Genomic DNA, 144,179 nt, shown 5'->3' with positions numbered 1-144,179 from the left:
ACACGAGCAGCGCCGAGGCCACGAACACCAGCGCCAGCAGAATGGTGAAGGTGCGCCGCTGACCGTAGCGTAGCACGCCTGCTCGTTCGCCGTAACAGTCGCGAGTGCGCGCGTTGAGTGAAAGAGGCAAACGTGACGGCTTAGCGAATCACGAAAAGCTGTACAAAAACGCACGAAAACCAAGAAACCATGGACACATTGTTTTCATGGGCGATGACAAGCACGTCTGCAATCTAGATAATCGTGAAGCGCTGCACTGAGACAAACCGAAAAAGAAAGGAGTCTCTATGTCTATCGTCCTAAACTGTTTCCAAGACACCGGCCAACACACTCCGTAACCGTCCACCAATGCGTTCGTCAACATCTGTTATGTCAAACAAGCTTTTACAGGGTAAAACAGCGCTGACGTCACCACCGAATAAGTTACGTAGTTTGGCAGCTTCGGCTGTGAAAACGAGTTAAAGAGTGGGCGAGCACACGCGCCCGTGTTGTAGAGCGCAACTCTTAGGCTGCGGCGAGCGCCGGCGTCGGCGTTGTCCCTCGTATAACCGAACGAACGAGCACAGCGAAGGATAAAAGCGAACGCGGAGCGCAGCGGGAGATGAAAGACGGCGATGCAGAAGAGAGCACCAGGAGAAAAGCGGAGGAGGAGGGTACGGCGAAAGGCGCGAGAACAAAAGCGTAGTGCCGCGCAAGGCAGGCTTTGCGGCGACGGTGACTACGACATGCCTCCAGAGTAGCGCGCGCCGTCTGTATGGAAACAAAGCGCTGTATAAGCGGAGGTCTCACTGCGGCGGTCGCTGTGTATCGCGCCCACGGGTCACCCAGGCGCTGCCTCTCGTCACCTTCCGATTAGAGAGGCAGTCGCACCACACTTCACTCCGTTTCAACGTACCGCACGAAGGCGATTGTCTGCGCCAGCGAATATATCGCGAACACACGTACAGAGCTGTGCTCAAATTTCGCATTAGGAATATGGCAATCGTAGGCGATTTGTTTTTACGAGCGAAGCTTTTCTTTGCGAACATCGCCGGGTTTCGTGACCGTGGGAGCTGCGGCCTGGTTGTTCCCTTGAGGAATAGGCCAACCAATCACAGCGGAGCACGCACGCCGGGCTCGCCGCTGGGTTCCTTGCAGCACCACCAGGTGGCGCTCGCCTCCACGCATTTCGGTAGGAAAGTGAGAGCGTGGGCGCGTGGTTGAGCGCGTGCGAGAGCGTGTCATACCTCGGGTCTCTGCAGCATTGATTGCTTTGGAAACAGTAGTGAGAGTTGCTTTGCGACATTCTGAGGATTTGGATGCTGTGCGTATCGGTTTTTGCTAAAAGACACGTGCTCTGAATTTTTATATTATTATAGTATTTGCATCAGAAAAATCCGTGCAATACATGGCAAGAAAGCCGGGAAAGCAGGCAGTGCGCGGGTGGTCTCTCAAAGCAAATGAGGGCAGGGATGAGAATGGAGGGAATCGAGGCAACCGGCGCACACTGCGATGTCGATACTAGACTGCAGAAAATGGAGGCCTTCCAGGAAGAGCTTGTCAAACAGGTGGAACAGCTCAAAAATGAGCTACACAGGGAGCGTGATGCACGGAAAGTAGCTGAAAAAGACTTGAAGCAGCCGAGGAAAAGCTGAACAGGGCCGCCATTGTGAACGAGAATGTGCGTGACAATGGAACGCTGTCCCCCGACGTGACAGGAGAGGGAGTGCTAGCAAAGTACGTGGAATGCGTGCAACGTGGTGAAGGGTTAGATAGAAAGAGCGGCACCTACCTTGAGGCTGCCACGCGAGAAAAGCAGGGACACAGGGGACAATGTCCCTTGTCGAGTCCGAATCACGCGGAAAAGGACAAAGGGAAGCATGGAGAGGTACGAGAGAGTGAAAGGGTGATTATCGCCGGCGGCTGAAACCTGGCTTCGTGCTCAAAAATTGTGGAGAGGGTGAAAGGCGATAAAAGAGTGGCGGTAGGGAGATTTCCAGGGCGGACACTGGGTTCTATCATGGAGCGAGCAAAAGAAAAGCTCGCGGAAAATGCCCACGTGCGCAACCTTGTCATAGTAGCAGGTAGGCTTAATGACGTTCTAAACAGGAAAGGGACAGGACTAGCCCAGCGCTTGGCGAAGGGGGCGGACGACTTACGCGAGCTATCCCCTCAGGTCCAGGTCGTGGTGTGCACGGTGCCGGAGGTGCCTGTACGTGACAGTCACGTACAAAGAGCCGTAGTGGCTGCTAATGAGGCGATATGGAAAATCAGCCGAGAGAAAGGCTTCGAGGTTGTCGAAGTAAACAGGGAAGTGAGAACGTGAGGAGGTTTTAAACGAGACGGGATCCACTTCAATTACAGGTTGGCACGAGAAGTGGGCTGGCGACTTGGTGGTCGCGCTGTTGCTTCTTTAGGGGGCCCATGGGCGCTCAAGAGGCCAGGGTAGGTAGTAATGAAGAAGGTCCTCTAGGGGAACCTCAGAAGAGCGTCGCGGTCGACAAATGAAAAAGGAGGAAAGCAAAAAAAGAGAGCTCGCCATGCAATAGGCTACATAAACATGCAGGGCGGCAGAAGAAAGGAAACGTGGGCAGAGATTGAGGAGCAGATAATAGAAAACAAATAGGGGTGTATGCGGTGACAGAAATGCACCTTAGAGACTCAGAAGAGCCGCCAGTGATTGAGAATTATGTTCGGGAAGGTCGCAACAGACCTAAGTCGGAAAGAAAGGGAGGGGAAGTCGGAATGCTCGTCCATCAGGGAGCCAAATGGAAAAGAGCAAATTCAAAATGTCAAGAGCATCTTTGGTTATCAGGTACAATGAGTGGGAAAAAAAACTTGGGGGGCGTTACGTATTTGTGGACCGGAAATAATTACACAGAGGAGAATAAAGATTTAGCGGAATGCATAAGCGCTGACATTAAGGGTTTCGGGAATGGTGCTGAAATTATCCTATTAAGTCATATGAACGCCCACATACAGGATTGAGATGACTATACTGACAACAACGGGAAGTCAATGCTGGACATTTGTGAGCAACATAACCTTGTTATCGTGAATACAGGGCCTAAGTGTGACGGCCAGATCGCGTGGGAAGTGGGAAACCGGCAATCGACCATTGGTTATACTCTCTGATGACAGAAGGAATTGATGATAAGTTGAGAGAAATGGTCATTGATGCGGAAGGACATAGCAGCATAGGGAGTGACCATAAACGCATAATTTTGAAAATGGGATATGTAGTTGGGAAGGAGAGCAAAATGGCCAGTCCAAATTTGAACGCTGAACAAATAGCAAATATAGTCACGAGAGTCGAGGAAGAACTTGGCAAGTGGCCAAGTAAAGAGTGGAAATATGGTGAGCTTCTAAGTGTAATAACGGCAGAAATACGGAAAGAGAAACAACATGTTCGTTGGAAAGGAAGAAAGAAACCGAAAAGCTGGAGGAACAGGGAGATACGAGAAGCGATCGCCAAACGACAGAAAGCATCCCGAGAGCACAGGCAGGCAAAGAAGGCGCAGTTGCCGCTGGATGAAGTAACTAGTATATGGGAAATATACCTGGAAAAAAAGTCTATGGTTCAAATACTGGTGCAAGCAAAATTAAAAGGTGAAAGTGAACGTTGGTTGTCAGAAATACGTGAGAAAAAGAAGGTCGCACCTAGAATAGTTTGGAACCCCATAAGATCATTGGCCAGGAAGTCAACAACAATACAACAACATATCGTAGACGAAGATGAAAACAGTCTGGAAGGAGAAGCGGCAACAAATTACACCCGAAAAATAACAACGGAATCTTTCCAAGGGAATGCCGCCGTTGTAATTGAAGAAAAAAAGAGCATGAAAGAGACCCAAGTGGAAAAGGAGCTGGTGCTGACAAATTTCAACTGGAAGAAAGCCGAAGAGAAAATTCCTAAGCGCGCAGCCACAGGGCTAGACGAGGTTCCCGTTAGGCTGATTAATGAACTACGTCGGAAAAGCAAAGAAGCTCCGGTGAAATCAGTGGAAAAAACTTTAAAAGATAGAAGAATACCAGACAGTTGGCGAAAATGTAGAATGAATTTAATTTATAAAGGTAAGTGGGAGAAAGATAGAATTCACTCGTATAGACCTTTGACCATAACATCGGTAATATACAGGCTAGCAATGCAGGCAATCAAATTAAAGCTTCAAGCATGGGCAGAGAATAGTGGCATTTTGGGAGAACTTCAAAATGGCTTAAGAATAGGTAGGCGTTTAGATGATAACTTATTTGTTCTTACTCAGTGTATCGAAATATAAAAATATAGAAAGCAGACCATTATATGTCGCCTTTTTAGACATTAGAGGCGCCAACGACAACGTAGACCGCAACATCTTGTGGGATATTCTGGAGGGGGAAGACTTAGGTGACGATTGTCTACAGATTTTGAGAGAGATCTACCAAGAAAATACCGTTTGCGTTGAATGGGAAGGGATGAGGAGCGAGGAGAAAGTTCATATCAGCAAGGTACAGAGGCAGGGGTGCCCTTTATCCCCGCTGCTGTTTATGACGTACAAGGTAAGAATGGAGAGGGCGCTAGAAGGAAGTAATATCAGATTTAATCTCTCATACAAACAGGCATGCACAGCAGCAGAGCACCAGCTTCCAGGTTTTTTTTTACGCGGACGATATTGTGTTGCTAGCTAGCAAGCAAAGTGATTTGCAACGTCTGGCTTATATCTGTGGACAGGAAGGCAACAATTTAGGTTCGAAATTTAGTGTTAGAAAATCAGGTGTTATGGTATTCAATGGAAACAGTGAACAGACAGTGGCGATACAAGGCCAGGAAATATCTCGCGTGGTAGAATATAAATACCTTGGTATATGGATAAACGAAGGCAATTATGGAAACACAGGAAAAAGCAATAACAGTGAAGGGGAAGAGAAATGCAGCCACAATGAAGCACAAAGTGGGGATCCAATATGTACGAGGTGCTCCGAGGTATGTGGAAAGTTGTAATGGTTCGAGGACTTACTTTTGGAAATGCGCTTGTTTGGTTTAAATAAGGCGTACAATCAGGACTCGATGCCAACCAAAGGTCTGTGGGTCGTCTCGCATTGGGCGCTCACGGGAAGACTACAAATGAAGCTGTGAACGGTGATATGGGCTGGACCAGTTTTGGAGTGAGGGAAGCTCACAGTAAAACTGAGCATGAAGAACGACTGAGGAATATGGAAGAAAGTAAATGGGCTGGGAGAGTGTTGAGGTATCTGTACAGGAAAAGCATTGATTTACAGTGGACGAAAAGGACTAAAAAGCTTACCAGCATGTACGCAGCTTGTAGGGCGGGCAACACAGCAACAAAGAACGTCAAGCGGAAAGTCAGAGAGCCCGAAATAATTTAATGGTGGCGGCAATGGAAAAGAAATCTGTCATGAGTAACTACTTAAGAGGAAAAAACGAAATCAGGGAAGAAACAATTTATGATAACACAAAGGGAAGCTCACTACTTTTCGAAGCAACATCAGGATGCCTTAACGAGCACCTATAAAGCCAGATATAAGCAGAAAAGATAAGCGTGTGCTTGCTGCGGTAATGCTGGGTTAGCGATGGAGCATGTTTTATTAGAATGTGAAGATGTCTGTCCAGCGGTCGATTCAGGCACCACTGGCTTCCTTGAAGCCCTTGGGATCAGCGAGAGCAGGGCTAAAGTAAACATTCCCGCACTAGAGATTAATAAGAGGCGATAGGAAGATTGGTGGAAGAAAAGTAGGGGAACGACAAAAAACGGACACTTACAAAAACAAAGTTTTTCGTGAGTGTTTTTTTTTCTTCTTTAACCTTGGGAGGAGATTAGGGAGTATAATAGCAACAGCTCGGTGGCGCAACCAACCGCCCCGTTCCAAAGCGGACGCTCATAACATCCATCCATCCATCCATCCGCGGCAGCGGCGGCGCCCGCCGCGAGGAAGCTCGGGCGGCGCCAGGAACCTCGCCTTCGCGCATCCTCGGCTGCACAGTGATGAGGAAGTAAACGCTTCTTGCGGATGGAATGCATTCGAACTGCGCTACTTACGCATGCGCATGCTGCCTCTGAAATCACGATGCGCTCAAGGCGTCCGTCATACTCGCTAGTGCTGTCTGCTATTCCGCTTAACAATAGGATCAGGTATAATTTGTGTCCGCCCGTGCTTGCGTGTGTGTGCGCGCGCTCGTTCGGACTCGTTATGCACCGACACAAAGCTTCGCTGTATATAATATATAGATTCCAACTCGTTCGATCTTCTGCAATTTTTCTTGTCATTCTATGTACAGGATTGGGATCATCTTTCAAGTTTCCTGGAAAATGTTAAAGATCGTCTGTGGCAGACCGCATAATTCTTGTCCTTGAATTGAATTATTCGAAGAGGCGGCCATTACTATCATGAGAGATCGAAACTCATATTCAAATAATTAACGAAATTTCACTAATTAACTTCATAATTAATTACTTTATGGCCCTTATCGCCTTTTAGCAACTGTAGCCGTTGAACTTGCAGGATGTATCCACTTGAAATGAATTTCCAGGATAACAGCAGGTTCGAGATGTTATTTCCCAACGTTTGGGACGAAATACAATGGAGTTTCAATTGCTTTTCTGCTTCAATGCACAAAAGAGCGTTTTGTTAAAGAAATAAGTGTTACAACAGTGAATTTTTACGGCGAGGTTAAGAGCGCATATATCCAAACTGCTGTCATGCTTGAAATTGATTGTAAGTGAATTCGCCTTCCAAACTCACCGGATACAATTAGTTAATTGCGATATGTGCCGTAAATAATTATGTCTCACAAAATTAGTTAATTTTCGTTAATTATGTGAATGGGTGTTTCGAGTTCTCGAGCAGGTAATGGCCGCCTCCTTGAATAATCCAGCTCAAGGATTAGAATTATGTTATCTGCAACAGGCTATTTTAAAAAAATTGCGTAAATCTTAAAAATGATCACCCTGTGTGTGTAGTGCCATGTGCATCATTTTCATTACACACACTGCAGCACGACCCATCAGCCCTCGGACAGTTTCTTGTTCTTTGTTCCGGCACCTCTCCTTGTGACGCGTGCCATAACGGAGTTCCTTCGTTTTTCAGTGCTTCTTCTGTGCTGGCACTTGTGATGTTCGTCACTTCTGAGGCACTGACAGACAGTCGTGTGCCGAGTACGGTTGCGATTGACGCCAGTACATATGGAACCGCGGCAATCTGTGCGAACGCTGCACTCGCGATTGTGTTTATGTTTACATTACACAAGATCGGGGTGTGAACCGTGTTCGAGCTCCCGTACGTGCTGCCCTACTATTGGTCGACCAGTAGCTAGCGCTAGCCGAAAGCGCATTTCCCAACATTTGCCGGTCGACAGTTGTGACAAGGCCGCCTACACTGTGGCTTTGGTGTGGCTGCAAACGATCTCGGTCAATTTCTTCCCACGGCGAATGGGCCCTCTAATTGTCTGAAAAAGAAAACGAGTAACAGGGAGAATAACGGCACGTGCAGACTGAGACAGACGAAGCGCTGAACTTTAATGTTACTCTTACTCGTTTTTTTTTCATACGTGTACCAAACGGACCAAGTTAGCAGTTTATTGCTCTTGTTTTGAATTTGTTATCAGATGCGATGGCACTATTGCAGGTGACAAACGGGAGCATTGGCACTACTGGACGACATGTAGGCGCCTCCCAGTCAGAGTTCCTTGAAAAGGCACCAAACCAGCCTGAGCTCTAAGGTGAGCAATCACTTTCTCTCTCACCTTCGCTACCCTCCCTACTGGCGCTCTGTCCTCGTCGCCGTGTATTTCCCTAGAGGGCACCTGACACTACCCAAGTGCCGAAAATAACCCTAGCCCTCTTCTCTTCTTTGTAAACACCATCAACTTTTGGTTAGCAGGGCCCTGCCCTCCTCGGCTACACGCTGTTGCTGCCGTGCGCGCAGAATCAGTTGACTGCACATATGACAGGAAGGCGGGACAACGAGCAAGAGTGGGCATGCGAGTGGCGAGGCAAAAGTATGCTAAACCGGATGAGAATCGATGTCCCTTGCATATGAGCCGGTCGACGGCATTTATCCCGAGAACCGCACGTGGGCGACCTTCCTGGCGTTACGCGACATGTGAAGCAGGAAGTGGAGAAGCAAGAAAAGCAGGACGCGATCGCTTCCCGAGTTATCAAATGTGGCTCAGAAGAGGGACACTAAATCACAAGCATTGTGCAGGAATGGTAATCTCAGAATAGCCAATAATTCTACATGTGCGGGCAGTGGTGTGTCGGTAAAAGGCGTGAAATTCAAATATGGGTCGCGCCGCATTTTTTGCGCTTCCCATATTGTTCTTTCGAACGTTTCGTAGGTACGGCCAACATCGGAACGACGCTAGGTTATTTCGACAAGTGAGCAAAAGAACACGGCACACGGTCAGATAGTGTGGAAATGGAAATCCTCTTTTGAAAAAAAAATAACCGAGCAAAAAACAAAAAAGAACAAGAAAGAAGGGAAATAAAAGGAAGAGAAAGAAAAAATAAACGCACTTACCCCAAAATCTTCCTAGAGAGAAATTCTCGCAAGCCTCAGTGCGCCATAAATAACTCAATATAATAGGTTTTCTGGCAGCCAGTTGGCGGGTTTGTTTTGACTGTTTCGTGACGCCATCGCTGACCAGTTTGCCACGTGGGGAGCGGTACAATGCAACTTGCGCCGTTTTGACCGTTCGGACACTCACTCCGACTCGCTGGGTCGTCTGCTGTGCAGCTGTACCTGCTCTCACAATGAGTGGCTGTATCGTGTTTGATGAAAAGGGGCTGCCCGTGTACACGCACAGCGCGGTGTCATCACCGGGCACATTCAGTGACCCTTGCTTGCCTTGCCCTTCTCCTGTTTCCCGTTCTCTGAGTTTGTATAAAAAGGCAGCACTGAATAAACTGCGGCGTTCTTTGTTGGACTGTTGGCGGCTGGTCTGCGTCGATAACTGGCCCAAGTACGAAACAGCGGCGGTATAGAGGCAACCGAGTGATCCATAGCGAATGTCAAAACATCGCAATGTCCTGTTCCCCCGCGAGCCTCTTCTGCGTCGTGACGTCAGGACGCAGTAAACTCCTGGGAAACGAAACTGAAAGTGGCAGTAGATAAGCTAATACATTTAATTATTTAGGGCTCCCTGATGCTTACCTGTATTTCTTTCTGGAGTTTAGCAATCCAGGGCCTTCATATAAAGTAAAACGAAAAAAATTAAACGCGGAAAAGATTTCCAGGAGTCTTGCAAGAAAATTAGCATGCTTTCAAAAGAAATACTACCCGAAGTCACATGATTTCTATCATTAAACGGCACCGAAATATCGACTGCAATATTATTGTCTCCGTGTATTCTATCTTCGAAACTTATTCATGATCTTGCAATTACGAGGCCGGAGAAGTGGTAGCATGTGCTCTGGTTGTATGCATAAGAAAGCCGGGAAGGGGTCAGGGGGCTCGGATCGACGCCATCATTGGGGGAGTCAGAGTGCTCACCGTTGAGGTTACAGGAGATACCACCGTATATTGAAAAAGCACCGCTCATGGATCATTTGTAAATCTCATTGCTAACCAATTTTACGGAACTACAAATACAAGCTACGGTTTTAAATCTTACGAAATGCCAACAATGCCCTTTCGGTCACTGTCCCCGCGTCGCTCATTCTGTCGCGCCTCAACAGTGCGCTTCTTAAAAATCTATTTTCTCTGTTACATGCGAGGGAAAACATAAAGCCAGCGATAATAATAATAATAATAATAATAATAATAATAATAATAATAATAATAATAATAATAATAATAATAATAATAATAATAATAATAATAATAATAATGATGATGATAATAATAATAATAATATGGAAGAACCAAGGCTTGCCCAGGAGTCCTAAGTATAAGGTCGCGAGGTACATATGCATCGGTATACGACAACATTTTATTCCAAATTAACGTTCAACACGTCTTTACTCGCGTATCGTAGCACTTCTGCGGTGTGAAAAACAAGTACCCTCGATGGCGAGGCCTTCGAGAATACTTAAAAAAAATGAACTTCTGGAGTGCAAAGGATGTCCCGAAACTAAAGCTGGACCGCCGCTATATGAAGTTTAACAAGAAAAAGAAATAGCCTAGAGTGGAGCACAGGAAGGGCTTTTTTTCGAACTTCCTATACGAATTTAAGATGGCGAATATTGCCGTACATATATTGCTGGACATGCATTTGAGTACTCAGCCAAAGGCAATACTTTAAGCAGAAATGACGAGCTTTTGTCTTTTCAATTAGCCTTTCATTTACGTTAACAGACCAATAGCAATTTAGCTGTGAGGGGTCTCCCCCTTATAAAGATGACTATTGAAATGTAGTTGACAGATTGTTGAGGCATTCTTGACTCAATATCATTTCAATATTGGCTCAGCAGTTATTGAACGTGCACAAGAATAACTCAATAATAAAGTTGTTCATATTTTACAATAGTAAAACCATTGACGAAATGTTGTGGACTTGTTGAGTAATATTGAGTATATAGAGCAATACTCGCATATAATATATATTCGCAAGACGCTCACATATATATGTGCGGGTTTTGCATATATATATCAACGAGAAGAAAGGGGCTTCTTACGATATATATATATATATATATATATATATATATATATATATATATATATATATATATATATATATGACTTCTCAAGGTAGGTGCATCTGGTAAAATCATTGACTAAATGCTGTTGACCTGTTGAATAATATTGAGTGTAATGAGCAATAGTCACATACAATATATATGTGCAAAACACACACACACACGCACACGCACACACACACACACACAAACACACACACATTGACAGATGAACTCGTGTATCTTGTACGGGTGAGCGCTTTTAACGTCTAGGAAACGTTCTCTCAGTGCAGGACGCGTCTACATGTGTTGGAAGTTTCTAGAATGTTATCGATGCTGTTATCCGCTGTCTGTTGTCGCCGAAACTTGTGCAATCTGATTGCATGTATGCGCGACGCGAATGGCGTAGAACTTTGTGGAAGGCACGCGGGTCCCAGCGGTTACTCTGGAACATTCGACGACTGATCTATAAAAGCGGACGCCCTTGACCCGCCGATCAGATTTTGACGATCGCCGACTGTGTTCGCCGTTGTCGCCGTTCCTTAAGTGTAGCCGGTTATTGTGGGTACAGGTTCACCCAATAAAAGTTAGTTTTGTCTTACACAGTATTGCTACTGTGTACTTCATACGTCACTCCACGTGACATTTAGTGGAGGTGCTTTTCGTTCATGTACCGGACGCTCCCGACAAGCCGTGATCCGTGGGCGGACCGCAAAGAGAGCACTAACGTAGTCCCGGACCATCGAGTAAGCCGCTGTCTTCAACAGCTGCCCCCGGAGCACGGACTTCTACCTGAGAAGACCAAGAAGATTGTGGCCAACGCAACCACAATGGCAGCCCCAGTGTCACCCATCGTATTTCGACAGCCCAGAGAGCCCCCTTCCTTCCGTGGAGCTACGTCGGAGGATCCGGAAACCTGGCTCAATGTCTTCGGAAGGATCTCGACCTTCAACAACTGAACCTCTGAGGATAAGCTACGACACGTGTACTTCTCCTTGGAAGATGCCGCGGGGACTTGGTTCGAGAACCGGGAGGCCACCCTTACATGGAACCTGTTCCGCGGTGACTTCCTGAGGACGTTCACGAGCGTTGTCCATAAAGAAAGGCCGAAGTTCTGCTGGAAACCCGAGGCCAACTACCCAATGAGACCATCGCCATCTTCACGGAAGAGAAGACCCGTCTTTTCCGGCACACTGACCCGGAAATATCCGAAGAGAAAAAAGTGCGTTTCTTGATGCGAGGCGTAAAGCAAGAACTTTTCGTCGGACTGATCCGAAACACACCGAATACCGTAGCCGAGTTCTTGACAGAGGCAACGACGAATGTGAAAACTCTAGAAATGCGCACTAGGCAATATAACCGCCAAGTGCTCACACCTCAATGCGCCGTCCAAGCACTGGGTTCCGGTGATCTCCAAGTGACCATCAGTGCCATTGTGCGCGAAGAATTGCGCAAGGTCTTGCCTTAGTCACAGCCTCAAGTGGCCTCGATCGCTGACACCTTGAAAGATGAGGTTCAGCGATCGCTTGGAGTTCCTGCGGTGCGACCTCAGTTACCGCAGCTCCAGCCAGAAGCGATGACCTACGCCGTCAGCGCACGTCGTCAAGGTCCCCCTCCGCAACCGCGCCAGGGCCATGTAACGCCACAATCCGGTCATCCACCGCCACCGCCGCCAGCACGCCCACCCGTCGCCCAGCGCACCTACGCGAAGAAGACGGGCATTAGCCGCACCCCCGACCACCGCCCGCTCTGCTACCACTGCGGCGAAGCCGGCCATGTGTACCGCCGATGCCCATACCGTGACCTGGGATTGTGAGGCTTCGCCGTCAACGCAGTGCGCCCGAGGGAAGGTGAAAACCCTCGTGATATCACCGACTATCTCGCCGCAACTCAGTGGAGCCCTCGACGACCGTCCCGTTCGCCGTCACCAGGCCGCTGTCGCCGCAGCGCCGTCCATACAGTGGCCCAGCCCGGGGCCGTTCCCTCTCCCCAAATCCGGAAAACTAAAAGCAGCAACCGACGAAAGTGTGGTTGCTGTTCGTTGAACTGACGAAGATCCTCCGCCGCCTACGAAGAGACTACCTCAACGACATAAGGACACGACGCCCTCCCTACGAAGTCTGGAAGCAAAGAATATGCAGACGAAAGACCACCTGACGATGCCACGTACCAGCCACAGGTCAACGTGACGCAGCCGTGATCCGACGCCAAGGCCTAACTGCAACACCAGACAAAGAACCACCAATCTCGACGTGCTTCTCGATGGCCACGCAGTTACGGCCTTAGTGGACACAGGGGCTGATTACTCCGTCATGAGTGGGCACATCGCCGTCCAGTTGAAGAAAGTTAAGACTACATGGGAAGGCCCTCAAATTCGGACCGCTGGAGGACACCTCATAACGCCGGCTGGAATCTGCACGGTATGAATTACCATTCATGACCGGACTTACCCTGCCACTTTTGTTATCCTCCAACACTGTTCTCGAGACTTTATTCTCGGCATGGACTTCCTGAACCAACACGGCGCAATCATCGACCTGAAGTCGAAGTCAATAACGCTGTCGGAAGATCATTATATCCTGCCGGAGAGCCCTAGTAGTCACCACGCTTTAAGTGTACTCGAAGATCAAGTGAACATCACGCCTCGATCCAGCATTGTTATTTCGGTCGGCACCGAAACACCCGCTGACGTAGAAGGCGTCATCGAAGGCGACCAACGTCTACTGCTCGACCGTGAAATTTGCGTCCCAAGAGGGATCGCTCGACTGCGCGGAGGAAACACGAAAGTGTTGACAAACATCAGCCAGGAGTTCAAGCACATCAACAAGGGCACGGCAATCACATACATCGAGGAAATTCTGGAGACATGCGATGCGTTTGTCCTCTCGGATTCTGCCGCATCTACGCCGACGACCATAGTTCGCGAGCCAGACTTCGACATAAATCCAAGTCTCCCCGTGATTAAGCAGCAATACCTCAGAAATCTGCTTCGACGGTACAAAAACTGCTTTTCAACGTCATCAAGAATTCGACAAACACCAGTCACAAAGCATTACATAATAACCGAAGAGTGCGCTCGAGCACTCCGCCAAAGCCCTTACCGAGTTTCGACGCGAAAACGCGAAGCTATAAGACAATAAGTCGACGAAATGCTGCGCGACATCATCCAGCCGTCGAAAAGCCCGTGGGCGTCTCCTGTTGTCTTAGTGAAGAAAAATGACGGAACCCTACGTTTCTGAGCCGATTATCGTCGACTGAAGAAGATCACGAAGAAGGACCAGCTCCCAGGAATAGACGACACATTGGATCGTGTCTGCAACGCTAAATACTTCTCGTCGATGGACCTCAAGTCTTGCTACTGGCAAATAGAAGCCGATGACAGGGATCGCGAAAAGAGCGCCTTCATCACTCCAGACGGCCTCTATGAGTTGAAGGTTATGCGATTTGGACTGTGCTCGGCGCCTTCAACCTTCCAGCATGTAATTGACACGGTTTTGGCTGGATTGGAGTGGCAGACCTGTCTTGTTTACTTGGATGACGTCGTCGTCTTCGCCGGAAATTTCTACGATCACCTTAGGCGGCTTGCGACAGTAGTAGAGGCCATCAAGTCATCAGGGCTTACTCTGAAGCCGGAAAAGTGCCACTTTTATTACGATGAGCTTCTGTTTCTAGGCCACGTCATCAGCAAATCTGGAGTCCGCCTCGACCCGAAGAAGACAGCTGCCATCGCAAAGTTCCCGCAGCCCACCGACAAGAAGGCAGTGCGTAGATTCCTTGTCATGTGTGCCTACTATAGGCGCTTTGTCAAGGACTTTTCACGCATCGCGGAGCCGCTAACGCATCTAACGAAATGTCACGTGGTGTGACGTATGAAGAACACAGTAGCAATACGGTGTAAGACGAAACTACCTTTTATTGGGCGAGCCTGTGCCCACAAAAACAGGCTACACTTCGGCGAACACAGTCAGCGATCGTCAAAACCTGATCAGCGGGTCAAGTGCGTCGGCTTTTATAGATCAGTCGTCGAATGTTCTCGACTAACCACTGGGACCCACGTGCCTTCCACAAAGTTCTACACCAGTCGCGTAGCGCATACATCCAATCAGGTTACACGAAGTTCGGCGACAACAGACAGCGGATAGAAGCGTCGATAACATTCTAGAAACTTCTGATACATGTTGGCGCGTCCAGCGCTGAGATAATTCTTCGATGGTAAAAGCGCTCACCCATAAACGATAAACGAGGTCACGTGTCTATAGATATATATATATATATATATATATATATATATCTGACTTATTCTTAAGGTAGATGCATCTATGGTTGCCGCAAGGTTATAATTGAAAGGATGACGCAGTTCAGAAACAACTATTTCTCTCTCTGCATCTGTCACACACTTTTCTTCGGACATTTTTTTCTTACTTTTTTCTATTTTGCTTCTTGAGCTGTGGAGATCAGCAGCTGCAGCTGTGACAGCTATCTTTCGGAGGTGGAGTATGGCAGGTGCTGGTTTCACCTTTGCTCGTAAGATGCTACGGGTACTGCCACTCCTATTTGCATCTCCCTCCTAGGCACCACTATAAATACTCTTCTCACACGGGCCGCTTTGGATTGCGACAGAGCCAGATCGAGATCCAGTTTCTCGATAGCAACTTACTCACTTCCTTAACTTGCTCAAAGGAGCCAATCGTGATCGATAAATTCATTTCATTTATTCATTTTCTGAAAGTGCCCCAAAACAGGTTTACACCTCGACATTGGTGCGCTTGTGCTGCACAACGATAAAACCGAAAAGGATAAAACCGAAAAGGAATACAGAACATCGCAAGCAACAGTGGTACAAATTTCAAGAATAATTCAAGTAATGAAAGGCAGGAGTCAGATAACGGGCAAGCAGTAGATCTGAATATATCGAGATCATGAAGCCAGGTATTTTATTGCGTTAAAAGACGCGTTATAGTGTTAGAGGTGCAAGAGGAATTCGCGTAGAAAATGCTAGGACTGCGCCAGTTAGGGCGAGGCACGCAGAACGTCACAGCGATTCGATCTCGATCCGGCTCATTGACAGCCTAAAGTGGGCTTTACAATCGGGGTTTACGAACTGCACGTTTAAGTCGTGGATTGAAAAAGTTTTCAGCGTGCAAGAGCATGCGTTACGTGCTCGGAGGCCATGTTAAATAGAATACCTGCATAGGTGCCTGCGATGAGAAGAGCGAGCGTCACCACGTAGGCCACGTCGTCCCAGCGTAGCCGGACGTCGACGCCGCCATTGAGGTCCTGGTCCGCCAACTCTATGCCGTAGTAACAGAACATGACGGTGAACCACGCCAGGAATACGGACGCGGCCCACCGGCCGGACAGGAACTCAGCCATCATGCTGTCGCTGCCGACCGTCTTGTTGGCATCAGTTCGGATCGCTGCGGCTGCCATCGCGGCCAGGTGGGCGTGCGCGTGGCGCCTCATCTCGGCCTTGAGCTTCCTGAAGAAGCGTGCCGCCTTTTCGACCACCAGGCCGTTCCGCCGTGCTGCCACGTGCAGCGCCTCCTCGGCCCGCTTGAGTCGCCACGTGGCCAGGAGCCACGATGGGGACTCCTGCGGAAACGTGTTATTAAGGGAGTTTTAGTGGACGCCACTAAATAGGCATACATTGCACCGGGTCTACGTATACATTGCATACGTATACATTGCATGCGTATAAATACGTATACATTGCATACATTGCAGCGGGTCATAAATGCATATACGCTATTCCAGATTTAGAGCTGCGGGCTCTTCGTAGTTAGCGTGGTCACCGTAATCAAACGGCAGCGCCGAGGCGATTCGAACTCGGGGCACTGTTGTACATTGCTCTTCGTCGGGGCAGGACAACGTAAATTGTGAAATGATCTTTCAGTCTTATCTCTCTTCGACAGCCCGAGAAAAGACGTTATGGAGACAGCAGTGCTTACAGGGACCTATGCAGAGAATCTGTGCGTACGACAACGACATTAAGTAAACCTATAAGCAAGCCCAAATAATGCTCGCACCTTATCCGAAAACACAATTTACGGTTTCATGGTAAAGAAAATCTGGGTTTATGTACTCAAACAAGGCAAACAGGTTGCAAGGAGAAAAATACTTCATTTGAGTAACACAGATGAACAAGGGCAGCCGCAGCCCGGAGCCAATGTTTCAAAATGCCAATATATTTCTGAGGGCCTTGACAAAGACAAGCGTTCAGGCTGGAGCTTCCCTTGCTCGTCCCCTGTTGATTTGGTGAATGTTAGGCCAAATTTACTATTCTCCGAGTACATTTCAAAAACTATTTTGGGGAACGCACTGTGGTAAGGTTTATTCTCTTGCTTTTGAGAAAAAAGCACAATTGTTTTTAGTGATTTGTCCTGTTTTCAAAATGTGGAGTAGGCCAGTCGTCTGTGCTAGACTTTTCTAGCATCTATCTTACTGTGCAGGGCTAGCATAGTCGTTGTATTCATGCCAAGTATTCATGAATTATTTAGGGGAACTACCAGAAATTCACTCACCATGAGGTGTCATTTCCTCAGAGTGGCATTGAGCAGTTTTTATCGTTTTAAAATTAATTGCATTTTCAGTTAACAAATTATCGTTGCAAGAAAGAATGCGATTTTTGGTGGCATCGCCCGCCAAGCTGGCGTGCAAGGAGCAGGGACAGAGTGTGCATTAGCAAGTAGGGGCTTGCTTCGTTATTTCTGTTCTGGGCGTCGCAGTTGTAATGAATAGAAAATAGATCCGGACTCAACATGTTGCTTCTCTGGTTGTCATTCAATGCTCATAAAAACAAGCAAGCCTGAATGTCGAATTTTAGTGCTCCTGCTGAATAAAATACAATCCTGTAGACTGCTGCTTTCCTGTATAGGGCTCGCACCCCTCCATCTGGTAAACTTGCAAACAATTCATGGTTGGTAGACGCGCCCAGAACAGTTGGCATTAGCGCTAATCCTCGCTCGTCCGTGTCTGCCGTGTGTATGTGCACTTTTTTGCGCTATATCAGGAAGTAACAATTCATGGTGAGGTATGGAGTTCAACAGGAGCTTTTTGAGAATATTCAACAGAATTTTGAGAACCCGAAGTGGAGTATGACGTGCATTTGTTGCCGCCATAATTGGTGTTCAGGTCCGCTTGCTTGCAAGATGCAATATCCAGCACTATCTGTCTCCGAGCTATCCTGGTGCAGATGCAAGACGGGACTGACAGGCATTTGGGCTACTACAAAGTTTAGGCAGGATCTCTATGGGCGGCCATTTAAAATTGTGATCGACAATCACGCTTTGTGCTGCTTAGCCAACATCCGACACCCTTCGGGACGATGGGCACATTGGAGTGTGCGACTCCTGGGATTTAACTTCACTATCGTATACAAGTCAGGGAGAAACGTGAAGCTGCTGACACGCTATCACGAGCACCTGTAGGACCTAAAAATCCAAACGAGGAAGACGACAGTGCCTTCCTCGGAGCTCTCAGCTGGCCAGACCTACTCGCTAAACAGAGATCGGACGCTGAGTTAAGGCCCATCATCGATTACTCAGAAGGCGGCACGGCGTCCATGCCTCGCCCTGTTTCGCGAAGGTTGTCGTCATTTTGCCTACGAGAGGGCATTTTCTGCAAAAAAGAAACACAGGTGCCGGCAAGAAGTCCATCTTCTAGTAGTGCCTCAAGCCCTTCGCGACGACATATTATTAGCCTGCCACGACGAGCCATTACCTGGACACCTGGGCTGCTCAAGGACTCCGGAAAGGTTGTGACAACTGTACTACTGGCCTAGATTGGCTGCTTGCGTCAAACGCTGAGTGAAAGGATGCCGTGAATGCCAGTCCTGCAAATTACCATCCTTCAAGCTTCTACAAGCTGTGGCCCACCACGTACGCCGTTCGATCAAATTAGAATATACCTTCTTAGACCATTTCCCTTGTGTTCCTCTCGAAACAAGTGGATCATTGTCGCTGCTGATCACTTAACGCGTTACGCTCAGACGAAGGAACTACCACGTGGGAAAGCATCTGAGGTTGCCCAGTTTTTTATGCATCAAATTGTGCTTCGGCATAGCGCACCGTCATTCATCATTACTGACCGAGGCACGGCATTTACACCGAAACTTGTGGACGACATCTTCAAGCTGAGCTGCACGAGTCATTGGAAGACCATCGCATACCACAGTTCGATTAAAGGCTGGACAGAAATAATAAACAAAATGATGGCAGACATGATCTCTATGTACGTAGATGGGCAACACAAGAACTGGGACGAAATCCTGCCGTACGTAACGTTTAAGTACAACACTGCCACGCAGGAAACTACACAATTCACACCATTTCACCTCGTTTATTGTCGAGATGTGCAAACTACGCTAGACGCCATGATTCCATATGAAGACATCCATCAGCTCGACCTGTCAGCTCCTGACGTCGACGAGTACATTCAGCGCGCCGTGGAAGCACGTGATCTGGCCTGCGTGCACATAAGACAACAGCAGTGTGCAGATGCGATAAGGTACAATCTCCTCCATCGAAAAATACTTATGAAGCTGTTGACCAAATTTGGGTTATCGAGTCGATGCTTGATTGGGAGGGGGAATAATGCCATCTGGTGTTCGGAGCCAGCAAACAGTCAGCATAGCGTGCCCAGCAAAAATGGCAAAGAAGATGACGAGGAAGACCAATATCCCGCGCCAGCTGGAGAACTGTTCCTTAGTATTTGGCATTTCGTGTCTGGCTACTGTTCTGTTGCTTGCTCTTGGCTTGGCGCGTGACAATATGTTGCAATAGTTGCAGTTTACAGAATATTTATACATAGTTGCACAGTTGTAAATGTGATGCATAACATATTTAATTTTGTATTTTCTATCTGTATCGGATCCCGGCGACGGCGGCCACATTTCGATGGGGGCGAAATGGGAAAATACCCGTGTATTTAGATTTAGGTGCACGTTAAGGAACCCCAGGTGTTCAAAATTTCCGGAGTCCTCCACTACGGCGAGCCTCATAATCAGAAAGTGGTTTTGGCACGTAATAGCCCATAATTTAATTTAATTTAATTTCTGTCTATCTTGTAAAAAACGTCATAGCCTCAATAACTGGCAGTTGTGATCTCCCAAAGGGCGAAGCATTCACAGGGATTGCATTGTCTAGCGTTATACTTGTACTCCTTGGATGTTGTTCAAAGTATACGTTGGTGCGACATCTTGGCGCGACGCTACTCGCAAGAAATTCCTGCTCTTTAGAAGGAACATTGCCCCGGCAGCTAGCAGGCGTCTCCGAACGCCAGCGTGTTGAACATCAGCGCCAGTGGTTCTGCCAGCTACGATCCTCAACGGTGCACGAGATGAGAACCAACGGAAAACTGTCGGCGTTTGAAAAATGTTGCAGGCATCTCAAGGAGGTCGCGTGCATGCGGGAAATTCTAACGGGTGTTCTATTTTGTCGCTTGATGCATGCGCAGCTGTGGCCTAAAGATGCTGGAGCGCCGCGCTTCTGCGTTGGAGATATCATGATGGAATCTGCTCGGAAGACATTGTCCTGTATATATATATATATATATATATATATATATATATATATATATATATATAGTCATATCATAAGAAGCCAACAAACACTGACACCAAGGACAACATAGGGGAAATTACTTGTGCTTAATTAATGAAATAAAGAAACGATATGTTAATGGCAATTAAAGTGGATAAATAAACGACTTGCTGCGGGTGGGAACAGAACCCACAACCTTCTTATGCGATGCTCTACAAATTGAGCTACCGCGGCGCCATTCTCCCATCCACTTTCTTGGGTATTTATGTGTCCTAGTAGAACCCTGGGAGTGTTAGACAGCGCCACCACTCACAGACCTTGGAGGCGGACGTGGAACGTCCTTTATGCCGCAGGCGTCATGCGAGCGTGATCTTTTTGGGTGAAGGCAATATATATATATATATATATATATATATATATATATATATATATATATATATATATATATATATATATATATATATAACGACAAGCAATTTCCCCTGTGTTGTCCTTGGTGTCAGTGTTTGTTGGCTTCTGATGATATGACTATATATATATATTGCGAGACAGCTGTTAAGCCTCAACGGTTTATTTCGCAGCTCGCGCGACGATGACGCTGGCCATGATGATGAATATATACAGATGAAGAAGATGAAGGGGTAAAATAATGCTCACACAATTTTCCCCGCGCGTGGAAGCGGCCAACCTGGCCGCTGGTTACGCTGGTTATGGCGGGAAATTTAACGCCCTATGAAAGGCTTTCAACGCGAAACATGCACAGTCTCTGTGGCACGGCAGCGGCCGTCCAAAGACGGAACAACTGGAGTGACATGATAATCAACTGGCGAGGTCTGTTCCCGAACAATGTAGGGCCCGATAAAACGGGACTGAAATTTCTCGCACAATCCAGGAGCGCGAACTGGGGTCCACAGTAAGACTTCGTCTCCTGGGTGGAAGGAAACGACACGGTGAGATGCATCATAGCGAATTTTGCGGTCTTGTTGACTGGCGTCGGTGTTGAGGCGGGCACGTTCGTGACACCGGGCAATGCGCGAAACGAACTGCTCACACACTGACGTGGATGAAGGCACGGGTACACCGAAGAAAGAAACGTTGAGGCTAGTGAGCGGTTGTCGACCATACACGAGGAAAAAGGGCGAGTACCCCGTAGTGCGTTGGACGGCCGCGTTGTATGCGAAAGTGACGAATGGTAGAATGGGATCCCAATTGGTGCGGTCAGGGTTGATGTACATAGTTATCATGTCGGACAGCGTGCGATGAAAGCGCTCTGTGAGACCATCAGTTTGAGAGTGGTAACTGGAAGTCGTTTTGTGGACAGTATTGGACGCACGGAGAACGTCGTCGAGTAGTTTAGAGAGAAAGGTCCTGCCGCGGTCACTCAAAAGGACACGTGGGGCTCCGTGCCGTAAAAAGATGGCTTCCAAGAAAAAGACTGCAACCTCCTCTGCGGATCCCGAAGATGGTGCGGCTGTTTCAGCGTACCGTGTCAAGTGGTCTACAGCTGTGACAATTCGTCGTTTACCGCCTGTGGTTAGGGGTAGCGGTCCATAGAGATTGATACCAACGACTTCGAAAAGAGCTTCAGGACACGGGACAGGTTGGAGCAGTCTAGCCGGAGGTGATGCCACTGTTTGCGGTGTTGGCAGAGCGAACAGGAAGCCACGTATTTCGCTACGCTGTTTGGAAGTCCAGGCCAAGAGAAGCGGCTGCGAATTCGCTTATAGGTTTTATGGTAACCAAAGTGACCGGCAGTGGGATCGTCGCGAAAGGTCTCCAATATCTGGGCCCGAAGTGATCGGGGAACGACAGGAACCCAACGGTGTCCGGGATGAAACACGTCCGGGTATAATATCGAATTTTCAATCTTGAAGTTCTTCAACTGCAGACGGAGCCGAGCGTAAGGTCTGCGAGATCCGCGAATACGTTCCATAACGGAGTGGCAGTAGGAGTCATTACGTTGGCTAGAGGCAAACGTATGAGACTGGCTGGAGAGGAGCCGGTCGAGAGCAGCGAGCGAAGGGAATGCAGGCGACGCGCCCTGCGGTTTGCTCACTAAAGGTGGTAAGCAAGCAGCCTTTGAAGACGGTGGTAGGGGACAGCGAGAGAGAGCATCGGCATCCTGGGGTTTCTTTCCTGACTTGTAGGTGACGTCGAAGTCGTATTCTTGTAAACGAAGTATCCAATGGCCGAGACGTCCCGTTAAATTCTTTAGTGTCGCCAACCAGCACAAGGCGTGGTGGTCAGTAACGACGGTAAAGTGGCGGCCGTGCAGATAAGGCCGAAATTTTTGGACGGACCAAACAACGGCGAGAGACTCTTGCTCGCTAATCGTATAACTTTTCTCTTCAGCAGTTAGCGTGCGACTTGCGTATGCACCCACACGTTCTTCAGAATTTTGCTGACGTTGCAGAACAACAGCGCCGATACCGTGTCCGCTGGCGTCAGTATGTAGAAGAGTGGGTGCGATGTTGTCGAAATGACAAAGCACTGGTTCGGACATGAGGGCACGCTTGAGGGCGTCAAAAGCAGTTTGGCATTCGCGCGACCATACGTAGTGTTACGTTTCGCCTACGACGCGCGGTATAGCCGGCGCGGATGCAACGGACGCCGGGGCTTCGTTCAAAGCGGCGGACATTTTGGCCCGTTCGGCGCCGCCGCTACGCCTCCCCGCCAAGCGCGTCCAGGCATGTTTCAATGCCACGTGTCTTCAAGTGCGTGTGTGTGTGTGTGTGCATGTTGGTGCCCACGCTTGTCAAAGCGCGGCAGCCGGGGAGAGGAGCTCCCCCAACTGTGAAGCGAGGAGGTCTGACCGGCGCCGGCCCGGCGGATGCGTCACCTACTCGTCTCAACGTGCCCGAGCGGCGCCGTCACGTGCGCGTCTATAGAGGCGTTCCTTCTTGCCCTCAACTGCGAGAGTATAAAAGCAGCTGCCCCCGGACGCCGAGGGAGGCTCCGATTTCTTCTGTTGAGTAACGTGCTCTCCCGTCTCTGCACTTCGGTCGACCTGACCGGCCGCTTTTTTGCGATGCTAGAATAAACAAGTTGTTCTGTTACCAGTCGACTCATGCTTTGCCGGGACCTTCGGATGCTTCCAGTTGTGCCCCAGGCCGCCAGGCCAACGCTACCCTTGGGGCTTACGACCCATATGCAACAACGGGCGTCAGCACTGAGATTCCAACAGTAGGGAGCTCCAGAAGGAAGGAGTTGATGGAGTGGCGCCGCAATGGTGGCAAAGTTACGTATGAAGCGCCGGAAATACGAAGCTAGGCCAAGGAAGCTACGCAAGTCTTTGGCACGTTGAGGCCTGGGGAAGTGGAGGACAGCGGTAATCTTGTCGGGGTCGGGTCGAAGGCCCTCCTTGCTGACAAGGTGTCCGAGCGTTCTAATGGTTTTGCTGGCGAAGTGGCACTTTTTTGTATTCAGCTGAATGCCAGCAGCTGAGAGGCATGTCAGGACTTCGTCGAGGCGCTGCAAGTGCTGATGGAAAGTCGAGGAAAATATGATGATGTCGTCAAGATAGCATAAGCAAGTCTTCCACTTTAGGCCCCGTAGTACGGTGTCAATCATCCGCTCAAATGTGGCGGGAGCATTACACAGGCCCGAACGGCATCACATTAAATTCATAAAGTCCATCGGGCGTGGCAAAGGCGGTTTTCTCCTTGTCTGCTTAATGCATGGCTATCTGCCAGTATCCGGAGCGTAGATCAAGGCTGGAGAAATACTCCACGCCTTGTAATGAATCTAACGCATCATCGATTGGCGGCAGTGGATATACATCTTTGCGGGTTATATTGTTGAAGGCGCGGTAGTCTACGCAAAATCACACTGAGCCGTCTTTCTTACGCACCAAAACGACAGGTGATGACCAAGGGCTTGAGGATGGGCGGATTATGCTACGTTTCAGCATGTCGGCACCTTGGGTATCGATGATCTGGCGTTCAGCGGAAGAAACGCGATATAGCCACCGGCGCACGATGGAAGTTAAATCTGTGTGTAGGCGGTGAACCGTCGCAGAAGTCGGTCCCAGAAGAGGAGAGCGTACGTCGAAGGAGTCTTTATGCTTGGATAACAGCGCCAGTAATTCGCCCGTCTGCTGTGGCGTTAAATCGGAGCTGATGGTACGTGCGAGAACAGCAGCAGGAACCGGATTCATAGCTATGGGTGGTTGTGAAACAGCAGTAGTCGAGGTAAGCACAGAGACAGGCTGTGTGTCCAAGACGCACATGAGAGCGGCGCCTTTAGAAAGCGGAACTGGCTGAATGGTTGTGTTGAGTACAGCCAAAGTGGCCGTGCCGTTGGTAAGGAGAACAAGGCAGAGCAGCCCCTTTGGATAAGCAACGGGCTGTCGGTACAACTAAAACGTTACCATCGGCGATGTCAGAGTTAACTGCAAGGAGTTGTTCGCGATCAGGGGCACCGTACAATTGTCAGCAGTTCGTAAGCGAAGGCGTGGTTCGTGCACGTCTTCGGAATTGTCGGTCGCTGTCAAGTTAACGAGGCGTTCACGGCACGAGATGAAAGCCGACGCCGAAGAGAGAAAGTCCCACCCTAGTATAAGCATGTGAGCACTGGAAGCCAACACTGCGAACTGGACATGGTGGCGTATCCCGTCGATCGAAACTCTAACGGTGCATTGCGTCGGTGGCCGAATCACAATATGATTTGCAGCACGAAGAAGAGCTCCACTGTAAGGTGTAGTAACTTTGCGTAGACGAGCGCACAAGCTAGCGTGAATAATGGAAATAGCTGCTCCCGTATCAAGCAATGCTAGGACTGGTACACCTTCTACACACACGAATAAAGTATTGGCCGAGCACGCGGGAGGAATTGTAGTCTGTGCGAGCCATGCAGCTTTCCCTCCAAAAACTGCACCATCTAGTTTTCCGAAGGGTAGTCAGGAGTGCTGGTGGCCGGTTGCAGGGGTGATGTCGAGCGTCGGAGAGGGGAGGGCGAGCGGCGGCGACCTGGACAGTAGTTGCGAGGCGCCTCGGGAGGTGGAGAATGTGAGCGTGGGGAGAGTCGGCGCTGGTAAGGACTCGGACGAAGCAACGGGTTTCTCTCATAAATATCGTAGCCACGGCGTTCGTCCTGTTGTCGTCTTCGGCAAAAACGCATATGTGACCGCGAATACTACAATAATAACAAACGGGGCGGGGCGTAGGCCGAGTAGTGTAAAATCCTGTGGTAGGCGGACGGGGTGGTAGCGTCGCCAGATGGTTGGGGCTAGTAGGAGGAGCAGCAGGCGCTGTCCGAATGAACGCTGGTTGCATAGCCGCGACCTGAGCATACGTTGTGGATGGCGAAGGAGGGTCACAGCTCGCAGCGCAGGTCATGGAGCACAGCTCCTCTTTGATGATGTCGCGCAGGCCAGGAACTGAAGGCTGAGGCTGGAGAACGGGAGGACTGAGCAGGCCACACGCTTGGAGCTTTTCGCGTATGAGAGTCCGATTCAGGAGACGCAGGTCGGTATCCGACGAAGGAAGCGCGTCACCGGCGACAGGTTATAAACTGATGGCCTGCAGTGCGTCCAGGTGTTGGCAAGTCGCGATCACATCGTTTACGGTATTTGGATTCTTGATCGCCGTTGCGTTGAACGCGACGTGGGCAATGCCCTTTAGGATATGACAAACACGATCAGATTCCGTGACGGTGGCGTCAACACGGCGACAAAGCGCGAGGACCTCCTCGATATAAGAGCTGTATGTTTCCCCGTGAAGTTGCGCGCGTCTATCAAGCTTTTTCTTGGCGACCTCAGAGCGAACGTTGGGAGCGCCAAAAATCTGCCGAAGCTAGTGTTTGAATGCCGCCCAGTCAGGCAAGGTGCTCTCGTGGTTGAGAAACCAAGTCCTGGCAACGTCAGTGAGGTAGAATGCGACGTTGCGAAGCTTGTGCATGTGATCCCACCGGTTCGACTCACTCACGCGGTCATAATTGTCCAGCCAGTCATCAACGTCGTCACTACGAAGGCCAGCAAATATGGTCGGATCGCGCTGCCTCGTGCTGACGGTCCATGAGGGAACGGCTGGTTGGGCAGAGGCGGTGACGCCGGAGGCTCCTGGGGGATCTTCTTGGGGCATCCTGGCGGAAAGGCGGAGAAAGCGGTGGCGTGAACGAAGCTCCAGGGAAACTCGAAGGCGTAGAGGACCAAGGGATCGAAAGCAGCCTCCACCACTTGCGAGACAGCTGTTAAGCCTCAACGGTTTATTTCCCAGCTCGCGCACTGAAGACGATGACGCCGTCCATGATGATGAATATATACAGAAGAAGAAGATAAAGAAGATAAAAAAATAATGCTCACAATATATATATATATATATATATATATATATATATATATATATATATATATATATATTAGAACGACAGAAAGCTGAGCTAGTTGGTAAGGATTCATTATGCAAAAAAAGAGGTGAGGCGTGCAGACAGGACACAAGAGTAGAGAAGTGGACAACACGCACGCCGACTATCAACTGAAGGGAGCACTGATGCGCAAAAAGAAAGCAGACACAAAACTCATCTGCGCAAGCTCAGGCATGGTATCACCACGTGTCAGTCTGTGTTGGCTTAAAGGTTGCCCATATATTCTTAGCAAATATTTACCTGATTAAGGTTGACAGCTGCTTAGAGAAATCCTTAGGTGATAGCGTTATCAAAATATATTGTTACGTTGATGATTACCTGATTTTCTGCAATTGGTAAGAATTCGATTCCGCTGCTGCCTCAGTAAGTGGGCAATTTAAACTTTATGGAGGAGGATTCCAGTTTACCGAGGGATTTCCTCAGCGACGCTTAATTCAGTTTGACACTTCCTTGGTCTTCGAACAAAATCACGTTTGTTGGCAGCACTCCCCAAGATCTTCGAAGCCGTTGCTAAACTTTCAATCCAAGCATTCAAAAGTAGTAAAAAACGGAATTGCCATGTCCTGCCTTAAGTCTGCTCTCACCAGATCCTGCATGCACAAAATGAACGCCAGTTTTTATGCGCAGGTCCGGCGCCTATTAAAAGCAGGTTATCCTAGTGTAGCAGTGGCCACTGTGGCTGAGCACCTGAAGAAGTTGGTTTCGAGGGGGACGGACATGATTAAGGAAAGCAGTAATAGCAAAAAAAGAGTAGTGGCTATTCCGTACATTCATTCAGTGTCGCACAGGTTTAAAAAGTTGTAAGTAGATATGATTTTAATGTTGCTTTCACTGCTCCCAATAAGCTAGGCAAGATATGCGCTGCCGTACAGAGGAAAAAGTAGCAGGTAAAAGGCAAAGAAAGAACAGATATTTGTCCAGTGAAGCACAATATGAACAACAGTTTTACTGACTGTCGTATGGGTGTAGTTTATAATATTCCCCTTAGCTGTGGCCAGTTCTACGTAGGGCAAAAGGGACGGTGTATCAATCAGAGGCTAATATGGAACATAAAAGGTCGTTAACCGGTGGATCACCTTCTAATCTTTCACTACATTGCCAAGATTGTAACTGCACGGCAGAGTTAGATGAATGCACGATATTGTACAGGCATAAGAATGAAGATACGCGTCTTAGGGTAGAGGCATGGCGTATCTATAATGGTGCAAGTGCGTGCGTTAGTCAGCCTTGGATTACTTAACATAAGGAAGAGATTAAGTTCCTTAAGAGTTATCTCTCACGCAGACCGGCACATGTACCCGACTGACACGTGGTGGTATCATTCCTGAGCATGCGTAGATGCGTTTGGTATCGTCTTTCTTTTTCCGCCGCAGTGCTCCCTTCAGTTGATAGTCGGCGTTCGTGTTGTCCGCTTCTCTACTCTTGTGTCCTGTCTGTACGCCTCACCTCTTTTATGCACAAGATACATATATATATATATATATATATATATATATATATATATATATATATATATATATATATATATATCGCCAACATCGCACCGACGGCGAAATTTGCCGGTAGTGTCCGTACGCAATTGCGATTGCAATAAAAAAAATATTTCCTGTAGTCAATAAATTGCTGAATTTTCTATTAAGTGCAACAAGCTTCAACACATTTCTTGCAGTGAATGATGAGCAGAATGAGTTTTCCGTTAACATATATTTTGATAGAAGCTCTTCAGGTAAAGCCTTCTCCTAAGCTGGCAACCAAATTGGATTGCATGGCCTCTAAGTTCGCTAACAGCTAGTTTGTGAGTGAGTAGCTCTCTACTTTCAGAGAGGGTTGCTGTCATCTGGACAATATTTTATGACGTCCATGTAAAGATCAGAACGAAGCTGTACATTGTGAATCATAATGCCCAGTTGTTGCTTAGCCCGAAGAAAATTGAATAGTAGTACAAACGGGGCTTTCTTATTTTCGCCAGCGCCAAGAAGGCTAGCGTCAGCCTCATCATTATGGACAAACATCGAAGAGGTAAATACATATTATTGTAATAGAACTGTACAGAAATATGTTCACTTTCGTCCAATCTGTCCTATACAATTATCGCACGTTTTACGATCAGGCTAAAATAATCCTCGGTAGCGTAATCAATGTGTAATGTCGTCCATATAATAGCTATCGCTGTGACAAGTAATGGACTACGCCCATAGCAACAATAGCCGGTAACCGTGGCGTTTGTGCTGTGGGGCCAAACGTTGGACGCGTGCGTACCTCGAGCAGGTAGTGGGAGTAGACGAGCGAGACGGTGGGCATCAGGAGTAGCAGTTGAGTGGCCGGCCAGCTGAACTGGGCAGCGGCGAGCAGCTCGAGCACCACCGGCATCAGCATGATCCCTGTCCCGGTGGCCAGTAGCGCGTACGCGGCTCGCCTGTCTGGTCCCGTCACTTCGTACAGGAGGATGAAGCTCAGAACCTAGCGATGAGTAAAAGCTTATGACTCGAAAACAGCGCCAGGGAATAGCTTTGTACTAATGCAATTAGCATTCGTTGCATACTTCAAGAATCTGTCTGTCTGTCTGTCTGTCTGTCTGTCTGTCTGTCTGTCTGTCTGTCTGTCTGTCTGTCTGTCTGTCTGTCTGTCTGTCTGTCTGTCTGTCTGTCTGTCTGTCTGTCTGTCTGTCTGTCTGTCTGTCTGTCTGTCTGTCTGTCTGTCTGTCTGTCTGTCTGTCTGTCTGTCTGTCTGTCTGTCTGTCTGTCTGTCTGTCTGTCTGTCTGTCTGTCTGTCTGTCTGTCTGTCTGTCTGTCTGTCTGTCTGTCTGTCTGTCTGTCTGTCTGTCTGTCTGTCTGTCTGTCTGTCTGTCTGTCTGTCTGTCTGTCTGTCTGTCTGTCTGTCTGTCTGTCTGTCTGTCTGTCTGTCTGTCTGTCTGTCTGTCTGTCTGTCTGTCTGTCTGTCTGTCTGTCTGTCTGTCTGTCTGTCTGTCTGTCTGTCTGTCTGTCTGTCTGTCTGTCTGTCTGTCTGTCTGTCTGTCTGTCTGTCTGTCTGTCTGTCTGTCTGTCTGTCTGTCTGTCTGTCTGTCTGTCTGTCTGTCTGTCTGTCTGTCTGTCTGTCTGTCTGTCTGTCTGTCTGTCTGTCTGTCTGTCTGTCTGTCTGTCTGTCTGTCTGTCTGTCTGTCTGTCTGTCTGTCTGTCTGTCTGTCTGTCTGTCTGTCTGTCTGTCTGTCTGTCTGTCTGTCTGTCTGTCTGTCTGTCTGTCTGTCTGTCTGTCTGTCTGTCTGTCTGTCTGTCTGTCTGTCTGTCTGTCTGTCTGTCTGTCTGTCTGTCTGTCTGTCTGTCTGTCTGTCTGTCTGTCTGTCTGTCTGTCTGTCTGTCTGTCTGTCTGTCTGTCTGTCTGTCTGTCTGTCTGTCTGTCTGTCTGTCTGTCTGTCTGTCTGTCTGTCTGTCTGTCTGTCTGTCTGTCTGTCTGTCTGTCTGTCTGTCTGTCTGTCTGTCTGTCTGTCTGTCTGTCTGTCTGTCTGTCTGTCTGTCTGTCTGTCTGTCTGTCTGTCTGTCTGTCTGTCTGTCTGTCTGTCTGTCTGTCTGTCTGTCTGTCTGTCTGTCTGTCTGTCTGTCCCTGTCATTAGATCGACGCAGCGGTCCGAGTTATCTACCAGCTTAGACAACGAGGCATGTTTTCGTGGTCGTGAAGTAGTCGGAATTGTTCCATGTCGTCATGCAGGCATCGTGATTTGACTTTCGTCATGTTATCGTCGTCACGCCTTCTACGCTGACCCAATGGCTCAAGTTGTCTAATGGCTCGAGCCACTATAGGGTATTGTTGCGTCCCAACACCACAAAGACATTAATCGGAAGTTTGCCCCAAGGCAAACGCCCAGCCATCCATCAGCACCTATCCAGAAGACAACGCAGCTTGGATACCGACTCTTGACGGGTCCCAAAAAAGGCAAGCAACCCACCATTACCTGGCAGCCTGAGCTACGGATGAGATGAAAAGGGAGAAGCAACGACGGCGACCTGGCAGTCACAGTTGGTTAGACGTTTGCCACGAGGTAAACCACCCCCAATCCATCAGCGTATATCCAGAGCTAAATGCAGCGTGGGCACCGACTCCTGACGGGTCCCAAAAAAGGCCATCATCCCACCATTACCTCGCAGACTGAGCTAAGGATGAAAAGAGGAGCCCCATCCAAGGCTACCAAACAACAACAATGACGTTGCATTCGCAGGTTGATTTCTCGCCACATATTCAAAGGGATATGCGATATCTGCAGAGTCCGCGTAGTGTTGGCTAGCTTCGTATGCGCTGTACTTTTGGCGTTTAGTACGAGTTGAAGCGACAGATGCACGGAGGTCAATTGGCTCGCGGCTGCTGCCGCGATTCCTAATTCCGGCGTTTTCAAAGACAGTTTCCGCGGTCATCCAGCGATGTGTATTCATCTTTATCGCTGCGCGCGTGACTCCGTGCTGGTTAATTTAGTTAAAACGCGTTGACGGGCTAGTTGGTTTGAATACATGACAGAATGTGTAGGCACGACTGAACAAGAACTTAGAAAGATGCAGACACATATAGACTGCACTTTCTCCGTCTGTATTTTCAGTCCCGCTTACGTATTTTTTTATTGGTAATTTAGTTAGTTAGCGAATGTTTACAAGTTTATACAGCCGCTAAAACTACTATCCTAACTTTGTACAGCTATCTGCTAATTTGCTATTGCAATCGGTGCTTTGCCTTTCCGGTGAAACTGCGAACCTTTTCCACTCATTTTCTACAATCTGACGTAGCAGTCGGTAGGCTCGGGGATTGTTTGCTCTAACGCCACCCAAAGCCGCAACAGTATGGCCTCGTGGTCGTAGCACCGTCGTCATTCCAGCTTTGTCATCGGACTGTCGTCGTGCCGTCGTTTTCACGCCATCATCGTCACACAGTCTTCATGCAATCACTGTCACGCTGCCATTATGATGCCGTCGTGGGCGTTCAATCGCCGTAGCTCAGCTTTATTTTGACTCTCGTCGTGTCATGCTCTTTATGCCGTCGTCGTCAGACAGGCTTCATTGTACAATCTTCCCCACGACATTGCCGTCATACACTCGTCGTCATCTCATTGTCTTCATACCGTTGTCGTGCCATCGTCGTCATTGTGTCGTCGTCCTACAATCTATTCGTTATGATACCGTTGTTATCACCACGGTCGTTCTATCATTGTACTTCTAATTACTTCTTCATCCTGCTCTCATCATGCAGTCGTCGTCATGCCATCGTCGTCATACCGCCTTCTTCACTTCATCGACCTCAATCTTTGCTGGCCATTCTATTTAATGAAGCTGTCGTCATTCAATCGTGATTATGCCGCGGTTGTCATGTCATCGTCGTAACTGCGTTATCTTAAGACCATCGCAAACATAGACATATTGTGATACCGTCGCCGTAATGCCTTTGTGATTATGCCATCGTCGTCATTCCACCTTCGTCATTGAAGTCTCGTCATGCCGTAGTAGTTACGCAATCGTCGTCCTACAGGCTTCATGGCATAGTAATCGTCACGTCAGTGTCGTCAGACGCTCATTATCCCATTCAATCGTCCTCATGCCGTCGTCATGCTACCGTCTTCATATAGTGATCGTCATGCATTCTTTGTCAAACCGTTGGCGTGATGCCGCTGCGGTCGTTCTATCGTGGTCATTCTAACTTCGACATCCGACTGCCATCACGCCGTCGTAGTCCGGCCATCGTCGTCCCAAAGTCATCATCATATCATCGTTGTAATTTCATCGCCATCACGCTGTCGTTTTGCATTCGTGTTCACTCTAGCAACAACATCTCATTTTCGTCATCCCCTCGTCGTCATACTCCATCGACGTCAATCCTTCTTTCTCGTTCTATTGTAATCATGTTGTCGTCATTCAATCGGGATTCTGTTTCTGCTCTCATCCCGTCGTCATCAATGCATCGTCGTCAGGCAGTCGCTATTATGCGGTGTTATACCGTCGTCGTTATGTTATCGTGGTTCGGCCATCGTCGTTATTAGAGCTTTATCATCCGTTTTCGAGAGCGATAGCTCTGCTACTGCAGCTACAATTATAGAAAACGCCTGGTTCCGTAAATCTGGGGCGACTTGCACGAACGTTAAATAACGAAAATAATAACGAATTTAAGAACGCGTTCTTAAATGATCCATAAACAACGCCTAGTCCGCATAAGAAGCGTTCTTAAATTTGTTATAATTTTCGTTATTACATGTTCGTGCAAGCAGTGGCGTAGCTAGGTCGTCTGGCAGCCGGGCCTCATAGGTCTTGTCACCCCCCCTCCAGGTGTAGCCGGCGGAAAGAGGGGTGTCTTCAGACGTATATGACACCCCCCCCCCCTCCACAGGCCCCTTGCACCCGGGGTCCACGGCCCCCCCCCCCTATGGCTACGCCACTGCGTGCAAGCCGCCTCTGACCTTCAAGCTCAAACAAATCCAAACTGGGGCACCGAGTCGCGTCTCTGTCTTTTCCGTTAATCCCATCTCGTGCGCTATCGAGGAGCGACATCTGCAAGGCTAGTGCCACGCTCATCACCCCATCCTACTGAGACGTCTTAAGTGCAACGCTAAACCATGCTATCGCTTTCAGTGCTTCGTCTTCGGGTTCGGGTAAAACTGGTAATTTTTCTCATGCAGTGGTCGTCACGTCATCGTTGTCATCCCGTTGTCATCATGTCATCGTCATAACGTTATGCCATCATTTAAGAATCATCATCTAATTGTGACGATTCCGCTGTCGTCATAAAGTCTTTGCCACTCCATCGACATTACTGTGTCGGCGTCATACAGTCATCATCTCGCATGCTCTTGGGCGACCTTAGCAAGTAAAAGCAATAGCGAAGTGGGGCGATACCGTAATATCTCGCATTGAGCCGAAGCAACAGTAGTGTCAGTATGAACCGCAGAGATGTTAAATAAACGTGACTTCAGAAACACGACGCGCCGCTACACAGCTCGAATGCTAATGGCGTTGTCATTGACAGCCATCGTGAGACGAGTTCGGCCCTAATTTTCATCGGACCGCGATTGGTTTCGAGAATATGTTTAAATGAGTACCAACGCCAGCTCTTACAGTTGTAGAAGCTCTGCCACATTGCGTACCGCCGTTTTTCGAGTGCGTACCTGGGCAGCGCTGCTCATGGCAGACACGACCATCCTGGAGAGCACAAAGACGACGAAGCTGTGCGTCGTGCTGCATACGATGGCGGCGAGAATGAGCGCGCTCACGGAGCCGGTGATCACGGGCTTGCGGCCCGTGCGGTCCGAGAGCAGGCCCACGATGGGCACGCACAGCATGGCGCCGGCCATGTACGCGGCCGACGAGAGCTGCACCAGGCGGCGCCGCTCGCACACCAGGTCCCACTCGCTCACGATGCTGCGGTTGCGGAACGCCGTCGCGTACTCCCAGCTCTCGCAGGGCACGGCGTGCCGCGTGTGGTCGAGTGCATCGTCCTGCCGCCATGCGTCGCAGATGATGGGGTCGATCAAACTTGCCGCCATTTCTATGTGCGCCATGAAAACGACGGCGGATACTCTAAGGCAATGTGGTTTAATACCGGCCGCGGTGGCTACATTGCGACAGCGGCGCAATGCCAGAACGATCGCGTATCGTGCCTCGGGTGCGCGTTAAGCAAACTCAGATGTTCCAAATTAATCCGGAGTCCCCCCCCCCCCTCCGCTATACGGTGTGCCTCCGAGCGATATTAGTGTTCCGGCGCAAAGCAACGCATAATTTAATTTTAATGCATTTCTAATAAGGTGCATTCTCTTCAGCTGGAAATACAGCAGGCTAGCACCGGGATCCAAGAAGAATTTGAATTTAAAATCTCTAAAGCAGCGAATACACGGAAGAGGAAGATGAATTAAGGCTGGATAAGCTAAGACATAAGATTAGGGGAGTTCCCATGACTGGTAAAGAAGCGCAGCACAATACAGCTGTGAAGGCGTGAATGAATTCCCATATACTCGTAAATAACTGGTCTACTATGACAAAACGACACCTGTCGGCCCGCTCACTACAGTACAATATATATATATATATATATATATATATATATATATATATATATATATATATATATATATATATATATTGTGTGTGTCTATGTGTGTACACACGATGTTTGTATGTATGTATGTATGTATGTATACATGACTCTTAGAAAGCGGCGCTCACCGCGGGCACGGGCGGGTCGTAGACGGTGCACTGGCTGAAGCTTCCATCCGACTCGACCGGAATGGCGACGTTCCTCCAGAGCGGCGCGGGCATGGCGCCGAAGACGGCGGGCCGCGCGCACCAGTGGTCGACGGGGCTGGCGATGGCGCGGTAGGCGAGCGAGTGGCACAGGAGCACCACCATGGAGAGCAGGCTGCACGCCATGATGCGTCGCTGAAAGGCGCCGTGGCCCAGAATGGCGTACAGGGCCCTCTCGACGGCCTCCTTGGTGTCCTCGGGACGGTGGAAGTTGGTCAGCACGGGGCTGGACTCGGTCAGTGCCTCCGATATCACCACTTTCGAGGCGGTCTCCCAGGCCATCGCTCGCGCGTTTGCTGTGGCCTCAAAACATGGCTCATGCCCACAAGAGGTATGGGTCGCACAGAAGGCGATGAAGACAACCGCAACGAGGACAAGTAAAAGGAACGAACGCGCGAAAACGGAAATACAGGGACACAGAATGGCAGTCAAATTGGGCTAGGTATACTTCACAAAGAAAAAAAAATTAAACCACAGTTGCTACTCCTAGCTTTCGTAACCTTCCGTATCCTTCAATAACCCTAAGAAAAACTGCTTTAATAGATCGTAGATGTCATAGACCTGGCAGACACCAAGTGGCAGTATATTTGATGATAACGGGAAAGCTACATTACTAGTTGGAAATACCAGGAACATTCTGCAGAGCGAAGAGAAGCGGTGGCAAGGAAGAAAAAGAAAAGCAAAAGAAAACGATCAATCGTAGAAGGTTCATTACAAGAAGAACAGGGCTAAACAACTGAACAGCTCAATGAAAGCAAAAATTTAGAGGAGCTTGTCTCTAATGGATGTCTGTATGTATACAAACAACCCTGCTTGCTTACATCTGCCTCCTATCTCGTGCAAATAGTGGGCACGTTGGGGATGATGAATAAATAAAGTTGAACGCGTGTGGGTTGACCATGGCTCCCCAACACTGTCGTTCAGGGATGAGGTTCGGCAAACAGCTATTTTTCAGTGGAACGCCCGCTGACTCAGAGAGCGCATCGTGGATTTCCGTCGCTTCGTGTATGCCGATATGTTTCACATTATCATTATCTGCGAGCCGAACTTATCGAACGCGATGCTTTCTGGATATGAATCGTTTATGCTGTCAACTTTTGGTGAAAACAGCAAGGTTTCGGCGTCTATTCACCGTGACCTCACGTACATTCATCAGCCTTTGCAACCTAATGACGATTGTCAATATATATGTCTCACAGTAAAGAAAAATAATTTTACCTTTACTGTTTTGGGTGCATACCTATCTGCGTCTAGTTGATTTGGTCACAAAAGACTACGAGACGTCCTTTCCTCAACACCCGATCCATGGGTCATTACTGGAGACTTCAACGTTTGTCGTACACTCTGGGGAAGTTCGAAGGTCAACGCGAGAGGTAGAGCTCTGGTATCTTTCGCTTCCAGTAATGACCTTTGGCTGTTGAATGATGGAAGTCCTACGTTTCTACATGGCTCCACATACAGCAGCTGTCTTGATTTTGCTTTTACCTGATGAAGCCTCCTCAGACGTGCTGAGTGGTTTGCGGACATAGAGACGCATGGAAGCGACCATATCCCCACATACGTTAATATCAGAGGATTGTCTCCCTCCAAAATACGAGATACGATCCAGAGTCGACTGGAATAAATTTCAGTCTGTCATGGAAGAACACTGCGAAGCCATTCCATCTTTTGGCTTGGAAGAGGCAATCAAGAGCGTGGTGCAATACGATGTGCGTACTCTCACGTGCTCTTCGAAACGGACGGAATTTGATGTGAAACTAGAACGATTTCGCGCAATCCGACGATGTGCTGAACGATGGTACCGACGCACGAAGGCAGCGGACGATTTACGGACTGCCAGACGCACGCAAAAGAATATTGAGCGCCGGTAAGACAAGCTCGAACGGCAACGTTGTACTGCCTTATGTAAGTCTCTAGATCCACGCAAGCATTTATCGAAACTATGGAGAACGGTGCGAGGTCTCCGTACACCGCCTGTACAGCGGTTCGCATCCAAGGCTCTAGCCCTCTCTCAAAGGAGACTGGAAGTTGAGATGGCAGGGGAGTTCTGAGTCCCGCCAACTCACAGCTCCCAGTATTCCACCACCTTCGAGTAGTTGTCCGCCAGCACGTGGTCACCGCATGGATCTACCATTCTCAATCCATGAACTTAAGGCAGCATTAGCTTTGTGTGGCCGTACATCAGCGCCAGAACCTGATGGAATTTCCTACGGAGCTCTGTCTCACCCGGGTGAGCGAGCGAGCGAGACTTCTTCTCCTAGAACTGTACAATGAATCTTGGAGAGATGACAGCCTACCAATAAGCTAGAAGAGAAGTCGCCTTGTTCCACTGAAGAAGCCTGGCAAGTCGCTGTTGGAACTATCATCATATCGCTCGATCGCTTTGGCAAGCTGTGGAGAGGATGGACCTAGGACGCCTGGAGTGGTACTTGGAGTGCCACAGCACCTATTTGTATTCCATGGCGGGCTTTCGACGTGGTTGATCGTCGATCGATAACGTCATTGACCTGGTCACCTACGTTCAGCATGAGAAATGCTGTAAACGTCTCTACGCTTATTTTTTCGTAGACGTTACAGGGGCGTATGACAACGTTACGCATGAAGCCATTCTCTCTACTCTCGAAGAGGTAGTAGAGGGTGGTTGGATGTTTCAATGGATACGCAGCTATCTCTGTATACGATCCTGTTTTGTAAGCATCGAGGAAGGCCATACTTCTCTACATTGTAGCTTCCGCGGTGTCCCATAGGGCGGTGTACTTAGCCCTGTATTATTTAATCTCACCCTAATTGCTCCCCTTGACCGCGTGCCAAGCGTAGTCAGGCTATCAATGTACGCGGATGACATCTGTATATGAACTTCTGCAGTAACACGCCTACAGTTGCGAGCGAGAATTCAGAGAGCTGCCCCCTAAACTGCTATCTACCTCCTTAATTGAGGGCTGGAAATTTCCTCCGCGCTATGCGCACTAGTGCCATTTACGCGCAAACCCATGACAAACACAGCGTAATGATAAATGGTCAAAGAGTACCATATGCTCGACCTTACAAGTTTCTAGGCGTCATAATCGACAGGAACTTGTCGTCTAGCCCTCCCGTATCATGCGTGAAAAAACGGTTGAGCATCTGCCACCTGTTCAAGTTTTTCGTTTGCAAGACCTGGGAAATGTTGGCAAGTGCTACGTTACAATTATACAGGGCACTTTTCCTCGGCTTTCTGCGTTGCAGCTCGCCAGCAATAACCAACACAGGCCAAACGGATTTACGCACTATGCAAGGTGTTCAGGCTCAAGCGCTCCCGATCTGTCTAGACCTGCTTCAGAGTGCATCAACAGTGTCTACTATAGCAATTGCTAGAGAACCGCCTTGTCAAGACCCACGTTAAAATTGAAGCGCTGAGGACCCATATAAGGCATCTTGCCAGAACTCTTCGCCACCACCTAGCCTCTCTACCAGCGGACAGACCCCGCACATCTTTCAGCCAAACAATAACCGCACATATAACCGCAACTTGTTTCACTCTGGCTGCGAGACCTTCGATTTCTCCATGGTGCCTCACTCAGCCAAAAATCAACCTCGAAATACCTGGAATCATGAAAAAAGCTGATCTACCATGACCAGCCCTTCAACAGCTCACATTACTGCTTTTGTGCGAGAACTACCGTGACTCTACGCATATCTACACTGATGGATCTGTCCTGCCGAACAGCTCCGCTGCGGCAACCGTGATACCAGCGAAAGTTACAACCATCAAATGTAAGACGACTCACGCGACATCATCGATGGCAGTAGAGCTCACAGAGCTCTTTACCATCCTTATCACATCGGTGATGAACCGCCACACAAGTGGGCGATCTTCTATGATTCAAAGGCAGCACTGCAGTCTCTACTGTCACCTTTACGACGCGGACCGCAGGAACAGGTAGTATTTCAGATTACAGAGACGATGCACGATGTAAGTGATGCCGGCCATGAAATAAATTTCCAATGGCTTCCAAGTCACTGCGGTGTTATCGGCAATGAACGTGACGATCAAGCTGTCCGTTCAGTCCACACTGAGACCCACGACTTACCAATACCACTATCTAGAACTGACGCTGCACGGAGGCTCCGCCTGCTTGCTCAGCAGTGCACCACGTCGCAATGAAAGGAGCCACATTTCAGGAATTCCCGTCTGTACTCCCTTGATCACACATTAGGCCTTCGAGTGCCATCAAAGCTTCGCCGTGCAGACGCCGTGCTTTTGTGTCGACTGTGGCTGGGTGTTGCTTTTACCAAAGCCTATGCGTCTCGTATAGGGATGGCCGACACCACAACCTGTGACCACTGTGGCCATGAAGAATCGGTTGGCCGTATTTTGTTTGACTGCCCGCAGTACAGTCAACAGAGGGAATCCCTTCGCCATGAACTCGACCAGCCGGACGACCGACCACTATCGGAAGAAGGAATTCGACATCATCGACAGGACCTAACATCACAGAAGAAGGCCGTGCAAGCACTACTGGGCTTTTTGCGATCTCCCGGCCTTTGTGAACGTCTCTAACTGGAACGCTCTTTGTGTGTGTGTCTCTCTGTGTTAATTTATTTTTGTTTTTTTTAACTCTTACCTATCTGTCGTCTTTCTAACCCCTATTTCCCTACCCTAGTGTAGGATAGCAAACCAGAGACTAAAATCCCTGCCTTTCGTCTTCATCTCTCTATCTCTCTTTACAGAGTCAGAAATGCGAAAAGTCGCTGTTTCGAAATGATTGCCTACTAAAGAACTAAGAGCAAAACACACTAATCGTGATTTGATTCATGAGGCGAAAGTTTGGATAACGTAGAGTACACATTTAGTCCAGCCTTTAGAACGAACCATATGCGCTGTTCGTGTCGTTTGGACATAGCCTAATTAGTTCCGCGCCACCCGTCCCAAAGCGCTTTTGTATAATCTCTGAAGCTGTGGCCAAAGCTCCGTGTCGTCCACCCAGTCACCGTCTACGATATCTGCCGAAACAGAGGTTAGCCAAGAGCCGCACCGGGATCATACGCACTCATTGTAAACACAGAGGCAACGGAGGCAGTTGATGCAAGCGATGCACGCGTCACCATGTGATCAAACATTGCAGCACCCACGGCATTGGCGCGAAAAAGGTCAATAGAGCAAAGGAGAGCCCTTGGAGGGCTATTCGCTTCAGGGCGTTGGCGATGATTCGGCGTTGGTCTGTAGCAGCGGAGATGGTCAGGACAGTCTCCCAGTATGACTCCGCCGTGGTTGGGGATGGAGGGTACGGGAAGGTAGGGCACGTCAAGAGGACGTGAAGAAATTCTGCTGGGTTTTCGCAGAGGTTACAGGAGGACAAGAATTCATCGGAGTATCGGGCATGAAGGAGAATAGCGTAGGAAACAGTACGGGTCTAGAGTCGGCGCCACTGGGAGGCTCGGGTTAAGGCTAGCGAGGGAGCCGCTGGTGCGTAAACACGCCGGCTATCTCGGTAGTGAGTAAGGATGTCTTTGAAGCTAAGCAGACGCGCCTGGGCTGCTGGAGGGGTTCCTACTCCGGCCCGGAAGGTAAGATCTCGGGCGAGGGAGTGGACTTCCTTGTTACCCGGGAGGCCTGCGTGTCCGGAGGTGCAGATATGGGTTACGGCCCTGTGGGGTGCCAGAAGCGTAGAACCCGGGCCGTGTTGCGAGATACCAAGCCTTTCACAAAATTGGACAGCGAGGATTTTGCGATTTTGGGCTCGTGATTTAGAAATGGCTAAGCATTTAGCCCACTGTTATGGGCGAATAATAATTGTCACTGATCAAATTGAATTGAAATTGACGCATGAATATGGTGCTGAAAATCGGGCTCACAATTACGAATAGAGGTTAAATCTTCCTCTTCCACGCTGTGGATACCGCTTCCTTCTGAAATAGTTATCCGGTCGACTCAGCAAATACACCTCGTTTGATCGACAGTTTAGGTATTCCGAGTAATTGTTTATAGACCCATGTATAACACTCGCAATTTCGCCAAAACTGAGAGACAAAAAAAGAACATTTATACATTCCTGCACCGCCTGCGGCTTGGTACGGCTGGTACACGACGCTTTTATGTGCAGGATTAAACGTGCCCCTAACCCCCGGGGCTCTTGTGGCCACCTAAACGCAGATCTGCACCACCTCCATATCGAGTGACTATGGTACGAAACTGCCAGACAAAAGTTTAAAGCTGGTTTAATTCTATTAGGTTGACCTACAATTTAGACTAAAAAAGAAAAAGAAAACAACTTGGCTCACGGCCATGACCGAGACTTCAGAGAAAAGCGTTCGTCTAGTTAAAAGCTTTCACAGGAAGTTCGAGTATCATAGGTCTATATTAAATTTTAATGTCTGCTGAAAGATACATGTATGGTGTAAGTGTAGGTTGGTTAGTTTGTCAAATGTTTATTTAGTATACGAATGGGTATACTTACGGTTTGTGTACTCGCCTGTGAAACTGAAGTCTTTATGTCTTCTCGGGCAATACGAAGCACATGTGTTTACATAAGCACCTGTTTACATGTTCACCTTCGTGTTTCTGGACTCGGGTAGATAACTTTGTGATATTGATGACTGACATGTTTTTAAATACTTTTGGGTAACATTTTGTTACAAATTTTCTGATATCTTCCTTTGCTAAGCGGCGATGAGTAGGCGATGCCACATAAATATGCCAATCTCTCCTATTACTCCGTGTGAAAAAGAAAACTGCCGACGTGGCTGCGAAGTTTAATGCGTACGGACAAACCACAACCTTTGGAGGAACGCCCGTGTACCAAACGATCGAAACGTTACTCGGGCGTTATCATCAATGTTGTTCAGTGTTCTAAGATCACCGACAAGTGATGATTGGAGTAATATAAAGAGTAATTAGTGGGAAAAGTTTAACGTTTCTAGCTTATGTATGATTGTTGCAAGGAATTACTAAACTCTAAATTTTTCACTATATTTATTGATTGAATGTGAGCACAGCGTTGCCATCGGTGAATTAAATGAGCCACCTTGTTCACTGATTTTTTATGTGTGACGTGCTGACAAAACGGAAGCACGTGATCAATTATAGAGCAAAAAATTACCGACATCAAGTTTGACTAAAACGAGGAGAATATAAAATTATGCAGCTCCCATGCACTGTGGGAGTCGATATAAGCGATGCTTTCTGTGCTACTTGCTTTGATTGAGGATAATTAACGGTGATGGCGACGGCGTATGTTTAATTTCGTCAACGTTTAGTACAACGCGAGAGTGGTGATCTGACGTTAAATATTGACTTGCGTATACCACTGTGGTTTGTCTATGTAGTACACAGAACACACTGGAAGAGCTGTTTTATTGAGGCGTTGTTGTGCGTCATACTTCCTGAACTTTAACAAGGTTGAACATTGTCATTGCCTCACATTCACATTGGATCGTATCAGAAGTATTAAAAGTTAATTGAATTATCAGGCTATACGTGCCAAAGCCACAATAGGATTATGAGGCACACCGCAATGGCGGAATCTAGATTAATTTTGACACTGTGGTGTTAGTTAGCATGTCCCTAAATCGTGCGAGCGTTTTATATTTCGTTCCCGTTGAAATGCGGCTCCAGCGATCGGGATCCAACCCACTATCTCGAGCAGTGACACAGCCGCAAAGCCACTACGGCGGGCACAGAAGTGTTGGTTTGACGTGCTACCGCTTCCGTAGTGGCGCTTAGACCCTGAGGTGGGCTTTAGTTAATGCGGCTCTGCTTCTGCATGCCATGCGTAAGTTGTTCGCTTGACATATTTACATGGTGTTTAATTTGCAGAAATAGCAGAAACGTACCGCACCATACCTTGAACCTAAATTTATCGAGTTTGCCCGAAGCCGCTGTCGTGTGTATAGTAGCAGCGTTTCCTTGCCTTCTCACGTCACCTGTTCCGTTCTCCCTCGCTCCCCTTGTATGGGAACTGTGAGCGAAGAGCAGCAGCAGTAGCAGGAGAACGAGGAGAAGAAGAAGAAGCAGAAGAAGAAGAAGGAAAGTAGGAAATTTCCGTGGAAAATCCAGTGGTGTCCATCAAGACAATCAGAAGTAGCAATCACGAGATTACGCTGCCGTGTCCCTCCATTAAACCTATATTTACACAGGACTGGTCTGACGCTGTCACCTGTGTGTCCATACTGCCAAGAAACAGAATCACTAGATCATTATTTTTTGGTATGTCGACGATACAAATTGTTAAGAAAAAGACATCTAGAACTTCCGTTCGCAAAATTAGGGTTAATGTTATCACCAGAAATTATACTATCTTTCGGTGCGTCAGTTATAGGGGGCAGCCACAGGGACGTTTTTGATGCCGTTTGCAGTTACATCCAGTCAACAAAACGAATAACTTTTTAACTTTCTCTTGCATTTTGTTTGTTTTTGTATGTTTTCTTATCTCTCTTTCGTAAAATTTTTTTTTCTCATCGAATAAGTGGCACTTCAAAAAAATAGGTGAACGTTTCAGCACCCAATTCTTGGCCAATCCCCCAGTGTGGGTATGAGCCATAACATGAGGCCATCATCATCATCATCATCATCATCATCATCATCATCATCGAATCAGAAGTAGCGGTCACGAGATTACGCTGCCGTGTCCCTCCATTAAACCTATATTTACACAGGACTGGTCTGACGCTATCACCTCTGTGTCCATACTGCCAAGAAACAGAATCACTAGATCATTATTTTTTGGTATGTCGACGATACAAATTGTTAAGAAAAAGACGTCTAGAACTTCCGTCCGCAAAATTAGGGTTAATGTTATGATCAGAAATCATACTATCTTTCGGTGCGTCAGTTACAGGGGTCAGCCACAGGGACGTATTTGATGCCGTTTGCAGTTACATACAGTCAACAAAACGAATAACTTTTTAACTTTTGTCTTGTATTTTGTTTGTTTTTGTATGTTTCCTTATCTTTCTTTCGTTATATTTTTTTTCTCATCGAATAAGTGGCACTTCAAAAAGAATAGGTGAACGTTTCAGCACGCAATTCTTGGCCAATCCCCTAGTGTGGGTATGAGCCATAACATGAGGCCATCATCATCATCATCGTCGAAGGAAGATGCAAAGGAAGCTTCGCTTAAAAGCTTCGCTTCAAATTTAAATAGCTGATGCGCGTGAGAAGATGCGCGTGAGAATGGATGGTGGGGAAGTGTGGCTATGGTCAAAAGTTCTTTCAAAAGGTGCTCAAAAACTTTATTAGCACGCAACGTTGCAAACGAGTGAGTCACGTTTATTCACTGTATTTTAAATGCGAAGCTTTTCTTGGCGAACATTTGGCATTTTGACAGTATCTATCTAGTTGCCTACGTCTTGGTGCTCTCATGGTCGTTTCGTTAACTTGGTATGTAACAAAATTAGCATGGTATGACAAGAGTGTATGACGAACATCAATGATCGGTCATGACATGAATATTGTGTTATGTGTGTCATGTAGGTCATGAAACAGCCGCTTATGTCTGGGTGCTCTCATAGTCGTTTCGTTAACTTGGTGTGTATCAAAATTGGCCTGGTATGACAAGAGTGTATGACAAACATAAATGATCGGTAATGACATGAATATCGTGACATGTGTGTCATGTGGCTGATTAAACATCCGCCTACGTCTTGGTGCTCTCATGGTCGTTTCGTTAACTTGGTAGGTACCAAAATTGGCATAGTATGACAATTGTGTATGACGAAAATAAATGAAGGTCATGACATGAATATCATGACATGTGTCATGTAGGTCATGAAATAGCCACATACGTCTTGATGATGTCATGGCCCTTTCGTTAAGCTGGTATATACCACAATTGGCCTGGTATCACAATAATGTATGAGGAACATAAATGATACGTCATGACATGAATGCCATGACTTGCGTGTCATGTAGACCATGAAACAGCCGCTTACGTATCGGTATGTGCCAAAATTAGCATAATATGACAAGAGTGTATGGCGGACATAAATGGTGGTCATGACATGCGTGTCATGTAGGTCATGAAGCAGCCGTCTACGTCGTGGTGCTTTCATGGTCGTTTCGTTAACTTGGTATGTACCGAAATTCGCATTTGTACCTTGAATGAAGGAAGCCCCGCCGCCTCGACTTGGCTGAGTCAAGGAGAAGCGTTGAGTGAAGGCGTGTTTAAGAATACGGGGGTTATTGAGACAAGTTTGGGACGTTTTCTGTGGCCGCGCAACATATACTTCTTTACCCTACTCGAAAATTCTGCCTCCTGAACGAATGAAAACAAGCTTTGCACCCATGAAACTCTCTTGAGTGGGAGTACAAAGCATTCTTTGAGTGTCTAGCATGGTCTGGCTGAGAGCCTGTGTTGTGGCCACTTCTGTGTATGTAGCGTGCTATATAGCGTCGGCTGAAGCCAAGTTGTTGTCGAAACGCGCAGTCACCCGCGCATTTGTGCTTTTTAAGTGGAGAAAATAATGTCCGGGAATGGGGGAAGGCTTGGAAATTAGGGCCCGCATTTAAAAAACGTTCTTACGCTAAAAGCGTTCGTGCCAGCCGATAGTGATGTCAGACATATTATTAGCGAAGGCGCTCAGCCAATGAAAAACTGCACTTACGAACGAAACGCTTTGTGAATTCGGCCCCTGATGCTTTTCTTCATAGTTTGTAGTACGGCTTGGAATGAGTCGGGTATTTTCGACACCATGTATGTAAAAGCGAATTGCTTTTGTTTGTAATATCGTACGTTCACCCCTCTACACGCTGTATTCTTAAAGGGCTAAATACCAAAATGACACATGCTTCTAATTTATTTTTTTCAGCTGATGCCGTCCGATGGAGCTTCGCACGTGAACTGCTGCTGCTTACCTGGTCCTAGAACGTTGTATGAACTCACAAATGCCCAGAACGAGCATTTATTTAGAGCAAAATAAAAATTTCCTCATATACAAGACATTCTGCGTCTACTTTATCAAATTGCACGTGGCACAGATTCGATGAAGGCTTGAATAGATCGTTCGCAATCATTTTAATTAAATAAATGGTTCCGCACTAACATCGCGCGTGTACTGAGAAGCATAACAATAAAAAGAAAAGGCGCCAAGCAGCGCAGCTGGCGTAGTGCGTGCCACTTAAGGTTCAAACCGAAGCGCTCCCAAAACCGAAACCGCATGAAGTTAATCCCATCCGCTTGGTGCACTTCAGTCTGTTCGGCTGCTGGGCCCTACGGGAGTGTCCACTCTTACTGAATGTCGTTCTCTATGGCACGCCAGGCGTAACATATTGCATGCGTTATGCGCCAGACAGGCCACCGAAGCCAGTGAGGCCGGTTGCGCCTGTGAAGTTCGCCTGTTCGGCGACCCGTCTCTTTTGGATGTAGCGTGTTTGTTGGGCTCCCGGCGTATTCTTACGTTCCTTGTGTATTTAGACACATCACTACGGCCCTAGTGGACTACGGCCAGGTGAGAAATTTTGTTTGATAGTCTGAGACGCATTTCAAGAAATTTTTCTTTTACGGCACGGAACCGAGACTCGTGACGCAGTTAGCGAAAAGCAGCTCGGACGTGTGATCCAGTTTTGCGCGTACTGAATCTTACTGGAACAAGTCTTCGCGATTTCTCTGACCCGCGAAATTACTCTAACTAATTTCGTTACTTTTTGGGGTACTTTTCAAGAAGAGTGGCCGCGCCCGGCATTGTGACGCAGGTAGCAAAAAGCAGCTCGGGCGTGTGACGCAGTTACTTTCGCGTGTACTGAATCTTACTGGGACAAGCTGTGTCGCTTTTTCTGACCCACAAAATTACTGTAATTAAGTTCGTAAATTTTTGGGATACCTTGAGGCACGCTCGGCGCACCTGGGATTGTGATGCAGTTAGCAAAAAAGCAAGCCGGCTGTGGTGACAAATTGGCGTGAATCGTACCCCCGTATTCACAAACGCGTCTCGACTCAACCCTCCACTCGAAATGCTCCTCGAGTGCGGCTTTTCGTTTCAGAAATCACCCTCCACTCGAAACGCGCCTTGAGTTACGGAAGGCTGGAGCGTTTTACTCGAGAATGTCAAGGTAGCCTCGCAGCTACCTTGAATCGCTTCTTGAGTGAAGTTAGTGCGTAAACATGGCCGCCTTCTTATCTGTCGCTCGCCTCGTCAGCTTTTCCGGATGGACGCCAGTTGTCTTCGTAGCTTTTCTTTAGTTAACGATGCTCCGCATTTTCAAAGGCTTCGTTTTTGGGACCGGTGCAGGCCCCTGGAGCGCTTTGGCAACAGAATTATTCCACTGCGGCGCCGAGACAGATCGGTCGTCCTGTCAAAAAGACTGCGAGCTAGCGCGGTGACTATCGTCTTACTCCGTGCACGAGCCGGTTGTTGACCTGCATCCGGGTATTCTTCGTGCGAGTGCTCCAAAACATGCTATTGGCGTCAGAGCATTTACGTGTTTCTCGTGCCTGACCGCACAAGGCCGCATCAATTCAAGCACCGCACGCTACATAACTGCCGCGGACTTCAAACCTACGGAAAGAAAACAACACAGAAGATTCCTGCGATTAGTGCGTGTATTGCCTGTGTGCGCGTAATGCTTGTGCAAGGGCCGGCAGTCCCACGTGTTCGCGCGGTTTGCACTAGGGTAGATCGTCTCTGACTACTCTAATCCAAGGACGGTGAAGCACACCGCAGCAAGGCGATCATCTCTGTAAACGAGCAGGTGCGTTCACTTCAATTTTTTTTCAATTTACTTTAATGCCGTGCAGCTAGTTGCGTTAGGCAAAACAAAACGATGTGCTGTAATTTTGTGTGCACCGTGTGTAGTTGGTGGAATTTAAAGTCGCAACCAATAATTACGTGAGCCTTGTTTCAAAATATTCAGTTTTAATAGCTTATCATGCCTATGAACATCCGAGCGCACCAAGGAAGGGGCCAATTATAAAATGGCATTAAGAATTCTACCTGCATGTATACTCAGGTAAATCGAATGTTTTATTTGAGTAACAAACACAATAACAATACAACAGAGTACATTTTTTGCACATCACATTATTTTTATTGTGATGAAGAAAAGCTGTAGCAGTGCAGTGACAACTCCTAGTACAGACATTGCTAGCAAGTAGTAGCAGATATATCTCGCGTATCTTTGTTGCGTACATTCCAGCTGTCTAGAGGGTTCGTTATGTAAGGGTTAGATCGCTATATGTCGGTCTGGCTGCGCAAGCGCGAAACCACCCGAAAAATTTTCTTTGCAGACTTAATTAAAAATTATGAGCTTATTACAGTAAAAAAACCGCGCTCTAGAACATAAAGGTCTTAAAGGAATTTATTTAGTAGGAAAATTAAACTAAACAAAACGAATACAGTACCGAAGCTTCTTTCCCTGAGCCTTAACATCATTGTATAATTATCGCCAACCCCTTGTCTTATGCAGGAACCAGGCTGCCAACACAATCAGGCAGAGCTGCCTTTCCAACTGTGCTGTGTGTGATGCGCTTGCATTGGTGTGCAAGTGAAGAGCTCCTGTTAATGTGTCCTGCTGCACTACAATAGTTGTCGCAATATTCTGGCTAAGACGTCTATCCTACCGCATCTGACATCCTATCAGCTCAAAAATCACCACTAAAAGCAGTTTGACTGCATGCATTTGCCTTCAGAGACACGTTGTAGCTGAAGTGATTGCATTTTGTATCCAGGTCTTTTTTCTTCAGCCATATTTATTAAAATAGTATGTACCCCTTAATAATTTCTGGTCACTCAAACTGTCATTATTTTTTCTAAAAGAACTTAACATTGTGCTCGTCTTTTTCTACTTTGATAGTATGCAAATACAGCATGAATTCTGATCTTGCAAACAGAAGCAGTAATATCGCCTACAAATATATTGTAGAATAAAACTCCACCTGTATTCTAGACAGGGCCTGTCGAGTGTAGGCACCCGATGGCGTGTAATGTTAAACCTTTGCAGAATATATTCTGTTTCTGCTCTGGTTCTAGCTTCAGCTTAAGATGAGTTATGAGGGTCGCAACAATTAATTTCTTCTATTGGATAGGGATGACAGCTGGCTTCCACGGGCCTTGCAGAACTTCCCCAATTGACCAAGGAACAAAACGCAGGACAGCAGCGTGTCATGAAGGATCCCAAATTAGGCCAAATGATGATGCAGACTGTCACAATGACGATCCTGAAGAATACAGTATAGAGTGCATCACTACCGTTACTTCAGGGAAGCTGCGATTAACCATAACATTATAGAACATTTCTTAATGTACACTAGCTTATGCTCAAGTAGCTTCAGCATACGAAAGTGCTGGCTACAAATGCTACGAAACTGCTGCATCACAAATTGTGGGCAGTAAAAAGCTCACATCGCAAATCGCAACGCATCATGGGCAACTCATAACTTCATAATCATGAATATATGGTCTCCAAAATGAGTATATATGACAGTTGAACAGGAAGAAAATATGCATTTCATTTCATTATCGAATAGCTGTTTCATGTGTGTGGTTCGAAATAACACAATGTCTATTTCGTCATTTTGTCAATGTAAGGAGGCGTAATACCAATATTACTACAAAGTTGACGAAAATAAGCACAGGCTAATTACCGGGTAGGTTAGTCAAGTACTTCTTGAGCACCTAGGTTCGTTCAGGGAAGCGGGCTGGTGCCATTCCAGAAGGGCAGGCAAGGTATCTGTCGATGCTTTCAGGTCTCCCAAAGCCTTGCTGTGTAGCACAGACATTCATTTTTTCATCAACTGGTCATTCCAAAGCCCAGATTTGCACCAGAGCGCCAAAAATTTTATGTACGCTGGGCTTTCGCACGCTAAGTAAAATCAGTTTACCTAAGCAACGGAAATGAAAAGACATACCACAACTAAAGAAAACGTGGCGACAGCGTGAACTGAAAGCACAATTGATGGAACATGCATTCGGTGCTACAACATAGCACATTGAAAAAGGTAAGGAGAAAGAACCCTAATGCTGGTGATGAACTACTGTCAACTTAATTTTCAAAAGATTTAAACATTGCGTAGCGTTTATGTGAAGTGAGGAATCACTAGAAATGCAGGCACCAGTGCTGGTTCATTGACTATGTGTGCTACAATTTAAACAAACCGACTAACCACCACGGTTTCTAAAACTAAGTGCAAGACTCAAAAACGCTTTTCTTAAACCTGCCGGTGCTACGCACACAACCATGTGCATTCTGCCACATGTATACTATAACGGCTGCTCCTCAATACTGAAAGATTTCATACGCGATACTGGAATGATCGTTGGACATAGGCGCCGATCGGTACATTCTGCATTTTTGTTAAAGAAACCGGAATCAATAACAAGCTGCCATGCTGAATCTCCCACAATCTAAGATTAGAAAAAAAAAAGAAGATGTATGTGCAAGCTTATGCTGCCTCAAATGTGCTTCAGGTACGAATGCCTGCAACATGAACAACAGCCAAGTTTGAGCACATTGGAAACGTGTTACCGACAGCGCCGCAGTAACCTCGCGAAATCCGCATCAAGATAATGTGCTTCTATGCAAAAATGGTTCACTCACCCGTATTTTCTATCCTTTTGTTGCTTTCAGTAAACTTGCAGCACCAATCGGTCTTAAATCTTGAAGGTAAATGAAGCTGGACATCGGCCGTTCCATCTGTGGCCGCCTTCGAAGTCAATCCGGCACGGTCACCATACACACACGGACAAAATCACCTTTAATAACCGCGATTAACAACCGCAACGTGAACCACCAATGATGCACTAGGGAAACAAAGAGCGGCGGACAAATGCCGGCGCAAATTTTCTTGGTTTTCAGCCATGCGCCATGCTCTCAGCTGTTGGCGTGCGATTGTTGCCAGACCTCAAGCACAGCTCCCGCTTGATTTATTAGTCGAATGCTCACAGTGGCAGCTTTGCCGAGATAAAGTTGTGCATTAGGCCATGCTGCGGTTTGATTAGGAATACGAATTAACGGAAACACATACCTGTCCTTAATAATTGTTACGCGCCGTGGTTGTTCAATGGCTATGGTGTTGAGCTGCTGAGCCCAAGGTCGCGGGATTTGAATACCGGCCACGGCGGCCGCATTTCGATGGGGGCGAAATGCGAAAACACCCGTGTACTTCGATTTAGGCGAACGGTAAAGAACCCCAGGTGGTCAAAATTTCCGGAGTCCCCCACTACTGCGTGCCTCATAATCAGAAAGTGGTTTTGGCACGTAAAACCCCATAATTTAATTTTTAAATAATTGTAGTTTTGATAAGCACATTTAGGAATAGCCTCGATATCAGACGCTTTCCTCGGTCCGTGCACTTCACTCGAGTCGAGGGCTCAATTTCAAGGCGTTCCTCGGCGCAGGAAAGGTGGAGTAATGTTCATGAAACGCAACGGCGCCTTGAGTGAAGGAAGCCCCGTCGCCTCGACTTGGTTGAGTCGAGAAGGAGCGTTGAGTGAAGGCGTGTTTAAGAATACGGGGGTTAGTGAGACAAGTTTGGGACGTTTTCTGTGGCCCCACAACATGTACTTCTTTCAGTACTCCCGCTTGTCGAAGACGCGACGAGCGATTGCCAAGCGTGAAAACAGTGGATTGTGTTGCTTGCACCGGCAGAACGCGCAAAAGATAACGCAGAGGAGCTCAAAAACCAGGAACTCGGAAATTGTGTTTTCTGAACGAATGAAAACAGGCTTTGCCCCCACGTATTTCATTTGAGTGCGAGTAGAAGGCATTTTTCGAGCGTGTAGCATGGTCTGGCTGAGAGCCTGTGTTGTGGCCACCCCTGTGTATCTAGCGTACTTCCGCGTCGGCTGAAGCCCAGTTGTTTTGGAAACGCGCAGTCGCCTGCGCTTTGTGCTTTTAAAGTGCAGGAAACAATGCCCGGGTATAGGGGAATGCTTGGAAATCAGATGTTTATTTTGTAAGGGGGTTATAAACAGTTCAGATGGTAGCGCCTGTTCGTAATCGAGAAGGCAGGTGACGCAGAGCAGGAACAGCTGGTTGGCCGAACGGCTCACGCTAGTGCTAAACACTGGCGATGCGGCTGGCCCCAGTTGCACTGCAGGCATGGAACAGCCGATCTCGCTGGCCTTGTCCTTGTGCTCTTCTTCTTCATTACAATTTCATAATTTAGTACGGCTTGGAATGAGTCGAGTATTATCGAGATCATGCATGTATGGTCAAACTGTATGTAAAAGCGAATTGATTTTGTTTGTAATGTCGCCCATTCACCACTTTCGCAGATTTCCCCTCTACACTCAATATTCCTAAAAGACCTAAATACCAAAATGACACATGCTTGGTGCCACGTACAACGCTGGATAAACGCAAAAAAATAAAGCTGGGAACGATCGCTTAAACAGAGCGAAAGAAACAGTTCCGCATTGCGTCTACGTTATGAAATTGCACGTGACACAGATTCGATGAAGGCTTGCAAAGATCATTCGCAATCATTTTATTAAAATAAGCAATTCCGCACTAAGGCTGCGTTCACACTTAGTCTCGGAGCATGCGGAAGCGGAAAAAACTTGACAAAATCCGCCCGCCTAGGCGGAGAAACGGGAGGAAAACCAGGCGGCGAAAAAATCGGTCTCGGACCGATTAAGTAATAGGAAAAGCAACTAGCTAAAGCTATCGAAACTATGTCTTTTTTATCTTCCATGGTAGACGAAAGTTAAAAGACGACACGCGCAGTTGTGCGAAATTATAGCTTTTATTAACTGAACAGCTGAACAGCGCCACCAGGAGGACAAACGTACGCAAACTAGATGGATGTGGGCGAAAGCGGCAGTGGAGAAACAAATGTGAACATCTTGTACCTGCGCGGAGAAGATTTTCCGGCCGCTTTGGTTTATCCGCTCGCTTGCCGGTTCCCAAATGTGAACAAACAGAAGCAAGAAAGGAACGCGCGCGCCCAAAACCGAATGGTGTTAATCACATCCGCTTTGTACCCTACTGTCAATTCGGCCGCTGTGGTTCGTATTCGCTCTACTTGAATATCTTTCTAATAAGCGGCAACGCCGTTGCATTGTTAGTGCTTCCACAACGTTAACAAATGCAACTTATAGACGTTAGTCTTCATAACCACCATAGAAGCTCTGGGCTTTTTTGCTGATTTCTAAATTATTAACTAAACTTTTAGAAGATGCTTCGGTAAATACCAAATAAATTTCAAGTTTTCGTGCGTAGCACAGGTCTTTTAATTCAGTATGGCTAACAAATATCACAAAATAATGCAACGCTAGATTTAAACTTTCATTCAGCAGCCGCAGACATTGTGAGGATGAGTCCGTAAAAGAGGCGGCCCACCACACACAGCCGTGTCTTTCTGAGACTAATGAAATAACTCTAGCTCAACGTACACCCGAAATATCCCTTCAGCTTGCGATGTGTGTGTTGCAGTAGGTCGAGCCCGAGTGAGAAGTCAGCCGCAGACCGATGCGCTTATTACTGAGGAAACAACCGCCGCGTGAGCGTCCATAGCGTAGACGCGCAATTCTCCGGAAAGAAAAATTCAGTGGCAAGTTAGCGGTAAATGCTAGAGAAATTCATTAGCATTGCGTCCCACGTATTTGAGGTCCCTGATGCATGATTTAAACCGTGTTCAACTTATTGCTAAGTGTGAGCTATCTCCACACACATCCTGCATCTTCGAGGAGCGAAATGCAACTGATGGTGGCGGTGGACGCTATACTACGCAAACGGCGTCCAATACCTTACACACGTACTTTTTTCACTTTCACGATCCTAATGCTAACTCATTACAAACACATTCGATTTGGTGCCACTCGGCGCGATACTACGTCAACGCGGAGTTCTCGCAAAGGGAGCAGTGAGGCGCCACCGATCCCATTGAGTGATCGGTGGAAATGCGTCCGTGTTGCAGCTGTTCTTCGTACATTTCTCAATTACGAACGCTAAGTCAAAACTGTGATCCACAGAAATAGTAACGAAGCCGAAGCAGCGAAGTGCAGCTTTTCACCGGACAGTTAGCTCCGCTGTAGGCTCTTCAAGTCGCCTTCAGTTTTCTTTCGCAAACAGGTGCGAGTGACCCTTGTCGTACCGTCTGCTTCGTCGTTCAGAAGCAGTTCAGATACTAGGTCACAGCAATTACTTGCATTTTTTGTTTCCATTGCAGTTTGCCAGCCTTGGCAAAAAACGGTTTTCGCTCGTTCACACCAGCCAAGTTCATTGCGTTGTTTTACAGGCGTTCGAGAGCACGTTTACAAACAACTAAATACGCGTAGTGTAAAAAAGGTGCGATGAACATACTCATGTCTATGAACCGGTGGTCTAATGGTTGTGGCTGTCGAATGGTAGCAAGGATACACAACGCGCTGTCAATTTGCACTGGTCACATGTAAGTTTATTTTTCGCCACGTGCCGCAAACTGCGGCAGAAAGAGAATGGGACTGGGGTTCAACGTGGCTTGAACATAGCTATACGAGCGAAAGCTCTGTTAAGCAAAGTAAGACACAGTTTTTCTTCCTCGAACATTTTATTGCACATCAAAGGCTCAATTGTCTCGGTCACATCTGCGTTTCTTCTCCAGTCGAGCCTCTCGCTCTTCATTGGCCTCTTTCGCTAGTTTAGCACGCTTCTGCTTCAGTGCTTCTTCCAGGCGAGCTATATCGGCGGGGCGCTGGAACTCATCCTGGTGCCGGCGGCGAAGAGTTGTGGCTCTCGCACTGGCGCGTGCTTCATCCGTAGCGAGATTGAGCGACCAAGCGCCGGCGGAGCAGCTGTTGAAGCCTCGCCTAGTCACGTGGTACACAGCGGCGAGGCTCCAGCGAGCGCAGCTGCGACGCCTTTCTACAACGGATCGCGTGACGCGACATCACATGCGAAGGTTGTGGGTTCGGTTCCCACCTGCGGCAAGTTGTTTTTTCATCCACTTTTATTTCCATTAATTTATCGTTTCTTTATTTGATTTATTAGGAACAAGTAATTTCCCCTATGTTGTCCTTGGTGCAGTGTTTGTTGGCTTCTCATGATATGACTTCACACCTTGACATTTGGGTGCCGACGGCTGAAGGTCAAACGCGCGCCGAGATTGACTTTGGGAGTTGAAGCTTGTCGAGCAGATGTTTCGCTCTAAAAAACAGGTGCGATGCCGTATCGAACATGGGTAGGAATTAGAGATTCTACGGTACCATTGGTACTCCCCGCAATAAATGCTATGAACGGAGTAAGAAATGGTACCAACTGGCAACGTGCAGCTGCTTCTGTACTTGTAATAGTAACCACGAACTGCGAACGGTTTTTGCCACATGAAGTTTGTCCGAAGCACAGTTCTCGTGCCCGTTACCTACACTATACTCTAACTTTTCATGTATAATGTATTTTACGCCAAGAGCTCCTTCTAAACGCTTCATTCCTTAGAAAAGCGATCACTCAGCCGCGCTGAAACTGAATTCCATCGCGTCCCCTATTTTGCACGTAGACTTTTTGTCTCCGCAGAATAACACCAAGCGCATGGGATGACAGCTAGATATGCGTGTATGATGGGCAGGTCTGTACGCATTCTAACCACCTTACAGTGAAAGTAGCGTGAAGCTTCGCGGGATGCGGCTTTGCGAAAGAGCTGTTCCCTCATAGGTCGGGCGCATCTTTAAGAAGATCAAATCGGTACGTCGGATTTACTTGGAAAGCAACGTTAATAGATCAGCTGAACGTATCGTTTAAAAAAATATGTTCAAGAGTACGTCCGACATATCGTTACGCTCTTTTTTTTCTTTAACACCATTACTGTTTTGATAACAAAAGTTTGACGGAACGCCTGCACGTTTTCAATACTGCGAGCACTGACTATGAATATTCCGCGGAGGGCTGTGGCTGAGTTCAGTGATGCTTTAACCTCGACTATATTAAAGAAAATACTTCTTTGTAAACCACTCCACGATTGGGCGTGTCGTCTTCGTCTTTGGATGTCTCGTCGACTAGAAGCTTTTGCTACCGTATAGCCACGCTCGCGAACCGATGCTTTATGCGCTTCCACCATGGAGACTTCAGAGTTCAGTCACGTCACATCAAGCGAACTCCGGTTCCCTGAAACACCACCACATGGTGTTGCTCTCCGCGCATCACGGATGGCTGAACCTACAAATAGCGTCCGCATAGTATGGCCGCGAAAAAAGCGTGCCGCAGGTCTCTCTATTCCTTTTAGAACTGTTGGGTCTTCTGCGGGGGAGCCGGGCAGGGACATGGGGTGCCCGAGACGTGGAAACACGAAGACGAGCGGCGAGGGTGACTGGAGCCTTTGCGCGGGTATGAGGCATGTGCTCTTGCCCGGCCAACGCAGTCGTACCTGAGAGTGAATTTGTGTGCACACCGGCGTCCAAGGATTGTTGTGCACGCGGCCGACCTTGAGAAATCTCGACACGGGTACGAACGAGTGTGTGTACGCGCCGCACGGTAAGTTCAGGCTCGGCTCTTCCCATCAGTCGTCATTAGTTTTGTTTCCGGCGTGTATCAAGACCATGGTCGCTTCAACTACTGCGCCTAGTGAATCACTTCGGCTTGGCTGATTTGTCTTTGTAGGTGATAATTGAAAAAGCCTGTGTCTCCCAACGGTCCACGTGTCCCTTGATTGCTGAAAAAAAAAACAATTTAAGGAGGAGGTCTGAGTCTTGTTCGTAGTTAGGAGACCGCAGCCTACGGCTCCACTTCGGCATGAGAGAACACAGGGACGTAGTCAGGAGGCGGCTAATTATGGGGCTTCAGATCCCCCCCCCCCTTCCGGCACACGCCCCTGTGGTCTCCCGTGGTGGTGGGACTTCAGCCACCCCTCTCTCTCCGACATTTTTTCGTGCTGCTACGCACCGCCTACCAAAACAATCTCCAGCACCGGAAATCATTCTGGGTTTTGCCTAGAACGTCTTTTTCATGCTCGAAAAGACATTTTGGCGCGAAAGTGTGAATTGAAATTCGATTTCCTGGCAACCCCATGCACATCTGGAGTCACATAGCGCAAGGAGCTCCATCCGAGCTCAAGGTTTCAAGGGTGTTTTGATGGCGAGCAGGCTCATCGCGGCATCTCGCGGAGGCCGCGGAATCTACGGAGCGCATTGATTTCAATTCCGCAACTTTATGGGTATAATGTTGTTATAAACTTTTGATGCAAACGGTGCACTGACATTTCCAAAGTCGTGCTACAGATGTTGAATTTCTGGGTTTAATGTTCTTATAAACATTTGACGTCAAAAGTGCATGGACATTTCATAAGTCGTACATCGGACCATACAATGAGACAAGCCAAATCAGAACTTTCAGACAAGTTGACAAAGCACAGAGTCAGGTCCGATGTGTGGAAGAGTTGTGGTGGTTCATTTATGCCGTCCATGTCATAGAAAAGAATATACATTTTTTTTTTACCTGCACCATAGCGTCCATGTCAAGACGCTAAAGCCAGCAAAGGTAACTACGTTCTTATTCATTTAACTTCTATTCGCGAGGACACATTAAGCCTCTTCAATTTTCCTGTTCTCTCTACCCGCAGCCTCCAGAGCCAGCAAGAGCGCAAGCTTTTTTCTGGTGTTGCCCCGACCAACACGCACTTTGGTGCACGTTCGTTTTTCTCCGGCCGAGTGGATTTTAGCCAGACAATGTTTTCGATGCCTTCTGGATAATATACGAAAAAAAAGAAAATGGTCACTCGCCAGCGTCAATGTGAGGACTCGACGGATTGCAATGCGTTCGCTTCAAGGCATCACCTTCACATCCATGTTATCGCAACCTCTCCGGAGAGTTTTTGTCTCTCCGCTGTAGGAATCCAGAGCAGTATGCGTATGTTTCTCTAGGGACCAAGCGTCTCACGTTTTGGATATTCCTGCGGTAGCCACATTGGGACTGTGGCCAACATGCTTACATTTGCGTTTTATCATTTCGGTGCCCCGCCCCACATAAAAAGAAGACATGCCTCACGGTGAAAGCTCGATTTTCTTTACTTCTTCTTTTGCAGATAGTCGGCCACGTGACCCCTCAGTTGCCGGATACTCTTATTAGATTATTGCGATAGCAATTTTATAGACACTCCAGACGCATTCCTGCCGTCGTCGTCACGTTGCATATAAAGTCCAAGGGCGATAACATCGTCAACGCCCGCCGCATACTGTGTGTGCGAGTGAAAGCGTAGGGGAGGGGGGGATGGGTAAGCCGACGTTGGTGACTCAGGCTTGTGGCCACAAGGGAGGAAAGCTGGGAGGAAGCGCGCGCTTCTGTCACGCGCAATGCATCGGGGGGAGTGGAGGGGGGGCGGCCCTTAGGATTCTGTGATCTGTATATCTGTGATCGCGCAACATGTTGATTTGCCTTGTTTGATGCATTATATACAATGACTCTTGCCTAGATATGTAGGTATGGGAGACTTACACGTATATTTAAATATCTTGTTGCGAGGTGTTGTGTATACATGAAGTGAACTTTGTTGCTTGTGACACTTTCTTGCACGTTATCAAGCTGTATCTTAGCATTTGTATTTTCCATTGTATCTTCGCATTTCTAATGTATACTTTGCAGAACTACTGCTTTTTATATATGTTCTCTGTCGCGAATATAATTGCAGTGCGATAACTCACAATACACGACTGCTGACAGCTGGTCCGGCGCTATACAATGCAACGAAGGACAGCGCCATCGAGATTTTACTGCCAACTGTATGGACACCCCAGGCGCATTTCTGCCGTCTGCGTCGCCGTGAGATTACGTATGAGTGAAAGCGTGTGAGGGTGAACCGGTGAACGCGGTTCAATGTGGCGTGCGCAAGCGAGGAACGCTGCCTGGATGCGTGCCCTCTCCTATCGCTCGCGAGGCAGTGGGGTCAGGCGAGGGAGGAGGGGCGTTCTCCGGCGGCTGCTCAGGTGCCTCGATGGCCTCCTCGCCCGCCGCTCCGCACAGAGTGGAGACAACCGCGGCGTCTACTATGGCATTGGCCACGCGAATCGCGGACGCTGTAGGGACGCGTTGCCGGCTCTCGCGTGTCTTGAAAGAGATCTGCGGCGTGGCCAAATTGCGCGCCCGCGCGGGCATAGAGAAAGAAAAAGAAAGCTACAGCGTGCCTAACGTCCTGCTTTTCTTTATTTAGGCAGCGCCCTTCCCCGGAGTGCCGTTTTCGGTCTGAATCGGCGTGGCGTCTTTTGTGTTGTTTCCAGCGTTCGTCAGCATCCAGAACGGGCCAACGAAAGGACCGTCAACCCTCACGCGATCGTATAAACGCGGGATAGCAATTCAATTTTCGCTAAACCAGAATTTTCCTGAAATGTGCAATTCATGATATTGACCTTAAGCGTTGTCCAGCAGATTGTTTTTAGTCCACCAACACGAACTATTTCAATGGAACGCCGATACCGTGGTTGTCGCAAACAGCGCTGGGCAAGAACGGTTTACCCTCGCAAACCGAGACGCAGCGTCTCGATGGCGTCTGACAAGATGAGTCACAGTGCAGTGCACAGCCGTGAGCCGGTGCTAGTTAATGGCAGCTTCGCGTTGTTATCATTTTCACGGAATGCAACCAGCAAACGTTATTCCGTTCTCGGCGGGGGTAGCAAGAAAGTACATGGAACAGCCCTCTCGCTACGCGTTTCTTGAGGGGGCATGCTTTTCGCATTGTTCGCGTCTAGCCGCCTCCTATAGAGCCGCCAACTGGTTTTTTTAGCGAACCTCATCGCCCTCACAAGTCAGTTACTCCAGGCTTCGCTTCACGAAAACACTCCCGCAGCTGACGTTCACGAAACCTTCTCCCTGGCACGCCGCTGGTGCAAGAATCGTTGATTTTTTTCTCGATTGACGAGTGGTGAGTGGTGTTGATGGCACTACAGATGAAGAACAAAAAGCGCTGTAGGTGTCTTGGATAAATTCTGTTGTTATGTATAAGAAACATGGCAAATTTGGGTGTATAATTATTGTTTTGTAAAACGATTGAGCAGAATTCATTACAACATTTTTTTTTGCACCTGCGTCTTCTGGCGTTTGGTGAGAGCACTAGTTCGTTATGTAGCCATGACGTAGTTCCTGAGGCCAGATGTCTCGGAGTGTCCGCTCTTAGTCTTTTTCTTTCTCTATGGCGCGGGCCTCATATTCAATGCCATAGAGTTTCCTACGAAAATTACTAGAGGGAACTCTGGCGCTGCAGTTGTTGTCCTACCATGGGAATGATGGAAAGTACATGGAGTTGTCTGATCTTCGTGCTTGTGGATTCACACGTTCTTGTGGCTTTGTATATTACGCTATATAAATACTATTGTCGTATATTTCAGCGCAATCGATATTCTTCGAAGTGCAGAAGACGCCGGGAACGCGTACAGTTGCTATTGATTGCAACGATTGAGCTTGTCCAGGTGGCCAAATCGAAACGCGCCAAGCGTCTCAAGGCATTGTCATGCCAGCGATAAATTCATAAGGGCGTTTCATTCGCTCGTCGATACATGCGTCCGTGGCTTTAGTGAAAGAAGAAGGCGGCGTTCCGAACGGTCGTTTTTTTCATGTTCTCCGCTTCAAAGGATTTATCGGCCCCTGGCCGAGGTGCTGCTCAGGCTTCAGCCAGCAGCAATGATTACCGTGTTGTGCTACCCTGAATGCTGACTTAAGTGGTCGACCCCACAGAGCCCAAGACTTCAGAGACGCCCTTCGGAACGTTATCGACCTGAGGGAAATAAGTTCCATCGGTCAGTTTCAGATGGCGAACGTGTAGATGGTGACGTGCAAATCAGAAATGACGAAATCAAATCTAGTCATGTGCGGATAATTATCCGTAAAAGGTAGACGCTGTGTCGTTGTTTACCCCGAGCCCACGGAAGTAAAAACGAAGCTTTTGTGGCTTCCTGAGCGTTTGGAAGACGATTACATTCGAGATGCGCTCCAGGCTTACGGGAAAGTGAAATCTATATCAGCAGAAAGCTGGAGAGTATAGGAAATGGAACAAATGCGTACCCTAAATTGCGACGTGGTGTTGACTCTTGCCGATGGAGTCTGCGTGGGAGACGTTCCACATCTGCTACATGTTTGTGGAGTGCAGAGCCTTGTAAATATTCCAGGCCGGCCCCCACTTTGTTTCCGCTGTAACAAGGTTGGGCACATTCGTCGAAACTGCAGAACCCCACGTTGTGAAGCCTGCCGACGCTTTGGCCACACAGCTGAAGAATGTGTTGTGACATACGCCGACAAGTTACGACACAGGACAAGGCCTCCGGATGAAAGCTTTGCAGGATCACATAATGGACATTACTGAGGTTCTAGACGTGACTGGAGACGTTCCCTCTTCCGCGGATACCAGCTGCGCCAGTAAGGCCCCTCTACATGTTGAAGGCAATGGCATCGCAGAACTGCCCGTGGAAAAGGAAAGTGGCGAAGAGAAAGAAGCCCCTGTTACCACGCAGCCAGCTGCTGCCCAGCCAGCGAATGAGGCAGCCGATGATGACTCATCTACTGCACCGAAGCATCTTAACACGTGCGCTATGCTGGCAGAGGACCGACGAAGTAGCGCGGATACGTCAATCCCGAAGCGCCGTGCGACTAACAGATCAAAATTAAGCACAGACAGCGAGACGGCCAGTACCACGAGAAAAGCACGTCGCCGCAAAACATCGACACACTCAGGACAGTGCTGGCGATCATGGTCCAGGAGGCCTGGTGAGGATTCGGAGGGAGGCTCACCGTTACCCTCTAGGACCAACCGCATAGAGAATTAAGTCTAAACAGTGGGTAGTCACCACGGCCCTGTCCCAGCAACTTCTCTTCGCAACTTTGGGCGTACGAGGCCTTAGGTCTTTGCAGAAAGAGGCACAGCTTCGCCGGCTTTTGTCTAGGAAGCGCCTCGACTTCGTCGCCGTACAGGAGAGGAAGATTGAGAGTGATGACGATACAGAAAGGGCTTTGTGACTTTTTCTTTCAGAATATAATGTGCGTTTCACACGCTGTTGGTTTATCCGCGGGCTGTTTCCTGTTTCTGAAAAAGAGCCTACTTTGTTCAGCATTTAGCTACCATGTAGACACTGAAGGTCGATATATATGTTGTGATTTTGTGTTGCAGGGTGTGCCATGGCGATTAGTCAATGTCTATGCAGTTAATGACGCTGCAAAACGAATTCTCTTATTCGATACTGTGCGTAGTCTAATGGACTCTGATCGTTGCATTGTGTTAAAGGGAGATTTCAATTGTGTATGTGATCTGAGCGATAGAAGCGGCATTAACACTCAGCGGGACAGGAGTGGTGAAGTTTTGTCTAACGTAATAGAAAATGCAGGGCTCATTGATATAGGAGTGTCGGGATAGGGAGCTCGATTTTATACAAGAATTCAAGGTCGCTCTTACGCCCGCCTTGATCGGATTTATGTTTCTTCATCACTCCTCTCCCGAGCACTGTCCTGTACTACTATCCCAGTTTCGTTCTCTGATCATTGCATGGTTATTGCAAAGATTGGTGAGAAATCTGTAACCAATTTCCGACCACAGTGGGCACTCTGGAAGCTTAACTCTGAGCTCTTAAATGATCAGGAATTTATTAATCACGTGCGCATGGCCCTAAAAAATTCTCCTTTTACTGACTGAAGAAGTTCGTACATTGGTTATAGAAATTGGATCGCTGAAAGCATTCTATAGAAAGAATGAGGAAACAGTACTTCTTAAGAGCCTACACAGCCTTTATCAGATGGAATGTGAAATGCCAGGCACTTACATTGTTGACATAGAAAATCTTAAATGTGACTTACAAAAGTATGATGCACTGCGTTACAGAGGTGCGCGAGTTCGATATCGAAATAGGCGTGCTCTGCAGTCTGAGCAGCCAACACGTCAAGCTTTACTTGACGAGCGACGTCATGCTCTTTCCAAAGTAATTCCGGAAATATACTCCGACTGTACTCTTCTAACAAATACGAATGACATAATTTCTATGTTCGAAACTTACTACAGTGTTTTGTTTATTGCCCGGCCCGATGATCGCGATGCAAAAGTCTTAGAGAGTTTTGTGTCTCTTGTAAAACGTTTACAGGATGATGACTGTGCATTCATTAGTGATACCCTTACGATACAAGAAATTGAGCTTGCTATTGATCAGCTGCCTCTGTCGAAAACACCCGGTCTTGATGGACTTTCCTGTGAATATTACAAAGCTTTCAAATCAATTATCAGTCCCATATTAATGGACATTTTTTTTTGCAACTTTAGAGATAGACGTCCTTCCGCAATCTTTTTGCAAAACGCAGAATATCTTAATTCCCAAAAGTTCAGATAAGGAGAAAGTGCGTTCTGTTGAAAGCTACCGACCAATCACATTGTACAACGTGGATTATAAAATTTTTGCAAAAGTTTTATCGAATAGATTGCAATTTGCGATGTCAATTCTCATTGGTTCCCATCAGACGTGTGGAATTAGGGGTCGATTCATTCACACTAACATACATATCGCCCGTACACTTCTTCAATGCTGTTACGGTTCCACTGAGCAGCTTGCAATGCTCCAGGTAGACCTAGTTAAAGCTTTTGATCGTGTCAGTGACTCCTATTTATTTTCTCTTCTGGAGCATGCCAATGTTGGCTCCGTTGTGCTTAAAGGTGTTAAGCTTTGCTATACGTGTTGTACTACTCGTTTAGTTATTAATGGCCAACTCTCTAAACCCGTTTCCATTTGCTCTTCAGGAAAACGAGGATGCCCGATGCCCCCATTACTATTCGCTCTTTATCTGGAACCGTTATGCTTAAGCGTAATTCAGTCGAGTTATATCCATGGCTTCAATATACTGGGTAATGAAGCAAAAGTCTAAGCTTATGCAGATGATTTAGCGTTCTTCTGCACGGATAAGTCCAGTGTTGAAAAGGTCGTATCAACAATAGAGGATTTTGGCAGCGTGTCAGGAGCACGAATGAACTCCGCAAAAAGCTTAGGCTTGTTGTTTGGCTCATGATGCTATACACCAGAACAGTTTGCAGGCGTTAAGTGGAGCGGTGTCCCGCCAAAGTATCTTGGCGTGCAGCTAGACGCATATAAATTAAGCGCACACTACTGGAAAGCACGGGTTTCGGCCCTGCAAAGCTACGCCCAGACATTCGTTCTACACCGACTTCCTATTTTGGGGAAAGCTGAGGCCTGCAATAAGTTCTTGGCAACAAAAATTTACTATGTATTGCAAGTTATTCAATGTGCCAGGGTCTACATCCAACGCCTTCACCGAATCTTTGCAACCTTCGTATAGTCTTCAACTTTTGAGCCCATGAGGAGAGACAATATTTTCAGGCCCGTTAGTGAAGGTGGGCTGGGTTTTAATACATCTACTAGTGTCTCGTTTCTTCTTTTTTTCGTGATACATCGCATCCTATAATTCGGTCATTCATGCAAGTCACACTTGTTAATGCGTTACCTGATTTATTTGTTTCTTCCAATTTTTCTTCGCGTTTATGCTTGTGAGGGTTCATGCAAGAAGTTTACTTACCGGTTCGTTTCTTGGCAGTTCGGTTTTCCACTGAATACTTGTACTCTGTGTCGCGTAAAATGTTATACAAGATTTATTTATATTTATTTATTTATTGTTATTTCCGATGTACTAAATCGAGTTCGTAAAATGTATATATCCCCTTGCTGCAAAACATTCTTTTATAAACTTCATTGTGAAACCATACCGGTAAAAACATGGCTACAGAAAAAGGGTGTCTTTGTCTCTTCTGTTAACTGTCGCCTTTGTGACGTGCCAGAGACGATTGAAAATTGTTTTATTAGCTGCACCGACGCCATACTATTTTGGGATGTCCTCCAACGGGCTCTAAGAAAAAGACTTTGAGATTAACGCCCATACTGTGCAATACCTGCTGCCGACCTCTGATAATAGTGCACCTTTTGATGCGTTTTTTCTCATTGGAGTGCAGAGTTTGCGGAAAACGCGAATGACGGACCGAAACGCCGAAACGGTTGTACTTACAAGGGCAAATTTCATCCAAATGACACGACACCTAAAGCAGGTTTATAATGGACTCGATACACAGCCGAACTGGTACCCCATTTTGGTGAGGTGCCTATCCTTACCACCATTCTAAAGTGAAACCAACATTTCTACCGACAGTATGAACCATGACTTTTCTCTGTGTGACTTTCATTGTGCTCTTCGTTGTCAGACTATGCAAAACTGGTGAACGTCGGCTTGTTGCTACTGTAATAAATACGATGAAAGAAAGAAAAAAAAAGCATCGGTGGCTTAATAGTTTCAATATCAGGCTTCTTACTAGAGTCCCTGTGTTCGAATCCTGCCGTCGGGCAATTTTAATAATGTTTATTTAATTATTTATTACGCAATACACTGTTGAAAATGACGAGTTTACAAAGTCACAAAGCCGTTTGAAGCAAAAAGGACGAAGTTTAGTCAAATCCATGTACTTCCCATAATTTCCATGATGGTAGAACCGCTCCCTTTGCAGCTCCCGTAGACACTAGCGCCAGAGTTCCCTCTAGTAATTTTTTAAGAAACTCTTATGTTCAAAGCGATCTGCGATGTTTGCGGAGTGCGCGTGTACCGGTAGCTTCGTATGCGCTGTGCTTTCGATGTTTCGTTCGCGTTGAAGTGAGATATGCTTCAAGCTCAATACGCTTGCTGCTACAGTGATTACTCACTGCAGAATTCTGACAGCGAGTTTCCGCGTTCGTCGAGCGAGATGTGTTTATGTTTACCCGTGCGCGCGGGACTCGGTGCTGCTTAATTTAGTGAAAACACGTTGGCGGGCTAGTTGGTTTGATTCCATGATAGAAAGTGTAAGCGCGACTGAACCAGGACGTAGAAAGAAGCAGACACGCAAACACAGCGCTTTCTCTGTGTGTCTGTTTCTTTTTACGTCCTCGTTCAGTCACGCTTACATATTCTATCATTGTTAATTTAGTTAGTAAGTGAATGTTTACAAGTTTATACGGCCGATAAAACTACTATCCTTAGTTCGGACAGCTATCTACTAATTTGCTATCGCAATCGGTGCTTCGCCTTTGGGGCGGGACTGAGAATTTTTTCCCTGGTGATTACAATGTGCAAAAATGTAAACAAGGTTCTTGAATGACAAGGTTTCGTTAAAATATTTGTTTTCAACATATTCATTTCACGGCCTTTACGTTTTTAATGTCAGCGGCATGCCCTGCTTTGCTGGTTTCGAAATGATGTGACTCTAAATTCGTGCGATATTTTCTTATTAAATAGACAAGAACATGGAAGAATAAATATCAGTTATTTCTGGCTCAATTTTTGGGACATAGAATTGGTTGTTTTATGAAAAAGAATACATATATCATTTGTGTTGAGATTGCGCAGTGTTCCAGAATTCGGTTGCAGCTGGCGATTGCAATACAGTTATTAACGTGACATTGTTAAGCGCCCCGTGTAGCAGAAAATCTGGCATCGGACGTCGCTTCGGCAAAAACAATTCTGAACCTAATTCCGAACCACGCATTCTACATTCTACCATTCTACCACTCTTCTACCGCCAAAGTTGCTTATACTTTGTCTTTCATTTTTTACACTGTGGTTCCTCGAAATTTTGAGAGTGGCAGCCCGCAAACAAATGTAAGGAGAAAAGAAAACACCGACAGCGCATATCTTTTGCTATACCTCTTCTCAGACTGAAATATTAAAAGTGCGAAACAATAACACGAGATCGACCAACGCAAGAGCCCGCGTTTCTACTAGAAAGCTTGCCTTCATGCATAGCGTTCGCCGCCAGCGTTTCCCGGTAAACGTTACGGTTGCAGAAGCTGCAGTTGCCGGTAAGCATGAGAAGCGGCCAGGGGTCTTTGGATACTACACTCTTAAGCAAAATTACACCCTTTAGGTCACATCTTGCCACGCAACGATATTCGTCATCTGTGTTGTCCACATTTCTTTTCTTTAACGCTGCGAGCGCGGTACTTCCAAGTCACGAACGGCATGCGCGTTGTCGGCTTGACATAGCATCCTCGACAGGAAAGTAGCTGGCGCAGCGTTCCCAAGAAAGGAGACGCAAACAAGACAGATGACGATTATTGTTGTGTAGAAAATATACACCCCAAAGTGAGTAGTAAATTTGCTTAAGAGGAAGCTTTAGCTCGAGTGCTCCTATCTAAATACATGTAAAAGGAGAATTCGTTTTTCTCGGCAACCACTGCACCAAATTTGACGAGGTTTGTTGCATTTAAAAGACAAACTTAAAATCTAGTGACTGTTGGTTTCGAATTTTTGAGTTAGACTGTCAATTTTTTATTAAAAATTGGCAAGAATCGGAAATTTCCAAAAACGAAGCTATCAAGTTTACAACTCTGTAACTTAACCACTTAAAATGATAATACAATTCTGTGAATTGCATCTAATAGTACATCTAAAGCGGACAAAATTGATATGTTACACATGAATATAAAAAAAAATGAATCATAGGGAAATACAACTTTTGCAAAACCGTTGTAAGCAACGTAACTAATTCACGTAAGATGTAAAATGACATATTGAATTTGTCCGCTTTGAATGATCTAATGAATATCGTTTACAGAACCGCGATATCAGTTCTTGATGCAAAGCTATGAATTTGTAAACTTCGTGATTCTATTTTTTTCTAACGGTCAAATATTTGAAAATCGTTTTAAGAAAATTCAAGCCCTAAATCGAAATTCCGCTTCCAACAGTCACTAGAATTTAACTTTCTCTTTCAAATGCGACAAATTTCCTCAAAATCGGTCCAGGGGTTATCTCATAAAAACGTTTTTGCGTTTTACATGTATTTGAATAGGCCGCGTCGGAGTTGGGCCCGAGCTAAAGCTTCCTCTTAAGAGTGCGCGTCGTGTCCTTCCTTTAGCGAGGATGCCCTCACGCGGGCAACGGCGCGAGCGTTTGCGGCCGCATCGCGGTTTCGCCCGCGGCAAGCGCGATGCGGCTTGTCACGTTACTGGGCTCTCCGCTGTCGCTGGCGGAAGTGCACGCGGCATCCCGACACTGCGTTCCTTTCTGGCCCCGCGGAAAGCGGCGGCGACGCGATTTGAATTCTTGCGCGTGGCCGCGAAAATTACGCCGGCTCTCCGCCGCAGCGCGTCCGATCGCGTGGAGATGGCGCCATTCGGTTCCCTCTTCGCGCGGAATGTCGCGCGCGCCATAGACTACAACGGAGAAGAGTGGTGCTCGATGATATCGCCCTTAAGTAAATTCTTGCCTTTGCTTCACAAGATATACCACCGCGCCTGATCGCACCGTTACGTGCAGATGTACAGGACGCCATTCGTCGCCGAAATCCGCTGCGCGTTTCGCATCGAGAGGGGCCGCTGCGCCTTGCCGACTCGTGAGAGCTTGACTTACACCGATTTACCCCCTTGCCTCGGATCTGAATGTTTTTTTGCCTTCGCGGCTTTCTTCATTTGTCGTTATGTGTACTATCGGCCAAAAAAGTAAACGTACCACGGCTTAGGTGGCCGGAGCGGCTGCGGGGCCACAGCGGGGCGCTGCTATCTCGCTGCGCGCGCTGACGGCGAGAGTGCCCCGAGTGACGCCAGACTCCGCCCTCACTCTCACGCGGGGCCTCATCACGCTTGATAAATTTCTAGTGTGCCGTACGGTTTCTCTGGCGCTGATAGTTGCGACGAAGGGGACCGTGCATCGCCAGTAAACCAGCACATGGCGCTGTCGCACAGTAACGGACGGCCGCCGGGTATCAAAGCGCGCGGCATTGAGAAGGAACGAAGGTCCGTTGTGATTGTTGTTTTGCGTATATTCACCTTATCCTTCATATTAGTGCATGTCGCCGGCGTTCACCGCTGCTCGATTTTAGGCAACATAACGCAAGTAGTCACAACGGCGGCTACGGTGATGTGCGCTCTTTCACGCCGGTGTGATAAGTAGCAGGCGCCAAGTTTTATTGAGGGCACGGCTTTTCTGTCGAGACTACTTTTCCGGCATTGTCTCTATCAGTGCGTTCAATATTTATATCAGCGACGCCTCTGAAAGCTGTTTTACTTAGCTACTACAATGCGTAGGCCGTTATGAAACTTCACAAAAGTACGGCCAGGAAGAGATAATTGGAACGCCGAATAGGAAAAAACTAGTCAGTCGTAAAAGTTTATTCACGGAAGCATTCCATGGCTTGAAGGGGTCCTCAGTGCGATGAAAAGTTGCCGCCGACCGCGATGACTTCGCTTAGTAGCCTTGGCAACGAGAGCGTCCGTGCGTGCGTGCAGCGCTTCCCATATTTCCCGCCGACGTGAAAGAGCGCGCGTCACCGTAGCCGCCGTTACGGCTACTTGCGCGATGTCGCCTAAAATCGAGCAGTGGTGGACGCCGGCGACATGCACTGATATGAAAGACAAGGTAAATATAAGCAAAACAACAATCAGAACGGGTCTTCGTTCCTTCTCAGTGCTGCGGTTTGATGATCTGCGGCCGCCCGCTACTGCACGACAGCGCCATGTGCTGGATTACTGGCGATACACAGTCCCCTTCGTCGCGACCGTCAGCACCAGAGCAACCGAACGGTGCAGTAGAAATTTATCAAGCGTGATGAGACCCCCCGTGAGAGTGAGGGCGAAGTGTGGCGTCACTCGCTGCACTCTCGTCGTCAGCGCGCGGAGCGAGATAGCAGCGCCCCGGTGTGGCGCCGCAGCCGCTCCGGCCACCAAAGTTGTGGTCCGTTTACTTTTTTGGCCGATAGCACAGTGTTTTTCCTATGGTATTAGTTGCTGGAGTATATGACTGATCATTGCGGCAACCGACTCTTCCGCGGCCTGTTTTCTGGCGTTGTCGTCGTTTAAAAAGAAATTCTGAAATTTTACGCGCCAAAACCAAGATCTCATTTCGAAGCACGCTGTGGTGGAGTGCTCCGGATTAAATTTCACCACGTGGGGATCTTTGTTGTGCATTCGGTGGACAGCGCACGGGCGTGCTTGTGTCCCGTCTTTGTCGACATGCGGCCTCCGCAGCTGGTACTGAACCCACGACCTCGAGGTCAGCATCGCAACCCCCGTAGCAGCTGGGCTAGCTCGGCGGGTAGAGTTTCATCGTTCAATAAACAAGAACAACCTGCACGGGTTTCGCAGCTTTGTAGTTTAGAAATTCGCCGTAGTCCCAGGGTCGCACCCGGTATCGATGGCTTTCCAATACTTTCAAAATCACCACCACACGAGTGTCCCAGTAGCTCGGAGGAGTGGACCACTCCTTCACGAATGTTTGAAAGTATACAGGGATCGGTTGTGATGTAGCACGTCAAGAATGTCATGTGCCAGAAGGCGCGATCAGTCAACCGGAAAGCTTGTACTGGGGCCGTAATTAAACTGTTCGGTTGTTGCTTACCAATTTACGTTGTGATGGCGAGGAACGCTGTTGTGGGAAACTTCTGGTTAATTTTTACCACCTGGAGTTCCGTAACGCGCACCCTCGTAACGCTACACAGGCGTCCTTGCATTGCGTCCCCATCAAATTGCGGCCGCCGTGGCAGGGATTCGATCCGGCGCTCTCAGGTTTAGCAGCACAACGCCAAAGCCAGTAAAGAACCATGCGGATGGACCATTAGTTCCTGTGGACTAATAAATGCTATATCTCTCTCTGTATATATATATATATATATATATATATATATATATATATATATATATATATATATATATATATATATATATATATACAGACCGACGGTTGGTAGGTGGCAAGCAGAGACCAAACGAAACCGTACTTTAAAGCATAGGAGCACTGAATACTACAAATCAGTTAGGCGGAAGTCGCCAGGTATACAGCACGTTTTGTGTAAGAGAAAAAGAAAACGTCATCGAGGTGACATTGACACAAACCTACAGAGGAAATGAAAATTTAAACTTGGGATGTTTCTGTGTGTTGGATACTGTGCATTCATGGAACAACTTTGACCGAGTATTAACATCGAACGTTGCTTCGCAGTTCCTGCCTCCGAGCGCAGCCTTAGGAGGAAGCTTTAGCTCGGGCCCAAATCCGACGCGGCCTATTCAAATACACGTAAAATGCAAAAACGCTTTTATGTGATAGCCCCTGGACCGATTCTGATGAAACTTGTTGTATTTGAAAGAGAAAGTTAAATTCTAGCGACTGTTGAAATCGAAATTTTAATTTAGGGCCTGAATTTTGTGAAAACGATATTAAAGAATTCAGAAGTTTGAAAATGTAGACGTACGAAGTTTATTAAGTAATAGCTCTGCATTAAAAACAGATATCGCGGTTATGTAAACGGCATCAACTAGATCATTCAAAGCGGATAAATTCGATATGCCAATTTATATCTTACGTGAATTTGTTACGTTGTTTTCAATGTGGATGCGTCGGTACTGGATAGTGAGCGGTTTACGCGTCTCGTGTTGCAGACATATACGGCCCTTTCCATGCCACACCGATCTGGCTCAAGCGACCATCGATTTGACATTATCAAATAATGTGATTGCACTTTCGAGTGAAATAATGACAACCGATCAAGACAATAAATGAGTTCGTACCTTTGTTAAAAATTATGTATCGCGTCGTGCGCTAAACAGCTTCGCTGGTCAACCACCTTCACAGTGTTAATGACACATTTTTTAAAATTTATGCCTTCTGGCTTTGTTTTTCTGAAAATGAATTAGAACTTTGCAATTTTATTTGCTATTGCTGGTGCCAAAAGCCTTCGAAGTATGCAAATATTTGAAAAACTGGGTATTTTGACAGCCACATGACTTCATTGTCTTTCCAAACACACCATTTGAACAACTAGATTGTACAATGTGCCTTCGAAAAAAAAAGTTCATTGACGCCTTCTAGCTCAGCTGGGTAGGAAAAATAAATTGTCGCCAAAATGTTATAAAATTTTTTGAAAGTAGACGTGGCGAACGGGTTTACAACTTCAAAAAAATATGCGGAAATTTTGTCAGCTATATCTGGAATGACCCAGCATGAAGCTCTTCAAAAACAAAATTCCTTATTGGAAATTGTTACTCGTAAGGGTACAAATAAATCGATAAGACTTGGTACGCTTTGAATTTATGCAAGAGGCCGAGGGTTCACACGTTTCGTAATACAAAACTGGGTCATTCGTACCTAAGAGATAGCAGTGACGGACCGCAATAGTTTATCAACGTCCCATGTTATCTTTGGCTGGGAGGTATCTCATTGTGAATGGGGCCGGGAAGGGCAGTGGGTGACACTTATCTGTGGTGTGAGTTCCTGCGAAACGCAGTCACAGCGAAGAAACAAAAGGGGCCGAACAGACTTCCCGCGCATCTCATCTTTTCTCAAAGCATTAGCGTCATCATTCATCCCGACAATGATAAAGGGAAGTACTTGCTGTATGTGCACTCTCTAATCTTGCATTGCCCGCTCCCCCTCTAACGCGAATTTCTTGATATTGTGCAATTGCTTCTGACCGGAAATGACAAACGCGTCAGAGGAAAGACTAGAATCGAGTAAAAGGCTCGCTCGATAACTTCAATCGACAAAGAGCAACCTATCGAACTTGACTTGCGATATTTGCTGCGCCTCTGTCGTCTGGCACAAGGTAAGGGAAATTCGAAATTACGAAAATAGCCTCTAAAACACGGGTACCCACCGTGGCAAATCGTGCTATCTTTAGCGTATGATCGGTGTATTCACAATTAGCATTTACTTCGCGAAATTTGATTCATGCCTAAGTTCAATAATGAAGTACATATGCAGTCGGAGGAGCAAGTTTTATCATTGTATCGCCAGCGTTCGAATGACGACGAAGGAGACAATTGGCGAGGTTGCGTTGTGCTATTTTTTAGAGCTCATATCCAGGGGAATATAATTATTTGTTAGTTCAAAGCTAGCACCCTATCGGCCTCCTAATAACAACATATAAAATCCTACTACCTTGCCAACGTCTGTAGATTGGCCCGTGCGCGAAGAACCGTACCGTCCCCGAAATTTCGAACTTAATAAGTTCATCCTCATGGTTAGAGGTATTAAAGCATAAGCCTTTAGTGGCTCAACAGTGTCCGGGCGCAGTCCGTGGTGGACGCAGGAATGCGGTGATCACCGGCGAGGGAAGCAAGGAGAGGAGGCGCCATGCCAGTAGCGCTGTGCGAGTGGGTGTGTGGGAGAGCGCGGACATGCACGTGGGGGTGCGCGCACATCGGCGACAAACTTTGCAGCCATATGGCTGTGATTGCATCCTATGCTTGCAGCCACGGCAGCGTCCGTTCGCAGAAAGTACAGATGTATGTACAGTATTGTACTGACAGAAAGTTCGAAGATTATGTCGTGAGGGCAGTCATCTAAAAAAAAGCCATAAGTCATAAAACAGGAGTATGATGTACGGCAGCACTCGCACGAGTCGGACACATGCTGTTGCACCGTCCGCGACTCGGACCCCAGGCGACAGAGCAGGAGTGAGGACTTGCTTGAGACAATCGCGATGCTTAGCATTCATCACAGATACGTGCGTGCCAGTATCAATCAGAGCCGTAACAGGTACACCATCCACGTTCACTTTGATGAGGTTCTGACGTGTGGGCAAGGTGGGAAGAGGATTTTGGCGCCGGGTCGTTTTAGCAGCAATATTATAAATGCCTAAATCATTGGGCGCGTTTCAATCTTTGGGGAGGGGCTGGCGGGCTGGGAGTGCGCCAGAACGTGCATGAGCGCCTTGCGTCGGTGAGACGTCTTAAGTTGCCTTCAGAAGGATAAAATGTTCCTGGTGACTTATCGCTATTGTTGAGCGAAGTCTACGCCACTAGATAAGCTTTCCCATTTTGTCGATTTAGCTACGTACTACACTCGTTGCGTAAGGCCTGGAGTTTCCTACATACTTGCAGAGCTACGCGCCAGCACTCGGCATAGTTGCTCCGAAGAACTCCGTTGCCTCCACTTGATTATATAATGTAGACCTTTCCGGCGAAACGAGGCCTCTATGTCCTAGTAAAACACCGGGAAAAAAATGGTCATGCACGTCTCTAGTCGAAACAAAATATTAAATTGAATTGTTTATATGCAGGCCTTTTACGAAGTGACACTAAAAATCCTTTCGTTATTGTAAACCTTTCAAAAATATTTTAGAGCAGCTTTTTGACAACATATTCAAAGCGTTTTTTGCAGACAGATCTTGAGGGTGTTAGATGATAGATCCGTTATTCTTATTTCCAGCCTTTTTGGAATGATCTGAAAGATGTTCTAGATCACATCAAAAATATCATTCAAGCCCAAGATTTGTATACCATGCGTTTTACAGCGACGGCTTCGTATATGCGCCGTTTTCAAACCATTTTTTTCCCTATAGGATCAATCCTGCAAGAACTTCGCCTATGTGTTTCGTGCCAGTTGGGACTAGCTTTCATACAACAACAACAAAAAAAGTTAAATAAAGCTACGGCGTGGTCTGCCGCCGTCTTTTCTTTACATAGCTTTGGAACTTGACATCGATGTTCTCAGCTCCACTGGTCTATGCCTCGCTGCTGCAGGAATTATGGGCGCCGCGGTCCTGCTCGCTTTCATGGCCGTCGGCTGGTGCAGCCTGGGGGCGGCGTCGGCGTGGACCAACCCCGACGGCTGCGGCCGGACGCCCATAGCCCCGGCGCTCGAGAGCCGCGAGGACCGGGTCGTGGGCGGCCACGAGGCGGTGCCCGGCAGCTGGCCGTGGCACGCCGGACTGCACAGCAGCCCGTTCTTCGAGAGCGCGTACTTCTGCGGCGGGGCGCTCATCTCGGACCGCCACGTGCTCACCGCCGCCCACTGCCTCGAGTGAGAGGCGCGGTCATTTTAGAGACGCCCACTGCCGGGACGTGCTGTTGCGCATCCGCGATGGCAGGGTAGCGATAAAAAAACACGGGGCACGACGAAAGAAACACGGATATAAGCAAAGTGCTTTTTGCCCTGTATTAATAATATAAGAAGAATATTAATACCGGCGTTTTTTTACGCACCCTTGAAGAAATACGTGGAAGGATCTATTATATTGTACATTATACCAATAAATAATAATAATAACAACAACAGCAATAATAATAATAATAATAATAATAATAATAATAATAATAATAATAATAATAATAATAATAATAATAATAGAATGAGTTACGCGCATGCCTCTCTTGTTTCTGTTTCTTTTCATTATCATTTTGGCCATGGTTGTGCACCATGTGGAGACAATGTGATTTTTGATGTACCGGCGAGGGATGACAGCGAAAAAATGCTTGATCATAGCACTGAATGTAAAGGTTACCCTTCTGCTGACAAAAAAGAAGGACATAAGCCGCTTTGGCAGAGAGAGTAATGTAATATAACTGCATATTAGAAGGTGCGTTACCAGATTTGAGCAATAGGTCGATGTGTTGCACTGTTGAACTGCTCTTGATTGGTGTTCGTTCTTGCACGAGAAGGACCTCCAAACTCAACAATAAGTACGGCGACTAATTGCAAGAAATATTTTGGTCCGTTTGGTCACACAATGCAAAATCTGTAAGAGCTAATATTCACAATAACATAACTTTGGTACTTCTGACCAACTCTGGGCCGTCCAGCAGGTTCGCGAGGCGGGGGCGGCGGCCAGGCAACACCTCAAGGTCCCCACGGGGGAAACCCAAGGCCCCGCCAGCGAAAACTCTGCAAGGCTATAGATAAAGTTGTTACCAACCAATCTCTATAGGGTAGAGATTCTGGATTTGGGGACAACACGCTGGAATTGACGTGCTTTGCAGGTACCGCGTGGCCGACAACGTTTTCGCTCACGTCGGCTCACACAGTCGGAGCAGCCGCGACTTGACGGAACAGTACGTGCGCGCCGAACACCTCTGCATGCACGTTGACCCAAAGGTGAGCACAATGCTCGGAGTTGCATTTTTACGTATTCCAACTTTTATTGGTGTGCACATCTTTATTAGATATATTTTGCAGATAGCACGTGTTCTTTATCTTGCACGCTTTATTATTTACCCTAGCCTATATTTTTTTCAGTTATTTCGCACGAGGGCGGAAGCTAAATATTAACCTGAATAAAGTTTAATGGAGCGCTTCACAAGGTAACTGAAGTGCCAGGTTGACATGTTGTAGAAGGCATAAGATGGTGCCTTGCGGGTATGAAGTTAATTCCCTGTAAATTTTAACGGCAGCAAAACAACCTGGACAACAAACAAAATGCAACCGGAACATGGAACTATATACCCGCTACTTCTGTCACCATCTAAAGTAATGAGGTTGCCTATGAAGTGGGTAGGTGTGCATGTTAATAAGAGCTACTTGTTTAAAGTGTGTGGTAGTGCATTCATTTCTTTTTCTGCTTCCTCGGCCATCAGTCTTTTGAGAGCTTTTTAGACAACAACCCTTTGGCTCAAATGTAGCGGCCAGTGAATGGTGCATCGCCTGTATGGTGCGTCTACATGCCAAGAGAAAGGCGGCAAATTGACGGACGACAACACACTAACCTAGAAATTACAGAGGCGTTTCGAATTTAAACGATGGGATACGTGCGCATCTGCATGCCGTGCATTTTGTAGACCGAAAAAGAATTCGCCTATATTGCCACCACATGTCGCGGGGTCCACTGATAGTTGAGGCAGCCGGTGTTTGTTACCATTTTTTCACCACCAGGTGGCGCTTAACATCATCATCATCAGTAGCAGCTTCACGGCTTATTATGTGTCCACTACAGGACGAAGGACTCTGCCAGCGATCTCTAATAACCCCTGTCTTGCGTTAGGTGATTCCAACTTCCGCCTTCAAATTTAGTGATTTCATTACTCCACCTAATTTTCTGCCGTCCTCAACTGTGCTTCCCTTGCCTTGGCACCCACTCTGTAACTCTCATCATCATCATCATCATCATCATCAGCCTGGTTACGCCCACTGCAGGGCAAAGGCCTCTCCCATATTTCTCCAACAGCCCCGGTCATGTACTAATTGTGGCCATGCCGTCCCTGCAAACTTCTTAATCTCATCCGCCCACCTAACTTTCTGCCGCCCCCTGCTAGGCTTCCCTTCCCTTGGAATCCAGTCCGTAACCCTTAATCACCATCGGTTATCTTCCCTCCTCATTACATGTCCTGCCCATGCCCATTCCTTTTTCTTGATTTCAACTAAGATGTCATTAACTCGCGTTTGTTCCCTCCCCCAATCTGCTCTTTTCTTATCCCTTAACGTTACACCTATCATTCTTCTTTCCATAGCTCGTTGCGTCGTCCTCAATTTGAGTAGAACCCTTTTCGTAAGCCTCCATGTTTCTGCCCCGTAGGTGAGTACTGGTAAGACACAGCTATTATACACTTTTCTCTTGAGGGATAATGGCAACTTGCTCTTCATGATCTGAGAATGCCTGCCAAACGCAGCCCAGCCCATTCTTATTCTTCTGATTATTTCCGTCTCATGATCCGGATCTGCAGTCACTACTTGCCCTAAGTAGATGTATTCCCTTACGACTTCCAGTGCCTCGCTGCCTATTGTAAATTGCTGTTCTCCTCCGAGACTGTTAAACATTACTTTAGTTTTCTGCAGATTAATTTTTAGACCCACTCTTCTGCTTTGCCTCTCCAGGTCAGTGAGCATGCATTGCAGTTGGTCCCCTGAGTTACTAAGTAAGGCAATATCATCAACGAATCGCAAGTTACTAAGGTATTCTCCATTAACTTTTATCCCCATTTCTTCCCAATCCAGGTCTCTGAATACCTCCTGTAAACATGCTGTGAATAGCATTGGAGAGATCGTATCTCCCTGCCTGACGCCTTTCTTTATTGGGATTTTGTTGCTTTCTTTATGGAGGACTATGGTGGGTGGAGCCGCTATAGATATCTTTCAGTATTTTTACATACGGCTCGTCTACACCCTGATTCCGTAATGCCTCCATGACTGCTGAGGTTTCGACAGAATCAAATGCTTTCTCGTAATCAATGAAAGCTATATATAAGGGTTGGTTATATTCCGCACATTTCTCTATCACCTGATTGATAGTGTGAATATGATCTATTGTTGAGTAGCCTTTACGGAATCCTGCCTGGTCCTTTGCTTGGCAGAAGTCTAAGGTGTTCCTGATTCTATTTGCGATTACCTTAGTAAATAGTTTGTAGGCAACGGACAGTAAGCTGATCGGTCTATAATTTTTCAAGTCTTTGGCATCCCCTTTCTTATGGATTAGGATTATGTTAGCGTTTTTCCAAGATTCCGGTACGCTCGATGTCATGAGGCATTGCGTATACAGGGTGGCCAGTTTCTCTAGAACAATCTGCCCACCATCCTTCAACAAATCTGCTGTTACCTGATCCTCCCCAGCTGCCTTCCCCCTTTGCATATCTCCCAAGGCTTTCTTTACTTCTTCCGGCGTTACCTGTGGGATTTCGAGTTCCTCTAGACTATTTTCTCTTCCATTATCGTCGTGGGTGCCACTGGTACTGTATAAATCTCTGTAGAACTCCTCAGCCACTTGAACTATCTCATCCATATTAGTAATGGTATTGCCGGTTTTGTCTCTTAACGCATACATCTGATTCTTGCCAATTCCTAATTTCTTCTTCACTGTTTTTAGGCTTCCTCCGTTCCTGAGAGCATGTTCAATTCTATCCATATTATACTTCCTTATGTCTGCTGTCTTGCGCTTGTTGATTAACTTCGAAAGTTCTGCCAGTTCTATTCTAGCTGTAGGGTTAGAGGCTTTCATACATTGGCGTTTCTTGATCAGATCTTTCGTCTCCTGCGATAGTTTACTGGTATCCTGCCTAACGGAGTTACCACCGACTTCCATTGCACACTCCTTAATGATGCCCACAAGATTGTCATTCATTGCTTCAACACTAAAGTCCTCTTCCTGAGTTAAAGCCGAATTCCTGTTGTGTAGCTTGATCTGGAATTCCTCTATTTTCCCTCTTACGGCTAACTCATTGATCGGCTTCTTATGTACCAGTTTCTTCCGTTCCCTTCTCAGGTCTAGGCTAATTCGAGTTCTTACCATCCTGTGGTCACTGCAGCGCACCTTGCCGAGCACGTCCACATCTTGTATGATGCCAGGGTTAGCGCAGAGTATGAAGTCTATTTCATTTCTAGTCTCGCCGTTGGGGCTCCTCCACGTCCACTTTCGGCTATCCCGCTTGCGGAAGAAGGTATTCATTATCCTCATATTATTCTGTTCCGCAAACTCTACTAATAACTCTCGCCTGATATTCCGAGTGCCTATGCCATATTCCCCCACTGCCTTGTCTGCAGCCTGCTTCTTGCCTACCTTCGCATTAAAGTCGCCCATTAGTATAGTGTATTTAGTTTTCACTCTCCCCATCGCCGATTCCACGTCTTCATAGAATCTTTCGACTTCCTGGTCATCATGACTGGATGTAGGGGCGTAGACCTGTACAATCTTCATTTTGTACCTCTTAATAAGTTTCACCACAAGACCTGCCACCCTCTCGTTAATGCTATAGAATTCTTGTATGTTACCAGCTATATTCTTATTAATCAGGAATCCGACGCCTAGTTCTCTTCTCTCCGCTAAGCCCCGGTAGCACAGGACGTGCCCGCTTTTTAGCACTGTATGTGCCTCTTTTGGCCTCCTAACTTCACTGAGCCCTATTATATCCCATTTACTGCCCTCTAATTCCTCCATTAGCACTGCTAGACTCGCCTCACTAGATAACGTTCTAGCGTTAAACGTTGCCAGGTTCATATTCCAATGGCGGCCTGTCCGGAGCCAGTGATGAGTTAACTCTCATGAATAACCTGTTATCTGCCCTAGGCGTTACTTGGCCTTGCCCAGCTTCATTTTTTCCCTCCTAACTACAATATCGGGTTTCCGCGTTCGCTCTCTGATCAACACCGCTCTCTTCCTGTCTCTCAACGTTGTGCCTAACATTTCTGAACCTTTCGCTCTTTGCGCCGTCCTTAACTTATTCTAGAGCCTCTTTGTTAACCTCCAAATTCCTGCCCCATATGTTAGCACCGGTAGAGTGCAATTATTGTACACTTTCCTTTTAAACGACAGTGCCAAACTTCCAGTCATGATTTGTTAATGACTGCCGTATGCACTATAAACCGTTTTTATTCTTCTGTAAGTATCCTTCTTCTGATCGGCGTCCGGCGTAAATAATTGACCCACATTAACGTACTCCTGCACAGGCTAAATGGTAGAGCCTAATGGAGATGATTAATTCTTGTTTTCTTGGCAGGCTACTGAATGTTACCTTTCTCTTCTGCATAATAATCTCCAACCCTACTCTTACGCATTCTTAGTTAAAGTCCTCAATCATTTGTTGCAATTCATCCCCAGTGTTGCTGAACACGAGAATATCACTTGTCAACCGAATGTTCTTGAGATATTCGCCGTTTATCCTCGCTAATAAGCCACCCTAGTCTAAAGGTTTGAATAACTCTTTCAAGCATACAATGAATAGCATTAGAAAGATTGTGTATTCTTGCTTAACCCCTTTCTTGCTAGGAAATTTGCAACCTTTCTTGTGTTGAAGTAAGGTAACTGTGGAATCTTTATATATATTTCCCAAGGTATTCACGCATGCCTCCTGTACTCCTTGATTACGGTATGTCTCAATTCCTGATGGTCTCTATTGAATCAAATGCCTTTTCATAATCTATCAAAACAGTATATATAGGTAGATTGTACTCTGCAGATTCTCAATTACCTGATTGATGGCATGGATGTGATCCGTTGGGGAATATCCCTTCCTGAAGCCTGCCGGTTCTCTTGGTTGATTGAAGTCAAGTGCTACCCTGATTATATTGGAAATTATCTTGGTGAATATATTATACAACACTGAAAGCAAGCTAATAGGCCTGTAACTTATTTAATGTCTCCTTTCTTATGGATTAGTATAATGTTGGCGTTCTTTAAAGTTGTCTGGTACACTTGATGTTGTGACACATTGCGTATGAAGGGTTGCAGGCTTTTCAAGCCTAATATATCCTCCATCTTCGATGAAATCTGCTGCTATTTCATCCTCTCCTGCCGCCTTTTCTTGGGGCATGCCCGGGAAGGCCCTTCTTACTTGTAAAGTTCTTAAAATAATGTTTTTCGATAAAATTACCAGTTGAGAGTTCGCAGTCGTGTCGCATAGTCTTTTCTTTAATATGTGTGTTTTATGCGCGTCCCAAAGTATGATAATCTATTAGTTGAACTTCGGAAGTGCACTTTTGAAACATTCGAGCCATTACATATATGTGACATCGCCCACGAGCACTGCGATGAGATTTCCGACTTTTACGCGTTTTTTTTTTGTTTTAAACGAAGTTAGTGCACCTCGAAAACATAGAAAGAATACTCCATTGGGACTAATAGGAAGCCAAAGGCGTCTTGCGTATTATGCTCATTTTATTTGCTTTATGATAATATCCGGATAAAAAGACTGCGCTGAAGGTATAAGAATTTGTAATAATGTTTTGCCGCCTAAGACGCTAACCAACAAAAAGAAGCAGATAATTGACAGTATGCTTATAGCAAGTGTTGTGGTCGTAAAAACGGGCTAATAAAAAGCGTCGTTTCAATGCCTTTCACAACAACAATGCTGCCCATTTTGCATGGATGACCTTTAGCTAAATTTACAGGCGTTCTCCGTTTAAAGGGGCCCTGAACTACCCTCGGACTCGGTGCAATAACATAGTGCGCGGGTAGCATGCGCTGCGGCTCCCTCCTGTCTGGACGCTTTATTAAGGCGTAAGCCTTAAATACCTTATGGGTCGAAAAATCCGTTGTCCGGCGTTATCGAAAAACTGACCGTCCGGCTTTGTGGCACCAAAATTCAATGCCAAAAAATTAATGTTGCTACTAACGACCATGTGTGGGACTCCAGCCTAGGACCTTTGGTGGTAATTAAGGCAAAGTTAATTAACGTACTCGAACCCACGACTGTCGATAGGAGTCGAACGCTCCCCCTTTGGAGGGACTACAATTCAATGGCGCCAAACCTGATAGTTCCGCCATTGATGGTGTAACCGACGAGCGTTGGTGGAAATCGAGCCCACGGCATTTGGTTTCAATTAAGGCACATATAGTTAGGACACCTGAACCCAGGACCTTTCGTATTAATTTAGGCGCAGTTAATTCATATAGAGTAAATTAAGGCACTCGTGCCCACCACCTTTGGTGGGATAAAACCTGTAATAGGAACTGACAACGCAATCGAATGAGAATGAATGTCTCGCAAGCGCGCACGCTTTCGCTTTCATCGTCTTTAGCGTGTGCTGAAGGGACTGCCAACTTTTTAGTAATAAGGCACGTTTCCATACGCGACCGCTATTTCTGCAACGTAGCGTAAATACCGCGGCCGGCGCGAGGTGGCGCCGCGAGTCCACTGGCTAAGCGCACTGCGGCTCGCTGAGAGCAACCGCGTTTGGCTTACATTTAGCGCGTCGTAGGCACCAAAATCCCAAGTACTGACGTCCAGGTCAACAGCCGAAATCAAATTTGAACTGCGCGCCACGGGGACATTTAGAAGGTGGAGTGTTGGGGGCACGTCCCACTCCGCATTAGCCTTCGCAGTGAAGACATTGAAGAAGGACTGGAAGCACCGCTAAGGCCGTGTTTGATTGCCAACAACTCCGCTTCTGCTTAACGCATTGGAGTATACGTTGCGGCGAAGTACTTCTAAAATAGCCTATTTTAACTCCGAATGCATTTACTCTCTTGGTTAATACGTGGCTCAGGGCCCCTTTAAAAACAGGTTTGCAGATGGGATGCACACCTTGGTATCTTTGTGAAGCGAACCTTTTGAGAAGCGTTTAATGAAATGCTATAAGTTTGCGCATTTCATTCCTGCTTCTTTGGCATAAAAGAATCTTGCGCAGGCGGGGCCTGTCGCGTAGCGATGCTATGTCATGAATGCACATGGAACGCTAGCAACAAATCCTAGCGTCTCAGCGCGGTTGTGGCTACGTAGCGTGACAAATCTTATGTTGACTTGTATTTCTTGATTTCTTCTAGTTTACTGTAAGCGTACCGGCCGCTTCCTGGCCGGTCGGCCGTTCTGGGGATGTGCCATTATATAGAAATCATAGACATCTTCGATATGCGCCAAACATTTCAAACGACTCGTTTCCGTGGCGATGCGCATTACCCACGTCTGGGCCAAACCCTCGTCGCGGCTATGTATCATATAACGGAATTCATCACCGTCTTTAACACGCGGCGAACATCTCAAGGAGCTAGTTAGTCTCCGTCACGATATGTACCATCCGCATCTGGGCCAAGCCCTCGTAGTGGATAGGCGATATGCGCCGCATTGTAAATAATTTAAAATAATTAGTTGAATATGCATTTCGGTTTGTTAGGCGAGTAATATCTTCCTCTTTCAACAATTGATTTCAACGATTACAAGTATGCTATCTTCTGCAAGAGAATGTTGAAATTGTGCGCGAAAAACAAAACGATCGAACAGCAGGTCTAACTGTTAGTTTTCTGCATGGCCGAGTTTCACGGCATTGATGGTTTAGTGCCGGCGCGGCGAGACGGCAGGACGCCGAAACCCCCTCACAACACGACCGACGACGCCACCATGCCGGTGGCCGGCTGTGCTCTTTGCGCAATTACGCAATGAAACAACGAACGATACCGATGTATCTTCCCCGCAGCAAACATATCGTTCCATGAGCAGAATACCTTAATAAAGCGAAGCTTTCCACCTCTTCTTTCAGGAGGCTTTCGAGTGTGTGCTCGGTCGGTTTCCCGCAAAGTGTGGCGATCTTGGAAACAGGACTAGAGTAGAATGGGCGCTATCGGAGATGCTGCAGTTACTGATCCCTAGTGATAGTGTAAATTGCGGTCGCGCGATGGGTGCTCCCCCGCTTTGCCGATATGCTTGAAAACGTGGCGTAGAAGAAGAAGAAGCGTGCGATAGCATTTATTTAACTTCTCCCACGAAAGCTTAGCTTTACACACATTCAAACGTGAGCGTTGGACACGCATAATATTGCTTCGTGTTTCAAGCTTCAGCGTAATAATTTCATATGTTCAATATCCGGTATAGGGCCACAAGTATGTTCTGGCACGAACCTCTTTTGCGAATGTTCAAGAATTTCGAATTTTTAAGTGTTTCACGGAATATTTTTCCGATGTGGCCCCCCTAAAGCGTAGAAAAGCACAGTTTTTTTTCGGTTTTAGTTACGCCGCAATTCCAATACACCTTAACTCTTTTTTTCTTTCGGCAACCAACTACACAACCCCGAGCAAGGACATTTACAGTGCGTGACCTAACTAAACATACATGTGGCGTCACACCCATCCTGCGGTTTTCTATTGTTACTGAAGAAATAAAATCAAAGAGTTTAGCGCTCGAAAGCAACACTGAGGCAATGAGAGGCGCCTTAAGAAGGGGTCGCAGATCAGCAACTGCCCGGCTGGGATTCTTTAAAGTGCACGTAACTCGAAGAAGGCGTGAGTTTTTTTTTTTTTTTTGTAATATGCTCACAATCGGGTGGCAGTGGCCATGGCCGGGTATGAAACTGACCACCTCTTGGGCAGCAGCAAAATGCACTATTCACTGAACCACCACCATGAAGACATTTCTTGTGTTTGACTGAGTATGTGATCCGAGGGAGAAGGAGTTCACACAAGCGAATCGCGGCGGTCGCGCGACTAATTTGGTCGCGAAGCGATGGTCGCGGGTCACGGTCGCCTTCGTGAATAAGCGACCGTTTACGCTCAGTCGCTCGCTGGTCAATTTCTCAGCTCCGGCACTAGGCTCCCAAATCACCTAAACCTAACAGCTTCGCAGGACTAGGACGCCAGTTTACGCGCATTGTTATTCGGCGTGTGCGAGTGGACGCAAACAGCACTAATCACGAGACATTTTTGTATGGTAACCGGCTCGTCGCGTCTATCGGTGTGAAGATCGGTTGCTGTGGAACATTCCTAGGTTCAGGTCGGTGGCACGGCCTTTCACTATCGCCTGTGTGAATGCCGCTCTTCCCAGTACTCATCAATGGGTAATTCACGAAGCGTAATATGTTAATCTAGGTCATTTGGTCCCTTCTGTGTATTCTCCCTTTACATAAAGCTCATCGTTTTCTGACCCTGCAGATGGACATCGGGATCGTCAAGCTTTCGAGTAGCGTGAACTTCACGGACACCGTTCGACCAGCGTGCCTGCCTGAACCCGGTTCCGAATTGGCTGATAGGACAACGCTCTACGTCACCGGCTGGGGACAGACGGACGGTGAGTCTCGTCTTGCTCAGTGGTTGCCGTTGACTCGGTTGCCTCAACCACGGCTTTTTATACCCGCTGTCAACAAACTGTCAGCATGCGACAGTGACGTCAGACAGTACACCGCATATTGTTCGTGCTACTACGTTCGCTTTAGCTAGGCATATTATTCACGTTAAAATAGGAAATCTTCGGTGGCGCTTCACATTTTACTTATGTGTCAAACGCTTATTCTTCAGAAGCGCTTCACGTTGAGCTTGCTTGCATCAGATAAACAGAAAAAAAGATTCTCCGTAGTCCGCACAGGTGCTATTTCAAGTACAGATGGATACACATTGCTACACACCGTGAAGGGCTGTGACCAATGAGTAAAGTGACAACCGCAAGCACAAAAACACAACCCGTGAACTCGAGGCGCTTAAACGCGCTCACTAATGAATGCAGAGTGGGTGATTGAACATGTTGTGCGGCGCGGGACTAAGTTCAATTGGGTGGGTGAGCTGCATCTATCTGCGCAGCCTTCACCAAACGCATGCGCTACCTAAATGACGTGTGTAGCATACAGCACTTAAATGTGCACTGTGATGACTCTGGTGTTTTATTGCACCAAGCAGTGACGGGTTAGCCATTGAGGTATCTCTGCAACATCGCGGTTTTCTGTAATATCACGGCTCCTTGTAACATCAGGTTCAGACCGCAGAAACAAAATAAAAGTAAGAAATATCATTGACTTGCACTTGCTCGGAACGAGAACCATATCACTCGGAATCGGGTCGTTTACCATGCATAATAATACTCGGAATAATAAACTGAGGACATCGTACTACGGAGACAACAATGCTGAGAGCTCACGTAAAAGTAAACACATACATCCGTCCAACGAGTGCATCTACTTCGACGGGAATTTCTGCGCAGCACACTTCTTACACAAGCTGCAGTTTGCCCCCAAAAGATTCAGTAGTGTGCCAGCTCCAGCTTTCGGGCTTCTTGATAATACGGTCTAGATCTATAGAGGCTATATAGACTGAGCAGCTTGAAAACGTTATATGGAAGACTGCTGATATTCCTGAACGGTCAAAACCTAATTTAAAAGACGTGATGTAGACTTCCTGCGTCATTGCATTGTTCGGTGCAATGAAACAAAATTGCGTTATGGTTTTGTTACACACACACACACACACACACACACACACACACACACACACACACACACACACACACACACACGCACACGCGCACACGCACACGCACACACGCACACACGCACACACGCACATGCACGCACACACGCACATGCACGCACACATACGCACGCACACGCGCGCACACAGCGTATAGCGTACTCTAATGTGCGCAAGGGTAGAATAAACAATGAACAGCATGCTTCCTCTTTTCCTCCCGGGCTGTCAATCGCAGCGAAGTTCGCATTACTGCAACACGAGTGAGAAAAATTAAGGAAGGCGTATTAAACAGGAAACTGGAGTCTTCTGGAAATCGCTCATTGCATTGGGAATCATCTTATACGTCCTAATTAAACTGACCAAGGCTCAAGACTGTTCTGTGTTTCTGAGTGTGGATTAGATAAGTTCCAACAAAATATAGGCCTGGCTGTGATTACTGGACCACCGCATTACAGTGCCCCCTAGAAAAATAAAGAAATATCGATGTGTGCGATTTAGCCTTCTTTGATAAGACACTGGCTTTAAGTTAACTGGTCATATTGAAGATATTATGAACAAAAAGGGAATCAAAATTGGGATTAAAATTAAACTTGAAAAGTGTTGCGAAATGAACGAATGCGCTACGCCACCAAGCGGAGAGCCCACAACTGTATTAACTAACTCCATTACTCCTGAGATTTACGACACCGCGAAGACACCGCCTGGATGCTCGCCTCCGCGCTCCTGGTTACTTGTACGCATAGCATGCCTTAATTTAATCTGAAGTCTAGAAACCCGTGGTCATGACAGTCCCTTCTGTATGTTTCGTTGTTGAGGTGTTCCCTTTTTAAGGCGGTTTCCTGAATAATGCATCTGGGGGACCATGTTAACTACGTTACGGATAACGCGAACAGAAACTTAAGATGAATTTGCCCGCTTACAGAAGGTGACACCAGCCATTGATTCAAGGCTGCTGAATATGTGTCTTCTGACAATGACACGTGATACGTACTCGTCACCAAGATGGTAATTTGCTTATTAGATGTGACATTTTTTTTTGTTATGGCCTATGATGACGCAAAGATCCATGGTAGCATTATCCGAGAGCTCTAACCCGAAGCCGCTGATGAAAGGTTTCCGTGACGCAGAAAACGATCAAGTCCGTAGGTTATCACTATAAAAAAGGAAGTCCTGCAGATATAACCCAGTGTAATATGAAACTAGGACTCAGACAAGCACATTAAGATATGTTACATAAAAGGCAATGCGGCATCATTTATCACCGATGCGTGATCCTTCTTGTGATATTTAACCAAAAAGGCCTCTAAGGAGACCATAATCTTTTCCCCGCATTTTAGCAATTAAAGGTGTAGCAACTTGTATTTTAGTGAATATTGCCGTTCTACCATCTACCATTCTATCGTCACAACAATCAAGCAGTGTTGAGAACACGAAAGTACAGATGACCCACCACGTTTTCAGCTGCGTAGGTGCAGTGAAAATTTCGAGACCTTCAGGTTACATGACTGAATAGTTTTATGTGAAGGGAGCGCTGTGATTTCACAGCTGGAGATATTTTTTTTTCCCAACAGCTTAATTTGTCACCAACTGTTTTCAGACGTGCCTGCGAAAAAAAAACCCTCCTGTGGCGCATTTTTTCTTTCAAGTTTAAAAGATTGTTTCAAGACTGTTGTAACGACAAAAAAATGCAGTAATCCCATTCTTGAGACGCTTTCCGTCTCCGTCATTTTGGGAAGCTTTTTAGGGAGACATTTGGGGAGGTATTAAAGCATGACGAGTGCGGTTCTTACCATCTTCAAAGAATGCGATATGTTTATTTGTTTTATTTTTCTGTTGATTTTCTTATTGCTTTATTGACTTATGCAATTTCTGTACCCTCGTTCATTTTGTTGTTGTTGTTGGTGTTGTTGTGATAACGTTAGCCATCGCCGTGTCGCAGAGTTCGATCCCACTTCTCGACCGGAGGGGCTTAAGCAGGTGATGACCAAGAGCGTGGCCAACGATCGCTGCGTGAAGGAATTCCACGAAGTACCGGACTACCTGCTGTGCGGCTCATTCGAAGACGGCACTCCTTGCCAGGTGCGGCAGTGTGGGCGATTGTTCCTTGCAGATACTGTCAGGGCGACGTATAAGCGTGTTCAATGCTGCCCTTGTTTTACTCTTCTTCAGCTTTGGAATATGGAAATTGAGACCACTCAAAGGGCCAGCTCGCACAAATTCTTAGCTAAGAAACGCAATAAAAACATATAAGGAAAGGTGATGAAATTACAAAACACTGTCAAAACAAGGCTATAACGAAATACCAAAATTCTGACAAAGCGCGCCTATGAACCACGTAGAAAATAATGAAAGAAATAATAGGTAATAAATGTTTTGAAGAATTACGTACACATGAAATGATCATGAAATCCTAAGGAAAATGTAAAAAAAGAAGAATGCGCGGGTGCTACTGTTCGCGGAGCCGCGATAAATGCTCGGTCCGTAGGAATACCGCGTAGAGCCTAGACAGCTATTCTTTTCTTTTTTTTCGTCCGGGCGTGACAAGGATACAAGCTTCTTTTTGTAGACCTACAGGGCTGCTATCAGAAAGGTCAGGACGACGGCCAAGGATATCCCGCTAGACATCATGCTGTGGGCACTCAGTGGGACAGTGCATAACACAAGCTTCTGCATGCTGTGAAACCGTGCGTGCACTTAAATAAGGCCCTTTTCTTTGCTTGGGGCAACAAGTAAGGCCTGTAGGTGAATTCTAGTCGTAAACGGTTTTTCTACTAGATTAACGAAACAGAGAGAAAGTGCTCATAGACGATGGGCAAATATACGTCATCCTTGAGGTGCTTCAGGACAGCGTATTCAGTGCCTTATATATCGGTTTCATTAAATGTTTTCAGTTCTTACTTTAATTATATTCTCAGTATTTTTTGGTATTTGCCAAAACGCACAGTTTTCCTTCACTTTAATTAGCCACATTTGTTTCAAAGAAACACTGCTTGCTTATTTTTCGCGAATATTTGCAGTGAATTTTAAACGCTTCTTTAGTCATTTGTGTGGTATTTACACATAACATGATGTTCTGCGGCGGGTTATCCTGTTACATAGTCCTTATTTATACTATTACCATGGTAAACAATGCGAAGGTGGCGTGATTAAAGTGAGGGTACCCATGAGGGTATATGCAACGGTCGCATGTGCCGGTCAAATAATTCGTTGGAATCTTCTTAAAAGGTAGTCACACTCGTTTCATGTAAGAGGCACGGTGATAGAACTAAAGAGGATGTATGCGTAAATGATGTTCTAGGCGTTTCGAGAATAAAACATGAACACCACGAACGCAACAAAGGATGCAGAGAGACGGGATCACCTTTACCAGCTGATCTTGTAACACGATGCCATCAGGGACGGCAAACGACAGCACACGAAAATAAACAGTACAGGCTTAAACTACGTAGGTTTTGCTTCCACAATTTTTTTCCTTAACGTGACTCATATAGTGCAATAACGCCATTTCTTGGAAGCACTTTCACCTGTGCGCATCCTCCGTTGTCTCCGTAGTAGTCGCGTTGCGGGGTTTCGAAGCACTAGAAAATCCTTGAAGCACGTTCCAACTAGACCGTAGTTCGTCGCCGCTGAGGTTTAATTGTCCTGTAGAGCTTTGACGAAACGAAATAAAGCATAATCAACAGTGACAACAGGTTCTTGCTGCTGCGAACTCATTTACTACAGCAGCAGAACGCTCTCACTGCGGACTTTTTGAGAACAACCTTCGCTTTAGGATGCGGCACCATGTCGCGTTCTTCCGCTACACTAATTGCCTGCCACGCGTCCGCCAAAGGGGATGTGCTGATATACCAACGCCTAGGGTGCACCTGGTGCCAAGCACCTACGCTGCGCGGCAGTGTCGTCGTTTACGCGTCAGGCACACTGCCGCAGGGCTTAAGTTCCTGTGCTTAAATGCCTCCTTTTAAAGCATTTTTTTGGCAAAAACCAAATGTGTTAACATACATTAAGCGAACATTTGGGCTTGTTTTTTATGTTTATTCCGAAAACACCCGTCACTGATCAACGCAGCGAACTCCTGACGCCAGGTGAAACCATTTCAGTAAGTGTAGGCAGCTAGCAGTTTCGTTTGTACCTGAAGTGCACAAATGCACAATTAGTACCTGTTTTGAAAAAGCCGTTAGTTAAAGAGGCCGCTGTGCATAGCACGGTGACATGGGAACAGGAGAGATCCGCTCGATATAGCAGTTGGCCGTGCGTCGTTTTACTGTTACATCACCAAGCTACGTCATCACGCTTGTGAGCCTACACCAAAAAAGGCCTGAACGAACTTGAAGCTAGGAAATCTTGCAGAAATATTTAAGCTGCAATGAGCACTTCGCCAATGGCGAGCGTTCGTCAGTAATGCGCGCGTTCTTCCCTTGAAAGTATGCGTCATCTGATTAAAAACTGAGAGATCGAAACGGGCGTAAGCGTTGTATTTAGATTACTGTCTTTTACGTCAAACGACAGCAAAGTAAAAGTGGGAGCCAACTTTTCGACAAGTGGACTTGTCTTTTTCAAGGTGACATATGCTTTCCTCGGCACAATATATGTAGGTATGGGTCTTCTAAAAGGGAGAGGGGTTAACCGGGTGCCCGAGCCAACGACCGATGGTGTGTTAGAGAGAACGGTGCAGAATTGAAAAGAAAGGCATACTATTCAACGTCGGTGGAGGAATGTGAGGTAGCGTCGTGTGTGAGCCAGTAAATGTGTCACTGTAGGTTCCTTTATTTTGTGGAAGGGTCGGACGACAAAGGGGAGGGGGATTATCTGCCCCGCTGAAGGTCAGTGAACTGTCGTCTCTCAGCAAGAGAGAATAAAAGAAGCCGCAGAAAATGGTGCTCGTGGAAAAAATATTAAACTAGCATAAATATATACATAAATGATAAAAAAGAGCGATAAAAAAGAGAAAATAAAGACAGTCAGCAACCCAATGAAAAATAACTAAGTACTGTTGCCTATAGCTTCAAATTTAGCATAGCGAATAGATTCTAAAGCCGCCTTTGAAACGTTTATACACACCGGTTGCAATGTCTTGAACTTATAGAGGAAGAATGATTCTGTGTATTTTCTGTCTCGCGCAGAACGAAAATTTTGCTGTAGGATGTACAGGTTAATTTCATCAACGTTATGACCTGGTTGGTTGAAATGCTGGCTGAAATGACCTGGTTGGTTGAAGGGAAATAAAAAAAATATAAAACTTTAAAACGAACAATCCTATTTATGTACTGTGCCGAGAAAAGCATATGTCGCCTTGAATATAAGCCCACTTGTCGAAACGTTGGCTCCCACTTTTACCTTGCTCTCATTTAGCTCATCGTCTTGAATTTCCATCTCGCGCCTTCCCGGTGTATCCCTGTGTTTTATGTAAATGATACGATACTCTGGGAAAGCACCAGTGAGAGTATCGGCATATTAGTTGAATCAAAGAGGAAACAATAATAGGTGACCCTAATCTTTCATTTAGGTGTCGACTGGTGGCACTCGCACCTCGGTGTTTGTGTTCTGTACGTTTAAAGGCTACTATGAAGTCAAGTTAAAGTCATAACGCAACGCTCTAGAACGGCTGAGGCGTAAATATAACCGCGAACAGAGCTTTAGTAACCAAGAAATTGAGGTAAACGCATGTCACGATTTGAGAACCCCCAGCGACATTCCGGTACTATCCCGATGACGAAGGCATTCCTCATCGTAATTTATGTCGCTAGTACTCAACTACTCGTATTAAAGAGATCATTTCATTAGGTTATAAGACGGAAGAAAATGATACTTGTCTACTTCAGTTCGATTCTAAGAAAAACTAAAAATTTGACGTTAGCGTTCAGTAGTATGGGTGGTCGAAAGGTTTCGTTTTCGCTCGACTCTGCGCGCTCTACTCTGCGCCGTGCGCGCTTTGGAGTTTCAGTTCTTCTGTTATCGCGTCGTGCTGCCCTGGTTCTGCTGGCTCGCCAAACTTGCATTTGAAACAAGTGGCGAGAATGCCACGTCCATGTGATGTCGTGGGATGCGCGAACGGTCCGCGGAACTTGGCCAAGGGTAGTCGCAGCGGCGAATGCAACGTTACTTATTACTGTGTGCCAACGAGTGAATCTCTCCGTTCGAAGTGGTGAAGTGCCGTACCTCTGCTACAGCGCGTTGGCAAAGAGCCGAAAAATCGCATAGCGTGCTCGCTGCACATTCGTCCATAGGATGACGAGTCCAACGCCGACTTACTGAAGTCGTGTGGAGTGCAATAGTTTCCCGTAGCGCTGTTCCGTCAGTCTTGCCTGCATTCTCCGAAGCGCAAGATCAACTGCAGTGCAACTGAGTGCGGCATTTGGTTTTCACGCAGGAAAAGCTACAAATGGTGCGAATATGCAGAGCCATGACATACAGTTGCCGTCGTAGTAGTACGCAACGACGCCGGCAGCGCGAGCCCTCAGCCGCAGGTCACGTTCATCAGCGCTTAAATCGCTGAAGTCGAGCCCAGCATCGTGAGCCAATGTGTCGTTGTCGGGGCCGTCCATTGCAACGAGCGTCAAAGCTGGCGTCATAAAATAAAGAACCAGCTTATCGTCGCGCGCTTTCCCTTTCGCTAGCCACCATAATTCCGCTTTCGCGCTGCTGTCGGCTCTGTCTTGGCCCTGTTTCTGGCCGCGCGTTTGCGTTTTGCGCAGAAAAGTCGTAGCGCCGTCTGCAGGCGCCGTTTTACTCACCGACGGCGTAACGTCACTATGACACGATGACGTCACTACTCCTCGATCGGAGGGCGGGAGATCTGAACTGCGCTAGGGGTACGCGGACGCTTCAGAACGCATTTTCTCTTAAAATAAGTCTCTTCTTCGCACGAAACAAACGTTTCCAGGTTTCTGGGATGGTATTTCAACAGTTCACGTTGTCTTAATATTAACCTTAAGTGTCACTTTAAGCGAGCCAACTTCTTTCCCCTGGCACGATATGCGGGTGAGGAGTGAGGGAGGGCGAGGAGGATGCGCAGTGCGCGCTACCTGGCGCCGCGTAGCCCCCTAGCAAGAGGCGCACCTTACGCGCCCTTTCCGGTGGTGACGTCATAGCATGGAACGAGTGCGCGCGCGCAGCTGTTCCGGCAAGCGAGCGCGGAAGCAGGTCAGCGCCGAGAGAGGAATAGCGAGAGAGGAGGGAGTGACGTCACATCTGCGCTGCTAGGCACATGCTCAGTCTATGCCAGGTAACTGATTTCAATTAATTAGCCGGTCAAATATCATGCCAACCTTTTAGTGTATGACGTCATTAGGGATGTCATTCCGTCCGCTTTCTACTTCCGCTGTTCCAGCAATTTCGCCAAGGTCGTGCTCACGTGTTGGGTCTCTAAAGTATACGATTTTGTGCTTTGGTGTGCGGTAGTCAGTGATTTCTAAGTAATTATGATTATTCCAGACACTTCAGTAACTCAATTTGTGGCCAAACTTATGCCCTGATATCATATCTTTAATAAAACTCATGAATTTTGTACTGTGATATTTCTTCATTTGTTTTTCTGATTTATCTTGAATTTCGGCCGCGGTCGTCTCAGGAGGTGAACCGGAAGTGCTGCGCGAGAATGAAGAGTGTCAATCGATGATCGTGCCACTAAACAACGGTGTGTTGATATTTCGAAGTTTTCTAACTACTCGCGTAAGGTCTACCCAAATGCTGTTACTAGCGCCTTTTCCAACCTAAGGAAGTTCTTTGTGTCCGTTTGTAGAGATACCGGTTCCTTAAAACATTTTGCCACTGTTTGCTGTCGATCCGATGCTTTCTCATAGCTATATTTAAACTTCCTGCAGCCATCGTCGCAATGTAGAGATTCTTCAACCATCGTTTTCAAAACACTGCCATTATCGCATGAATTATACCGCAGCAAGCAATATTTCTCCGACATTGAAACTGCTGCAAGCACACCGATAGTTTAGTTGAGCGCTGCGAAAACCTTCAGTCGAAGCGCATGCACAAAAATAATCTCTTATCGTTGGCGATAACATGCAATTGAAAGATCCAGTTCAAAACATAAAACGTAGACATACGATTACCGATCAGCTGGAGATTGCTTTACACCAAAAATACATACGAATTATAGTCGACAAATGATTTTTTATGGACTACCCTCTCTATTAAATGCACGCGATGGTATTGTATTACAGGAGAGTGATTTTTGTTTGCTGATGCATTTGCAATGAACCTTCAAGTGCAAGTTGTAAGATACTTAGAATTTTTAGATATTTTATACCGGATTATTCTTTTTTGACGCTGTATAAATTGCCACTTTGTCGTTATTATGTGTGTTCGTATAAGCCAAGTTCTTCGTAGGAGAAGTAGACCCTCGTCAAGCGTGTGAAGGGATTTTTGTCTAAGTCCCCATCATCATCTTAATAATGTATATAACTGTTTATGCCTGTCTGTATGTCTGACGAGAAATGTTTGTTTTGTTGTTGTAGGGTGACAGTGGAGGACCTCTGGTTCGCAAGGGAGACGACGGTGCCTGGGTTCTCGAAGGGATCGTCCACAAGGGTGGGCAGCTGTGCAAAACCTTGAGCAAGACGAGGGCCATGCGCTACGTGAAGGTGTCCCACTTCGTCAACTGGGTGGACGATTACATGCGAGCGGACGCTGAAGGACGGGCCGATAGTTTCTGCGACATGGCGCCGAACTTTAAGCTTGACCGAGGAGTCTGAACAGTGGTAACTGCACGAGGTCAGAGACAGGCCTCAGGCACGGAGGAAAGAGCGGATGCATCATCAGGTATCATGAAAGGAAAAACTGACACTCGTGCGTAGCACGTAGCAACAAAGTAATCCCACCCGGGTTTTTCGGGTGTAAATTGAATCGCGGCAAAGATCGTGGCTCGGTTTTAATAAAGAGACCCCAACAATTTGGTTCAATGGCTTATTCGCGCCATCTTATTGCATAATTGCATTGAATAACAAGGAAAAAGAAACGTATGCCTTAAAAAAAAATAGGAATGCTACCTATACCTGTGTCGCACTGTGACGGCGAATCCAAGGAAGAGTTGCCCCACAACTTCGATCGTTTCTTGGCAAGCAGTTCACTTTCAACTCAGGTGCAGCTACACGCGCGTCGTCCCTGTGTGCACGCACCATTGACGGTGACGGTGGTAAGCACCGTCACCGAGCGGCTAAGAAAAAATGGTTCTTCGCTGCTCAGGTGGCGACATGCATATTAGGGACATTTGCGCACCACAAGTGAGATGGTTTAGGAAATAACACAGCCGCACTTCTGGCACAATTACGTCATCACTGCGACAGCAGTTAAGTGCTCAATACTGGGTTTGATATGTCCGTGTGGAGCGTCCATCTGTCCACCGATTTTGTTACACTGACAGAGACCGTCCTCTTCATTGGCGACATACGACGATGATTGTCTTTGTCTCGAGTCCAACTAGCCAATCCCAGCTTGGACATTGCCTCAGCGTGAAGAAGAATAAAAATTTTCTAGGACCGCCTCTAAGGGTATGTGAACTTATACCAGTAAATCAATGTGCATCTGGGAGTAGAAAGCACTAGCGACTAAGCTATCGCGCTACTTTTTTTCTCTATTAGAGGGAGATAACCTTCATCAAAACAAAGCATTACAGAAATTTATTTGATTGAAGATACATTTAAAGGGCAGGCAAGCAAGTTCGAGCGTCCAATGAAGACATCCAGACCAGCTGTGCTTCTTGTGCTGTGTACACATAACGAGTGCTTCTAAACACGCGCCTTTTTAAAAGAATTCGAAATGAACCAGCTAGCCATTTTATTGCTCTGTTGTGCGTAAGGAGCCTATTCCCGAAGATATTGACCGCATGCGTCTCGAAGATTCAGCATCAATTGCAAGATCTTTCTTCCTCATTTGCCATCGCGAAAGAGGGCTTTCAACTCCGAGTTCCTGCACGCGTAACCCAGTGGTCGCCCATATAGAGCTAACGCAACGACAGTGTTAGGTATTAGGGCAAGGATATGCGCTCGACACACGATGTGATGGCAGTGGCGGTGTGGTTACATGCAATTCTTCGTTGTTATGCTCGTGAAAACAGCGTTGGCCGCACAAAGGAGGTGTGAATTGCAATGAGCAACCGTCCAACACGGCACATACTTACAAGAGAGCAGCCGCTGAAGATAAGGCAGTCGGTAAAAACAAGATCGAAAATATCGCTTACGTCAATGCCAGAAGGAGTTTAACAGCGAAGAGCCACGTAGTTTGCACAGTAGTTCCTACGGTCGAAGAGATCGCTGAGGCTCAGGTTAGAGCGCAGATGATACAACTGACGATGACAAAGACGGGCCGCCACATCTTGCGCGAGCTCGGCTATTTCCCACCGAACACCCAGGATCCACCGGAGTTTGCGCAAGTTCCCCGCGAGCTCCGCGACCTGATCACTATCGCACCCATTCCGGGAAACGTACATCCAGAACACAATCCAGGCAGGCGCCTAGCGCGGGCGACCGCATTCCTCAAACGCATAGACAAGAAAGTGGACAACGTCGCTTTCTGGATGCCGCCGCCTACCGATACAACCGAGCCTTCGCCGCAGTAGTGGTCTCATCCTCGCAGTGGACCCTAAACGCCACCACGGTACTCACACGCGACCCCGAAGTGGTGGAGCAAGTGGCCATAGCTCTGGCAATGCTCGACGACAAGAGAAAGATAATATTCATCGACTCGAGACCGGCCATTAAAGCCTTCGAGAGAGGAGTCATCTCCGACCAGGCGTTACGCGTCCTCCGCGGCGTTGGTTCGAGCACCCTCAAGCACCACGTCGTCATCTGGTTTCCCGCCCACCTGGGTCGGATTCCGGGCGCCCCGCCCAACCTCAACGAGACAGCCCACGACGTTGCGCGCGTGCTTACCGACCGCACCATCACCCCCGGGCAAGCGCGTCTCGACGAGTTGGAGTCAAACAGGGACGTCCCAGTAACGTACAACGAAATCGCTAAACACTTTTACTTAGGACGACGACTCTTTCCGCCCCCGCACCTCAAACTAAACAGGCCGCAGACGCTAACGCTACGCTTGTTAGAGACACCTACCCCAACCCCGCCACGTTACGCATCATCTATCCGGACGTCTACTCCGACTATGCGTGCCCCTCGTGCGGGGACACGGCGACACTCGCACAAGTGCTCTGGGAGTGTACAAACGCTCCGGGAGACTCTACCGCGGACAAGTGGGAGAAGAGCCTGCGAAGCCCACTGCTACAAGACCAGCAATTGGCTGTCCAGCAGGCTCACGCAGCGGCCGCCAGGTACTCCCTGTCGGTCCCTGCGTGGGACACGCCCACTGGGCGCTGACGTGCGCCCTGCAGGAACATTAATAAAGCATGTCCAATCCAATCCAATTCCTAGGATTCACAGGTGCCCAGTGCCCTATACAGTATTGCTGCAAATGTACAAAGAAAATGAAGTCGCTGAAATCTAGTAGGTCGATCTGTGTCATTTCGCGCATGTACCTAACAGCTAGTACCATTTCGTTCGTGCACCTAGTATCTGTGTCTGAAAAGCGTCACACAAACTTGAGGAAGAGGTCGAGGAAGTTGGCAACTAAGTACAGGGAAACTAAGTAAAGTGGCAACTAAGTAAAGTGTAAACAGACGGCGAGGAGCCATCAGAAAGGAACATAGAAACAGAGACAGCGAATTGAATGCAAACAAAACAATGGAATGGAAACAAAAAAGACCATGGAGATTTACAACGATGTGAAGAAAGAAATTAGTAGGTAAAATCTGTACAATAGCACAAACGGAAGTGCCTTGCTATTTAAGGTTCAAGCTATTTGCCTAAGGACAAAACATACCGGAGCAAATATTCGGAACAAAATGAGACGTGCATGCTGCGGCAAAAATCCTGAGACCACGCGGCACATGCTATTGGAATCAGAAGGGATTCACTAAGTGAGACCCGCAGGTAACGCACACCTTCCAGAAGCGCTTGTATTTAGATTAGACGGAAGTATCAACCGGTCATTAGTCGACATAAGCAAGATACGTCTATAGTATTGGGGGGAAAAATGCAGGGAAGCAATTGATACGAACGGTTCTGTTACAGACATAGGTAGCGATACATCGTAGATATAGAAGTTTTGAGGTGAGTGAGTGAGTGAAGGTACTTTGTTGTGAATGCCTGCAGAACGGTTAGCCTGCCCCTGTTAGCGAGGCGTCACCGTGACGCGACCATGACGTCTTCGCGGCGTGTGGCGCCTCTACTTCGGCTGCGGCCGCACTACTCACTTTGGTCGACCGCGCCTGCCCCTCTTTTGGGGTGGCAGCCTCCCTCCGGTTTCGCTAGGTCGTTGCCTTTCGAGGGCCGCCGAGATCTGCTCGACGGCCTGGGCTTGGACATTTCGATCATAGCACCTCGTTGCGGCCTCGAGCCGCGGCGGGATCGTTGTTATCGTTGCAGCTTCGTGCGGATTCTTAGCACAGCCCCAAAGGATGTGAGCCGCAGTGGTTCTTTCCTTTTCGCACACACAACACAGGTCACTTAAACACTTGGACACACCTGCCTCATCATCACCAGGGTGAATAACGACCCCGTTTGAAGTTGTCGATATAGAACCCCTTCCTTACGGGTCAAGCCCGGATGAGGTGGCGGCATAGTCCTTCGCACTAGTCTGTACCATTTCACAATTTCATTGTAGGAAGTCATTTGGTCCTTGGTTTCCCACAACCACGACGGGCCGACCGCAGTATCAGCGGCACGGTTGGTTAGTCCTCGCGCCGCCGCGTTCGCCGTCTCGTTGTGGTTTGCGTTGCCGCGATCGGACACCTCACTGCCCAAATTATGGTGATGTATACAAAGATTCTAAAATGGAAAAAATATACAGTGTATCGATTATGGTGATGTATACAAAGATTCTAAAATGGGAAAACTATACAGTGTATCGATTAAACAAAGAAGGTTAGGTGACCAATTGTGACTGCACCATTTCAAAGGGCATGTCCATAAATCATCACCATCATCATTGCCTCAACATCAGTCTTAGTAAATGTTTTCTTTTGAGTGTATATTTGCTGGTTCCAAACGGAAACATCAGAACTAGTAGTCGTGCCCTAAAAGAATTAACACAGCGACTGCCCTTCTCACATTCGGCGAAAACATCGATTTACACAAAATGTGATTTTAAAAACTGGTGCAAAAATACTTTAAGTTTGAAGTTCATCTCAATTAGGACGCTGGAGTCACGTCAGGCAGGTAGGCGTTTGCGCGCTGGCTTACTGAAGGATGGAAAACAAAAAAAATGAGGCTGTTTTACACAAGTCAACCAAACATAAACATGATGCGCTAAGATTATCTCAATGAAACACTTGGTATGCCGCAAACCACCCCAAAATTGTATAAGCCTTTGGCAAAACAAGTGCGCATAAAAAGTTTCCTAAACATTTGCATTTCAACTAAATAAATAGACTACTTAGACATGAAGAGTCATAGAGTGCTAAAGTCTTTCCGTGTACGTAGCTCGAATTCCATAGAATGCACTACTATGTTATACAGAAAGGAAGTTGCGAACATCGCAAAGAAGGAAAGGTAAGAGCTCATCTATTGCACTCTATTCTTTCTGTATTATCACATAATTATAACTATCCTTCAAATATTATAATAAATGTGCATTTTTATTTCTTACATGAAACTATATATTTTATATGATGCCACCGGTGCCCCTAAAAAACCACCCAATAACCTCTACGTTCTCGTCCAGTTCCCCATAAAGGTTCAAAGTACTTGAGTGAGAAAGGAGCAGGCAACCAAAAGAGGAAAGAAATGCTGGACTGCAATGAGGGCCAATTAAGCTTTCGCAGTAAAGTAGTTAATAATATTCGGGGTTTTACGTGCCAAAACCACTTTCTGATTATGAGGCACGCCGTAGTGGAGGACTCCGGAAATTTTGACCACCTGGGGTTCTTTAACGTGCACCTAAATCTAAGCACACGGGTGTTTTCGCATTTCACCCCCATCGAAATGTGGCCGCCGTGGCCGGGATTCGATCCCGCGACCTCGTGCTCAGCAGCCCAACACCATAGCCACTGAGCAACCACGGCGGGTAAAGTAGTTAAGGTCAGGAGGAATCGCTCGAGTGTTCTCTATTTTCTTTCTAATAAATTATACTGAGCGCAGCCTGGCCGCGCTGTTAATAATGCTGTGCTCTAACAACAAAAGAACGCTTGACGATATGGCAAACGCAGCTATTCTAATCGCCTGAAACACGCTCATTATGCGTATGCTTAAAGAGTATGCTTGTGCGACCTTGCCGAACCACAGCCCAATTTTCAGTGACGTCATTGGTTTCTAGCCGTTGCATTAAGCTTTTCAGTGACTTGCAATTGAATCCCACACTTTCAAATGTCGCCACCATATTTCTAACCTGTTCAAAATGTTGTCGGCTCGTAATGCGTTCACGTAGTAGAGTTTTTAGCAAATACAGTACTTCATCCACACAAATTAACCTTCGGCGATTCATATCAGCCATAATTTTTCCCCGTGTCTCCAGATTTGTTCTAGATGGCTGTTGCAGTACCCAAGGAGAGCAACTTCTGCACGTTTCGGAAAACGCAATTATAACGTTCTGAAACGCGGCCAAGTATCCGCATCGAAACGCGTACGCTCTCAGCGTGGTAGACTACCAAGGCTCCGAGCTAGCATCGGCAACCGTCAAGGCACGCAACCCGGAAACGGCTGAAGAAGCGGCCATCGCCCTCGCCACCACTACATGCACAGACTCAGTGGTTATATTCACTGACTCTCAGGCCGCCTGCAGAAACTTCTTGAGGGGCCGCATCTCGGCCGATGCACTCAAGATACTAAAACGACGAGGCACTCCGCTCCCGTACACCTCCGTAACGTGGGTACCCGGACACGAGGGACTACAGGGGAACGAAGCGGCCCACGCCGCTGCCCGCGAGCACGTCAGCCGGGCTCCCCTCTCCCCACGCGCTCTCGGACCCGCGACAGAAGAGACGGAGGCCGTACCCACCAACTATTCGGCCATATTGCAACATTACAGGCTCGAGCGTCGAGTGTACCCTCCACCGCACCCTAAACTCGACAGAGAAGAAAGCCTGATCCTCAGACGCCTGCAAAGTAATACGTACACGCACGGAATGATAATGCATCGCCTCTACCCGACGCTCTACGGATACCTCTGCGCACTCTGCAACGTACCCGACACTCTGGCACACTTGATCCTGGAATGCCCGTGGCAGGAAGGCAGCGAAATGCAACTAGAGACGCACGCAAAACGAGCAATAGAATCAAACGACCTATTCGAAACGTGGGAGGCCAAGCTAACCCTCGGGGACCTGGAAGACCAACGACAACTCGTCGCCAGGGCCAAGAGGGCAGTCGAAGCCAGAGGGTTCCTGGACTAAGGAGCCTTCCCACCTTAGGGTGATCCCCGTCCTCGCTCGGGACACTGTTTCGTACAATAAACGTTTCTTTCTCTCTCTCTCTGAAGCACTTGAGCAAGCAGTTTAATACAGATGCCCTATTTACCCTACAAACTCAGAACATTCCCTACACATCTTTCTTGCTAGATCTATCCAATAGAAACAATGTGACTCATTTAGTTCACCGGGGACATCACGGAAGCCTCCTATAATGCAAGCGAAATGGGAGAAAAGGAATGTTCAATAATTATTCCCAATGCTTCTATTTTTAAGCCAGAAAGGTTACAGCTCTCCTCAGATTACGACTAGCATGCCCTGCGTCTCAGCAACTGGGTGTCAGGTACAGTTTTCACAGCACAATCGGAAGCATTGCGGATAATGGTCGTATAATGCTTTCACGCATCGCTGCAAGAAAAATTTTTCTAAGGCCATAATTTATGAACCATTTATAACCTTGCCCGTACTCAAGACATAATGAACCCTTTATCCTTGTTTACCCAATTTGTTCTCAGTGGCAGCTTAGCGCTCACATGACAGCGGACTGAATTCCGCATCGTTCAGGAGACTTGCGACTGGGAGTCCGAAGAAGTGGAATATAGTTTGATCGTGGAGGAGTAAGGGAACATGGGGCTGGGGCTGATATCCAGGACGTTTTTACACACAAGTTTATATTACATATATACAAGAAAATACAAATAAGTACAGAAAGAGTTCATGAAAGCCTCTTAAATTTGTTTTCGTCTGCCGGACCAATTGGAGTAGAATGTCCAGGTATTTGCCCCAATCTCAGTCTCCAATAATGCCTTTACTTACATCCCTGTTGCGGTTGGGACAGCGTATGCAGTGCCGAATAATCGGAAGTTTTATTCATTTCTAATCCGCATAAAATGTGGTCCAGAGCAGAATCGAGGATTACAAGGTTGATAAAACATTTATTAACAGAAATCAAAAAATAGCCGAGTGGCAAAAGTTTTTGCTGCAACCAAGTCGCGCCAGCAGCGGGAACGTTCGGTGCAGGAGTCCTACGGCTGCCGCCGCCCGCCCCGCCCCCCGCACACGCTGACGCTGGTGGCACGTGGTTGAGCTTACCGACCAATAAACTACGCTCCCTTCTACATGCAAGACTTGATGAGCGCCGGCGTCCTACTTTGTGAGACTTTCTTTCGTTATATTATTTTTTTTTCTTTGCCTTCTGCGATCGGTTCGCGGGACCACGCCACCGTTATCGCAGGGATCGGCGACTCGGCATGACAGGCGATTAGATAAGAAAAACAATGCGAAGGAAGAAAATTCATCCCATACGCCGCACCAGGCACGGTTACACATAAGGTTACTTCAAAACCGGGGCTGTCTTTCTATGAGTTGTCCAGTAGTTTTTGCTGGCCTTGCCGTTCACCATTCGTCCCGCATGCTGCCTGGATCTATAATGCTCCCATTTTTGGGCTATTTATGCGCGAAGGAAGTATCGCAATCAGGTGTTCCTGACCTGGTACGGAAAAATATTTGAATTATATCAAAGTTTTTTTTTCAAATATTTCATCTTATTCAGAATGGAATCAACAGCCAGGTCATTGAAAAGAATTATTAGCCGCTGCTGTAGCCTAATTAGGGGATATGGCGTTGTGCTACTTGTGCCCGCCGTGGCTGCCTATCTTTAACGGGGATTACTTGCAGAAACGCTCGTGGAGTTAGATTAAGACGCATGGCACATAAAACAAGGTGGCCAAGACTTCCGGATCCTCCCGCTACAGCATTCCTTATTATCATGTCGATGTTCTGGCACATTAAACCTCAAAATGTATATATGTGTAAATGTAATATTTAGGTGACCATTCTGCGCAAATTTTAACGATTAGAGTTTTAATTGTCATACGTAAAGTGGATTGCCATAGGTTTCATTGCATGGGAACTCGCTAAATGTAATTGCTGTGTTTTTAACTCGGGAAGGAACAGTGATTCGAGGATGTACGCATTATTTTCTCCAGGAATAAGACAATTTCATTGTCGCGCCCTTCCGTAACCTGTGGTGTGTTTGCGAGTATTGCGTTCGGGACGTTACATCCATGAGCGTCCGTTTCTTTTGCATTTCCCCCGTGTAATTTGTCTTTTGAGAACCTTAGAATTGGTGTACTGTAATCGTTTGCGTTTTAATGCATTAGTCTCCTTTGGATAATTCACGGACTTTCCGAGGTATGTCTGCCTATCCATGTGTGTCACAAATCGTGTTACCGCCAACTTGGGACACTGTGTAGCCCATGGTAGAATTCTTACAGCGTCTGGCTACTGTGCTGACGGAAGAGGGTTTGAAACCAACTGCGGGACCAATTTTAGTCAATCAGTATTTGGTAGAGTGTACACACGTGCCACTCTCTGACAAACTTCTTTCACGCCGACATTTGTCACTGCAGATGCAGGACTGGGTAGTTACAGTCTAGCGCCATTTGAAGCTTATCGCGCGAGCGTCTACCAAGAACAGTACAGCGCCACGGCCCAGAATCCTCTTTCGAGCAGACGAAGGTACCAGGCCAGCTTCGTTCACTGTTTTTGCTGTTTCTTAAGCTGTGGTCAATCCCATCCGAGGAAGGCGCTGGTTTTTATTTAATTTTTGCTTGGGGAAACAGGCAGTGATGTGACTACGCGCACCCTATTCTTCGGTATTATCAGAAATTGGACGCTTCGAAGCTGCATCCGTTGTGTGTGACGTCATTGCTGCGGAGGCAAAAAAGATAGGTCACCGCAAATATTCGCCGTGGGGGTGATTGTTTTAGCATAGAACAGCCAACGAGGGAGAGAAGGATGCAAAATCTTGATTTTCACTGTACCGAAGCGGGCCGCTAGACCGGTCGACGCTCGCGAAATAACCTTCAAATCGCGCTAGAGTATACAGTTGTTCGAAGAAACTTTTTGGCGCCGACTTGGAACATTGGGTAGCTGCCACTCGACCTTTGCTGGTCTTCGATGAACCTCTCTGATACCTGCTTAGGTCACTGGGCAAGGTTCTTGCAGTTCCAGAATGTCAAAAAAGGATCCATTATATTTATACGATGCTTCGCAGAATAGAACCCACGCCACACGGGTTCCTCAAGGACAGCTAGACAGAAGGACAGAAGGCTGCGCCACAAATGCGCTCGGTATCTGCCGCTCCTTTTTTTAATGGACGTCCTTACTGCCAACGCTTTAGCGAGCTGCGTCATGAATATCACTGGTTATGTGTCGTTCTTCACTGAAACTCTCGCCAACTTGGGTGCCTGTGTAGGTGCCAGAGGGTTTGCAGAACACGAAGGAACAATTCGCAGCGTTCGCACGCACTAGCGGGCCGCACTTGTCTCGGAGACCACGTGCGGATTTCTCGACAGCGCCACTAGATGGCGCAGCGTGCCCAGGAAGAAGCGCGAACGAGGAGCACGGCTGACGCGTGACTCGTTTCTCAGTGTTCGCATGTACCGGCGCGCCATGTTTGAAGGCCATGGGCAAGATTGACTGCTGTGCCGCTAGGTGGCGCCCAGTGTTCTTATGGAAGTTCAAAATGTCAAGAGCGTCTTTGGTTATCAGTTACAATGAGCGTGAAAAAGAAGACTTGGCTGGGGGTAACATATTTGTGGACTGGAAATAATTGCACAGAGAAGAATCAAGTTTTAGTCGAATGCATAGGTGCTGGTATTAAGGGTTTCGGGAATGATGCCGAAATGATCTTATTAGGTGACATGAATGCGCACATACAGGATCTAGATGACTATACCGACAAGAACGGGAACTCAATGCTAGATCTTTGAGACCAATATAACCTCGTTAACTCGAATACATGACCTAAGTGTGAATGGCAGATCACGTGAGAAGTGGGAAACCGGCATACGACCATTGATCACTGTCTGATGACAGAAGGAATTCATGATAAGTTGAGAGAAATGGTCATTGACGAGGAAGGGTATAACAGCATAGGGAGTGACTAAAAACGTGTCATATTGAAAATGGGATATGTAGTTGGAAAAGAGGGCCAGGAGGGTTAAACGGACAGTCCAAATTTGAACGCTCAAAAAATGACAAATGCAGTCACTAGGGTTGAAGAAGAACTTGGCAAATGGCCAAGTAAAGAGTGGGAATATAATGAACTTCTAAGTGTGATAGTGACATAAATATGGAAAGAGAAACAACATGTTCGTTGGAAAGGAAAAAAAAGAAACCGAAATGCTGGTGGAACAGCGAGATACGAGAAGCGATTGCCAAACGACAGAAAGCATCCCGGAGCACAGGCAGGCAAAAAAGGCGCAGTTGCCGCAGGATGAAACAGCCAGTAAATGGGAAATATACCGGGAGAAAATGTTTAGGGTTCAAATACTGGTGCAAGCAAAGATAAAAGGTGAAAATGAACGTATGTTGTCAGAAATACGTGAGAGAAAGAAGGCCGCACCTAGAATATTTTGGAACCACATAACATTATTAGGCAGCAAGTCAACAAACATACATCAACATATCCTAGACGAACACGGCGACAAACTGGAAAGAGAAGCGGCTTTAAATTACATCCGAAAAATAACAGACGACTTTCCAAGGCAATGACGAAGTTGTATTTGAAGAAAAAAAAACAGCATGAAAGAGAACCAGAAGGAAAAGGAGCTGGTGCTGAAAAATTTCAATTGGAAGAAACCCGAAGAGAAAATTTCTAAGCGCACAGCCACGGGTTCAGACGAGGTTCCCGTTAGGCTGATAAATGAACTAGGACCAAAAAGTAAGAAAGCTCTTGTGAAAGCAGTAGAAAAATCTTTAAAATATAGACAAATACCGGACAGTTGGCGACAAAGTAAAAATAATTTAATTTGTAAAGGTAAGGGGGAGAAAGATAGAATTCACTCGTATAGTCCGTTGACCATTACATCGGCAATATACTGGCTAGCAATGCAGGCAATCAAATTAAAGCTGCAAGCATGGGCAGAGAGCAATGGCATTTTGGGAGAACTTCAGAATGGTTTCAAAATAGCTAGCCGTTTGGATGATTTTTTCTTTCTGAGTGTACTGAAATATCAGGAGTAGAAAGGAGACCGTTATATGTGACCTTTTTAGATAATACAGGAGCCTATGACAACGTTGACCGCAGCATATTGTGGGATATTATGGAAGGGGAAGGCTTAGGCGGCGACTGTCTACATTTTTTTAGAGATATTTACCTAGAAAATCCCGTTTGGGTTGAATGGGAAGAAATGAGGAGCGAGGAGAAAGTTGATATCAGCAAGGGACTGAGGCAGGGGTGCCCTTCTGTTTATGAGGTGCATGGGGAGGATGTGGCACTACAAGGAAATAATATATGGTTTAATGTCTCGTACAAACATGCGGGTATAGTAGTAGAGCAGCAGCTTCCAGGTTTACTTTATGCGGAAGACATTGTGTTCCTAGCTAACAAGCAAAGTGATTTGCAACGTCTGGCTAATAGCTGTGGACAGGAAAGCGAGAATTTAGGTTTGAAAGTTAGCGTTAGAATAACAGGTGTCATGGTATTCAATGAAAACAGCGTAGAGACAGTGGCAATCTAGGGCCAGGAAATACCTCGGGTAAAAGAATATAAATGCCTTGGTATATGGATAAACGAAGGAAATTGATATATGGAAACACAGGAAAAAACAATAAGAATAAAGGGGAAGAGAAATGCAGGCGTAATGAAAAAAGGGAGCGTTATGGGGATTCAATAGGTACGAGGTGATCGGGGGTATGCGGAAAGGTTTAATGCTACCACGACTTACCTTAAAAAGGCGGTCTTTTCCTTTAAATCAGGGTTACAATCGGGACTGGGTGGACAGCAAAGGTCAGTGGGACGCCTCGCATTTGGAGCCTACGGGAAGACTACAAATGAAGCTGTGCAGGGTGATTTGGGCTGGACTAGTTTTGAAGCGAGGGAAGCTCGCAGTGACATTGAGTATGAAAAACGACTGAGGAATATGGAAGAAAGTAAATGGGCTGGGAGAGTGTTGAGGTATCTGCACAGGAAAAACATTCATTCACAGTGGAGGAAAAGAACTAGGAAGCTTACAGCAAGTATGCGGCCTTAGGGTGAGTAACACAGCAACCAAGAACGTCAAGCGGAAAGTCAGAGAGCATGAAATATTCTCTTGGGTGGCGACGATGGAAAAGAAGCCTACCATGAGTAAATACTTCAGAGGAAAAAACTAAATCAGGAAAGAAACAATTCATGATAACTCATAGGAAGTTCACTACTTTTCGAAGCGAGATCAGGATGCCTTAGAACACGCGCCTTTAAAGCGAGATATAAGAAGGAAGAAGCGTGTGCTTGCTGCGATAAAGCTAGGGAAACGATGGAGCATGTTTTATTAGAATGTGAAGATATCTGCCCAGCGGCCTATTTAGGTGCCACTGGACTCCTTGAAGCCCTTGGGTTCAGCGAGAACAGGGGGAAAGCAAACATGTCCGCAGTAGAGATTAGTAAGAGGCGATTGCAAGATTGGTAGAATAAAAGTAGGGAAACGGAAAGAAACAGAGACTTACAAAAGCAAATTTCACAATAGGTGGTCAGAAGATTTGGTGATTGAAATTAATCGTTCGTTTTTTGTTTTTGATTTTTTCTTCTTTAACCAAGGTAGGACATTAGGCAGTATAATAGGGAGAGCTTGATGGCGCCACCCACCACTCCGTTCCAAAGGGGACGCTCATAACTTCCATCCATCCATCGATCCCGAAGCACGAAAGAGGAGTCCCGCTGCAATACACGCCTCATACATTACTCGTTTTGACGGTGGCAACAGGATGTGTCAATGCTATAGGTTGTTCAATGGTAATCGCATTACCGTCGAAAGTAATGTACACAATGCTCGTGTACCATGCAGTGTGTGCACATTAAAGAACCCCAGGTGGTCAAAACTAAGCGAAGTTTCCAACCATGATGTGCTTCGTCAAGTGGTCGTATACACGGCGTTTTCTCTCTTACCCCCAACTTGTATTCCAAACTGAAAGGAAGGTTGATTGATTGATTGATTGATCGATTGATTGGCGTGCTTGGTGAGAAAACAGTGGTTTTCGTACGTATAACCACGTACTTTATTTTTCTTTCTGAGCCGCTTTCAGTTGCTTTAGTTCAACTAAGCGCTTTAAACGTACCGTTTAAAAGCAAAAGCAAAAACACTTATTCCGTCGAAGTATCTCAGATGGGGCAGAAAGACGGCTTGCCAGCTGTACGATGCCCCAATATATTTAGGGAAATGTTACTTGGGAAGTGCGTTCAAATTTGGAGCCCTTAGTGATCCAGTACATTCTACACTCTCCAGAGTACACGCGTAAATCATAGTTTGAAATACTGCGCGTAAAGAATGTTAAGATAAAATGGAGAAATAGGACAGTGCAAACTGCATTTATGTTGTTTCTTAGTTTCTCGTGTGTCTTGTGATTTTATTGAATTAACCTTTTTGTGTTCTGTCGTGCCCACCTTGTCCTAGGCTTTGTTCTCCTTCGTGCCATTCCCTGCAGAGTAGCATGCAGGCGCAAGATGCCGGCTAATCGCCCTGCCTTTTCAAAAATTTACTCGCCATCCCGGCCCTGTGAAAGTGGATGCCCAGTGGAACTGTGCAAAACCACCACTACAACTGTTGAGTGATGGCAATGCTTTATTGCGTTACAATCTATTGACAAACGTATACCATCTTTATGGCGTTAGAGTGATGGTAGTAATGTTATTTTAGAGTAATGGTATCAATGTAAGTAATGGTAATTCTGACAGCACGGCGCCGCCTATAGCGGTGGGGCAACAACATTGAAATGTATTGTTAAGCAGGTTATTTTATATGTTATAAAGGCAATTTTGCATTTTGCATGATTCCAAAGAATATGTGCACTGTTCGCTTCACTCTGCTGAGTGCTTGTAGCCTCGGCCTTAACGGTTTATAAGCCATTGCATTTTTGTTTGCTTACGGGGGTATGAGCCATTGAAGTTTTATTGCTTGCAAGGCTGGTTATATTATGTATGAAAGCATAGGGACGTCCCCATGTCGGAAGCTGCTGTTGCCACGGTGGCTTGCGTAACAGTGGTCTTTTCGAGGAAACATACCCAGGGAGCGCTACATGCTTCGCATTGTTCTCAGGAGCGCCTTATCATTAATGATATGGTTCAGATGGTTGTTTTGAGCTTGTTCTGTATTGAAACGTGCACGGATTTGTAATTGGTTTGGGAGGGGGCGCGATGCCAAGAAATGTATACACTGTTCACTTCACTTTGCTGCGTGCTTGCAGCCTCTGCATTGCGGGATTATGAGCTATTGCATTTTCGCTTGCTTACGTGGGCATGAGCCATTGATGGGTCACTGCTTGTAGCTGCTGCCTTACAGGGGTATGAGCCAGTGCTCTGCTATGAACTGCCACTGGGATTGGCACACCATTGTTTTCTGTCGACGCCACGCCACGAATAAATCCCTGGATCCTAGTCTTAGATAACTTGGGTGTAATGAAAAGCTTTCTAGCGCCTTGATTTTAATGGCAAGAGTACTTACCACCTTGCTGAACCGGTTCTTTCGATGTTGTAATGATGCCGTCGCCACAACAATGTGTCCGTTGAGAGTTAAAAAAAAAGTCGCAGTTTCTTCCGAATGGCGAAGCATCGATTGTGATCGAAAATTAGTGGACAGCTATATGAATAAGGAGACTCGTTTCATCGGCCGTATAAGCTCGTAAACATAGGCATACTATAGCTAAAGTAACAGCCATGATGTCATGCGTGCACAAGCAACCGTGAACACATCGCGCTGGATGACCGCAGGAACTCGCTGTGAAAACGATACGGCGGAGGGGGGGGGGGAACGAGGCAGCAGCTACGAGCGCATTGACCTTCGTGCTGCCACTGACATCCAGCGTGAATTAAGCCACGAAAACACAGCGCAGGGTGGACTCTGTACCCGTCACAGATGACATTCAAGATACAGTGGCCCCAGCGGGTTCGCGCGGTCAAGCGGGCCTCCGGGGTAGAATTCGCCCCCCTTCCTCCCCTCTCCTCGAAGCCTTGCACGCGACGAAAGGCGGTGCGTTTCCTCTCCACTTTTCTCCATCCAGCCGGGACTGCCGGCAAACCCTCGCGCGCTTTCATTCGCATATACAGCATACGGCAGGCGGCGACGATTATATCGCCCTTGGACTTTATGCTGAACCTCATGGCGACGGTGACAGCGGAAATGCGATTGGAGTGTCCTTGTAATTGCTACTGAAATAAACGTGAAACGTACGTGATGTAGAGATCTCCACGGCACTGACCCAGCAACTGAAAACGCCAAAAAATTCAGTGTAGCGTGACTTGCTCAGCTATAGCAGTGAAATGTTGTCGCGGTCACGAAGACGACTGGAATCTTCACTAGATAATAAAATAAATAAACAGCACTCTGCTGAACAGAGCCCCAGGAAATAAAGGAATGAATGTTTTGTGAATATGAATTTTCGCAAAAGAAATAAGTTTAGCTAAGGACTGAACACAAGAGGGCTCCCCGGGTTTCTAGCAGTCGGATATACACGGGAAGAAATTAGGGCAATTGCAGATGCTTGTTCAGACAAGAGGCAGAAGGATGCTGACGAGGGCAAGCCTGCCTGACATTCTGCCAGAAAAGGACGTTCATTTCTACGAGAATTTCTTAACGAGCGTATATATTTTGATCTTAGAAGTTATTAAGAAAATATGTTTCACACGAATAAGAAAGAGAAAATTAGGCTCCTTGATTAAGAATAGGTAATGTCTGCACAATGTAGAATACCATCACGTTCTTGTGGTGCGTGTGACGCCATTATATGCGGTGACCAGTTTTTCAGCTCATCGAAATCATTTCAAATTACTTTGTCACTGAAGCGAATGGCACACACAGCTTAGGTCGGTCGAGAATGGACGACTAAATTACATGGCGAAGGCTGCAGACTTTCTCATAGGGTTGACTCGAGTTACTTCATGTCGACAACACTTTCTGATATACGTGTTCGAGTTTAACCATTTAGTTCATACTGCACGGAGAATTTATACACTTAGAGCTGCCGACAACATTTAAATCCCGTGGGCGCAATGCACAATTGTGAAGGTGACCGAGTGGGCCTGCATTTGCACTGCTGTGGTGGAAAATTAAGAGAACTGAGAAGTCAACCATTGGAAGTATTGAAGCATAAATTTTCTTGGACTCTATGATAAAACGTGCAAAGTTCAGCGTACTGATTAACATGACCTTCCTCTGTTCCTTTACGGCCTTGTAAAGGTCTCAGTCTTCTGCACGTCCCAACGAACTCGGAGGTACTCGCTGCAGGGAGCAGTTTTTAGGTTGCATAGGCAGGTTTCCATCACGTGTTCCTAAAAAGACAATGGATTTCCCGAGCGCATTATCTTTATTTGAGCCCACTATCTCCGGAATGGCCCGCTAAAGATTAAAATATTTCCTTGCCGCTGAGATCGACATCCGGTGTGCTGATTTCCCGGTTCGTTATCGCTATATGTATACGAGGCTGGAACGAGTAGTGGTGCGCAAGATAGCCACGAGGTGGGTGAGTCCACAGGATCTTGGGATTTTTGGCCGAAAGGAAAAGGAAGTAACATGCATATACACAATGTCACTGTCCAGTCACATCATAGGGATGAACACATTGGTGCAGGTATTTGATACGTCCTGACATTTCTAATGAAAGGACAGAGAAGGTAACAATTTTCCGGAATATTACATTCAAGTACTTTTCAGCGTAGAAAAGGGTGCGCATAAGCACGGAGGAAGAGGGATCTAGGATAAACTAGCCTAAATTAGCGATTGGCTGTTCAAGGTGAGCGTAGTAAGGAGTGATGGAAACAGCATGGGTAACAGTGGGGCAAGGTGGGAGGGAGGTAGACTATAGTTGCATGCCTTGCTTATTTAGGCTCAGACTTTTTCCTTGCTTGAAATGTTTCGATCGGTGAATTGAATCGAGTGCGTTATCTGGTCAGCCGCGATTCACCAGTCTGGAGGCCATGAGCTTCTGAAGTACTCTTTGTTGGGCAAACGGGAGTTCGTTTGCTTAATGGGCCGCGGGTCCGATAAGACTTGCCATTACTGTCGGTGGCGTCAGCTGATAAAAGGAACTGCTCATTGTACTTCCCGTGTGCGCTACCTCTAGAATTCAGATTCAGTGCTTCGCGAACGGACACGCTCCGAGAATAGCGCTAAGCACGAAATTCTGACTATATCTTGTGCCGGTGTAAACAACAGACGCCTCAATCCAGGTGTGTACAGGAACTCTGCGAAGTCTTCGTAGAGGCGTCGGCGTCGGCTCTCGCCAAAACATGGTTATGTCATCGGCTGGTGGCGCCATTGCCCTGGCGCTGGCTTTCTGGGCAGCTGGGCTTGCAGAGACCAGGTCCGCGCCAACCTTTGAGCAGTGCGGAAGGCCGGCCATCGAACCAGTGCTAAATGCCGAGGACAGGATCCTGGGCGGCACTGAAGCAGCTCCCGGAAGCTGGCCCTGGCAGGCTGGCTTCCAGCTGCACCACAATTTGAACTTCGAGCGCCACTTCTGCGCCGGCACGCTTATTGACAGACGCCACGTGATCACGGCCTCGCATTGCGTTCGGTATGCTTTTGAGACACGCATTGAACACACGGCCCTATGGGAATTTTTTCGACAGGCCATTTATTTTGAGAATCCGAGAGTTGAAAGCGTTGTTGTCTATAGAGGGCTGTTGCTGCATGGCCTTTAACGTGTAAAAAATAATGTTGGTGCTAGTTGCTGAAATTATGTGTTAGATATGTGCAAAACGATTTCTTAAGTATACCGAATAGATCACTTACTGACCGCATTTGCACTTGGACTTGGAAATTTCGAATGCATTTGGGGGAAAAGCTCGTAAACACATATAAAAGAAGTTGCTGCTAAGATGTAAACCAGACCACACTAATCTGCTGCACATTCGCGAGTTCCGGACACAATTCAGATGGTGAATCCTGCTCCGGCGTTTTAGGAGGAGGAGATAAACTTTATTATAGAAGAGGTCTTAGGCGGGGGTTGGGGTGACGTTCCCCTCCCCGCAGTGGGCTCCTCTTCTAGGCCGTACGCCAGGTGGCCGACCGACGATGTCGTTCGGCGACCTCTTCGGCCCGCTCCGTGACTCGGAGTTGAAACTCCGGGTCCGAGCTGAGCAGGGCGGCCTCCCACTGCAATTGGGTAGAGAGCTGCAGACTGTTCGACGGCTTGTCTTGATTACATGAGTATAGGATGTGTGGTGTGTCTGCCTTATGGTGCCCACAGAGAGAACAGACGGGGCTGAACTGCTCTGGGAACCATATGGAGTATATGTACGGATTAAAGAAAGTGTCTGTTTGGAGCTGTCGCCAACTGACTTGTTGTGTTTTACTTACAGATCTATGTGGTTGTGGGAAGATTTGTCTTTCTTTCTTAAAGTGGGCAGTAATTTCTTTGTAGGTCGTCATTCGCTCCTTGGCCGACCTGAGCTCGGTGTAACGCACCTCCCGGTTAACTACGAATCCTCGGGCAAATTGGTGCGCCGCCTCATTTCCAGGATGGCCTGAATGGGCGGGGACCCAGATCAATGTGATCTGGCGGGTATTGGAGATTTTTCGTAATATTTTGATGGCTGCTGAGTGGGCCCTTCCTTTGCAAAAATTTCGAATTGCGGTTTTAGAGTCGCTGATGATGTATTTGGCAGTGGTGGGGGTAATAGCTAAAGCTGTGGCAGCTTCTTCGGCCTCCTCTGGAAATTTTGTTTTATCGATTGTCGCTGATGCGAGGGGAGAACCTCGATGATAGACAACTGCCAGGGAAAAGGCGTCTCTGTCCGCATGTTCTGCCACGTCCACATGCGCCGTATCTTTCTGAACTGAAAATCTTTCGTGAACTTTTTGTGCCCTAGCCTTACTTCTGTTTGTATCGTACTGTGGATGCATGTTTTTGGGCAGAGGATGGACTATTAAGTGTTCGTGCACGTGTCTTGGAATCGGCAAGGTGTGTGCACGGATTCCTTCATATTGTATGCCTGCCTTCTTTAGGATGAAACGTCCCGTTTCAGTTCCTGATAGTCTTTCGTCTTGTGCGGTGAGGTGTGCTTCCATCATTTCCGCTAAGGTGTTATGAATTCCTAACTACAGTAGTTTTTCATTTGGGGTATGACGAGGGAGGTTGAGCGCAATTTTGTAGGATTGTCGAATTAGAGAATCCACGTCGTTCCTTTCTCTGACTGTGAGGGTGACGTATGGTGTAGAGTAGATGACTCTGCTAAGAACGAAAGCCTGAATTAGTTTCCTGGTCTCGGCTTCTTTAACTCCTCCTCGCCTATTCGCGATGCGTCTGATGAGGAAGGAGATTTGGTTGACGGTGTTTCTCAGCTTCTTAATTAGTGTGTCGTTTTTTTGGTTTGACTGTATCAGCATTCCCAAGATTCTTAGGGTTTCCACTTCTGGGATGGCTGCCCCTTCCGCGTAAATTTTGACCTCAGGCGCTTTATTTTTTCTTTGACGCTTTGGGTGTAGGATGAGGAGTTCAGATTTTTGGGGGGAACACGCAAGTCCCGCGGCTTGTGCCTCCTCTACTACTACATCTGCCGCTTGTTGTAGTGTATCTTGTATCGTGCCGATACTCCCCTTGGTTGTCCAAAGGGTGATATCGTCCGCGTACAAGGAGAGTTCTAGGTCAGGGATTTTGGCGAGTTCGTGTGCCATTTTGATGAGGGTTATATTGAATAAGAAGGGGGAGAGGACCGATCCTTGCGGCGTTCCTCTGTCTCCTAAAGTGAAGGTGTCGGATTTGATTGTGCCAATTTGAATTTTAGCCGTTCTATCGGAGAGGAAGTCTTTGATGTAGTTAAACGTTTTTTCGCCTACATTCAACGGTGAAAGAGAATCTAGGATTGCTTTGTGTTTGACGTTATCAAATGCTTTGGTTAAATCTAGAGCTAGGATTGCCCTTGTGCTCCTTTCTTGCTCCTAAGAAAGGACCTCGTTTGCTAGTCTGAGCATCGTATCCTGTGTTGATAAATGTGGTCTAAAGCCGACCATAGTGTTTGGATATAAATTCTCTTTGTGCATGTGGGACTGCAGTCTGTCTAGTATGACGTGCTCTATCAGTTTTCCTATGCAAGAAGTAAGCGAAATAGGTCTGAGGTTTTCGAGCGCGAGCTTTTTGCCCAGTTTTGGGATAAATTTAACGATGGCATGTTTCCAAGACGCTGGGAGTTTTCCTTCTCTCCAACACCCGTTCGCAAAGTCCGTGATGGCTGTGATGGAAGCGTCGTCTAGGTTTCTGAGTGTCTTATTGTTAATGCAGTCCTCTCCGGGAGCGGATGTCGTGCGTATCTTAAGGACGGCTGCTCTTATTTCCGCCATTGTTATGTAAGCGTCCAGGATGGGGTTAGGTTGTCCTTTATAATCGGGTAGGGACTTCGTCTCTCGAGTTGTGCAGAAGTATTTCTGCTGTAGCGTGTGTATAATATCTTGATCCGTGCCTGGGTCTATGTTTAAAATTTTGGTGATTTCCTTTTGAGTCGTAGCTTTGTTCGATTCCGGATCAAGAAGATGCCGCAAAAGATTCCACGTCTCTCTCGTGCCAAGATTGCCATTTACATTTTCGCAGATATGGTTCCACTGCTGTCTTGCGAGTTCTGCGGAGTGGTGTTGAATTAGTACTGCGCGCGTCAGTGCGATTTGTATTTCCCGCCACGAACTTGTGCGGCGAGGCACGATTTACGACCGAATCTCCAGATATTTCGTCTCAACATCAACACTGTTTTTCTTCCTTGGAGAGACGCTGAAGAGAAACACATAATCACCATAGACTGGTAATGTACTCTTTTAAAACTCTGTATGATATGACAGTGTAACATGTTGATTATTAAAAGGTAAAGCAAAACCGAAAGTAACAATTTTGTTTAATTCGCGCCTAAACGCTAGTGAATGGACTTCACTGGGACATCACAAATTTCAAACAATTATTTTGTATTTGCGCCGATAACGGGCTCAGGAAATGTTCTTGAAACTTGCTAAGTTCACTCCTCACTTCTTTTGTTATACAAGTAGTTCGTATTTACTGATAAAAACTACGGCCACCTGCAGCCGTCAAAATCCACATCTCGGTTAGCGGTTGCGGAAACTTCAACGTGACGTCACCACCGTCCTTTCGTTGGTGCGCCTATTTTGTTTTAGCAACTCTCCTCTCTTAGGAAGTATTTGGTATTGTAAGAGGGCAATTTACCACTACAATGCAAATTCTCTTCGCTGTCTCTTTAAAACAAAACGCACCATTTCAAACCTTTCTTTGCTAATAGGCAATGTATTTCTATATATGCTGTTATTTTGTTAGCTTTTTTCTGAAAGAACGTCTCATTGTTGTATTTTAGAAGGACCGAACCACTCACTAAAGAGAATTCTGCGATACCGGCGCGATAGGCGCCGGTATGATTTTAGATTAAATGTCTATGTGACCTACCTCATCGACCTAATCTGTATATAATAAGTGCAAGCGCAGTGCGGTGGTATGATAAGAAGATCTGAAGTGCTGGCCTGGCTTTCGATTGTATTGCAGAGGGGAGCCCTGGTTTTCTAAGGAATTTATTCTATCAGAATCGTTGACAATTGGGACGAGTTGGCAGGTATACAGAATAATTTTCATATACTCTGCGATATTTTATCTCATGCAAAAGTCGTGAGAGGTCGTTGAAATATTGAAAGGAAGGATGGCCATTAATTGAAGCCTTCAAGAAACGCAAGGACGTGTTAGTATTTCATATTGCTCGCGCCATCCACTCGCTATTCGGTGTGGGACGATTAAGAATTATTGGGTTCGACAGAGGGCGGTGTGGAGGGGGGGGGGGGGGGGGTAGAGTAAACGGTGAGCACAGGCTCTCATCCAGATCTTGTACGTTGTGTTGGGATAGTCAAAATATAGGGCAAGCATCGGCCAGTGCGTCTGGCGGTGTATTTAACCCGAAAAAAAAAATAGCTTACAAGGGAGCTGAGTGGCTCATTCGTAGTTACCTAGCACCTGAAGATTGCAACAAGCTTCCATAGGTTCTACAGAGGTTGTTTATGGTGCCGGTCGGTGAATCTTCCCTTAGAAGTTGTGGGAAATCTGGAAGACCTTTAACTATTGCATAACACTGATGCATAACACTTTCCCAATCACAGACGAAATTCGCCGGGTGAGTTAGTCGTTAAATTGCTTAGGGCGGCAGACGTGACCTAGTTGTATTTCGCTGGAACGGTGACCACTGGCTATGAGGCGAGAGATCCCATAGGTGCCGTTGCCGAGATGGCTGATGATGACAAAGGGGCCTGTGTATCTTGCCCAAATCCTTTTAAACAAGCCACGCTTCCGTCCACAAGAGCGCAGCGGCACCCTTCGCGTACGGCGCATGCACATGTTAATCGTCATAACCGGCCTTTACACGATTTTGGGAGACTGCTATGCAGAAGTGGGCGCTCCGCGTTCCGACATTGGGACGACCCGCGTTAAGAGAGAACGGAAGAACGGTCTCAAATGCACGAAGTTGTAAACGGATGTAAACTAGGTAAAAAGAGCTAGAACCAGTGGTTTCGTGCTCTGTAGTGTTAGCGATACACAGTTAGATGCAGTCCCAGCTTCTGCGCCTAGAATCGACACACGCGTACATTGCAAGCATGTTAGTGCGTTTGGTAATGCCATTCGTCTGGGGATGACATAAGCTACCATAGCGAAACTTGGCAGCAGAAAGTAACAGAAGCTTCTCGACGATGTCGGCAAGAATCTGGCAACCACGATCGCTAAACGTGGCGCAAGGAGGCCCGTGGCGAAAGAGTAACATAGCGCAGCACGACGCGGGAGAGGTCGGCAGCCGTAGCTGAAGGAAATGCGGCTGTTTCAGTGTATCGTGCCAACCTGTTTCCAGAATGTCTGGAAATGTCGCATCGTGTTCACATCCGACGGCCACTTTGTGTCGCAGGTATCTTCCTCCAGTGGTACATCCCCTAATTCGGGTGCACCTGGGGTCTCACTCAAGGGAAGCCACGGACCCAGGAGAAATACACGTTGGCATAGAGCACGTCTGCGAGCACAGGGCTTCTTTCAAGACATACGTGAGTGCACCGTACTAAGAGCCTGTATCGCACAGAAGGGCTGCCTATGCTCTCTAAACTTCCTTCACTTCGCGTGATAGTGTGTTCCGCATGCTTGTTTAGGCGCGCGAATTTTCTCTTTTTATTTCTTCCCTACTTCATTCTTCCTACTTCACTTCCTACACCCTACTCCATTCTTCTTTTACTTCATTCCTACTCTCTACTTGCCGTAGCGTAAACGTGTGGCTAGGCCGATCTTTTCAGTCAGCATTAAGCCGTTTCACAGTCATACTACGACCGAGAAAGCGTCGGCGGAGAAAGTAATTAAGTCGGACAGTCTTTACAGTCCCTGATATACAACAAAAAGCGAGCATTCTGTGCGAAATCTAGAAACTCAAAAAGAAAAATCAAATAGCTCTGCTTACTCATTACAATAGAAATGCGAACCGGGTAAGCCGTTCGAGTGTAATGGCTGACCTAAGTATATGCATGATCACATACGCTTGGGCTCATTATGCTCCTTAGAATCACACAAGCCTACTAGATTCGCGCAAAACAAGAGTGCTCTTAAACAATCCCCGAAGAATGGAAGCTTTGCAATCAGACTCTAACGTCCTCTTCTTACAGAGGCAAAGCTTGAACATGTGAAGCTTTAAGAACTTCGAAGTCGAATTTATCAACAACTCGAAGCAAAGGCAAGAGTCTGACGAACTAGTTCTGCAGAAACCCGCAAGGTCGACTTCTCCCTACCATCTGCTAGCCGCCTGGTTAGCTTAGATGGTAGAGCGGCTGCCCCGGAAAGATGGTGGGGTTCGAGTCCTAGACCAGGACGAATTTTTCTTCAACTGCGAGGCTTTTCTTTCGAGAAACCCGTATGGGTTTCCTTTGTAGCAAAGGCTACGAACGGGTGGATGTCTGCTTGTCCCTTTATTAATGTACACGACGCCATTGAACAATAGGATAACATCGCCTAGCGGTGTTTCTCGCTTTACGGTGTTTCGAGAAGCAGTGACGTAGAGAGGCTGCAAGCACGTGGCGAGCATCACAGTCTCGCCCCTGTTCATCGCTCTAAAACACGGTGGAAAGTGCGGCCCGCCATTCTGAATGGCTGGTCGCATAGTGCAGGATCTCATCGCCTTATACAGTAGAATAAATTAGGTTCTCATTTAGAGCTTAGGTGCGTTATACCTGCACATTTCAAATATTCCTCCTGTAACGGTCTTTCACGCATTAAAGTTAATCTCGGCGTAAATACATATGTGTGCCCCGAGCGCATCACAAGTGCAGCCATAATTTTCAGCACTTAATTTGCTTATTATAACCGAAACGAGAGAAAATAAGTTACTCTCTATGTTTAACTGCCCTTTCATTGGATGTTTAATTTCGCGAGCTTTAACATACGCATGTATTATCCGATCTTTTTATATCTTCGTGCCTTGAAGGCGATGATAAATAAAATGAAATAAAAGGGAGTTATGTACATATTTATGTTGTTCAGGAAAAGTGACTTATTTCAATCGTAAGCATTCAAGCAGTTTGATAGACCTCGTTTTTTTTTCATATAAATTTATGCAAGGAGACGCGTCACTCGCATGTACGTCATGAATGCATGTGTGTTGAATGGATCGATTGATGAATGGATGCTATGAGCGTCCCCTTTGGAACGGGACGGTGAGTTGCGCCACCAAGCTCTTGTTATTATATTCCCCAGTGTCCTACGTATGTTAAAGAAAGAAAAGAAAAGAAAAAAACCAAGGATAATTCCTGTCTTCAATCTTTCTGAACTTCTATGGGGAACTTCGTTTTTGTATGCCTCCATTGTTTGTCGTTTGCCTACTTTTCTTCCACCAACCTTGCACTCGCCTCTTACTAATCTCTATTGCGGACATGTTTACTTTCCTCCTGCTCTCGTTGAACCCAAGGGATTCAAGAAGGCCAGAGGAGGCCAAATCAAACGCTGCGCAGATATGTACATGTTCCAATAAAACATACTCCATTGTGTCGCTAGCTTTATCGCAGCTGGAACATGCTTGTCCTTTCTTGATGTATCTCGCTTTATAAGTGCCTGTTTTAAGGCATTCCGATCACGCTTCGAGAAGGAATTAGCTTCTCTTTGAACTATCATAGTTTCTTTGCTGATTTCGTTTTTTCCTCTTAAGTAGTCAGCCATAGCTTGCTTCTTTTCTATTGCCGCCATCCATGAGATTATCTCAGCCTCCCTGACTTTCCGCGTGACATTCTTTGTTGCTGTGTTGCTCACCATACAGGAGCATACTTGCTGATAAGCGTCTTGGTTCTTTTCCTTCAGTGTGAATCAACATTTTTTTCTGTGCAAATACCTCAACACTCTCCCGGCCCATTCACTTTCTTTCCCATTCCTCAGTCGTTCTTCATAATCAATTTTGCCGTGAGCCTCCCTCACTTCGAAACTTCTCCAGCCCGTATCACCCTGCCCAGGTTCATTTGTAGCCTTCCCGTGAGCGCCCAATGCAAGGCGTCCCACTGACCTTTGGTTGCCATTGAGTCCTCATTGTACTCCTGACTTCCAAGGAAACAACCGCATTTCTAGATGTAAGTCCTGGAACCACTTCACCTTTCGACATATCCCGGAGCATCTGGTACCTCTTGTATCCCCTTAGAGCTATGTGTTTTATTATGGCCACATTTCTCTACCCCTTTGCTCCTATTTTTTCCTGTGTTTTCTTACATCTTTTGCCTTCGTCTATCCATAAACCAAGATATTTATATTCTTCTACCCGAGGTATTTCCTGGCGCTGTATGAGAATGTATGCAAGTGGAGGCGCCCTCTGTTGCTCTGCTCTGACCTCAGTATAAAGAGAAACACCCTAGAAAGCAAGAAGCCACAGATTCAAAATGCATTCAACGGCATAAAAAGATCAATATCTTTCAAAGTCTGAAAAAAAAAGTTTAACACCGGAATACAGGCAATGCAATTTTTATTTCTTTCAATGCAGTCTCGCTCTTCGTGCCTACTCTTCCTTTCATTGAGTAATTGCCTATGTTAAATTCCCTCTACCATATTTATCATGAGCGGTCACATGCGATCCTCAGCTTTGCACGACATTGCTGGAATCTACAGGTTGCTCTTCCGTATGGTACATTGAGGTTTCATGAGCCCGCAGCAAGCAGTTTGCCCGCCCGGCCTACCGGGCCCACACTCTGATTGAATACTTGGCTAAGGTAGATGTATACACATCAGTGAAGTAATTGCTTCAGTCATAACGCCTGCAGAATCTCAGACCGCGTGTTGAGTACCACTCTGGCTTTTCTATTATCGCACCGTCGGAAAGTTGTCGTACGACACTCTCAAAAATGCTTACCCCCTTCGCGGCTACACCCATCTTACGTGGACATTCTCTATCTCGTGCAGCATGCTCGATAATTTCCTGACAATGCACTATTTCACGTCGATAAGTGTTCGCCGTTCGTGACCTGAAAGTTTCGTCGTTGTGGAGTGTTAAAGTAGATAACAACTGTTGTTTTGCGACAAGATCAGCATCAAAAATGCAAATGCACGGTCCTCTCATACAGACTGTTAGATGAGCCATGACTGTGACATTTCAGATGCTTCAGGTTCTCTTTGATCAATCGAAATTTCTGGAGTCAAGGAACTCTCAATCTCGATTGTCAGTACAGCTAACGCAGGTGAGATGTGGAGCTACCTAGCGTCGATATATGTCGAGGTTCCTCCCACTTCAATGGGTTGTGCATGTGACTATCAAATCGCTTTCGCACCAAAACGCAGCCATTACTACACTCGGATAGACTGCTTTATTGAATAAGTGGTACAAAATGTGTGAACATAGATGGGAAAGTGAAGAAACCAAAATGAAGGGGTAAGTGTACCAGAAAACTTGCTTCCCGATAGACAGGTTTCGTGAGGTTTTTTTACCGCATTTCACACCCTTTCCTCAGGCCAACTTTTACTCTTTGCAATTGATGTTTCAGATTTCCGACTTGTTAACAAATGTTGCGAACAGTGCTTACTTAAGGCAACATATCTCGGCACTCATTTACAAGGCGTTAACGATAGTTTGGGGCATTGGAGAAGCTGAGTCGTGCTTTTTGGCGCAGAACGACATCGCCATCATCAAGCTCGACAAAGACGTTCCTCTGAGCCAGTTCATCCAGCCAGTCTGCCTGCCTGAATACTCGCTCAACGACACCTTGCCTGGAAACAGCGAGCTCTACGCTACTGGTTGGGGCAAGATTGACGGTGGGTATTCAGCGCGATGGAAGTGTACCTGTAGCCTGTGCGCGATTGCGTGTCTCATAAAAATATCTTTATTCTTTCCTGCTTAACAGTCATCCGAAACTGGTGTAAAATGCCTACGCACCCATGCAGACAATCTTGTACCAGCAACGGGAAATGTCAAATACGCTGTTAAAATGCGAGAATGTTTATGTTATCCAACATACAATCAAAAAACCAACATTACCGAGTGTCGTTTTACTTGAATGCAGTATGGCTTCAAGAATAAGCTGCTGGAGAAAAGGGAGTAACTTCAGGGGCTCACAACGGTAAGATTCCGCAAATACTGCAGTCAGCGCTGCTCTAATGGACGCGGCGCCAAGGTGTAGAAGAGTTTGGTGCTGAACGATCATGCATTACATAGTGGACTGCTCAGTCATGAGAGGAGACAATGGTGTCCCTGCATGATGAATTCGCTGCGACGGCGATGGTACCCGTACCATGAATAACTGCAGCTTCGGGAATGAGTTAGACACCAAGCTGTGAATGTACAATGCGGATTTCACAGAATCAAGAGGAAGACGTTATGAGACGCGTGTTCGAGTGATTAGCAGGTGATGTGGTTCTAGTGATTTGGTATAGCGGGTCCCCAGTGCGGCGACGCTAAAGAGAACACACACACACACACACACACACACACACACACACACACACACACACACACACACACACACACACACACACACACACACACACACATACACACACACACACACACACACACACACACACACACACACACACACACACACACACACACACACACACACACACACACACACAGATATATATATACGAGAACGAAGGGGGTTAACCGAGGGGCCTGTTCTCGTTCATTACATAGCGAGGGTCTCGAATCCGGCTACATTGACGCCTTCAGGTAGCATATGTGGGTTTATTGACCAGTTGCCTTCACCCAAAAAGATCACGTTCTCGTGACGCCTGCGGCAAGAAGGACGTTCCACGTCCGCCGCCAAGGTCTGTGAGTGGTGGCGTTGGGCTAACACTCCGAGGGTTCTACTAGGACACATAAATACCCAAAAAAGTGGATGGGGAAACAGCGCCGCGGTAGCTCAATTGGTAGAGAATCGCATGCGAAATGCGAAGGTTGTGGGTTCGGTTCCCACCTGCGGCAAGTTGTTTTTTCATCCACTTTATTAGACGGAGCCATTGATCTTGTGAATCATTGTCAGTCTTACCACAGTTCTACTCCGGTGGCACGTGCCACTTTGAGAAGATTGATGCCTGCATGACGTTACATAGCATTAACTTGAATAAAAAAGCCAAAGAATGGGTACGAGTTTTCCTCATGGCGCCGAGCCAGTTAATTAGGGCTACGACGGATGAGGAGGAGAAAGAGGAGGAGGAGGTGCAGAAGTCGCGGCGCACTGAGCTTGGCATAATGCAATCTTCTTTGGCACAATGCTATAGTGGCCGTGCCGTCGTCTTATCGTTGTCGCACACACTTGCTCACACACAAACACACACAATTTCTCACCTTACGACCTTGGGCCAATCGGTAGCACTTTGTATTACACTAACGTCGCCAGATAAGCAAGAGCCCATAAAATGATTTGCACCACAGCATAGTTTCTATAGTGTGTGGCATTTGGATTATCTTATTGCTCAAATCATTTAAGTCACTATGAACATAGCTACATTTGCTGGCAAAGTAAGGCAACTGCACGAGGCATATATCCTAACAATTTTGGATGCCGTGCTTGAATATAGGTTTCTTGCTCAGTTTTTCTTGCACACACACACACACACACACACACACACACACACACACACACACACACACACACACACACACACACACACACACACACACACACACACACACACACACACACACACACACACACACACACACACACACACACACACACACACACACACACACACACACACACACGCAAGTGTACACATAAGTCATATTTATAAAAATATATTTGCAACTGACATTGATTACACTCCGGGCCTGGATTTTTCTGAGGCCTACGAAATACGACAGCCACGACCAATCAACGCACACGCAGGGGACAAGGACGGGAGCATGGCCGACGTCCTGCGGCAGCTGGAGACGCGGACGCTGAACGCCGACGAGTGCCAGCAGCGGCTCACCGTCAAGTTGCTCGACACCATAATCTGCACTGAACACGTAGTCGGCTCCACTTGTCACGTAAGAACCATCCAATATCAAACTTTCTCGCCATCTCCTTATAGCAGACGCCCTAGCAGTTTCTGATATATTATAGGGGTGTTCTCAAAACCCACATATCCATATATCTAATCTAATTTATCAGCTTTTATTTTCGAGAAAGATGATTTTAGGAGAATTGTATTTAGAGCTCATAAAATTTGTTATCCGAGTGCCAAAATTATATTGCAATGTTTATTTAATACCGTGAGTGATAATGACGAGGCTCACAGTCTCATACATGATACCTCTGTTTTTAGAAGTTGAATTCAGTTACACTTTGATGATACTTATATTTTGTCCCTGATGTCTTTTTCATATCTCCTTTCTTCATTATGAACAAAACCAGAAGGCTTGAAGGCTGTTTTTTGAGCAAGGATTGAAGATTGGGCGAGTTGGTAACGTTGTATCTTGAATGTGTTCCCAGCACACACATACTCAAGAAAAGCCATATTTTACTCTACCTGTGCCTTTACCTGGGTATGTCTGCGCTGTGAAGATATTCAAGCTAATTTGGGCACTTTACTAAACAGTTCAATGGAATAAATATGCTAAGATGTCCACGTGCACCTTTAATTTATGGGCGTGGATCACAATTACAGCACAATTGATTCGCTTTAATAGTACATGTGGTGAAAGAAATTAGAAATTAGAAAACACGGCAACAAAGAAATAAAGTTCGCAGGGACAACTCAAGCTTCACTCAAGCTGTACCACTTGGGCAACTGCTCAGGGATAGCAGAATTACAAATGAAAAGCCGAAGCATGACGAAAGGGTTAGAAACATGTAAGACAGCAAAGCCGAGAGGTAGCTAAAGCAGCAAAACAAAAAAGAACAATATGCAAATATAGCGACTGTGCTTCAAGGTATTCATGCAAAACTGGAAAGCCTCATGACACTGAAGGACACAGTAGAAAAAATTGAGCACGCAGTGGAAGTGATGTCAGATAAATATGACGAAGTTCTGGCACACATGCGCAATCATGACAAAGAAATATCGCACACAAACAAACGAGTTGAATCAATTGAATCTCAAGGCTGCGCAACTCAAAAAGACAGATAACTTAAGGTCTAAACAATCTTGAATGGCAAAGCAGAAAACTAAAGCTCGAGTTCCATGGCATACCCGTGAGTGAAAACGAAGATTTGTTGTAAAAAATTAATGTAGTGGCAGCGGAGCTTCACATTCCAGAAATAACTAAATGTGAAATTGTTGCTTTGCACAGGCTTCCAGCGCCTAAAGATAGGATACCAGGTGTCAATACATATTTTGCAAAACAGGATTTGAAGGCTCAGCTTTTAAAAAAGAAAAGGAGAACTCAAGCAGTCAGAAAGGCGCTGCTATATTCAGGAAAACTTGAAGAAACGAAGCAGGGTTTTGCTTGAGGTAACCAGGCAGTGAGCTAAAGTGCAGGATTTCAAATACGCATGGCATCGTAACGGCAAGGCTTTTGTCATCCAGAAACATGGAACAGTGCATCATGTAAGACGCAAAGAGGACCTAGCAAAGATTAAATAGACTTAAGCTTTTTTTCCTTATTATGACCTCAAAGAAAGATTACATTACATCATCCGAGTTTAAAGACGTTTATGGTCTGGAATATGCCAATTCACTCAAGCTGTTTCATCCCAATGCCCAGTCAGCTAAGAACAAAAGGGATCAGTTCGAAATGTTGTTCAGCAACCTTGATTTCGCTTCTGACGTCATCATGTTTACGGAGACGTGGTAGACAGAAGAAGCTAATGGATGACGTATTTACAAAACGTATTTAAGAAAATTTAACGTATTTTACAAAACGTAACTTACAAAACGTATTTCTTGAACCGAACTACCTCTCGTGGAGGAGGCATGTCAACGAGGGTGAAGAAACAGCTTGTCTGCGACCAAGTGCGGAATTTCTCTTGCGTGCATGAAGAACATGGAATCCTATGTCTGGCGGTCGACAAAATAATAGTAGGTGTAGTATACCGGCCTGCAAGCGGGAATTTTTTGTATTTCTAGATTCCGTGTTCACTTTTTCAAATGAAAATAAGCTATGTCTGATCATCGGCGATTTTAACATTAACGTGCTTGGAGATCTGCCCGCAAAACGGGAATTTGAACAAGTAATTAAAGGATACGGATATAAGAATGTCATTAATAAGCCCACTAGAATTACTCCCCGATCTTCTTCGCTGCTTGATATGTTTATAACCAACTTGCATGCATATAATATGAAGGCTGGAATAATGTAAACACATATAATTGATCACTTCGGTAAATATATATATATATATATATATATAAGTGTGTGTGTGTGTGCTTAGATAAACATATGCGTAAAGCGAGACTCACACAGCAATACTTTCAAGACTTTTCATTAACGAATATGGACATTTTCAAATTACAAATTTCTTGTGTAGATTGGCGAGTTGTGCAGAACGAGACTGATGCTGAAATTGCATTTAATATATTGTTTTAGTTGGTTCGTAGTTATATGTATTAAATGTTTTCCGAAAAAAATCTTTTTGAAGCCAAAGAAGATAAAGCCATGGATTATAAAAGAACTTCTCAGACAGATTGAGATTAGAGACAAACTGTATGCAACAGTCATGGCCACACACGACCCAGATAAATTAGAAACATTTAAAGTGTTCCGCTATAAATTAACAAAGGAGATTAGAGCTGCAAGAAGCGATTACATTTGCAATTTCTTTCAAAGTTCTGCAGGATAAAGAAACGAAATATGGGAAAAACTAAATGCAGTTCTAAATCCCCCCACGCTTTGTTAGTTTAGCTTTGTTAGAAAGATTTAGCATAACAATGAAGAGATCACAGGCACTCGTTTAGTGGACGAATTTAAGAAATACGTTGTTGAACTCAAAGAAGAACGTCCGACTGAAGGAGCGCTCGCTTACATCAGAACTAAAAAGCAGGAATCCCTTTAGTTCTGCAATAGAGCTAGATATTATTTCGGTGTTCCGAGCACTAAAGGACAGTAAAAGCAACGGCGCATACTGTATAAAAGTTACACCTGTCAAACGTGCGATTGTACTAATTTCACCGTGCCTAAGGTACATATTTATTCTCTGTTTTTTACAGGGATTGTTTCCAAAGCGATTGCAGGTTGCTAGGGTGACAGTGCTCTTTAAAAAGGCGATAAGAATGGCATTGGAAATTGCAAACCCGTGTGCATACTCCCTATTTTCTCTAAAGGGCTGGAAAATGTAATTTCCGCCAAAATAATGAATTTCTGCGATAGGTACAGTATACTCTCCCGGTCACAATTTGGCTTCCGTATACACAGGTCGGTGGAACAGGCTTTACTGGAGCAGAAAGAATTTATTTTAAACGCCTTTGAAAAAAAAGAAGATGTAGCCTTGGGTGTTTTTGTAGATTTCACAAAAGCGTTTGATTTTTTGAAACATTCGACCTTACTAAAAAAAATTAGATACCTATGAAATCTGTGGTAATGCACTAGGACTATTAGCATCCTATTGCGAAAATCGACAACAATATGTCTACCTCAATGGCTTCTCTTCAGAGAAAAAAAACTATAAGATCAGGAGTGCCTCAGGGAAGTATCCTCGGACCACTTTTATTTGATATCTATTTGAATGACATTATATCAATTTATGTAATCTATTTATGATATATATGTCATTCGAACATTAAACATATCATTTATGCCGATGACAGGACTATGCTTTTCACAGCTGCATGTCCGAATGACCTAATTTCTTAAGCAACTAGCTCACTATCCCGTTTGCATGAGTGGTCAAGTGCTAATGCATTAAAAATAAACACGGCCAAGAAAAAAGCCATACTTTTCCGTCCGAGAAATAAGAGTGTTTTTAGAAATACAGATCTTTTGTTAGGTGAGTCAAAAATATATATACTCCATGCATTCAAAGCTCTTGGCGTTGTATTCACTGAGATCTTAACGTGGTAAGACCACGTGGAACATGTTGTTGCTAAGATTTCAAGTGTCGTAGGAGTTACGAATATTAGTAAAGAGGTGCTGCCTGTGCAGGTCAAGGTTATTCTTTACAATACATTATTTCAGTGTCATATTAGTTATGCAAATTTAGTTTGGCGTACTACGACTGTCACAAATGTACGTAAAATTCTTACAGTGCAGAAAAGAATGTTGCGACATGTTCTCGGTGTTCCTCGAGGTCACCAATCTCTGCCTTTGTTTGAAAAGTTGGAAATTATGAAAATTACTCGGACGTATCCTACCGCCTGTGTTTAACACATAAAAACGACGTAAAAGAAAATATAAGCTTTCTCTCAGCTTAGGTTCTTTGTCAAACAAAATCCTTTATACTATACAAGTAGTAGGGAAATTTGGAATGTAGAGACGTGTAGAACTACCTATGGACAGCAAATGATGAAAAGAAAACTGCCAGAATTATTGAATCGAAATACATCAAAACAGCAGTTAATATTGTTCTTTTTCTACCTTAGGTGTATTTCCCTGAACATTCTTCTCGTTTGTGTAATTTGGTATGCATATCATATATTTCTGTTTGACGTGTGTTCCTAAGCTTTTTTTTTGTTTCTTGTGAAATTTAGTGACGAATGTTCGTGATATACCCTTACGCAGATGTTAGTGAACCGTTCTTGCGCGTATAGATGTTTGCATATGTCATCCAGCAGTGTAATGTAAATATAAAACAATTACTACCGTTCCATGTTCACACGTTTGGGAATCTGCATATTTATATGCCAGAAAGATGCTTGTAGTGATAGGTATGATTTTGTTTACAATCAAAAATGTGTTTTAATTTCCTGTCGATAGCTAAACTGTCTGCTTTCATGGAACGTATTTTTTATTTTTTCTTTGAGGGATGGGAACTAGTCAAGCTGTCTGTTTCAGCTTTTTTTCCCTTACCTCCCCCATCACGTTGATGGAAAAAATGAAGGTTATTATTATTATTATTATTATTATTATTATTATTATTAAATAGTGTTGTAATGCGCGCTTGTTGGCACGGCATTTCGGGGTACTGCTGTAGCGCCTACAGATGTGAGCTCAAGAAGGCATTTAAGAGACAGACACGGCGCCGTGTATGTGTCTCACATGTGTCTTCTTGCCTCTTCATCTGTATGTGTAACAGCAGTACTCCTCAGTCCCAGAGTTCGTAGCCGGGCGTAGTTTGGCTTCGAGGGACACCAAATGCAAATATTAAGTGAACGTAGGCCGAAAATTTCATTCCAGAATCGTCGCAACGGTGGTTTCATGCCATGAGGTGACTTAGTTTAGGATAAGATGACGTCGGAAGGGAGAGAGAGAAAGAGAAAGAAAAGCTTTATTGGGGCATTGATTCTTAATGATGAGTCATGATGGTCGGGTCCGGGGCTTCAGTCGGCCGATGTACTGTTCTTGCCGCACGGTGCGCGAGCCATGTCTGGCAAGTCGGATCTGGGTTGAGCAGAGTGGTCTACCATTGGTTGCGCATCTGTTTTCTGGTGCTATACTTTTGAGATTGCGATTGTGTGGGCAGGACCACATACTGTGGAGTAAATCTCCCATTCGATCACAGAGCGGGCATCGTGGCGTTGGATAAATGTCGGGGTAATACTTGCGTAGGGTTATGGCGACTGGAAGTGTGTGTGGAGCTGTCCGTGTAACACCGTTTTTGTTCTGGTGAGGGAAGGGTCAGGGGCCCGGAATCTCCTTCCGCCAACATGAATCTCGCGCAAGGCTTCTCTGTAGGTCGCACGCAGCGAAAGTGGGCGAAGGAGATCGGCTTGTTCCCAGGTCCGTGGAGCAGCCAGGGGGGGGGGGGTCGAATGCCCTAGATGAGGAATCATGGGCTAATGCCAGCGAGGCGACGCTCCCTGCCGGTCTGTCCCTGATGACTAGGAAACCATACTATCCGCACCCCTTCGTTCCATTGATTCTCACTTATGCGAAGGGCCCGGCGACATACCTTGCCCCCTGTCAAAATTTCGGCAAGCCTCTTAGGAATATGTCAGTATTATTCCCCGAGGATGGGCACGAATCACTAGGCGGATGGCGGCCTCTACCGCTCGAGTCGGATCAGTGCATTCGGCGGATTCCGTTGCTATTGCTATATAACTGGACAAGGAGGCCACTGCTGCGGTTACGCCATTTTGGGGGCCGAAGTGTACAGTTAGATTGTAGTGCGGTGGCGATCCCATGTTCTTGGATAGTCCGCATCTTGGTATATTTTAATCGGTCTTTGTTAGTCTTCAGTGAACGTCCTTGATGCAAACTTGTGCTACTGGATATGTGCCAGTAGGTCTGTGCAGCTGTTCAACGAACATATTTCATGTCAGCTTTGGTAGCTTGGTATGTGCCACTGGGAATATGCTGCTTTACAATGTCGGAAATGATCTCTTAAATTTCTCTAATGCTGAGCGGAATCGAGCCGGCGTCACAAAGGTTCCCGAAGGACAGCAACCTGACAGATTAGCAGGCTGCGCCATAATGCGCTGAGTATTTGCCGCTTTTTAAATAACGCCTTTTATACTACGCTTTGGCATGCTGCTTCACGAAAGCATTGGGTATGTGCCGCTCTTCAATGAGCCTATCGCCAACTTTCGTCACCGAGTGTGTGCCACTGAGTGTGCGGCAAGCTAGGAAACAACAGCGCTCGCAGGCACTGGCGGGCCTAGCATTTTATCTCGGATGCTTTCCGTCTCCGAGGTCATGTATGAACTTGTCTGCAGTGCCACAAGATGGTGCAGCGTGTCCAGAAGGAAACGATAGAGTGGAGCCTGGTTGCCGCATGATGCGTTTCTCAGCGATTGCGCACACTGGCGCGCCCTTGCATTTCGGAAGACAAGCGCAGGCTTTGCGGAGGCGGCGCTAGATGGCGCTGTGTGTTCTTCGGGAAGCGCGAAAGACGTATTCCGCAGCAGTACGCGCCTTATACATAACACGTTTCGACGGTGACAATATGTTGTGTCTCTGTATTGATTAAATTCCACATGTGCTACCATCAACAATCATCGTGAGATGGGTACCGTATAATTTTCCGTAATTAAAAGAAATTGTTATATTTGTTACCTAGCTTGCCTTCATATATGGTATCGCATTTACTGCCGAGTTCGCCATCAAGTACAACCGAACTTTCAGGAGATTCATTGCGATATACTTTCCCATTCTATATGGCAACATAAACTTAAGAATTTCTGAAACCTCCTCGTTGAAAGGCTGGACCTGTGTCCGCAAGTTTTCAACTGACACGCCTTTAGCGTTTTGTTCTATTGCCAATATGCGTATCCTGTTTACTAGTTTGGCCCCATGTAGAGTTTTTAATATAATGTGGAAAAAGTGACGTACTTTCGTACAATAGCCTTAGCGCCAGAAATTGCCGGACATTCTGCAAAACTAGTATACTATATATATATATATATATATATATATATATATATATATATATATATATATATATATATATATATATATATATATATATATATATATATATAGCTACGCTGTCTCCATCTCTATGCTAACTTGTTACTTCATCAGTGTAAGTTATGACTTTAACCGAGCAATTACGCGTTGTTTGTAGCCCTAGCCGTTTTTTCTTGCAATAAGAAAAACTGTTAGTCATTCAAGCAGCCATGAGGAAACCAGGAAAGACGCCACCGCTTCTTGAAGATTCAGGAAGAAATTGTTGATAATTAAAGCGGCAATAATGATGAAGTGCTGTTTGCATACCGCCTGTGGTACAACTGTGGGCTCTTTGGTTGAAGGGGCCACACTATTCATTGCGTTTCGGCCGTTACAGTAGGAAAAGAACAGCAGAAGTGAGTTTCACACCAGTGTAAGCATGCTTATATCATTCGAAAACTTTAATTGCGCTTATAAGAAATCCCAAAAGTTTACTTTTAGTTATAAAATAGACATAGAAAAGGCTGTTGTTGCATTTCATCGGCATGTAAAGCAGGTGGCCTCAACGCTACGGTGCCTCCAGACTTGTTGACGTTACAGAAAGAAATGTAACTCATTAGACTTGCGATTACTTAACTCAAAAATGTAATCAATTAGGTTACCAATTACTGCTCCAAGAAAGTAATTGAGGAATTAGTCAGAAGCGATCGATTACTTCTAAGTTACTTTCATCCGCAATTTTAATAACGTTGCAGAGAAGATGCCGTATAGAAAACGAGCTGGCCTTTTACATTCTGGGCGTCCTCGGCAGCCCCTGAATACACTGCTTACCATTACTAACAGTATTTTTCAAAACATTCGTCAGTCGTGTTACCTCGTTTTCACCGTAAAAACATCAGCAGCGACACTGAAAACTCGTTCGATGCGCGCGACTCGGACTAGGGTGGTGTTGGAACGTCCGGAGAATTCGCTTAAAAGGCGGCCGCTACTCAGCGTCTGGGTATTCTGTGAAACGCATCGCTTCATTTTCCCTAAAACTTGAAGAAGATGCTCCCGGCTGGGCAATAAAAACCAGTAAAATCGTCCGTGGGTGTTTTTCTGCAACTAACGTCCTAACTGCCCGTCTCTATCGAGACATACCAGCACCGGTTCAATTCGTGGGCCAACCTCTGGTGAAGCGTTAACGTTAAAGAAGTATTGAGCTCCCAATTTTGACTGCCTTGACTGGCTCTGCGTATCACGACGATCCGCCGTGGAGGCGCGCGGGTATGACGTTGCGCTACTAAGCCCGAGGGTGCGGGATCGAATCCCGGCCACGCGTCTGTATTTCGATGGGGGTTAAATGCAGAAACGCCCGTGTACCGTGCACTGGCAGGCGCGAGCCGAATACGTGGAAAAGACACTAGCGCGACTAGACAACACGGTATACACGGATGCTGCCACGTACCCGCGAGAAGGGAAGCGCACGGCTACGGCGGCGGTGGTGGACGGCGACGGGAATCTGATCACATGTGCGACGGCAAAGGCAGCCGGCACAGCGGAGGCCGAAGAAATTGGCGTGGCGCTGGCGGCAGTAGAAGGGTATAGGACAGGCAGGCCTTTAAACATCTTAACAGACTCGAAGGAAACGTGCAGAAATTACACGAGGGGCAGGATTAGCAAAGCCGCCCTCAGAATTCTTGGCGGAGCCAACTTCGCCGAGAGGAACGTTACGCACAAGTTAATCTGGATTCCAGCCCACACAGGCATAGAGGCTAACGAAAGGGCAGACAGCCTAGCTCGAGAGACCACGTTCCGAGCAGAGCAGTCACACGCCCCGGAGTATCACCCACACGCTTGTGAAGGAGGATACACAGAAATCTTGAACTTACACAGAGGGTCGAGAGCCAAATATCCCCCACCGCACAAGGCTCTAACGAAGGAGGAAGCAACGAGTTGGCGCAGATTGCAGACAAACTCCTTCCCAAATTTATACATCCTAAACAAAATGTACCCAACACAATACAGAGACACCTGCCCATGGTGCGGGAGCACACCCACACTCTATCATGTCACATGGGAATGTAAACACAATCAATCATTCAACCAACACAATAACCCGAGTGCGGAGCAATGGGAGAGTCGGCTTACCAGCTGCGAGCTCACGGCCCAAAGGGCCTTAGTGCAGCATGCTAGTGAGGTAGCTAGGCTCAGTGGAGCCCTGGAATAGGGGCCCACCCTTGCCGGAAGAGGCTCCAAGTCGCCGGCGCCCAAGAAGACGACGGAGACCTCGAGACGCTAAATCCTTGAAAGAAGCAAATAAAGTTCTTTTTCTCTCTCTCTCTCTCCAGCTAACAGAGGGGAGCCGAAAGACTATAAAATATTATTGAATTTTGTGTCTGCATCCTCAACCGCTGTGCATCAGTACTCAGACGCTTAGGACTTGGAATGGGTGACTCGATGTCGTAGCTTATTGCACACCGTTATACTTGTCGACAATAATAGTTTTGACGTGTACGCATGTTTATTGTATGCTTTATTAATAAAAAAGGGTTAGCAGCCACGATCGGAGAGGGCGCCTGTATAGCACAGGCTAGGCCTGTATTTTTTCCTCGACATCGTGAACCAATCTCATGAAGACCACCGAGGTACTGCCCGAAATGTACTATCGAAGTAAGACGAGGGGTAGTGCAAGTCTACAACACCATCCACTTTCCGTGTAGGTGAGTGACGGGTTAAAAGCGGGTACCGTTTAGGTCTGAAACGAACAGGCGGCTTGCTGTCATGTTGGGCAATGGCGTATAGTTTTTATGCAACGGGAGTGTGCGGAAGAGCTCGAGAAAAACCACTGCGGCGGTACAGTGTACGTGAAGAAATTTTGTTCCTGCTTTTAAGTTTTACTTGAACATTTACGACCAGGAAGTGAATAAATTATTGGAAGACTTGAGAAACAAATACATCAAGACGGAGAAGATCAAGGATCGGCTGGGACCGTGTCGAGTCCTCCCAAACGAGGAATTGGACAAACCCTTTACACGCCCGGAGCTGAGGATTGCCACAGCAGAGAGCACCCAGAAGAGCGCTGCGGCCGGACAGCCTCACGTATCAACTACTGAACAACTTGAGCGACATAGCGAGAGAAGAGCTCCTCATGCACATGAATGAGGTCTGGGAGAGCAGCAAACTGCCAAGCTGCTGGAAGGCCGTAAAAGAGAAGTTCATTCCAATACCAACACATTGAGAATCTGAGACTCATCGCGCTCACGTCCTGCGTGGGCAAGGTGATGAAAATGATGGTGTTACACAGACTACAGAGACACTTGAATAGAACCAACCAAATGCCTTACACCCTGTTTGGTTTCCGAAAGCACCTGAGCACGCGGGGCGTACTCATACAGATCAAAGAAGAAGCTACGAAACAGGTCACGAGGCACTCGCGAGGCACTTGACCTCAAGGGAGCGTTTAAGAACGTTTCCCACGCCAGCATCCTGACCAATCTACAGGGCACTGGCTGCGGATACCCGGTAAAGAACTACGTACCGGGCTTCCTAACGGATAGGAAAGCTAGAATAAAAGCGGGGGAGGAAGCATCCCCGGTCCTCGAGCTGGGCAGTAGGACTCCTCAAGGCTCGGTATTCTCGCCGCTGTTGTTCAACATGGCACTCCTGAGCCTGCCGAAGGCGCTCGAAGCAATTGAACGTTTCGGACACGCGCTCTACGCCGACGACACCTCGCTCTGGACGACGAAAGCAGGATCCATTGTATGGATGCAAGAAACGCTACAGGCTACGGCGAATGCGGTGGAAAAATATGCCAAGCATTGCGGCGTAAGATACTCACTGCAAAAGTCGCAACTAGTGGCAGTTCGGAACGAGCGCTGAAAATACTCGAATAAGGCACCAGAGTGGAGCTAGATGGTGAAGACATTGTGCCGGACCCCACTATCAATATCCTGGGACTGGTGATACAAGCAAGCACCAAGGCGGGAGCGTATGTGGGAAAGCTAAAGCACACGACGGAGGAAATACTCTACATGCACCGCAGAGTAGCGGCGATACGCAGAGGAATGAAAGAGCGCGACATCCTGAGACTCTTAAAGGCCATCGTCGTGCCACGAATTCCGTGCATGGCATCACATCTCCTGCTGAGGGCGGTCGAAATGAAGCAGATCAACGTGATAATCCGAAAAGCAATTAAGGATGCCATCGGCATGCTGATGACTGCCTCCATGAAGACATCACCATGAAACCACTCCCTAAGAACACGAGCCCAGCACACCACAGCGGCGAACGGGAGGCTAGAGCAAAGACTTATAGCAGGCTGCTTGCTGAGCAGAAAATGGTAATTTTTACGGAAGCCTCCAAAGACGGAGGAAAAAGCCGGGCAACCGCAACGGTGGCAATAAAGGAAAGCTCCTAAGATGCGCGACGGCAAAAACAAACGACGCCGAAGGAGCAATAGAGTTGGCAGTTGCCATGACCCTCATCATACCGGCCAGGACCAATGTGTACACGGACTCACAGCAAGCGTATAGAAGCTTCCAGTCGCGCTGTGTATCCCGGTTAGTGCTTCGGACATTCAAAGTCAAAGAACCTCCTAAAAGGGAAGAGATCGAATCAATCTGGGTTCCAGCCCACTCCGCAATGGAGGGCAAGGAGTTTGCCCAACAGCAGGCTCAAGCGCTCTCATACCGGGCCACCGCCGCGGAGAGGGAGGAGGAGAGCGCAAATAGACGGCGAAGTACCACAGGAAAGATAGGCAGAACTTCCCCGAGCCACAGGCCAAGTTAAAGAGGGAGCAGCAGACAGCGCCTAGGCAGATTTAAGGAGAGTCATACACGCACAACCGAATACTAAACCGCATGCATCCGAGCCAGTACGAGCAAAAGTGCCCCGTGTGTCAGGGACCAGGAACACTTCAACACATTATGGTAGAATGTAGGTTTAACCAATAACGCTCATCACTTTTCAGCAACTCCAACCCCAACATGACCCTCACCCCCATCCCACCCCATAGAGAGCGATGGAAGATCTCGCTGCCCAGCCCCGTCGTGCAAGACCAGCTGCGGCTCGTAACCAGGCGCCAGGTGGCAAGAGCAGCAATATGAATTCCTATGAAGTACGGACCACTCCCATCTAGTGCATGCGCTGAAAAAGCTTCCCGATTAAAGTTTTTCATTCATTCATTCAAAAAGCTGAGGACGTTTAGAGGGACAGTTTTGTTTAGTGACCCAGAATTTCGTGTGATTAGTTGGGTTTCCCCGGGGCCGGCCCAGATTGGCGAGAAGGTGCAAAGTTTGCGTACTCGCATGTGAGGTTTATGCAGCACGAAGGTGTCAAAACACGTTTAACAGAAGATGTCACTCAAGTAAAAACTGAGCGTCCGATGGTGGTATTTGAAGCAGGGTTCTCCAGCGAAGTCCACTATATGCTCCAGTCATTAGGCGATAGGCTTATGCATAGCACGAGACAATAAGAAACTTATGGCTCCCTTCATTATACAAGCTAGCGTTTTGAGAAGCCAGGTGTGCTTGGCGCCGTTCGACGTAGCGTCGTGCTTCGTCATGCTTCGTGACATGCTTCGCATCGCATGGCGAGAATTTTCTTGTGTGAGTGAGAGCACGTCAGTGTCCCCGCAGCCTTGCCTGTATTGGTATCTGTGTGATGGTAGGTTTAGGGTTCGACTCAACTGACTCATACAGTTGACTACTTCTCAGATTGGTACAAGTCAAGGACAGAGAGGACGCGGCCGGTGATGCGTGTTGCGCAACGCTATACTGTACACGTCCGAAGCGAGACGCATGTTCGCGACACCCTTAGCCGGCTGTCTCACTGTTACACTTGCTCTGGAATGTGAGGTGAGCCAAGCGACCACCGCACAATACGACGACAGGGCAACTTTCAACTAGAGAAAAAAAAGCACGAACGCAAACGCAAGCGTAGTACAGCATCAAAACAGCATAAGTTTCGGTCAGATTAGTATTCATTTTCAGTCGTTTCGCCAGGAGTTATTACGTCATTCGGTGGGTTGGATTTCAGCCCCACTGCGGTGGGTCTTTTCGTCACAGAAGCACGCTTCCACGGGAAACAAATAGAATACCGCGTTATTTCTTCAAATAATATTTTAATTCATTTCAGAATTGCGTGTATTATTCGAAATATATTTCATACCTCGATATAATGTTTTTTTGTTTCCTAACTTGTGCGTTTACGTTACTATCAGTCTTTGTATAGGGCGCCCCAAATAATTTTAGCCAAGCTGTTGAACGAAAAAAAAAAATAAAGATTTAGAAGGCACGGTGCACAGTACGATTTCAAGACATACGGTGTTTGGTCGTAAGAATTCTTACAAGCGAACACCGTAGGTCTTATATTTGCATCTTGTTGCGTGTTTTTCAATCCTTTTTTCGCTGGACAACTTGACTAACGTTAGCTGGGACGCAAGATTTAATTAGTTCGTTCAATGATACTTATAGAAGTTTTACCGCATATTCACTCACATTTTTTATTTACGCTGGTATCTCCCTTTCCCCATTGAACACCCGAACTGACTAATGCACCGTAGTGGGTAAGCCGCCATGATTTAAGGAGCAAGTAAATGAGTAAGTGAGAGGACCACTGCTTCACCACGGCTGCTGACACGGGCTTGAGAAATATGCCAGAATTTCGGCTTATCGTACTTTGCAGGTGTGAGGTTTACGAGAAATCTGGACTTTGTGGGAACCTTTAAGTACCACGGTCGACAAACACAATTCCGTCGTTCAGGCGTAAGCGGTGTACGTATGCTGTAGTTGTAGAACGGGACAGAGGAGGGCACATTGATTGGGATATCCTTGACTATAGCTGACATTTCGTTCGAGGACAGTGTATGAACGCAGTACTTCCGGTCAATAGAAGATAATGTGAACGCGTAGAATTTCCAATGGCTCGTAAGTTGGACAACGACTTCATGCTCGGAACGAAGCAGGTTAGTCGGCGCAGGATGTTTTCACTACATTTAAAACCATATTAAGCTAAGCGCCTATTACAATTGCTACAACGATGGCAAAGACAACACTGAAATTTGACAGAGCTACTTGCTTGTTCGAATGCAGCTCTAAAATATATTTCCCAAATTGTCGTGGTTGAACGCGGTTAAACCAAGTTTTTCGAGCGATGGCTCGGTTTTGCTTGCTTCGGGAAAAGACGAAGCCATTCATTTGCAGCCATTTAACTTTATTGTAGCAGCAACTACCGCTACAGTTGCACCAAAACACCAACACACAGACGCTGCTCGGCACCGTCGGCGCTCTCGGTGCGAACTTGTAGTGAACATTGATGCAGCCAGCGCCTCTGGCGATGGTGGCACGAAAGGCTGACCTTGAACCGCTGTTCGTTTTCCCTTCACAATGGATTGGACAGGCTAAGTCCCACTTTGACCCTGGCTCATCTTGATGGTCAGACTTACGGAACCAGGTGTTTTCTGGGTTGGTAACTGGAGTTGTAGAACTACCAATCTAATTAAGCACAGCAATATTGCAACTGTCTTGCGCGTCCACCTTGGTTGTCTACTAAATAGGTGGCATTGTTGAGTGTCAACTGGCAGCCTCCAATTCCTCGGGCGCGAGCCCAGCACACGGCTCAACATACTTTCATTGTTTCGAACTTCGAGCGGGCACTGCACCGTCGTGATTCGAGCCAGAGCGCGGTAGCAACCTGTCGCATGTACCATTTGTTTGCGATGTTCGCAGAGTAGAAGCAACTGCGACATTTTCGGGTTTTCTGAATCTAGATAGTTCGTCTGTTGTCACGTATGAAACCCTGCAGGGCGACAGCGGAGGGCCCCTGGTGCGCCGAGACGGTAATGGCACCTGGTTCTTGGAAGGCGTCATTTCCGGAGGCCCACGCGTGTGCGGCAGCACCAAAACGCCCATGCGGGCGACGCGGGTGTCCCGCTACGTGCGCTGGATTGAAGAGTACCGGCGTCGCGACGCCGAGGGAACGCTCGAGGACTTCTGCAAACCGACCGACGTCAAGGGTGCGGCGGAACCATCCGTGTGAACAAGGAAAACTTTGTATATTCGAATAAAGCGCACGGCTTTGTGGAGCCCTATACTTCTACTGCAGTTGTGTTTCTTATTTTGTATAATCGTTTGTAGGCAAAATAAAAGAAAATGCACAGACTCGAAAAAAAAAAGCGTATAAACTAACCTCCCACTTGTAGACCTAGCTTTCAAGAAAAACAGTCGCAGTTTTGCTTGAAAGGCGAAGCATCGATTGCGATAGCAAATTAATGGACAGCTATACGAAGTAAGGATAATAGCTTTATCGGCCCTATAAACTTATAAACATAGGCACACTTACCAAATTAACAAGCATGTGGTCACGCGCGTAGAAGCCAACATGAACACATCTCACTCGATGACCACGGTGACTCGCTGTCAAAGCGCTGCAGTAAGAAAACGTGGCAGCCGCAGCGAGCGAATTCACCTTCGTGTAGGCGCTCACATCAACACGAACTACTCCGCGAAAACACCGCACAGCGCGGGCTCTGTACCAGCCGCAGATGGCTTTCAAATACAACGGCCCGGCCGGGCGGCGACATCAAAATTGCTAGTGAGTACAGCGGTGCGTGGCTTGGCTCGCCATACCGGGTCCCGTGACTTGCGCTGCTTTGAAAAAAGTCAACGAAAAGCTAAGTTTACTGTGATATATGTAATGGTAAACAAGATTGCATAAAACATGAAAATACTACATGCGACGCGCATTACTGAAATTAACGCTTGTCATGGCAGTCGTGGAGACGCCGCGACGCAGTGACCTTGCCGAACGCAACTCCTAGGTGCCTAGGGACCGAATTGTTTGTGGACTTTTGCGAAGGCGGGATGATGGTCAAGTGAAGCCGTGGCGCGTTGGATGTTTGGCCCACGCCGACCGAGCGTTGTGCAACACTAGTTGTCTGGTTGTGTGATGCCTCAACAGTAGGTGAGTGTTTTTCTTTGCAGAAAGCCGTGCAGTAGTGGTGGTGCGTCATGGCGGCTTTGGTCTCTGTGAACTCTGGTGGTATGAGACCCGTATTTCCCAAGAACTCGGGGGTGCTGGCGGTCGAAATATTTCAAGCCGCGTAGCGCCTCGGCAACGTAGTTTGCGAACCGGCGCTGTGTAGCAATGTCGCCGTGTCCTCCATTTTCAGCAGCGTTATCCCATCGCACACGCACATTGACTTGACGGACCTTGAAGGCGGAGGTACTGTACGTGTCCCAGGCAACGACTTAACTCACGTAAGTAATATGGTTAGGGTTGTGTGGGCGCATCCTTCAAATGAGGCAGCGCATGTTTCAAATCCTATTCAGGGCTAGTGCGCTGTCCGTGACCTCAGACTATTTACTTTTATCGCTGGCTTTACGAAAATTATCGCGTAGTGCTGTGAACCTAACGGAGCTATAATGACATTACATGGGCAGCCAAAATTTCACAAATGGCATCACATGAGCTGCCAGAATTTCACGAACTAAAATGAAGAGTAGATGCTTGGGAATTTTCGTACTAAGAGCGCTACAAACACAGAGAGGTGGAGCCGAATGCCGTGTCCTGTCGTGTTCAGCTCTATCTCTGCCTGTTCTTCGCGCTCTTAGTTTAAGCAATGGGGCACAGAGTTCTGTGTAAAGTTGGGATGAACGCATTTGGCAATACGAGTCTACAGTGACTTTACCGCAGCTAATTTTTGTAATGCCGTAAAGCAACAGTGTACTGCGATAACGGATAGTTAGACCACCTTATTTTCAGCTTTGATTTTCGAGGTACCCTGAAGACACTGCGCTGCCGGCCTCATTAAATCGGAAGGTTATATCGAACTCTCCATTTGTCGGTGTTTTTAATTCCACATGCTAAATGGTCTCATCGCAATATATATCTGTAGTGTAGTGAAGCTTACTAAAGTTACCAAATGCTTTCATAGTGTCAGACCTAGCAGTTTTTGAATGACATGGCCAATATACCATCCTAGACTTGCACTTTGACAATTTTACTAGGACTGTCAAAGTAATCCTACACCATAGATAAGCAACGTAAACACTTAGAGAGTTGATTAGCAAGGAATACAGGCATGGAAACGCTTGTCTAGCGGCCAAGAGTGCGGTGAAGTGCTTTAAACACTCCCCCGACGCACCTTAAGTGCCATAATATTACTAAATATTTTAGCATTGATGCAGGTTGGTCAGACTTATTGAGATATTGGTTTCATTATAATGAAAGTAATAGTATTAGATAACGGTATAATAGCGAATTGTGTTCTGCAAGTCACATCGCTGCTAAACATACCCAAACAGGGTTTTTGGTTACGCATGCTGCTTGCGTCCTCTAATCTAAAGCGCTCTGATGTCAGCACTATAAAGAGAGGCTTTAGCCATAGGACTTCGAACTTCGCAATCCCAATTTTACTTCTTCTATACTCATTACCACCTAAACATTACGCTGTCTTTGCAGAATCCGCCTAGATCTTCGCTTCATTTTGCAACAAAAGCAATGCTCGCTCAGTTAGAGCTGCATGTTCTAATATTACTACAAAAATTGTTCGAACAGTTCATTTTAAGCACGTGGCTTGTCATGCCTTTCATGTAAATCTCTTCGTACTGCACCACATGATACCTGACTAAAATATGAGCCTACCAAGAAACTACTAGAAGTAGCTAAAAACAACATAATCTTAAGTTAGCTAAATTTGCAGCTCCTAAATTTAGTTATTACTGAGATAGGGCAAGGAAGGACGAGCTTGAATAAACTTACGCCTGCATTATCTGCAAACAGAAACTTATTGTTATGAAAATGCATGTAGGTGTAAGCAGCCTGACGAAAAAACAACGAAAGCAAGGGATTGTGCTAAAGACATATAATCAGTTGCCCTTTTGCATGCACCCTTTTAAATGCGCTGTAAGGGTTATCAAGATCGAACACGCAGATCCTGCAGTGTTGAAATCTAAATGTCGCGCAGCTTGTGCGAGGTGGTGAGGTTGCAGTAATAACAAACCACACGAGCACAGCATCATTGCCTGTAGCTGTTAGCTTTCTGTGTCCAAGATGAAGGCGATGTGTGATGCTTCTCAAGGAAAAAAAATGTGGCTGAGAGGCCGAGATCAGAGGTTTTGGAGAAGATAGCAGCTCCGTAAAGTGCTGCTATCTGTGGAAGCAATGTGGGGCAATGGGTAGCGGTCGGGGACGATGACCTCAAATATTGGTAGTTATCATTCAAGTGCCAGTAACCTGGATTCTTTCAGGCACCATGTGCAATGGACATGCTCATAGGCTGGAAAATCGATGCGCGATTCATAATGCCGACATGTGCTGAAACTCATAGCGGGCAATCTTGAGCTAGTCTGCAGCAAGCCAACGTGAGGGAGCATGCGTAGAAGGTGCAGTAGTGACAGCTGCATGCACAGAGAAATACATATTTAAATGCACATAAGGCTACTTAGCCGTTCTGTCTCAGTGGTAGTGTTAGGCTGCTGAGCACGTGGTCGCGGGATCGAATCCCGGCCACGGCGGCCGCATTTCGATGGGGGCGAAATGCAAAAACACCCGTGTACTTAGATTTAGGTGCACGTTAAAGAACCCCAGGTGGTCGAAATTTCCGGAGTCCTCCACTACGGCGTGCCTCATAATCAGAAAGTGGTTTTGGCACGTAAGACCCCATATATTATTATTATTATTGTCTCAGTGGTACCTTCATTCTGTGGATAAGCCAAGAATGAGCACGTACCCAATATTACATACCCTTTGCTGAAGTTGTCTACAACGCCAGACAATAGCCAGCAGCATGTCTGTGTGCGTACAAGCGCAATAGCCCAAGTATCAGAAATATATATGGCAAGAAAACGACGCCAAATGCCATTCCGCTGGATGCGGTAAAGAAAGTGTTGTTTAAAAAACGGGAAACATTGAAAGAGGTTGATGAGTAGGGAGCGATGGTGCAAGGTACTGTAGAAATAGAAACACATTCAAAGAAATGAAAAACAAGAGAGTTGTGATAACTTTTGCA

General features: G+C 46.6%; 1 protein-coding gene across 1 annotated transcript; it reads left to right on the top strand.

Annotated features, from left to right (window-relative positions):
- The first annotated feature begins 71,917 nt into the window (after positions 1–71,917).
- On the top strand, positions 71,918–140,271 carry LOC142574812 (ovochymase-like). Its single transcript, XM_075683821.1, has 13 exons — positions 71,918–72,164; positions 74,086–74,365; positions 75,322–75,436; positions 84,621–84,756; positions 87,865–88,004; positions 94,397–94,627; positions 96,513–96,727; positions 111,795–111,942; positions 112,541–112,887; positions 118,244–118,376; positions 122,451–122,592; positions 124,671–124,813; positions 139,973–140,271. Exons 2-13 carry the CDS (start codon positions 74,091–74,093, stop codon positions 140,204–140,206), a joined length of 2,259 nt encoding a protein of 752 aa, XP_075539936.1. The 5' UTR covers positions 71,918–72,164; positions 74,086–74,090; the 3' UTR covers positions 140,207–140,271.
- Positions 140,272–144,179: the final 3,908 nt, after the last annotated feature.

The sequence above is a fragment of the Dermacentor variabilis genome, chromosome 3 (assembly GCF_050947875.1).
Source record: "Dermacentor variabilis isolate Ectoservices chromosome 3, ASM5094787v1, whole genome shotgun sequence".
Classification (NCBI taxonomy): Eukaryota; Metazoa; Arthropoda; class Arachnida; order Ixodida; family Ixodidae; genus Dermacentor; species Dermacentor variabilis.
The sequence above is the reverse complement of the archived record's forward strand: the minus strand, read 5'-3'. Positions and strand labels throughout refer to the sequence as shown.

Coding starts and splice junctions, on each gene's coding strand:
- LOC142574812 (XM_075683821.1), top strand. CDS start 74,091: ATGGGCGCCGCGGTCCTGCTCGCTTTCATGGCCGTCGGCTGGTGCAGC. Junction 122,593..124,670: donor TGGTTGGGGCAAGATTGACG/GTGGGTATTCAG, acceptor ACGCACACGCAG/GGGACAAGGACGGGAGCATG. Junction 124,814..139,972: donor TAGTCGGCTCCACTTGTCAC/GTAAGAACCATC, acceptor GAAACCCTGCAG/GGCGACAGCGGAGGGCCCCT.